The sequence below is a fragment of the Dunckerocampus dactyliophorus genome, chromosome 3, assembly GCF_027744805.1.
Source record: "Dunckerocampus dactyliophorus isolate RoL2022-P2 chromosome 3, RoL_Ddac_1.1, whole genome shotgun sequence".
Lineage (NCBI taxonomy): Eukaryota > Metazoa > Chordata > Actinopteri > Syngnathiformes > Syngnathidae > Dunckerocampus > Dunckerocampus dactyliophorus.
Genome location: NC_072821.1, coordinates 23,356,766 through 23,500,944, shown reverse-complemented (window position 1 = coordinate 23,500,944; position 144,179 = coordinate 23,356,766). Strand labels below are relative to the sequence as shown.

The 144,179-nt window shown below is 39.9% G+C and overlaps 4 protein-coding genes across 6 annotated transcripts; 1 reads left to right on the top strand and 3 right to left on the bottom strand.

The window, feature by feature from the left end:
- Positions 1-16,690: 16,690 nt before the first annotated feature.
- apip (APAF1 interacting protein) lies at positions 16,691-43,911 on the bottom strand. Of its 2 annotated transcripts, XM_054771650.1 has the most exons (9): positions 43,840-43,911; positions 42,403-42,471; positions 39,570-39,670; positions 36,484-36,532; positions 36,283-36,400; positions 33,655-33,790; positions 25,489-25,656; positions 25,295-25,403; positions 16,691-25,208 (listed from the first exon to the last, which is right to left on the bottom strand). In XM_054771650.1, exons 2-8 carry the CDS (start codon positions 42,466-42,468, stop codon positions 25,304-25,306), a joined length of 738 nt encoding a protein of 245 aa, XP_054627625.1. In that variant the 5' UTR covers positions 42,469-42,471; positions 43,840-43,911; the 3' UTR covers positions 16,691-25,208; positions 25,295-25,303. The 2 variants fall into 2 exon arrangements, with proteins under 2 accessions (XP_054627625.1, XP_054627624.1); XM_054771649.1 differs by having other exon boundaries at positions 16,691-25,403.
- A 4,186-nt stretch (positions 43,912-48,097) lies between these two features.
- On the top strand, positions 48,098-52,688 carry LOC129178790 (uncharacterized). The gene is made up of 5 exons (XM_054771354.1): positions 48,098-48,253; positions 49,947-50,333; positions 50,398-50,475; positions 50,567-50,645; positions 50,734-52,688. The coding sequence occupies exons 1-5, from the start codon at positions 48,172-48,174 to the stop codon at positions 50,906-50,908; spliced, it is 801 nt and encodes a 266-aa protein (XP_054627329.1). The 5' UTR covers positions 48,098-48,171; the 3' UTR covers positions 50,909-52,688.
- LOC129178788 (excitatory amino acid transporter 2-like) lies at positions 52,647-92,312 on the bottom strand. Of its 2 annotated transcripts, none has more exons than XM_054771353.1 (11): positions 92,150-92,312; positions 70,341-70,480; positions 70,024-70,176; positions 67,432-67,682; positions 67,237-67,345; positions 67,006-67,132; positions 66,666-66,899; positions 60,476-60,670; positions 60,175-60,309; positions 57,411-57,621; positions 52,647-56,542 (listed from the first exon to the last, which is right to left on the bottom strand). In XM_054771353.1, exons 2-11 carry the CDS (start codon positions 70,468-70,470, stop codon positions 56,471-56,473), a joined length of 1,617 nt encoding a protein of 538 aa, XP_054627328.1. In that variant the 5' UTR covers positions 70,471-70,480; positions 92,150-92,312; the 3' UTR covers positions 52,647-56,470. The 2 variants fall into 2 exon arrangements, with proteins under 2 accessions (XP_054627328.1, XP_054627327.1); XM_054771352.1 differs by lacking the exon at positions 92,150-92,312 and adding an exon at positions 74,466-74,739.
- An 11,794-nt stretch (positions 92,313-104,106) lies between these two features.
- On the bottom strand, positions 104,107-112,093 carry slc35c1 (solute carrier family 35 member C1). The gene is made up of 2 exons (XM_054770937.1): positions 111,489-112,093; positions 104,107-105,794 (listed from the first exon to the last, which is right to left on the bottom strand). Exons 1-2 carry the CDS (start codon positions 112,000-112,002, stop codon positions 105,217-105,219), a joined length of 1,092 nt encoding a protein of 363 aa, XP_054626912.1. The 5' UTR covers positions 112,003-112,093; the 3' UTR covers positions 104,107-105,216.
- Between the last annotated feature and the right edge of the window lie 32,086 nt (positions 112,094-144,179).

Here is a 144,179-nt window from a genome sequence, read left to right as displayed (position 1 = left end):
ATGAATAGCTACAGCATTGTACTGCCAAAAAATTTAACTCTTATGAGCTATTTTTGTTGTCACAGTTATATTTGTCCAAACAAAGGTACCGTACCTTTACCTTGCTGGGAAAAGTTTAGACACGCCTGCCTTAAAACCACAGTTACACAACTTACATATACACACATATTTGATGATGTCTTTGCAGAAATGATGTGTGTCACTACCTACAACTTAGCCAACAGAATGACAACTAGACAGTATGGATCGTCTTTTGAACCTTGGTGAAGTGGTGACAAAACTAAATAACTTGTACTTGTGTAACAATTATTTGAACTGATGATCTTGGAATGTCCAGTTGTTTTAAAACAGTGGCCTTTTCCAACTTGTATATAGCTATAGCTCTCCTTAGATTTTCAGAGTTCCTTATACTTCCCTTTTGTTTTGACTCTGAGTATTGATCAATGCAATGAATGATGTCAAATAAATAACGCTATGCTGCCAAATAGAAACTACCAGTTGTAGTGAATCATGATCACTCATGATAACTTAATAAGGCTTGGCTTTTTGAAGTTAATGGAACCATCAGCACGAAATATGGTCATTAAATAGATAACTCCACTTAAACAGCCAATATACAGGGTCAGGCAAAATCATCTGACACATTTGTAAGTTAAATAAAAGGCAAATAAAGTAAAGAAACAAAAAAGTGTTTTTATTTTCGAAAAGTACGTATAATGCCATTTTGTTCATATAATGCCAGTTTGCTTTGTTTGCACTTCAACCTTGGTAGACATGATCCCGTACCAGCTCAAAACACGATCTCGTTATGGGTTACCAACTTCAGAGCTACTGGATCTGCATTGAGTGTGTGGACAATAATGGATCCCATTTGACTGATTTCATTTTTAAAACATAATGAAACAGAATGGCATTATATGTGCTTTTCAAAAATAAAAACACTTTCTTTTTTCTTTACTTTATTTGCCTTTTATTTAACCTACAAATGTGTCAGATCATTTTGCCTGACCCTGTATAATAAGCCTTAAAATACACTTTCTAAGGCTCAACAAAAGACAGGACTGCCACATTCAACATCTTAATGGCAGTAGACTAATAACAAACATCGCTTGTTTTCTATGACAGCGGGTTTGAATAGCACTACAGAGAATTGTTGCCACCTATAGGAGTATTAATAGACACCCCGCTGATTTAAAAAATCCCCTTCAGAATAAAACCACAAGACTAAGGCCCACAGCCCACTGAAAAAGGGCCAATGACCCAATTTTGGGTCATCACCCAAGAGTTGAGAATTCCTGATTAACTCATTGTATGTATATATTTCAGGCTGTATCCCTGGTGGTGTAATGGCAGATGCTTCTGCCTTTCATGACAGGGAGCATGGCTTCTATTCCCGGACAGAGTTATGTCAGGATGGGTATCTGGTGTAAAAGCTAAGTCAAAACCAAGAATGTCATTGACTTGCTGTGGTGATACTCAATAACGTTATTGAGTATTTTCTATAGTGGAAAAAACAAAGCAAATAAAATACACATAGTGTAACTATAAACTCCATGTACAAAAAACGATGGAAAATATATGTGAGGTTTTACCAAAGCACAAACTCAAAAACCCACAATTTGCTGGTCAATGGGAATTTGACTTCGTTTAACAATATTCAGTCATACTGTTTTAGAAATGATTTAATGTCAGATTGCAGTCACAACGCCATTCCGCAGCTCTCACTATGACTCATTTCTATTGTCATGCATTGACAGGAACATTTTAATATGCAACTGCATTTTTGTTCCTGGAGCATCCACTTGCATTTTAACACGAGTGTTAAGATTAGAGTCACGTAACGAGTGAAAAAGGGGGGAAAGTGTGGCCTACATCTGTCTGCACTTGTTCATAAAAGTGGTCAGGATCAGGACAACACGGGGACCCATGAGCAATAGAGCGCTCCCCGGTAACATTGTAGGTGTAAATGGAGTCATGCTCTGCAGAAAGAGGCAGACACACTCCCTTCATCCATCATATTTGAGGCACTGTGCGTCCATGGGCACGTAGAGACGGAGGATGCTCTCCAGCTGGGCCCGGGAGATAGGCTGAACAGACGGTGACAGATGACGGATGAGGTGCTGTTGCAGTTTCCTAAGAGCACAGTAAGGCCTCTCTCCTGCTAGCGAGTCTAAATTATTACATAGACTTTGCAGCCGTTTCTAGAACTCAGCCTAGTCTTGTATTATTGCAAACTTTTTTGTGAGCTCGTTGATCAGTTGGTTTGGGTAAAAAGCCAATTAACAGAAGAACAAAACTGTTTTAAGATGCTGTGAAATTTATCAAAAATACCTTACTTAGTACAGTAGGGATGATAATGGTAATGGTTTAATTTATGCATACAATTTTCATCGGAATACATCACATGGTACAATTCACAGTTCTACATGTCCAAAAAGGAGCAGGAAGAAGCAAAGCTTATTTAATCCTACCCCCCATAATAATAACATAATAAGGCAGTATAACAATGTGGTCAAATGGGAGTCAAGGTTTGTAGTCACTGTAAATAAATTATATAACAGTCATAATGAATGTATAATAATAATAATAACTGATGAAATGGTTAATAGTTGAAAAACAGTTGGTTGATGAGTGAGTTCGGACAATGTTCTCATGAAAAATAAAGAGTTAGTAAGTGTAAGAGTGATTAGACATAGCATTGTATGTACACAGTGATACAGGACTCTTCTTCCTTGTACTTGTAAACATCAACTGCTTGTACTGCTTCTTGAAATCGCTCATTTTAGTGCATTGTGCATTGAGTTCTTTACTCAGCCCGTTCCATAATTTGATTCCACATACAGAAATGCTGAAGGTTTTAAGCGTTGTTCTTGCATATAAGTGTTTTAAGTTAGATTTTTCCCTTAGGTCATATTTCTCCTCTCTTGTTGAGAAGAATTGTATAACGTTTTTGGGTAGCAGGTTATTGTTTGCTTTATGCACAATTTTAGCAAATTTCATAGATCAACAAATTTTAATAATTGTGATTTTAGGAATAAAGGTTTTGTATGTTTTGTATAAGCGGCATTATGGATTAGCTTCACTGATCTTTTGTGTAGCACAGTTAGTGAGTGAAGTGTACCTTTATAGTTATTTCCCCATATCGTTACACAATAAGGTAGATATGGTAATACCAGAGAGCAATAGAGCATATGAAGTGGCTTTGGTCCATAACAAATACCAATGTCCATAAAAATGAGATATCGGATAGTATTGGTTTATTTGCCTATAATGTTATTGGTGCGTGAGTGAGACCTCTTCAAATTGCACCGGGCTCTACAGACCAACATGCTCGTATTGTCACCGTTCTGAAATTATTTCCAAGTTTTCCCTACAAACTGTAAATAAGCATTTTAAAATGTCTACCAAGAAGTGGTTCCCAGTTATTTTCTGTCATTATGTGAAATACTATTGATAACCTCTATCCATCCATCTTCTATGCTCATGCTTACCCTCAATAGGCTCGTGGGGGTACGCTGGAGCTTATCTCAGCTAACGTCGCGTGAGAGGCTGGGTACACTCTGGACTGGTCGCCAGTCAACTGCAGGGCACATTTAGACAAACAACCATTCACACTCACATTCATACCTTTGCACAGAGTCGCCAATTAACCTAACATGCATGTTTTTTTGTAATGTGGGAGGAACCCGGATGGGGGTGTGTCTTGGTTGACATGAATGTGCAGCATCGCATGGACATCGGGGGCGGTGCCACTAGATTGGCACACCAGGGTGGTAGCTCCCCTTTTTAAGAAGGGGGACAGAAGGCTGTGTTCCAACTGTTGTTGGATCACACTTCTCAGCCTTCCTGGTAAGGCCTATTCAGGGATTCTGGAGGAATCCTCGAGGAATTATGTGGGGAATACTCCAAGAATATGGGGTACCAGACCACCTAATTCAGGCGGTTCATCCCCTGTATGACCGGTGACAGAGGTTGGTTCGCATTGCCAGCAGTTTCCAGTGATAGTTGGACTCCGCCAGCGCTGCCCTTTGTCACTGGTCCTTTTCATTACTTTTATGGACAGAATTTGTAGGCGCAGCCCTGGCATTGAGGGGTTCTGGTTTGGTGGCTGCAGGATTGGGTCTCTGCTTTTTGCAGATGATGTGATCCTACTGGCTTCATCGAGCTGTGACCTTCAACTCTTACTGGATCGGTTTGCAGCTGAGTGTGAAGCAGCTGGGATGATAATCAGCACCTGCAAGTCCGACCCCATGATTTTTACTCGGAAAAGGGTGGAGTGCCTTCTTCGGGGTCAGGGATGAGATCCTGCCCCAAGTGGAGGAGTTTAAATACCTCAGGGTCTTGTGCAAGGATAGAATGTGATCTAAGCAGATGGATTGGTGCGATGTCTGCAGTGATGCGAACTCTGCATCAGTCCGTTGTTGTGAAGAGGGAGCTGAGCCGAAAGGCCAAGCTCTCAATTTACTGGTCGATCTATGTTCTTACCCTCACCTATAGTCATGAGCCTTGGATAGCGACCGAAAGGACAAGATTGGAGGTACAAGCGGACGAAATTAGTTTTCTCCATAGGGTGGCTGGGTTCTCCCTTACACAACTGTGAGAAGGTGAGAAGCACTATCATCCAGGAGAAACTCGGAGTGCAGTAGTTGGTCTTCCGCATTGAGAGGAGCCAGATGAGGTGGCTCGGGCATCTGATCAGGATGCCTCCCGGATGCCTCAGGTGTTCAGGGCACGTCCGACCGGTGGACATGTTGGAGAGATTCTGTCTCTCAACTGGCCTGGGAACACCTTGGGATCTGCCAAGAGGAGCTGGACAAAGTAGCCGGGGAGAGGGAAGTCTGGGCTTGCCTCCTTAGGCTGCTGCGCCCGTGACTCGACCTCGGATAAGCGGAAGAAGATGGATGGATGGATGGATGGATGGATGGATAGACCATAATCAACCACAGAACATTTCTTAATTCATTCATTTTTGAAAAACTTCAATATAGCGAGGGAGCGATGTTCGAACCGCGATGTAGCGATGGACAACTGTATTACAGAATTTGTCTTATTTTGCACAAACAGAGTTTGTTCGTGAAATGCATCCAATAGAAGAAGCATAACATGTTCACTACACAACATTAGTTTGAGGAAAGAGCTGCTGTCTATATCGGTATCAGTAATGAAGTGCTGGACAATATCAGATATTGAAAAAAAAAAAATATATATATATATAAATATATATATATATATTGAGTATCTCTAGTACTGTACATAGATTTGTTGTCTTACCAGTACTATCATGGTCATTTCTAATAATATTAATAATAATATTAACATAATTCAGTAGCCCAAGGATGGACTCTTAATTAAAGTGACAAACAATTGCCATATTTGTCATTGTTTGTCCATCTGTTATTTAGCAGGGTACTTTCTGATTCATGAAGGATGATGAACAGACAGGTGGTGCCATTATTATTATGAGTGTGGACAGTTTCCCTGACGCCGTAGTGACTCAAACTGATAATAAATTCTTCCATACACACTTTTATCCAGATCCTCATCAAAATGTAACGACTTCTGCTTTGGCCCATTTTTGCGTAATCCTCACGTGTTCAACTGTTTAGTGTTTTGCCATTTCAAAATGACTGCTGGGACAAAAGTCGTTAACACTGCCAGTGAGAGGGGTAAACTATCATTCTTTGCTGTTAACACAATAATGTAAGTCATCATTAATACGATTTCAGTAATACAATATTATTTCCCCCAGTTACAATACATGTAGCCTTCTGGTGAGCAGATGTGTTTTTTGTGGGCATGACCACTTTTTGTGGCCTACGAGAAGTGTCACGCTGAGAATTTAAAATATCCTGCAATTTTGTTAACTCAGTTGGAAGCTTCGTTCACTGTGACTTGGCTATCTGTTTAAGTGCCACCTTGCTGCACTGTCTGACTTGTGTTTGACTCTTAATCATTGGGGGAAAGATCACTATAGCAGCACTATAAATTGGTACAGCAAAATTCAATAAAAAATTTTCATTTTCGTGTCAGAGTTCGTGCCCAGAGTGTTTTCACAAATGTCTTGGGGATCATCAAGATGTTTCTGGCAAAATTTAGACGAGCCTTAATGTTCTTTTTGTTTAACAGTGTTGTTTGTGTTGGAACTCTGCCATGCAAGCCGTTTTTGCCCAGTGTCTTTCTTATAATGGAGTCATGAACACTGACCTTAACTGAGGCGACTGAGTGCTTGGCCTCCCTGCGGCTTGGAGGTGCTCCGGGGATTTGCTGCCGGGTGTCGGTTGGCGCTGTGTGGTGGTTCGCCGGCTGCTCGCCCGTTTGCCCACCTGCTTGCTCATTTGCTGGCTTTCCTCCTCGCCAGCTCCTCTGTCTGTCTTGCTGGTAGCGTCCTGCCGTTGGGATGAGGTGGCCTGGGGTCTTCCTGTTCCCTGGTGGTCCACGTTCTCCACACCTCGGGTTCAGCTACGTGGGGTCAGGTGCTGGGTATTACATCTCTGCCGCCCGGGCCTCCGTCGGGTGGGTGGGGGACGATGCCTCCTGCGTCACTGGGCGGGGCGGTCCTGTGTTGGGGGTCGGGCATGGAGTGGCCCGGGGTGGGCCGGGCTCGTCTCTGGGCCTGCTGGCCCCCGGTGCCCGTCTGCCTTTGTGGGGTGTGATCTCTCACCGGTCTCAGGGGTTGGCTGTCCTCCAGCCTGCCGGCGACCTGTTTCTCGTTGGGATTGCCTCTCTGCGGCCCCTTGCTGGTCTTACCGGGGAGGAGGGCTCTCTGGACTGGCTCTTGGCGGGGTGATCTTTGTTTTGCCTGCCTTTGTGGGCCCGGTGGCTTTCTGGCGGTGGGGGCTCGGCCTGGCTATTTGGGGCAGGGCTTTCTAGGTGGTAGAGGGGGGGCCCCCTCTCCTTTCATGCATTCTCAATGACAATTACACGCTCACACATTCTTGTACCTTTATATATATGTGAGGACTTGTACACATACCGAGATACCTGTACACACGTATATATGCACACTCACAGTACATACGTACTTCCCCACAATACTCACTGAGTTAACCAGGGTGTTATTATGTTGTTGGTTTTATTACAGCGATGGTGATGTCTGCAATATGATTATAGTTTTTACAATGGTGTGCATTACAGTTATTGTCATTCTGATCAGTATCATAGTTTCATAATCATAATTTCATTACTACTATTATGTGTGACTGTTTCAATGCAGTGATGTCATTGTGGTTGTTGATATTATTTTGCCCCTTCAGTCAGGGTCTTTATAGTTGTCATAGACATTTGCTGATTGTAGCCCTGTTAGGGGGTTTCTGTTCTGTTTCTGTTGTTGTTGTCACAATTGTTGTTGCTTATGTGTCCTTGTCTCTGTCTTTTTTGTCCCCCTCTTATCCCCGCAAACCCCCCCCTTTTTGCTTTCATTTCTCTTCTTCTCTATCCCCTCCTGCTCCGATCCGGCCGCTCCAAATTTGCATAATAACAAAGCATCCAAGTCAAATAAATTCTGTATGACAGGGGAAGTGTATGTCACACTTTACCCTGGCAGACTAAATCTGTTGAGCACTTGATAGCATTTAGATCAACAATTCTATTTGCCTTAAAGGCTGGACAGGTCAGGGAAAAAAAAAATAAAAAAAATAAATAACTGAGCCAAGTGAGGCCTGCAGTTCTTTGAATGTTGTTGTGGGGTCTTTCGTAACCACTTGGATGAGTCGTCGCTGCACTTTTTAGTAGGCCGGCCACTCCTTGTAAGGTTCACCACTTTTCACATACTGATTATATATGCTTTTTTGTGTCTTTGTTACTGTGGCAGTTTTGGACAGACGGCGTTGCTCTCTTTTCAATTGTGCCTTCAAAAAAGCTTCAACAATAAAATAGACAAAAGACTATTTTTGGTTTCTGTGGATAATCTTTCTTGATAAAATAATTGCCAAAACAACTTTGTGTCAGAAGTGGGATCCCTGGATCGACCTCCGGCCCTTGCGACGGACAGTGACTGGCTCTTGACGGGAAGACCACCTGAAAGCCGGACTCCAACTGGTCGCCACAGGATTTTATCAAACCGTCTTGGGGCCAATCCTGAATTATAAACGTGAGTACATTTGTTGATATTTTGTCCAGCTGAAACCTTTTGTCATCCAGTGGTTGAATTTCCATGCGATACCACTACATGCCGAAGAAAACTCTTATTTAACAACAACTTGGGCTGTCAAGGACGCCTACAGTAGTAATTCAGATGTAATTTCTTTAAAAAATAACAAATGCAGACAAAACATGGGGAAGAAAGTCTTGACTGTAGTAAAGTGTGGGTGGATCAGTTTGGTGAGGCAAGTTTGAGTGAATGTCATCTTTTGGCATTGCGTGAAAGTTTACAGAAAGAAAAAGAAAAGTTGAAGAAAGTAAATTGATGAAAGCAAAAGACTTACAGAAAATTGAGAAACATGAAAAATGTTTGAGAATATGGGAAAAGGAAAGTAAGTGACAAACAAAAAAAAGACAAAAACAGATACCACACTCGCGAGCAAGGAAGAAAAAGGTTTGCTGCCTTTATTAACCCTTTTTCTTTCCCTCCACTTTATGCTCCACCACAAACATCTGATCTGTTGCCCGCCCAAGGACCACCCATCCTCGACACCCAGCTTGAGCCTGAAAATTCTGCCATTCCCAGCCCTTCACCCATGTCACTATCTCCACTTCTGTGCCTGTACACGCAGGAGGTGCAGGGTGCGGCCAGGGGGCACGATGTGTCTCACAATGCTGGGCCGACCATGTGACCCAGGAGCACCAAAGCGCGGGAGAGGCCACGAACGAAGGGACAATGACACCACGCCTATTACAGGACAGCAACACCAGTTTCAACTGTGGCGAAACCGGACATTGGTTCTGGACCTCCACGTCACGGGCGGTACGAGTGGACACCCAGTTCGTCTGCCAACGCCGCCGCCTGATGCCAGGCTGACCCTCACTCGTGAGTTGGTGATGTACAGACACACACATTTGATGACACACTTTTGATTGACACATTTGCTAGACAGGACACAGATTCATACACAGACGACAATAATCCTTACACATTTTTGAGGAATACTGCCTACCTTGATCAACCCACCACAACTCTTATTATTAATGGTAAATAAGTTGAATTTATTGTAGATTCCGGTGACACTAATTCGGTCATAAAGCCCTTTGGGTACTGCACACGCGTCTGACAGCCCGATGAAAGATTTGAGATGACATTTTTTGCGACATTAATTACAACATCTCGACCACATGCAGGCACACATGCAGCTGCCTCTGTGTTTTTGACATCATCACAGTTTTTCACGATTGATTATTCTACCCCGCACATTTCCCACGCTACGTCACACGACTTGTGCTGGAAAAATTTGGGTCGTTTTGTTTAGGACTGTGACAAGCTGACGACGAATGATTCTGGCGACTGTTTTAAACTTGTGTTCACTTGCAGGCTCCATTGTCGGCGATCAGTCATACTGGCACACAATGGGCGTTCCAAAAGGCCTGATGCCATCTACGCCAACATCTAAAACCCTGGTGAGATCTCTTCCCTCCTCCAAGATGTACCATCCCATTTATGGGCCGTCCACAAATATGATGTGGGCCTGATCAAAAACAGTGAACCATGCAGCTGATTCCTGAATCTTCTTTTCGACCACATAGACACTGACATCCCCTCCTTCCAGAGGCTCAGCAGGGAATTGCACCTGTTTTCAACTCACTATTCAAAGCTGTCATTATTATACTTTGCGACAACTCCCTGTTTCAAACCTGAATATTTTTGGTCAAGAAAATCTGGCTAACGGGTCAACCCACTGAATGGCGTTTTGTACAAGACCTGCAGGCCGTTAATGATGCAATCATTCCTCCTGCTCCTCAGGTATCTAATCCTTTCACCATTTTGTCGCAAATCAGTATGTAAGCGTAAGCGTAAGTGTGATCCCGTTGCCCAGGGCAATGTCCGTAGTGACTCCGCTACCAAGGCTGCAGCTTGTCGTCCTATTTCCGGTTGCTTTCTGTCTGCTTCTGTTGACCTTCCGGCTCCGGTCGCTGACCTTGCTGACCTCCAGCAGTTCGTCTCCCCTGAGGACCGTCACCTTTGGCTTCAGGCTAGCCCTCATCAACGGGGTGTGGATCGGTCCCAGTGGTAACCCTTGTCTGCCCCCGTCGCCCTTTCCATCCTTATGCTAAGTTGTCACGTGTGTCTAAAGGGGGGGGGATGTATAATGCCATTCAAGAACAATGGTTTACCAAAATCTTTTCTGTTTTGCTAACCAATTTTGCAAAAATTGCCTGATTTGTGCACAACACAATCAAGGACGTCCGAAGCCGTTGGTGTCACAAACTGCTCATCCTGTTCCAGAGTATCCTTTTCAACATCTAATGATGGACTTCACCAAGCTGGATCCCTGCGAGGGAAAGAAACGCTGTTTGGCGATAGTTGATATGCTGTCAAAACGGGTAGAAGCATTTCTCACACCAATACGCATCTGCTGTAGCCAAAATTTGCTAACAGAAATTATTGCCCGCTCGGGAATACCAGAAAAACTCACATTCAACAATGGTCCTTGCTGTGGTTCGAACGTTTCCCTTAACCCGATTTAAATGCCACCTCCACTCCCAAACAGTGGTGGAGCCAGACATTATTCATTGGGGTGGCCAAGGTGAAACCATTACTCACATAGGGGTGACAATAAGTTGATACCTGATCTGTCTAGATGGCCAGAGGGGTGACTGGAGAGTGACTAAGGGTGGCCACACCGTCGATCCGGCACTACTTTTGGAGCGTCTATTAGAGCAATAATAGCTGAGCAGTGTGCCGAGGACATGTTTTCAAAGCATAGTTTCTGGATTCTGTTCACCATCATGGCGGCCAAACCTGCGCAGGGCATATTACGGAAGTGGATGCCGGCACTACTGTTTTAACTCTAGACTCCTTGGTTTACATGCCCACTCATGCTGTGACAGATAGCTTCCAATATTAACAGATTTATGCGCCGAATCACACTTCAGAATTTAAGTCAAAGTCAACATAGTGAGAAAACTTGACCAGAACCAACCAAAGTAATCATGAAAAACCTTCCAGGCAAAACACGCATGGGTGTCCAAAGTGTGGCACAGGTGCCATCTGTGGACTGTCGCTCATTGCAGAAATTAAATAAACAAAAACCCAGCAAAAGTGGAAAAATAGAGCAAAAAGGCAAAATCTAACTAGAAAAAGCTAAAATGATGATACTGATAACTAATAAAAACTTTAAATATTTGTATAATGTTTTTTAATTATAAATTGTTTTTTAATTATAGCTATTAAGAATACAGGTGGACAGTCCTGACGTAAACAAAGAAAAAGACAAGTCGACAACAGTCAGCTGTATTATTATTATGATTATGTATTATCATAACAGTGGTTTATTTGGTCTCAAAAAATGTTGACAATAATATATTTTAAGCATCAATTCGTGGGATAAAAAGCATTTAAATAATAACAAAATTAATTAAACGTTTGTTTGTCCAGTGTATTTTTGTGTTATTGCGCTGTTCATTGAGAAACCCAACTCATGAGACGAAATGTTGCATGAGATTGGGTCCACAAGAGCGAGACAAAACGAGATTCTAACATTAATTTTAAGGCACTTTTCTCAAAATGCAAGGAGAGTTCACAGTAAATACTAAGGGTGTCAGGGGACACCCACGAGGCGAGATGATGCACGAGACTGGGTCCACGAGAACGTAACAAGATTTTAACATTAATTTTAAGAAAATCATCTTGAGAACGTGCCCGCTAAGCTAAGCGTGCGCGCACAAAAGAAAGCTACATTGTGAAATATGCCTTGCTGACCTTTTGAACCCACTCATATACAAAATACCACAGAATGGAAGTTGGACTACCTCAAGTTCTCAGGTTTTGGACGGGTGTGACGCTACAAGTGTGCACGTACGATAGTGCTCATAGAGGTCGTGTATGCTCAGACACTTGAAAAATTACAGGGAACATTGCTTGTGGACCCAATCTCATGCATCATCTCGTCTCATGAGTTGGGTGTTTTCGTGTGAACTCTCCTTACGCTTACAGTATGCAATTGCAGGGAACTGCTTGTCTTCATCCTAAATAGAATGGAATTAAATGTACTGTTTTACGATGTCATAATAATTTCTGTATTTTTTATAATTATTATGGAATTATATTTTTATGTACATAAATCTATCACTTATTTGGATGTATTTATAGTTGTATTTTTATTATAAATTATAATTGCTATAATTTAAAAGAGCCATTAAAACATACCATTTCTTGTATCTAGAATAGCATCATTTCTGACAAATGTGGCCTGTGAGAGAGGGCCGTATATTATACATGTATTCAAATAGATAATAAAGCAGTCACTGTAACTTTTTTTCTTCATTAATTTGTTTTACCGTGGCCCACTTCATATACCGTAGGTTTAATTGACTGCCACTGGACTTGATTACACTTGCTTTAAGATGTTTTGCTCATATTCAAGGGAACTAGAGGGGCCAAAAAGGTGCAATCGGGTGTAATGAGATTGACCTATGAATACAAGAGTTTGAAACAATCTGCTAACCTTAACCTGAACAACTACTTTGCAAGTGTGAAGGTTTGTTTCCCCAGTCCCAGTAGTAGCAAGTACTTTGCACAAGTACAATGTGCTCTATAACATAGTTGTCAACATTTGCATTTAAAAATAAGGGAAATTTGCTAAAAATAAGGAAATTCCCAGGCTGACTCAGGTATAAGAGATATCTATAAAGTCACTTATTTGTTCATATAATGGACACGGAAAGATGGACAACGTTATGTTTGTACGCTTCGTGTCAGAACAGGATCAATTAAGCGCTGCACTATTCATGTACTGATGTGTTCAAGCTCATTGGTATCCTTCAGTGTTCAGGCATAGGCTTTCAGACAGCAACCAATCAGAGGGTGAAAAAATGACATCACTGTGGGCCAGCTAGCTGGCCTTGTGAGGTGAATCTGATGTCTGCTAGCAGTGTGTCAAAAATAGACATTTTTATGGGCATATAAATTACTCGTGGTTTTTCGCCATTCCCTGGTGGTCCCAGATCGTAACCCACACAAAAAGCGGGGATCTGCTGTAGTTTCATACAGTATGTGTTAAATTACATTATTTCGGGAGATGAGTATCCAATAAGGATAACTATGTATTAATGACTTGCTTTCTAAAAGCTGCTTGTAAAGTAGTTGAAGTCATAATTAATAGTGTTTCCCCAGCATCAATTCCCAAGAACAAGTCCCCATGAGCAGTGGTGTGTGTTTGTGTGTGTGGTGTGTGTGCTCAGGGATTCGGGCCCGAAGCATTCAGCCGTGGAGGGCAGCACAAAACGTTGCTGGTGTAACTTGTTAACAAGAGAGCCCGAAAGATGCAGTGGGGACAAGCAGAACAAAGACAAGCGCTGTGGGGCAGGCACATGCTTTTGAGCGCTAAATGAGACAGCCTATTTTGGCTAACACATTACTGTCATGTTCCGAAGGAGGACACTTGGAAGACTGTCGGCTCACGATAACCACAACATCTCGCACGGCCGCGACTGGACACAGGCTCTCGCTGTCGGCTTTCTTTCACTTCAGATCCTTGTGTACCATTTTCATCTACCATTCTATTTTTACACCTAAAGTTCAAATGAAGAACTAATCTCACGCTCTCATTCTATCCAAGGAAGCATCCCCCATTTCACAAATAAACATGGTTCTTGCTTTGGAAATATGTATAAAACAATGTATCATCCAACCTCAACTTGGCACACAGTTTAGTTAATACAAATGTGCAAGTAACCCGATTAAAAACAAGCCTGCCAGATCTCCACTGGATGTATCCAATCATGTTATGTATGAAATACATGGTTAGAATATGCAAATATTTTAACAGTGATAGCAGAGATATGCATGGCTGCGTAGACACTCTGTCTTACGGTTGATGTCTTGGAGCAGCGACGTTTGCCAAAAAGAAACTAAGACCCTTGCAAATCCATTCATCGCAAATGGTTGTCATCCCTCCTATCCATTCAAATTTGATTTGGCAAACATTATTTTGCCTGACAGAAGCTTGAGCTCAAGTTAAGGGCAAGGGGATTGGGGGGGGGGGCAATGAGAGGGAAGAGAGTGACACACACGTCCAAGGAAGCTGAAGGAGTCACGAAGAGGATTCGGCGAGCACAAACAATGTAGTTTAAGGGAGCAAATAGTTCATTTTCAATTGGCACTTATTGGGATCAGCCTGTGAGATTCACAGTACATTAAACAGCAGTAAATTGGGAGGCTCACAGCAAGGTCCTGAGTTCACATAGTAATACCTTTTGAAGAGTTGCCCACTTTGTCCGTCCAATCATGCTCAGAATAAACCCAGCCCATATGAATTCATGGGCTTATGCTCGAGATGGTGAGGCTTCATTTAAAGTTTGTGATTCTGAAAGGCGCCAATTATGCAAAATATTTTTTTTTATGATGTTATAAGAGTAATAATAAATGTCCCTACAGCCTACTTATGATCACCAACTTGTGAACAATCTATCTCATTGTGAAAAAGGGAAAAAAAGAGAGGCTTCGCTACACATCGATCTTAAAATAAAGTCTTTAGTCATTACGTCTGTGTAGGCTCTCAGTTGTACAGGAGTTGTCCATCGAGGAAAAGGCTTCTTGAGACGTCATCTGTACTTCTGTGAAGAAGGTGTCGGACGTTTCGCTCCTCATCCGAAGAGCTTCGTCAGCGAATTAATAAGTGCTGGTAGCCTAGGCCTTAAATACAGTAAGAGTGGGCGGAATTGGTGTGCCAACACCCTCCTCCTATTGGTTCCTTACACTAAGCCTGGGCGGAGTAGTGGTATAATCCTATCCTGCTATTAACACCTCCGATAAAAGGGAAGTGTCGCTCCCTGAGTTGGGTATGAACGACTCTGATACTGGCTCACAACCCACAGGTTGAGAGCGCTCTTCCCATTCCATGTGGAAGTGATAAGTTTTTGGCTTTTTAAGTTTAATTTGAGGCTAACTGGTGAGCTCGCCTACTTGTTAGCTCGCTAGCTAGTGGCCGTCTCAAGTCCCTGCAGCAAAACAGTTGCGCAATGTGTAAAGGTGACTATAGGCGTGTTATTTAATGTCTGTAAGGCTCTAATAATGTTAAAAACAGTATTTAGAAAGTCAGAAGCAGGTTTTCAAAAATCTTACTACGAAAATATTCCATTTATTAACATTGAAGCCTGGATCAAGTGCACTTCTTTGAACCACACAGTCTGTTCCAAATAGGCTAGACAAACAGCTCATTAGCATTAAAGCTACAGACACACAAAAGGGAGTGTTTCCAGTAGGCCTTACGAAAAACACTTTTAATTCCAGCATCAAGGCTAGAGTTTAGCAACACACTTCAAATTGAAATTATAATTGAAAATTATAATATGGAACCTTTATTTATTATTTTTATTGCTTAATCTAATGGATGAGCTGTTCCATTGTACCAGCTGTCCCATTTGGGTACTGTGCTTTGGTATGTTTATATAGCTGTAGGCCCCAGCTGGCTTATTTTATAACACTGGTTCACCTTTATACTTTTCTGTGTGCACATTGCTTACACTAAGCAGTGGCACAATAGTCCCAGTCGCAAATGTGTAAAATCAGGTTCATAACTTCATGAACTGCGCTGACCTTTCAGCATTAAAACTAAACCTGTTGTACACAAGAATATGTGTTATGATTGGTCAGTCATCATATTTATATTGGGGTTGTCAATCGATGAAAATATTTAATCAATCAATTATCCATTGATTCAATTATTTCAATTAATTGCATTTTGTCCATAGTTAACTCATAATTAATCACAGATTATCATATTAACGCTTAACCACGCCCACAAAGGTTCAGCAAAAACAAAATGTGAGCGAGTGAGACCTCTCACACCGAGATTTCTCAATCTGACACAAACATGTTTTTTTATTACAGCGTCAGCTCAAAGTATGATTTCTTTCAATATGATACTGGTTTTAAATTCTAAATGTTTGTGAGTGGAAAAGTCTATTTAGGCACATTCAGAAACGATTATTAAATATTTGCCACAATGCACCAATTTGTCGTACTTTGTTTGACGGTCCTTTAACGCACCTTCCTTTAACGTTCTCCTATGCACAGATGGACTACTATACTGTATTTGTCCCCTTTTTCTTTAATCTCATATTTGGTCCCAAATGCTGATGCAACCTCTGGAACTCTGGATTTGTATTAATTTAGCAATGTTATAAAACGCGTATTTTACCGATGCAAAAATCTGACATTGAGTGTGCACGCTCTGTTTGGAGAGTCCATGGGGGCGTCCTTAAAAATGCAATTTTTTCATTTGATTTCGGGTGTATTTTCATTCTTATACATGTTTGTTAGGTAGATTACTTCTTCTTCAATTTCGTATCGGATTTATATTGAGTGCTGTACTACATCAAGTCAAAAGAAGTGCTTGGGAAGTTAAGTAGAATTTTAAGCCTTTCAAACTCATGGGCTTCAGGACAAGATGAAAGCTATGTAGGATATTAATATACTTTACTAATCTGCAGACGAAATTTCATTAAAATCTGATGCAAAATGTTTTTTGTTCCAGACGGAATTATTACATCATGTTTGCAAATAAAATATGCTTTGAAAATATGTATCCATCCATTTTCTTCAAGGGGACCTATTATACTTATTTTTGGGCCTTTGTATTGAGTTCTGTACTTCTATAGAGCAGCTTCACACGATAACGTGCGCAAAAAGCTTTCTCAATCTTCCAGACTCTGTACCTCTTCCTGCAGTGTTTCCTTGAGTTTCTTGCCTACCGCTCAAACGGTCTGTGTAATTTACTCCACCCACAGCCCTCCTCCAGGTACGCCTCTGCCGAGCCCACTCCGCTGTGATTGGTCTCCCTCCACTCGCTGTATGCACACACTATAATGCTACACAGACAACTGCTTTTATCCAATTACTTACACAAAACAAACACACTTAGGACACTGATCAATTGTTACTTACAGCTTGCTCTTCTGACTCTTCAACACGACCAAGTAATGTTGGAAAGGCGTCGGACTGCAGCAAAACTTTGGTGGATAGTCCAGCTTCGTACTGGCCCATGTTCACAAAACAGCTTCGTGTGAAGTGCCGTTGACAGATGAGAATATTTTTCTCTTGCTGGCCGGGAATCAGCAACTCCAACCACTTCTGCCTGATGCTTGCCTCTTTAGGCACACTCAAACATTTCCTTGGAGTCATGCGTGCTAACACGGTGAACAGAGAAGAGCGAAGCAGTGCTGGAGGAGGGCAGGCCTACAGCGTTTGCCTGGGCATGCCCGTATAAGGAAATGGGGGTTGCGTTGACGTCAGTGGAACTCTGTGTTAAAAGAAAACCAAACTCTGTAAAAGACAGCGTGCAGTGCTGTCCACAACTGCTTTCAGGTCTCACTTCCAAATGCGCAAACCTCATTATCTGACACGTTGGCATCGTTTTAACACGAGATACAACATTGTAACAACATTTATAGGTCAGAAAAGAGGAACAGCATAATAGGTCCCCTTTTTAATTTGATGTTGTTCCTGTAATAGATTCACACAATACATAATAAATAAGATAAGTCAGATTGCTATAATGTATCTATGTTTTACAGAGGTGATAAAACTCTTTCCTGGTGACTAGCTATAGTTCGCTGGTAATGCTAGCACTGCTAATGGTGTTTACAGCCATTCTCGACTTCAGCCACGGTCGTCACATTGATAGCCTGTAAATAGCAGCTCATAACCCAAATTTTAGCTCGCAGTTCAAAGCAAAAATCAGCGGAGCGACGGCTCGCATCTAAAAAAACACTCGCTAGGTGGGACACCTAGCAGCACCTATCAAGGTACCACTGTATATGACAATAAAAACAATGCCTGCACTGCTCCAGTCTCTGGCAGGCGACGTAATCCGTGATAACTCAAATCACAGCGACAGTAGTCTTGTTACAAGAGCCATCTGCCAGGGCTTTGAAGCTGAATTTACCCATCAAAATACCTTTTTCTTTTTCCATTTCTGCTCAATATTTGTTTGCTTGTGGCTATAATCACCGGTGCTTTCTCAAACTGCGGTGTGGCCTGAGGATCAAACAGGACGTGTGCACATTAATCACTCGTCAAAAAAACAGTGCCGTTAAAGGAAACTCCCGTTAATACGTTATTAACGCGTTAACTTTGACAGCCTAATTTATCTTAACATATTTGAATTGAATCACTTGTGGGGGCCTTTATACCGTGATTAGGAAAAGACAAGGGAATGAAGGGATACTTGAGATTTAAAAAATATATACTGTATATCCATCCATCCATCCATCTTCTACCGATTATCCGAGATCAGGTCGCGGGGGCAGCAGCCTAAGCTGAGAGGCCCAGATTTTCCTCTCCCCAGCCACTTCGTCCAGCTCCTCCCGGCGGGTCCCAAGGCATTCCCAGCCCAGTATGGAGACATAGTCTCTCCAACGTGTCGCGGGTCTTCCCCGAGGCCTTCTACCAGTCGGACTTGCCCTGAACACCGGTGTCCAGGAGGCATCCTGACCAGATGCCCAAGCCACCTCATCTGGCTCCTCTCAATGCGGAGGAGTAGCGGTTCTACTCCGAGTCTCTCCCGGATGACAGTGCTTCTCACCTTATCTCTAAGGGAGAGCCCAGCCACCCTACGGAGAAAACTCACCGGCCCCACCGGCCACCAGACAGTCGCGTTTGTGCCCCTCCTCCAGGACTGTATATACAGAGTAGGGAACGGAAATATTTGATCCTCTGCTGATTTTTAAGTTTACCCCCCTGAATGAACAGGACATTATAGGGATGTCCTTATCCGATCTTCAGGATCGGGATCGGCTGCCGATCCGCTGTGTTTGTGAAGATCGGATAATATCAACTTCCGCCACGAGATCGGGCCGATCCGGTTTCCGTATCACGTTCGTAACTCTGAGCCACACTCCAACATGGTAGATGCAGTAATGCTCCTCAAAGTTGGTTGCCACTCGACTTGCGCCACCCACAACAAGAAAAAGCAACACCACCATGCAGACGTGTCCTGTGGTGAAGTTAGTTTCACGTTGGACGTTGGATGTTCGGCTCCGTATAGCTACAGTGTTAATTCCCTCTCACTGTCCCTGGACTGCTGTGTCATGGTCTAGGGAGCTATTTTACTGAAATAGGGACCGCACAAACACTCCAAAACATGTCGAAACAGCGGCGAAAAACCTTGACAACTCATCTGTTACGGAGCGTGAATGGAAGCTAGCGGGGTTCGCTTAGTTTAGCTAGCGCAGCTTTGTGTGTGTGTGTGTGTGTGTGTGTGTGTTTGCGCAGTTTGTGAAAAACTGATACTAAAAACCGGTACAGTAACAATACATGTGCAAATGACATGTTTTATTGATATAATTATACAGAACAGTTTGTGGTATTAGGACATAGGAAGTATTTTAATTGCTGGGCCTAATTGACAGCAATGCGGAAGAGGTATGAAAAACCTTTTTAGTACCTTTGTGCAAAACCTTCACACAAACAAACTTGGTCTTATGAATTCAGTTTGAAACTAGAGTGCTTGTTTGTTTTCAAAACTGACTACAAACTGCATACATTTCATAAGTTTAGTGAAAAATAATTGAATGCGGGTTTTTCCAGGAATGTGTTGATAGAGCTTCTTTCTCCTTTTTTTTTTTTTTTTAACATTTCTATCAGCAAAGTCAGAGCAGGCAAGAAAACAAAGTATGGTCTGGGTGAAAGGATTAAAGGAAGAAGGCCTTGAGCAAAGTGCTGCAGCTAGTGTGATAAGCATGCATAAGAGCCTGATTCACATTGGAAGTTGGCAGACATAAAACTATTACTGCTTTGCAGAGGACAAGCGCAAATGGAAGCAAATGATACATCTTCTCAGAGTGCAGATACAGACCTGTGGCAGCAGTGTGCACCATACAGAAGCCCTGTAAATTTGACCTGGCAAGTCGGCCGCGACCATCATGTACCAACGCAGAGTCGTTTTGGTTTGGTTTGTAAAGAAGCGGCTGCCAAAGCCTTCTCTATTCATATACAATATGCTGTGTAAATTAGAGGTCACTCTATAGAGGTATTACTCTATTATTGCTATAGTATAGTATACTATTACTTTACAGTATACTGTATGTAGTATCTTAAAAATGCAGTATTGGGTGCTTGTCACTGGGAGTCTGTTAATCATCAGAAAAAAGCCATCATGGTCATGTGACTGGAACTCTTTACTGTATCTGGGAGGTTTACTGTATACAAAGTAATCATGGTGGAGAAGGCCCGGGAAATACAGTAAGTGCATTTGTTTATGTATTGTTTATACTTTGGCCCCAGGTTTAACAAAGCTGCTTTTAATTCAACTGACTGCTCTGTTTTGTAATTGTAAAATTTTACAAGAACTTTCACACAAAGCTTTTGTCCCTTTGAATTTACATCACCAGTAGGATCATCTCAACCTACTCAACCTAGAATTATCAGCACAGCTGAATCAATACCTCCGAAAACATGATGCAGCAATGAGTGTTCCTTTTCTCCTGAGACGTCAGCGGCAAACACATTAATGCGACTAGAAGAGTAATTTATGGGTTGCAGTGGTGCCACTACAGCACTTGTTGTGCATCCCTTACCTAATTGAAAACACTTTGGAAAAATAAAAATTTCTGTATTGGTCACGTTATGTACAACTACCAACTGATAAGCACCACCATCACCAACATCACACACATGCACGCACATCCTCCCATACAGTGGGTGTAGTGATAAAGTATTAAAAACAATTTTTAAGAAACAGGACACAAATGGGCTTTTTGAGGGAGTTCAAATGGAGTGCAAACATGAAGAAAGGAATTTAAGATTGTGTCATTGAAGGCTTAGAAGCATCTTTTTGTTTGCTTGAGAAAAGAAAGAAATAAGTTTGTTGACTCATGATTTAACTAACAAACTTTTGGTTTTATCTCCTTTTTTTCAATAGTGACCCCAATGTTCTATGATTATACTGCAATATACACTACTCACAAAGAATTAGGGATATCGTAGATCCTCGCTTCTCAAAGGGGTCACGTTCCGGGACCACACGTGAACGAGTACTTCATACACCCACAAAATCCTCCTACTAGCTTGACATTTACATTCCCATTTTCGATCAACATTTGCAATCATTTACATTCAGCCTCAGAACCCTCCCCTTCACTCTTCAATTACTATAGTTCAGTCACGACACAATCCAGGTTTAAGCCCTAGATATGCCTCACACACTTATTAAACACATTTTAATGTATAAAATGTATAGATACTCATTGCTAATAAATAGGGATCTCTCAAGATCTCATGAGATTAAAATGTGACAAGATTTCTCGTTTGGAGAACAGGGAAGCCAGGAGCCAATCAGACTGTCAACTATGGCATCGCTCCTATTGCATGAATGATAATACAGTAATATGCAAGTGACAGCGCGCAAGGCTTTATTGAAATTGCACATTAAGTGTTTTTTGCACACTATTAACCTTACAATCCAACCTACCTTGGTGTTCCCAGCGTCAGCGTCGAGGGATGTGTGGCTATTATTTTCCTCCATCGGAAATGAACGGCTGATGCCCTGTTAATGCTCCAAGTTAGTAGCAGAAATGAAATGAAATACATTGATGATGATGTATTGGAAGATGAAGGTTTAAGTGGGTGTCTTGCTTCAGTAATAATGGTACTGTGGCGACCAACTCCATTTCATAATATACCTTATACACTAAGTCCCCAACTTACGAACATCCGACCAGCGAACATTCGGAGATACAAACACAAGCCGACTGGTCTATATTTTCATGTTGTCACTCTGTTAATAATTAATACAATTAACAAAAACTCAGCAAGTGTGGAAAAATAGAGCAAAAAGGCAAAAAAAAAAATCTATATCTATATATCAACTGTATACATAGATAGATAAATAGCTCAAAAAATCAAGAGAACACTTAATCACAATGTCAATCACACTTCTGTGAAATCAAGCTGTCCACTTAGGAAGCAACACAGATTGACAATTTCACATACTCTTGTGTTGGACTAGACAACAGGTGGACAGAAACCTCCAATAATAATAATAATAATAATAATAATAATAATAATGATAATAATAATAAATAATAATAATAATAATTCAACTATGTAAAGAACTACTAGAAATATTTTAAATATTTTATAAGAATATTTCATTAATTCAGATCTGGGATGTGTTTTGTGTATATATAACTTTTTTTTTTTTTTTAAATCAAAGGACAGCAGTAAAATAAATTAAAAAAAAATAAAAATGCTAGTTTGTCCAGTCATATTTTTTCCATTGTATTTTTCTTAAAAATTAATGTTAAAATCTCATATCAAGCTCGTGGACCAAATCTCGTGCATTGTCTCATCTCACTGCTAATGAATGATAATGAAAGATAATCAATGAAGTGATGGAATCAGAGTCACGGTGTGGCCAGTTACAGCACACAACTATGGCACAATCAAGGACTGCTTACCAATGAATTGCTCCTCACGAGGCTGCACTCTTCTGCAATGTGGGTATGCTACCAGGCCCACCCCCACCCATCGAGACAAAGAGACTGTATGACTGACAAAAGGGCTCACTCCGTTCATGCAGTTGTTCTATGGAACAAATATGCCAAGATGCTGAAACCAATGCACAGACTGAATCCTCTTCCTGCCTGCTTGACAGCCATGCATATGGCAATACACTGAGGCTGGCAAAATTATCCAGTTGATTGTCATTTATTGTGTGATTAATTAACGTATTTTTTATCGTCCCAGGCCTAATGCCTGCGAGAGTTGAACGTCAAAATTCACAAGTGTGTGATCTGTCCACCAATACATATCCTGGTCCTGGTATTATATATAAATTGTATTCTTCATCATGATGTTCACATTTTGACATCACAAGACCAAGACAACACCTAACCTCACTATTGCAAGGCTTCAAACAGGATGTTCTCAGAGGGAGTTCACCTGTAAAGGTTACAGTGCATTTTCGGTTCATACTGAAATTTCACCCAAAAGCCAAGTGAGTTGTATATTTATTGCTTGAAATGAGAAGGTGGCAATGCCCTCACAATTAAGTGATTATGTATCCATATCCAGGCTAATGGCCAGTCTTCTGTTTGTTTCACCTTTGGGTCCTTCCATCACACAAACCAGATCAACCATTGATCGAGAAGCCTGTTCTCATAACAATTTAGAGAGATTGCATTTGTCCAAATCCATCCATCTTTTTACTCCTGCTTATCCTGTTGAGGGCCACAGAGATAGAGCCTATCCCAGCTAGCTAAAGGTGGACACCCTGGAGTTGTTGCCAGTCAATCACAGGGCACATATACAACACAGACAATCATTCATACTTGTACTAAGGATGTACCGATCCGATCTTCAGGATCGGCATCGGCTGCCGGTCCGCTGTATTTTGAGATCAGATCAAATCTGCTTCCGTCATGAGATCCGTATGACATTCATAACTCTGAGTCAAACTGGAAGTGCTGCTTTAGCCGCTGGATGTTTATACTAAGGACCATCAATAATTACTAGTGCATTGAAGAGAGTTTGTTGAAAAATGCGATATATTCTAAATCACACCACAACTTGCTATAACCATGTCATATGATTAGTCCAACCCTAAAACTATTTTGGACGCCCATTTTTTTCCCCAATTTTATCTTTCATCGGATGGACTTTTATTGGCTTTTTTTAATGGATAGGGGACCTGACTCACAGAGGTTTGTTACAAAAGCCAAACAATATTGTTGGTCATGCTGTGTAATAAAAAAAGTAAATTCAGCACTACTTTCGTTGCATTATTTCTAATGCTTTGAAGAGCTATTTTCATAACCATATTGAATTCCACAAATTCACGTTTGTTACAAAGTTTATTATTTAAAAAAAAAGGCAAACGATCGAATCGGATCAGCAAGACTATAAAAAAAAAATCGGATCGGAAGCCAAAAAATGTTGATTCGGACATCCCTAATTCACCAACCCACCCTGCACAGGCGACTTAACCACTACATGATCAGTGACCCATATGAAGTCATGAACTGATGATTGCTGAACAAATTACTTGCACAAAAATGTCCCAAATCCCTTTTCAATTATAGTACAGTTGTGGATAGACTTGTGGTAACCCACATATTGCTCTCAAGTTCTGCAGTTGTAACATTATATTGCACTGGTTGTAATGTGTGAGTTGTTAAGTAAAGAAGTAAATAAGAATGTCAACTGATGTGTTAATATTAAAATTTAAAATGCACATAATCAGTGCCGGGGACGCCTGACTTTGTAATATCTGCACGCTTGAGGGATTGTTTCTTTTCTTCTAAAACGTCATGTGCTTTTTAATGATAAATCCTCAGCAAGTCACCCACCAGCACCAAAGCATCAAAGTAAACGGAACTGTGACAACCCGTCGTTTTTGCCTTTTCGTGACATTCGATTGTGTGACATTGTGGGCCTCACAATGTCATTTCAATTCATGTGCAACTGTTACATTTATTTTGCAAATTACTTTGTGAGAATTCCTCACCAGTAAAAGGGAACATTTCAGGATTCTCCCAATTTAAATTTAAATAAGCCAGTGACATATTTGGCTCCAGTCTGTTTGGAGCAGATACAGTGGTGGAGGAAATGGGATCGGGGCAGTAGAAGGAGCTCACTCTAGTTATAGTAAGCATTAGAGGCATGCTGTGCCAAGGGTATACTTGCTGTGGCTGAGGCCTGCACAAGAGCTACTTACCTACAAGTGAGATCGTGTTGTGCTTCATGCACTTTTGTTGATCTGTACTCCAGTAAATTGGGCCATTAAATTAACACAATTTGATATACAGTACACCCATTAGTTCCTCAGTGGATTTAATAACATGTGTTTTTTGTTTTTTGTTTTTGTTATTTCTACTGTACATTTGGATTTGCATTTGGAAAAAGGCAAGGACTAATTTATTCTGCTTGTGAAAAAGTACATTATTCATTTAGGTAAATGCAAGTAATCATCATTGCAGATCAACTGAAATGTAACAGTATATTCACACTAAAGACAGTGATTTTCCCCACAGTGCTCAGGACCATACCCCTCCAGGTCCTTCCGGATCACAAGCTTCAACTCTGAATCGGCAATCACCATCAAAATTGTGGAGGGCTGGCGTGAAAGGAAAATGATTAAAATCTGCTCCATGATTGAACTTCACTGACCTTCTTTGAACAAATGTCTCCTTAAAAAGGTACCAGTGAATGTCAAACTATTCCTTTCTCTTCTGCTGGTAAAGCTGAAGGGTCCAGTCCACACTGCTTCATCTGGACAGCGATGTCAAACAGGTAGTCATAGCATTCACACCTACAAAATGGAGCAAATTACATTTAAACATTTGAAGTGATAAAAACATTCACAAAGTTGAAAGTACTGAGCGGTAAAAGCTCACATGGTCTTGGCTTTTTCCCATGACTCGCCCCACACGTAGACTCCATGTCTCCGAACGAGGACGGCGCATGAATCAGGGTATTCCTCCATGGCCTGAACCATTCGTCCTTTTAAGTCCTTCTCTTCTGGGGTGTTCTCAATAATAGGCACCACCAGGGTGTCATCATAGCTGCAGCATACAATAAGACATTTCACCCATCAGTCAGTACTGACAGGCAGTCTCGACCACACTTGACAGCTATTCACCTCAAGGCTTGACAATGTGCTGTCACACAGTCAAGTGAAGAGATCAAATCACATACAATGGTTGTGTATGAACACGAGGCCAATGAAACCGTGTGAGAAATTTACTGAACAAAAATGTCTTAATGCTAGGTTAATGCATATTTGATTTTTAAGAGGGCGGATCAGGTCATAGAATGGCTGTCAATTAACTGGTAGGATCAGTGTTCCATATTTCTCCTCAATCAACTTAAAAGCAATAATGAGACTGCACAGCAACACCCTGCACCATTGTATAAAAGAGCTAACATTGTAAAAGCGCTAAACCAGCCCATTTACTATGATTCTCTTGTATGTTCTGTAAATAAAGCAGGCTTAGTGCTCCATAGCCCTAACACACAAATACTATGACAAGGGAAAATCCAGAATTGCTGTTCAGGGATATTACCAATGTTGGCATCAGGGTAACAAACTGAGGAAGGTGAGACAAGACGTGACATATACAGTACATAGCTGACATGAATCCAACATCAGCGATATAATTATAATGTGATCACAACAACAAAGCATGGGTGTACGCTCACCAGCCACAACATCAGGGTTTAAATAAAATGAAAGACACTTTAACAGCTTGTCCAAAAACTCCCTCTCACAGTGTTACCCACACATTTATTTACAATTAAATTTGGACCGACACAGAAGAATTTCTTTTTTTAATTTTTCATTTTTTAAAGACACACAAACACATTGTAATGCGACTGTGTAGCTTGTCTTTACAATACCGTACAGTAGATGGTATCGTAACTCTGCTTCTATTACGGACCAGCCTAGCGTCCACACGTCTCCACTGATTGAGGGTCAAGTCGAGACGCGCTAACAGCTGACGTGGCCGTGCATTATAACGCATCTGTTCATCAACATAGTAATACAGTATATTAGAAGTACAATGATGTGTGCATCGTCTTTGAAGTGCTCATGACACCAATAACAAAATGAAAGTAATCGCTTCATAAAACATTTTTTGTAGGGCTGTCAAATGAACAAATTGTAATTTAATTAATCAGCATTTGCATCTAAATTAGGCCCATTTTTACTGTATTTTATAACCAAAAACATAAATAACAGGACATTATATATATATATATATATATATATATATATATATATATATATATATACATATACACACACACATACCGGTTTGGTCTCATCATTATCAAAACATATTATCATAAACCCACTACACCACGGTATCCTGTTGTCTCTTTAAAGCGCGTCATCAAGCCGGAGGACCCATCCCGACCCTCTCAGCGGCAAAAGGTACAAGCAGGCTACATTATTTGCTACTTGCTGCACCGTTCTTTCAAATGGCTGCTCTGATCAGGAGGATTATCAGCACAAAATAGTCCCTGCTGCCATTGGCCTGTACAGGTGAGAAAGTTTCAACACCTAATTGAAGACAACTTACCACATTTATTTGCTGAGGAATTTCCATTACATCCCTCACCTACGAAGAACACACAACCTCATCGAGGACAGCACACGTCCACAACATTCATTCTTCACACTCCTACAGTCAGGCAGATGCTACAGGAGTTTGAAGTCCAGGACCACAAGGCTGGTAAACAGCTTTTACCCAAAGGCCATCAGGCTTCTCAACGAAGCACTCACACACGCACACTCATAACACTTTATTTTTTTATTTATTGGTATTAATGTCTCTTCGGTTCTTGTTGCTTAATTTATTGGCATTAATGTTTCTTATGTTCTTATTCATTTTCTTGTGTTTTCTTTCTTTTTTTTTGGGAGAATGAACAGAATAAGAATTTCATTGCATAGTACAACTACCTGTTTTACTGTGCATATGACAATAAAACTCTTGAATCTTGTTATTTTATTTCCCTATAATGAAAGTCGATAAGGCCCTTTAAGTGCCACAAGCTGCTGCTATAACTGTTGCTATAACAGTCAACACACAGCATATACTTGAGCCGATGTTTTGCTTAACCGTGTTCGGGGTGGCAGGACGTGGTGGGTTTTCAAAACACAGCTAATGGTGAGCGGGCGGTCATAGACATACTGTATATATATATATATATATATATATATATATATATATATATATATACAGTATATGTAGACGCCTTATCTAGCACTGAGCTGTACGTCAACGTCGCCATCTTATTGGATGTGGCACAAGTCGGAGTGGAGAAGATGCCTCATTCATGTGTTCTGCAAACAAAATCTATAAGCTATAAGTGGTTATGACGTTCATGCTAACTTACTTTTTTAAAGTGTCACTTAACAATCTTGCTCTCTTGTTATCATTATAATACTTATGGCTTGTCTTGAAAACACTAGTTGTGCGTGTAAGTTGTTCAACATAAACACATAGTGTGTCCAGCTTTAAGATAGTGAAGCTATCACAGGGTCTCTAATATGCTCATATGCTAGCAATATGCTCATAAGCCAGCGGTAGCTCACCAGCTGATGTTGAGTAGTTCACCAAAGTATATTCGCTTAACCTCTTAGTTCTAACATGACGCCTGTATTTAATGACAAATGAGCACACTTAGTGGAGATGTGCTTTGTAAATAAACTACAATTAAATGTTGGCAGTCACATAAAACACAAATAGCTCACCTCTCCTTTCTTTTTGTCAAAGTAGCTTTAATAGCACTGCGAGTTGGATACACCTGTGCTATCATAACCCTGGACTCTCAATTTATTCTCTTTGTACAGGACACATTTTTAAAACAAAGACATTTTAATTGTTATTTTATTTTGTTCATTGTGTTATTTTGTGTTATTATGGTTGTTGCTGCTGGTTGTTGAAAAAACGTTAAATAGGGTGATAAATAAACAAGTCATAAAAATTGCTATTACACAGCAGCGGCATGACACGGCGGTGGCAGTCCCACGCAGCCCACCGCCACAGGTTCAGAAAATCCTTGGGGAAATCGTGTTATGATTTCATAGAGTGGTGAATGTGCAGGTCATACCTTGTCCACATGTGTTTTGGAATTGTTGGATTGTGTATTTGATGAGTTTTTATTAATTTGCTTTCACTTCCAAACGTTTTATACCACTTATCCTCATCTCATTCTGAATCACATTTCCACATTTGGTGACCCTCGACGTTGGTAATATGTCGACCGACAACAATGACAACAGCACAGCAGTACAAGAATGGCGACATGTTTGCCTTCATTGAAATCTTCACTACTGCGCATGTGTATAACAAGGAATCCTGTTGTAAATGGAGCACATCTTGTAAATGTGCATGCCTTTCAAGGAATCATTCACATGAGTACATTGTTTTCACTCAATAATGCTAGAATCGTGTATTTTGTCATTTACTGTACGTTTTAAACTGCAACGTGTAGTGTCAATACAAGTTTGTTTGCACTACAAGCAATTAAACGATGACATTTGCAACTTATTAGGTTATGTGCTTACACATTAATTTGATAGCTACAAAACCATATGAAATACACACATTAAATCCACATGCTTCGGGATGCAAAACTCTAGGAGGGTCTTGTCACACCAGCACCGCTTGATGCGTCGAGGCAGCTAACGTCAATGCGACGGTTAAGTTGCAGACTTTTGGCAACACAGCTCATGCCCATTGTTTCAGTACATCGAGGCCCAGTTCCAATTGTGAGGAATACCACATGACATTACAAAGTATTTCCACCTAGTGGCCACAGTGGACCGCCACTCTCATAACATATGACGGACTATTTTAGCGGTTTCAGGACTCAAGACTAACTTTTTTTACTAGAAGCACTGTGGGCCCCTAACTTAAAATTGTAGGTGCGTGAGCAGAAAATTTAGGGGTGCACACCAAAATCGACTTGCAAAGTAAATATTCACATTTCCTCTCATTTACACTGTAATACTGATAAATACTAATGACTACAATACTGCCCTCTTCACACACATCGGCCTGACTTCTTCTTTGGTGTTTGTCTCCTTTCTTCCTCTTTAGGAGTTCATGTTGGTTTGGCAAACTACCTAATTTATGCATTACTGTCAACTACTAGCCTGAAGTGTGAAGCACAAGTTTGTCAGCAACAAAAAATATTAAATAATATTAAAATAAAACCTTTCAAATTTTTGACAAAAAGAAAGGACAAACGAGTTATTTGTGTTTTATGTGACTACCAACATTTCCATTGTACTTCATTTACAAAGCACATCTCCATTCAAGCAGTGTGCTCATTTGTCATTAAATACAGGCATCAAGTCGGAATTGGCCGCATGGTGGTCTAGTTGTTAGCATGTTGGCCACACAGTCACAGTCTGGAGATCGGGAAGACCTGGGTTCGATCCTCCCTGTGTGGAGTTTGCATGTTCTCCCGGTGCGTGCATGAGTTTTCTCTGGGTACTCGGGTTTCCTCCCACATTCAAAAAAAACATGCATTAATTGGCAACTCTAAATTTTCCATAGGTGTGAATGTGAGTGTGAATATGTGCCCTGCAATTGGCTGGCGACCAGTCCAATCCTGTCTCTCAGCTGGGATAGGCTCCAGCATATCCCCGCGACCCTAATTACGAGAAGCGGCATAGAAAATGGATGAATGGAAGTCTGAACTGAAGAGTTATAAAAATACTAAGAGTTGAAGCAAATATTCTTTGGTGAGCCACTCAGCATCAGAGCGGAGCGAGCAAGAGCAGAGAGCAAGGTTAAGTGACATTTTTAAAAAGTAAGTTGACAGCCAAGTAAATTGACAGCCATTGTAGCTTCAAAAACAAGCTCTGAATGAACAATAAAAACCAAACATAACGGTGGTTAAAAAAAATAATAAAAAAAAAAAAAACACACATTTGGAGTCCTTGGACCAAAGAGACAATGGAGCCAGACAAAATGTGGAAACAAATGTGGTAGACAAGTTGATCTATTGTGATTGAAGCACACACTGGCTTTGATACGCTTACACTGTGACAAGCTGTCGTCAATTGAGCCCACATTTTATAAACTATTTTTCATTCTCACAATAATAAGGCACAAAGTGCATCCCTTGTCAACGGCCGTACTTTTATCTGGCCACAAATGCGCGAGTAGATGAAAAATGTATTCGCAATGTCTCGCTAAATGTGACTAGTTGCAGTCTGGAGCCCTGGGTTTTGAAACCGTGACATTTTTGGAAAGATCCTGAGCATTATGGAATAAAAAAGTCAAGTGGTTGACCCAAAAAAAAAAAAATCACACCTGCACTGAGCCGAAGGATACGATTGGCTGTCCATCAACACACAGGGCGGTGTTCGACCCAAATTAAGGCCCTTACTGGTGCCGACTGCAGCGCAATAACCATCAGACGGCATCTGAGGGAAAAGGGTTTAAAAAACAAAAAATAAATTCAAAGACCTCGTCTCTTTTAACGCCACAAAACTGCCCGTTTAGACTTTGCCAGGGAGCATCAAACATAGGACATTGAAAGGTGGAAAAAAAGTTTTATTCTCTGACGAAAAAATGTAACCTTCACGGTCCAGATGACTTCCAACGTTACTGGCATGACAAGGAGATCCCACCTGAGATGTTTTCTACCCGGCACAGTCGAGGGGGGTCGATCATGATCTGGGGTGCTTTTTCATTCAGTGGAACACTGGAGCTTCAGGTTGTGCGGGGTAGTCAAACGGCGGATGCTTACATGCAGATGTTGCAGCGGGCATCCCTCATGACTGACGGCCCTCGTTTGTGTGGAAGCAGCTGGGTTTTTCAACAGGACAACGCTTGACCAAGGACTTCTTCAGGGAGAATAACATCACTGTTTTGGACCATCCTGCATGTTCCCCTCATTTAAATCCCATAGAGAACATTTGGGGATGGATGGCAGGGGAAGTTTATAAAAATGGCCAACACTTCCAGACAGTTGATGCCCTTTGTGATGCCATCTTTACCACTTGGAGCAATGTTCCCACTAGCCTCCTGGAAACATTCACATCAAGCATGCCCAAACCAATTTTTGAAGTGGAGCTACTCATTGCTGAGTACTACTGAGAATTTTTTTTTTCTTGATTGGAGAGTTTTTTGTTATTTTTTGAGCGATGGTGTTAAACTTTTGATCAGCTGATAAACAGCCTATTTCAGCTAAATTGCTGTTTTCAATAAATTACTTTTTCAAAGTGGTTTTGTCTCACTCCCCCTTCTTGCTTTTGCATATTGTAGCTCTACTTACAACCTTATTAAGATCCAAATGTGCAAAATGCAAATTCCAGCAATTTTTCAACTGGTCTTAAGATTTCGATCAGGGGTATGTATATATGGTGTTGGAATTGCACTGCTGTTGTGTTATAAAAGAGCGTCAGACTCTTCATGACTGTATGGGGACACTACACGATGCTTCCGTCTGCTGTTATAACAGAAGTGTGGCTGGACATACCTTAATTAAGCTAAAAATATTAAGGTAATTAAATTAATTATTTACTGCTGTTAAGGTGCTATTTTTGACAGCCCTACAATTTTGTCATACTGCTGTCATAGATAAATAAACAGTTATGAAATGAACTGCCAGACTACGCTGTGGGAACTCAAACACATGCAGCCATGAACTCACAGCAAAGCAAGTGATGTATTCACAAAAGTAACATAACAACATTTAATGATCTTGTGTGAATATGATATAATACACACAAAAAATGGTCACAAGTATGTTTTTTTTTGACTGTCAGTATGTTACACAGACAACTAGGAAGTAAAAGAAAGTAAAAGACCAATTAGACCTGGAATGAAACCCCATAGTATTTTTCTAAGGGGCTATCCACACTGAAAGGTTTTCAGGTCAAAACGGCAAAGTATTTTATCGTTTCAGCCTCTCACCCACATGGAAACGACTTTTTGGGTGCCCTGAAACGGTATTTCTTGAAAACTGCTTCGAGAGTGGGAAAATCAGAAAAAGCCGGCTTATCATTTTCGTATATACAGCCAAACCGGTGTTTTACAGAAAGGATGACATCGCCGATCCATTGCGTCACGTGAGAGAAGTGAGCTTTGACAACAAGCCAACATAATAGCTGAATATTTCAACGGACATGACTCACCCCCAGTCAACATTCTCCTAATATTTTGTTGTCTTTTTCTCCAAAATGAGGCTTTAGTTTGGTGTGTCACGTGATTCCGTCTACGTGTCTGTTTACAGCGGCACACGCAGGTGTGCCTTTTGTTTTACGTTGTTTTCACCGAGTGATCCGTTCCTGTCTGGAGGCAACTATTAACTAGTCTGGCACAATGTAGACGTGAATTTTTTCGGCCCGCCAACAAAAAAAAAAACGAGGAACGTTCCCGTGTGGACAGGGTCTAAGATTCATACAATAGATGTAGTAAAAAAAATATGTATTTACTCACTGAAACTGAAACAGGTGGACTGCAATGCATGTTTTACAAGCACTACTGGAAGACTTACAGGTGACACTGGCAACCAGGTGCAAACAGGCACAGCCATGAAGGCATGCTAACAAAGTGACATATTCACAACAATAACATTTATTAATATTGTGTTGTGAGGAGTATGATATGTTTTACTGGCAGTGATAGCTACAACATTAGCCGCCTAGCTAGTGCGTCCATTAAGAATCCACACTGCATTAGCCAACAGCACTACGACGTCATCCAGCGCCCCCTACCCCAGCAACACAGTGCCACATATACACTGCAGTCCTGTGGGAAACACTGAATGCTTGGTTTTGATTAAAACACAGGCATTGCTTTGTGTTATATTACTGTGGTTGTAGTTTATAGTAAATTAAAAGTTCATGAATTTCCAAAGGTAATCCTTACAAATGTTGAAATATCATCCTCCAGCACTGTTGTAATAAACCACCTCCAGTAGTTCACTAACCTAGAAGGCAGTTGAAGCTTACCCTTTACTGTTAAACAAGTTAGAAACTGTAGCCTAATTGCCTAATAGCCTGGCTAACTGTAGCCATCTTGATTACGTACCAATAGTTGGTGCCTGTGGTGCCCTTACGTATCCCCTTGATCATCTCCTGGTGTGTTATTCTGAACTCCTTGCCAGGATACAGTAGGGTTGCCATGACAGCAGCTTTGGAGTGGGTGTGGATAACTGCCTGTGCCCCTATAGAAAAGTCAGATTTTGAGTTTGAGGGTGTTCCATGCTAAAAGATACATAATTTAATTTGGAAAGGTGAAATTATTTAGAAATATAAACTATAAATTCCTTCAATTAAATTCCCAAAGCTATCCCCAGATAACGTCCCTGTTCATTAAACAAGATAGCTGCATGGATGTTTGCAAAGACAAAATATGACCATCGTTGGGTGACAGGGGTGGTGCGGCCCAGGGCTGGGTGGGAGAAGGGTGTGGGGGGCTGGCGCTCCCGGTTATGAGCGTGTTTCCTTCCCATTGGCAGGGGTGACTCTGGGCACGTTGGGGTGTTGTCCCTGGGGCACATCTGCCCTTGTGGGGAGTGGTCTCTATCCCGTCTCGGGGGCTGGCTGTCCTCCGGCCCGCCCACTCGCTGCTTCTGGTTAGTGCGGGGAGTAGGGGGGGTTGTATGCGGGTTGGGTCTTGGGGGCCCTGTCCCGGTTCTGTCTGCCCCCATGGGGCCGGTGGCTCTCTGGCGATGGGAGCCCATGCTGGCTGTGTGGGGCATGGCTTGTGGGGTGGTGGGAAGCAGTCCCCCACCTTTCACACATTCTCAGTGACTCATACATATTTACACACTTGTAGTACATATAGTCATGGAAACAGTGATTAGACCACCCTTGCTTCTTCAGTTTCTTGTTCATTTTAATGCCTGATACAACTAAAGGTACCTTTGTTTGGACAAATATAACAATGACAACGAAAATAGCAGATTTAAATCTTTTGGCAGTACAATGCTACAGCTATTCATGTAAGAACTTTAGTGATTTTGGTTATCAAGAAAACCATGGAAGTTATTAGATATCAGCTTTTAGATTAAACTCTTATGAGCTATATTTGTTATCATCATTATATTGGTTTGGTTTCATTTTATTTTATTTTATTTATTTTTTTGAGGAAGAAGCAAAGCTTATTTAATCCTACCCCCAATCTTGTGCAGTACATATTATTCACCTATTGTATTCCATAGAATATTATTACATATAATAATCAGTGTAATCATAAATAATTAATTATAAATAAAAAACAGGCATGACAGAACAATAAATATAATAATCAATATAATAATACATAAATAAGATGAAGACAAGCATAATAAAGTAAGTTCAAGACTCCTCTGCCTCGTATTTAGCAAACACCAACTGCTTGTATTGTTTTTTGAATTCGTTCATCTCGGTACATTGTTTGAGTTCCTTGCTCAATCCGTTCCATAATTTATTTCCGCATACTGAAATGATGTGGGTTTCTATACGCAGCATTATGGATTATCCTCACCGATCTTTTTTGCAGTACATTGAGTGAGTGAAAATTGCTTTTATAATTATTACCCCATATCTCCACACAATAAGTTCAATATGGTAATACCAAAGAAGAGGAAAGAGTGTGGAGTGATTTTTGATCCAAGAATATATTTGTCCAAACAAATATACCAGGCATTAAAATTGAGGGTGGTCTCATCATTTTTTCCATGACTGTATTTGCAAATACTAGTGTCACAAGATCTCGTGTCACACATGCTAACACGGCTACAGCGTTTGCCTGGGCATGCCAAACACAATTTACCTCGGGACCGCTGGAGGTAGAGTCTGAGTGAGGCTGGGCCGCATCAAGTATTGGGAGTAGGGCTGGGAATCTCGGGGTACCTCACGATACGACACGCGATACATGGCTCACAATAACAATAATATCTTGATACAGTAATAGGGTGAATCAAATAAATAATTTTACAGTTTATATTTTCCTGCATTCAGCTGGGATAGGCTCCAGCTTACCCATGACCCTAATGAAGACAAGCGGTATAGAAAATGGGTGGAATTTTTTTACCACATTTTTTAAGTGACTCACTCACTCTTAGTTCAGTGTAGGCTTATGTGTGCATCCTACGAGCAACACTGGCTTGTCGCAGGCCGTATTACAGTAATCTTTGAAGACAAGTCGCGGGCTGCAAATGTTTTGAGTATACTGAAGTTTATTGAGGGTTTTGCTTGGATTCCGTAGAAAATGCTATAACAGTAATTACTGTAAGTCTGGTGGTGATGAAAGTGTGAATGAGGGTTTCAGCAGTAGAAAGGGAGAGGGAAGTACGAAGACAGGCAATGTTTTTTTAGATGAAAAAAGGCAGTTTGGGTTATCGGGCTGATGTGGCGTTCAAAGCAGAAGGTGCTGTCAAGGAAAAGGCCAAGATTTTGGATGTGAGGTGAGGGAGTAAAGGAGGTGCTGTCGATGAGGAGGGAAAAGTTGTTGGCTGTATTTGTGAGAGATTTTGTACCAATTATAATGATATCAGATTTGTCACAGTTCATTTTGAGAAAGTTGATTTGCATCCATGATTTTATTTTGGAGAGACAGGAGGTGAGAGTGATTGTGTCAAAGGCTGCAGTGAGGTCTAAGAGGATAAGTATGGTGAGGTAGTCCCAATTAGGTAATTGTTACCAATGGATAGTGATGTGAAAATAATCTCACCTCTCATTGTATAGGCGTTCATAAAGAGAGGAGTGCATTGGCTCTTCTTCAATTTCTTCCAGGCGGGTGGACAGCTGATATCTCTCTCCTCCACATCACAGACAAACATGTCTTCTGGCTGAGTGACACACAAAAATAAGGTAGAATCTGGCACATTTTCCACAAAGTATGCTAGTATACCACATTATTTCTTCGACTGACCTGTATTCTCTCTTTCTGAACCCCTGAAGGTGCAATGTAGATGTGTTCTCTGCAGAGCAAACAACAAACATGCCGTGCGTTGATACAGATATAAGAGATAAAATAGCTCACAGAGACCAGAGTGAATATTGAAGAACACACAAATGTTTATCTTTCACAATGCAATTAATAACTGGACTCCTGTAAGCATTTCTGTTGTTTGACGTTTTGTTTTGTTTATAAGCTTCTTAGCAATGCCTAGGTAGGGAAATGGTAGACCTAAAATCCTTTGTTCCCGAAGCCCTTCCCCCAGTCAAGCCCTTACAAAATAACCTACTGCCCTCCGTGCTTTAATGTGTGTTTCATGGTGTGCGGAAAACTAAAACTATGATTCAAGACATCCAATTTCCATGGACATAATGAAAACCACTTTCTATACTTTTGCTTTGATCCAAGTGAACGCAGTGGAATTGTGTCATGTAAATACAGCTCAGTGGTATGATAAGTGCCTAATGAGTTATTTTCTTACTGAGTATTTGGTCAAAGTTGGAAATGGTTTTCATGTTGACAGCCTTAATAACTCCCCCAAAAATGTAATGGGTGGTAACAAGTTATGAAGCTTAAGCTGCAGATTTTAAGTGTGAATTAGTCCTACTTGCAACATTAAACCTAACGGATAATTCCTTTCCTCACTATCACCCTGCTTTATTCAAAGAGGAGAAAAATAAGCTGTCAAAAAAGTTTGGTGTAAAATATTCATATTTCATTTACAAAATCACCCCTTTTATGTGTTTTTGCCATTACCACAACATTATGCACAGTATAATGGGTGAGAGATTGAATAAGTATTTTGAACTTTGATTAGATAAAACCAGCTGATAAAACACAACAACACATTTCAGAGATGTAAAAAAAAAAATCTGAATGTTTCTCGTTTAGTGTGGCACAAAAAAACATCAGGTGAAAATAAAAAAAGGGCAGTTTCAAGAAGCTGCAGTGCCTGATGAACGATGAACTGAATATACAGTACATGTATAAAAGTGATATTTTTAACACTGTCGCACAATACTACGATAATTACTTTAATGGTAGGCTGAGTGCTGCAATTACCTCAGCCGACCACATAAGCACAAAGGGCCATGAATGGAGGTAGGAATGCACCGATCCACATTACCAGGGCTCTGTTTGCTTTAATATGCAACCACCCCAAAAGAATATCAGCAAATTTAAGTAGAAGTATACACATGCAGCGCCACACAAGCACTCAGCCTGAACGCGTCAGGTGCTTATGTGTGTGAGGAGGATGGCTGCCGTGCTTGTGTGGAAACAGCTACATGCGCTGATACTTTTTTTGGGCTATGTTTGCTAATATTTTTCTATCTACGTTGCAGCCATGACAACATTATTATTATTTTATTCTATTTTTTGCAGCTGACCACATTAATGAACAGACATGGCTCAAATTTCCCAGGGTGATAAAAAAAAAAAAAATCCAATACGGGAATTACATTGGTATAGTCTGTTAATAACTGTTAGCAAACAGAACGATGCTCAAACACAAATATGGCACTCCCCATTGTTTTTAATTTGAGGAATTTATTTTGTTGTTTTGCCATTTCAGTTACAATAAAAACCTTCCCCTCCCCCTATATGATACAGTCCCATCGTCCTATGTCATCCTCTGTCAGCCAGGAAATTGCCTACCAGCATACTGATGGACAAACAAAAATAACTGTTTCTCCATGTTTCATGTTTTCCCCGCCCTCAAAGTTAACAGTTCAAGCAGGGAGGTCACTTTTTCAAAATAACATGAAAAATGATTATGTGGTCTTTACTGGGGTTCTAAATAAACAAGACTATATTTAGACTATACTATACTTAGACTTAGACTAAACTTCACTATACTTTTTATACATCAAAAATCACTCCACACTCTGTACTGTTCCTTAGTATTACCATATTTAATGTATTGTGTGGAGATATGGGGTAATAATTACAAAAGTAATCTTCACTCACTCACTGTATTGCAAAAAAGATCGGTGAGGATTATTCATAATGCCAAGTATAGAGAACATACAAACCCTTTATTTTTAAAATCACAGATATTAAAATTTGCTGATTTAGTTCATTTTCAAACCGCTAGAATAATGCAGAAAGTTAATAATAACTCATTACCCAAAACCTCATACAGTATTTCTCAATCAGAGAGGAGAAATATGATCTTAGAGGAAAACAAAACTTAAAACACTTATATGCGAGAACTACGCTAAAAAACCCACAGCATTTCCGTGTGTGGAATTAAACTATGGAACGGATTGAGTAAAGAACTCAAACAATGTACAGAGATGAGCAAATTCAACAATACAAGCAGTTGGTGTTTGCTAAATACAAGGCAGAAGAGTCTTGATTATCACAAAGATTGTTCTGTCAGGTTTGCTATTTCTTGTTTTATTTTGTTTAAAGAAAAGAAAAAAAATCTTTACTCGTATTTATACATTTATTTATTTATTACTTATTATTACTTATTTACTTATTTTTGGGACTTACCGATATGGATTATGTATTACTCTGACTATCACAGAAAACATGATATGGAATGCAGGAAGTGAACAATATGTACTGTACTAGATGTAGAATAGATGGGGGGTAGGATTAAATAAGCTCTGCGTCTTCCTACTCCTTTTGGACATGTGGAACTGTGAAAATGATTCATGAGATGTATTCCATTGTAACCTTCATGTTCAAATAAACTAAACTAAACTAAACATCAAGAAGCTAGGTTCCATACATCCATATTGTTTTTGTTTTTCCCCAGACGGCCTCTTATCATACACCATTTGGACAAAGACACATCAATTTTGCAGCTGTAGGGACAGTTCTTCCACACAAAACTCAACCAACCATGCACACAGTCAAAAGGGTTATCCCCAGTAGTTGGAGGCACAGAATTATCAACATTTTACCGTGTGAATTTATGAGCTGCAGTCAAAACTTTGCACTTTGTCGGGAGAAAGGTACAGACCCATACAAAAACATTTATGGAGTGTTGATTGATACATTATTTCCACTGTGCTGTCAGTGTAAACACATGGTCATGAAATACAAACCCTCTTCTCAAACTGATCCCTCCGCCTGTCCCTGTCACCCATCCTAGCTGATAGAAGAGCCGACAGAGTTCAGGAATGAGTACACATGGATGCTCCTTGTCCTACAACAATCACAAACATATAAAACAAATGATTATTGCTCTGCGGTATGAGACTTTACATGGTAACTCAAAGTTCAGTGAAATGGTACACAAGTGGTGAAACTGAATCATATTTGTTTATATCAACAGCCCTACACTCTTACACCATTTTTGTGAGTTATGAATGGTAATTAACTTCCTCAAACAAGGAATTCCTAAGTATATATACCATTGTATATGCAATTTGTGTGTATTAATCAAATAAAAAAATGTATAATATGCCTTTTAGGCAACACGTGACACTACATATTGCTCTTGTATCAATGATTTAATCAATGATTCTTTACAGTCCTTAGCAGTGGCATTAGAGTCATAGGAAAACATGTCATTAAACATTTAATTTTAGTTCCACTATCCTATACTCTGTCCTGTACAAATAACATTGTGGACCTGTCGCAGACCAACATACAAACAATTGTCACACATTGTGCTAAATCTTTTGTCATTTGTGGAAGAAATCATTTGTATTTTGTTCACATTATCACATCTATCGGTTAGTTTTTATTTTAGAGTTAAATGTTTACATTTCCCAAGCAAACTGGACATTTGTCATGTAAATTGTGTTTATAATTCCATATTATGTAACACTGGGCCATGCAAGTTTGAGCAATTACTAAGGGTGTCACGTGACACTCACAAGACGAGACAATAAACAAGACTGGGTCTACGCGAAGAATACAGACAAGATTTGACTTTTACTTTAAGAAAATCGTGAGAACTATGTATGTAGTATATAAAGAAATCACATGTAAACATTTCAGCTTTTTCTCATTGTGCCTTTTGCTCTATTTTTTACCATTTTTGCTGTTTCTTAAATTTTATTTTGTTTCTGCAGTGATGCAATGAATGACAAATGAGCCGTGGTCCGCAAATGGCCCCTGGGCCACACTTTGGGCACCCCTATTTTGTACATCTTCGTCAGGGTCGGGCTAGTGGCGTCAGTTCTATGGGTCTTTTTGTTAATAAATGAGAAAATAATCGAAAACTACATGGTCCTGCGTGAAAAAGTGATTCCTCCCGTTAAAACATAACTGTGGTTTATCACACCTGAGTTGAATTTCTCAAGCTATACCCAGGCCTGATTACTGCCGCACTTGTTCTCAATCAAGAAATCCCTTAAATGGGACCTGCCTGACAAAGTCAGTAGACCAAAAGATCCTCAAAAGCTAGACACCATGCCGAGATCTAAAAAAGTTCATGACCAAATGACAAAGAAAATAATTGAGCCCTATCAGTCTGGAAAAGGTTATAAAGCCATTTCTAAAGTTTTGGGATTCCAGCAAACCACAGTGACAGCAATTATCCACAAATGTCGAAAACATGGAACTGTGGTGAACCTTCCCAGGAGTGCCCGGCCAACCAAAATAACCCCAAGAGCACAGCGACGATTCATCCAAAAGGTCACAAAAGACCCCACAACAATATCCAAAGAAATGCAGGCCTCACTTGCCTCAATTAAGGTCAGTGTTCATAACACCACCATGAGAAAGACACTAGGCAAAAACGGCCTGCAGGCAGAGTTCCAAGACGAAAACCACTGCTGAACAAAAAAAGCATGAAGGCTTGTCTCAATTTTGCCAGAAAACACCTTGATGATCCCCAAAACCTTTGGGAAATACTCTGTGGTCTGATGAGACAAAAGTTTAACTTTTTGGAAGGTTACATTACATCTGATGTAAAAGTAACGCCGCATTTCAGAAAAAGAACATCATACCAACAATAAAATATGGTGGTGGCAGTGTGATGGTCTGGGGCTGTGCTGCTGCCTCAGGACCTGGAAGACTTGCTGTGATAAATGGAACCATAATTTCTGCTGTCCACAAAACAATCATGAAAGAGAATGTCCGGCCATCTGTTTGTGACCTCAAGCTGAAAACAACTTGGGTTCTACAGCAGGACAGACCAGAACACACCCGCAGGTCCACCTCTGAATGGCTGAAGAAAAACAAAATGAATACTTTGGAGTGGCCAAGTCAAAGTCTTGACCTGAATCCTACTCAGATGTTGTGGCATAGCCTTAAAAAGGCGGCTCATGCTCGAAAACCCTCCAATGTGGCTGAATTACAACAATACGGGCCGACAATTAGGGCCAAAATTCCTCCATAGCACTGTAAGAGACTCAATGCAAGTTATCACAAATGCTTGATTGCAGTTGCTGCTGCTAAGGGTGGCGCAATCGGTTATTAGGTTTAGGAGGCAATCACTTTTTCACACAAGGCCATGTTAGTTTTTTCTCTCCCTGAACAATAAAAACTTTTGCATTTTGTGTTCAGTTTTGTTGTCACAGACTAATATTTACATTTATTTGATGATCTGAAACATTTAAGTGTGACAAACATGCAAAAAATAAATAAATCAGGAAGAGGGCAAACACTGTCTATGGCATGATTTCATATGAATGTACGCCAATAGAGATTAATTTGCAGAGATTAATGGCCACATGTAACCCTCGTCTAAGCATTGACCTTAGCATTTAATGACAATTCACAACACAGAGGCAATACTTTAGGAAATGTTCAAGGAACATTCACCAAAAAAGGTTTAGATCACAAAAAAGGCATTTTTAGTCCTTATTATAAGGAGGGAGAAGAAATAAATTATTCATACTTCATTATGTTGCCGTGTATTTTGCAGCATTTAAAAAATATATATTTTTCCACTCCTACATTTTTCTGTCAAGTGATGAAGTTTACCTGTTCTTTTGCTGAGCCTCGGCCTGTAACTTGGTCATCATTGTTGGTGTCACACAAAGATGACATTTCCTGTCAGAAAACATTCAAATTTAATAAAATATTACAAAAGATTAAATCTAAAAAATGTACATTTTCCATTTAAAAATGTGTTTAAATGTCACAGAAACATTTGAGCTTATTTCTAGCATGTACACAACATTCGGTACACTGCATACATTTCACAAAATTTGAGCTGCATTGAAACTACCACAGTGAATAAAGCGAGTACACACCCATTAGTGGGCAGAGGGCAGACAGATTCAAAGCAAATGGCATGGCCCAAAATTATAAATAAATTGAATTCTGACCAACCAAGACAGACTTTATAAAAAAAAAAAGCAAAATTGTTATTACACTGCAGTTATATGCAACAGCAAAACAAAGGTTGGAATAAAACCTTTTTACACTTCTGAATAACTCCTCTCCTTCATTCATCTATTGATTAAGATTTTATGGCAATGATCTTTATGGCAGTCTTAAACACAGTTCGTATCCACATCTAAAAACAATGATTCAGTATTGTTCTGTCAATTAAAGATAAATGTAGTCATGATAGTGTGTTTATGCAAAAAAGTACACATGGGCATGTACCGTAGAAATGTATCACACTAGTGCACTTTTTTTCCTTCAGTATATATATATATAGACATCAGCGAAGTTAATTATGCTAATTTACCTACACTGACAAGCTTGTAAAAGTAGTAACGTTGCATTTGTATATGTATAGGAGCTTGAACATAATCAGTACTGACACTTAGAGCTGGGGGTGAGAGAAATGCCTCACTCACCACATCCAGCCGAACATTCTTTCTTCTAAGTGCAAATTTTATATTCAATACAGTGATAAACTGCACAATCAATGAAAAGGAATAAACGTGCATCATCATCGTTATAGACCTGTTTGAGAGCAATTGTGTGTGACTGCATCACTACCATTCCCTGCTGGCTCTCTGCCCTTCGTTTTTGCCATTCAAACAGCATAGCGGGTGAGACTGCCGTAAGCCAAAGGGGCACAAACTCCGCCCAGCAACATGTCGCCGCACAAAAGTGTAACGTAACCGTTGATAGTTAGCTAGCTGTAATTGAATTTGTCAGAAATTACGCATATGCGCTGTTTATTACACGTCGGTGGGTGGTTTGGTTGTTACATAAGTACTGTGGGAAAATGACGCCAATGTCCATACAGACGTACACGGAACTACAAACCTTGCACTGTACATCATTATGACAGCTGCCGCGTTAGGTTGGCAAGTTTTGTAAAGTTCATGACATTAAGTCTCCATAAAAGTAACACAGACTGAATAAAAGCAGCCACACCTTGCGTTACCATTGCTACAATACAACACTAGCTAGACCGGTATAATTTCTGCTATAAACAATTACCGGATAGCCACTTACCTGTGTAGAGTGGAACAAGCTGTAAAAAATAAATAAAAACGATTGCCAAAAGGAATGCGCATGCGCCTTATCAGCTTCTTCTTCTTTTCGGGAGTTTCCGGCAACCCGGATGCCTTACAGCACATTGCTGCTCCCTGCAGGTCAGTCTGAAGCTGTGCAGATGGTGCAGATTGATGACGATATGATGATGTGTGCTGTTGAATTGTTGTTTTTATTCAGAAACCTCCACGCTATACAATCGCTCTCCATCTATTATAGCATTATAGCCTACGTGTTAACACATTTTTGGAAACTCACTGTCTCTTTGCCACCAAAATGATCAATCCCGTTTTTGAGTTTAACAATGTATTCTTTATTGTATTATAATCAACATATTTAATCAAGCATTTACAGTGTACATACACCCACATATGTCATTAAATATACCTTTATCTATAGCCAATACAAAATGATTGTACTTTAAAAAGATAATAATGTCAGTTTTGACACAGTCAAAGAAGTAATAGTTTAATTGTGGTTCACAATGGGTTTGTACCATAGTGTTTTCAGCGTTCATATTTCTAATATTGTGGTTACAATTTTTTATTGTGGTTTAGCTGCAGAGGGGGTAAATGTTTACAAAATCTTATTATAATAAATAATTAAGTTCAGCACCACTACAAACTATAATAATAACAAACATATCTGTAGTTGTCACTATCAGTAAAAAAAATAGTACAGAGTTTTATTATTTTTGTGCCTTTTGAAGATTTTTGTGATTGTATATATAGGGGTGTCACGACTCACGAACACACCCAACTCAGAGACCATGCACGAGAACAAGATGAGATTTTAACCTTAATTTTAAGAAGAGTACCATGAAAAAATATGAATGGACAAACAAACCTCTTTATTTAGCCACATCACAAAACAATGCAGGTGTGTTTATTGCATTACAAATTGACGCAAATTGATATTATTGCCAACATTTTTTGAGGCCAAATAAACCACGCATGTTATGATAATATATATATTAATATTGTATAATAATAATAATGCAATATTTCCTTTAATATGTCATCTTTCACTCTGTCAAGTTGTCAAATTGCCGTTTGTGACATGTATTTTCTCTCCGGCTAATGTTTTGAAGCATTTCTCGAAACCCTGGCCTTTCAACTGCATTAAAAAGCAGCATTTCATTTGCGAGGACTTTCTGTGAACTCAAACCATTTTGCGCTGTTTCGTTTATATTTACTTTGCAGAAGAAACACCTCGGTGAGTGTTGACTGTCGGGACGAAGGCTCTGCATCTCGATGTGTAGTTTTTTCCCAGATGGAAAAACTGGGTCGGGTGGATATATTTGACGTGGGCAAGTTTGTTGCCTTTTATGTTGCTACCACTCTCTAATAAATTCGGCATATTGGTTCGTACATGTTGATGAGCTCACCTTACTCATTATTAATATTCCCACACGGAAGCTGTGGCATTTGGCTTTGCAAGCATCCTTTTCACTCCTGTTACCTTACAATGCTCCTCACAAAAATCCCCTCTTTTGCTGTGTGTGTATGCTAGCTGGCCTGCCTTCCCCCACAGATACAGAGACTATATGACTGACAAGACGTGTCACTCTGTACGCTACTGTTCTATGAAGCGTCTAGGTGCTGAATCAATGCACAGGGTGAATCCTCTTCCTGACTGTTTGGAGACGGGAGACGAGAACAGACATGCATGCACATGGCAATACTGTATACTGTATATGGAGGCCGGCAAAATTATCGACTTCATTTTTCACGTGATTCATTTACTGTATGTATTATTGTGAGACCTTTTTTTCTGAACCAGAAATCTTGTAACGTTTTAATCTCGCAAGATCTCGTGATGAAATGGTTCCAGGCCCAACCGTGATAAGTGAATTTCCGTAAAGTAAGATTCTTTATTTATAAATTGAATATTTTTGGAGTTAGAGCATAGAAAACCTGTTTACCACCTTCAAAATGCGTGCTTTAACATTATTAGAGCTTTGTAGACATGAGCTAACACCCCTGCAGTCACTTTTACACTCGTATTCCCCAACATAGAAGACATAATAAAAGTAAATAAGCCATTCAAGACATAAATAAGACTTTTGCTTGTGTGTTTTGCCATAAATGTGTTCCTTAGGGGAGCGGAGTGGCGGGTGGATAGGAAGTGAAGTTGGGGGTTCAGAGTTCAGAGTTACGGCCCCAACAGTAGCGTGAGTTTTTATTAGGGTTTTTATTAGGGATTATTGTGCCAGTGGTGAGATAATTGAAACCTGCAAGTTTGGGGCAGGAGGGGCTTATGAAGGCTTAAAACAAATTTTAGACATATATTCAAGGACAAATCATTGTATTATTATTAATTGTTGGTATCAGCATGTTAGCGTTTTGTCATCACATTATGCCAGGGCATAGGGGGGAAGTTAGGACAATTCCAAGGGGTCCCAGTGTGGCCTAGAATATATGGCAGTGCCCCAGACCAGGGGTACTCAAAATACTCAACACATCTTTAACAAACTCCCATTTTGACCCATCATGTGACCACACAAACGAGCATTATCAATGGTGTCAGTGGACTCATCCACAAAAATCCACGCCACTCTAAGTGTGCACTCTGTTGCTGTTTGTTGTTGCGTCATAATTGTGACAAGAATCCTGCTTGCAGGTTGATGCAACGATTCCACAGCATTTAGTTTTGTTGTTCTTACCTCTTAATTCTAAGGAAAAGACTCTTTAAAAAGCCTATCCTTTGTCTTATAATGCCGTTTGAAAGTGGACATCTCCATCACAGCTCCTGGCAAATTAAGCATGAGTTTTGTGCTCGTTGGAGGCACAATGAATGCAAATGTTTCTGTCCATTCTTCTTTTAATTACCGATTTTCACGTCTACTTTTCTTTTAGCAGCGAACTTGGAACACGCCATTTTCGTGTAATCGGGGCTCCGACTTCTGGCGAACTACTCCAAAAACGAACGACAGTGTTGCGGCCTCCTTTTACATTTGGCCGCTGAGAGGTGAAGACACGGGTCCGTGCGTGTGTGACACCTTTGAAAGAGACGGTTCACTTCAGAATGCGTTTTGTGCATTTATTAAGTTTTTGCAGCATGTGAGACGGATGCGGACAATGACAGCAGGAAGACAAACTGAAGATCTGAATGTGGTCAGTGATAGCACATAAAAGCGTGTAAGATGGCTTCCTAACCTTTCCTATCTCTTCCTCCTCCCTGGTGACAAGTGTGGGCCCGTTATACTTCCGCACACACCCACCAATGACCACGTGACCATGCCCTCCACACCTAAACCTGTCTCCTACAGAAAGTAAAAGTTAAAACACGCATGCAACAGTGAACTCTGTTTGATGCATTAACGGGCTGGCTGGGTGTTGTTGGCACGGAGCCAAGTACTGGTATACGTGCGCTCACCCGCGGGCCACGAATACTGCAGGTGATTCACGGGCTGCCTATTGAGGGACCGTGGTGTAAACCCTGACTAGAATAACTAATATATAAATGCTTCCTTGAGGATGTTTCTGATATGATATACTGTATGTAATAGTACAATGGAACACAATGGGACTTTCTTAGGCGTGGATTGCAAGACTGGACAAGTGCTCACCGACTCATATTGAGCAATTCAAACAAACTTGGCCAATTCTTGATTATGCTTGATAGCCCGAGGCTGCACGCCTGTGACGCATCAGTCACCATTAGACTGCACCACTCACTCACGCTGCCTATTGAACAAAATATCTCTAGACTTCTAAATAAACTGGAAAACTAAACTCCCTTTGAATGATGGAAGCAATGAGGAAGAGCTTATGTTATTTCATCTTTATAATAACCATCATATCATTTTAGCTTATTTAGTCAGTCATTTAAATTTCATGATACATGTTGTTTGACAGTGTTTCATCCGTGTGCATGTTTAAGATATGGATGGATGGACTACTGTATTCGAATGTATACGCAAGTAAAAACAGCCACAAAATCTGTTTCAAAATTGTACCTCTTCAAAAGACAATAACAATATTGATGTAGCGGGAGGAAGTATTTGACACAGCTCTCTGAATGATGTAGGGAAATTCTACACCAATGCAAACTTCACACAACATTACATTTTCACCGTGCTGCTGTGCTTTACAAGGAGGAAATGGGCTTGGGGAAAGTGTGAGGAAGAGGGTGTGTTCACAGGTGTACATACGTAGAAGCCTTTCTTCTTGTTTTGCCAGTCATTGTTGCTCTCATACCCGAACCTGGTGACGCCTATAAAAGGCAAAGACGTGATTCAACACTCCAGTCAGGGTACCCACAACAACAGCAGCGCTTCCAATATTATCAATGCATGTAAACATGAGAATCCCACTTCTTCTTGGAATCGTTCTTGGACTTTGGGCATCAGTCGAATCGATGCTGGTTAATTGTAAGTGTCGTTTTTTTTTCCTTTAATATACGCCTTTTTTGGTGGCTGTCTGTACACCTTTCATCATGGGTCTGTCTTAATTGTAACTTCATTTTAAAAAGAAGGTATGAGGAGCTACTTTACATCCAAATCACTTGAATATATATATATATATATATATATATATATATATATATATAGCTAGATAGCTAGATAGATAGATAGATAGATAGATAGATAGATAGATGCTGTTGCTCATTGTAAATTGTATTTATTTGCTAAAAAAAAAATATATATATATATATACAAAAATTACATCATGATAAATGACATTTTATGATAAAAAATAAATAAAATAATTTGAACATCTTTGTAGTTTTCAGTAAACCAAGGAATTTTTTAATCAACATATCAAATATTACAAAATTATTATTATTATTATTATTATTATTATTATTATTATTATTATTATTATTATGTTATGTTATATTATATTATATTATATTATATTATATTATATTATATTATATTATATTATATTATATTTATGTTATATCTTAAATATTTTTTATTATCCATGAGCACTTGTACATTTTGAAAATAAAGGTAATTTGCAATTGGAGTGGAATCATTTGGAGTGCAGATAATGTTACAATGAATACAACGAAATAATGTTGACAACGCGCAATCAGACCAAACTTGTTAAAAATTGTAGTGTCTTCAATCACACCCAGTGAGTAAGTGCTTCGGCTGCTACCATCTGAATTGCTCCTAATAGTTCTCTCCACCTTTGCAAGGAGTGAAGCGTTGCGTTTCATTGTCGCATTGCAGGTTTCACTGGCAGCTCCACATTTCACACCAAGGCCTTTGTAAAAAAACTCCATTTAATGCTAGGTTAGGAAAGGTGAAACTAAAGATAAGCAAAGAGGCAACACACAAGTATGGAGTGGAGCTGAACATGACTGGACAGAAAAGGAAAGCAGAGATTAATTTTTTTCTTAAAAAATCACCCATAAGGCAACAAACAAATTATGTAATTTTTAAGTATTTGTAAAACATTGGTTAAACACACTAAGAGCCGCATATTGAAAATCAAAGGATTTGAGGTATTTTTTTAATAAAAAATTTTAATTTTGTAAAAAGGCTAGAAAACCTTGATATATATTTATAGACAAAGCTTTGTTTTATTAATAACTAGTATCAACATTTCACCTTCCTCTCTTTACAATGTGCCTTTTCACTCTTTATTTTTTCCATTTTTGCAGAGGATTTTAGTGTAATTTTATTTGTACAATGCGCCGCGGGCCAATAAAAAACAAGGTGAATGGCCCCCGGGATAGACTTTGGACACCCCTGTTCTGAATCTGTTGTGTATAGTTTGTTTTTTCTTGTTATGATAAAAACAAAAAGTCAGTTAAGCCAATTTTTGCATCCGCTTCTGTGACTCAGTAACTCTCATTGGGTGTGCCATTGTGTAATAGACTGACGCTGTGAAGAGACTTCCTCTCTTGTAAACCCACTCACATATGAGTAATCACCTAGGTTAATCATTACTGTCACACCTTAACAAAGTAGACAACACAAGTTTATACAAGAATTCCTGACGTCTCCTTTGAGGTCACACTTTAGTGCTGAGGAAAAAAAACTTTCCATGTCAAGTCTGGTAGGTAAATATTTGTGCTGATACTTGTGTTTTTCCATCTCTGTGTCCCAGCTGAGACCAAAAGTCCCATTAAAGCTGAGGAAGATGTATTCCGAGAGGCTGTGACGGACGGGTTCCTTGTTGAGCAATTTTTTGGCCCGTCAGTCCAATCCGAATCACTTCCAGAAAACACAACCACTCAACAGTCAAACCAAACGTCCTCTGGCGCAGATGAGAGTCGTAATCGAATCCTACTGGAGGACGCCAGTGAGGGAAGTGCATCAGGCGACAGCAGTGAGAGGCTCTTCCAGCCCAGGACAACTTTTATGGGCGCTAAAAAGGAAAAGGAGGCTCTACCAGATGAAGATATTGGGTCAGGTGAAGATATTGGGTCAGGACAAGGATATGTCAAAGAAAACCTCAAAACGAAGAGAATCTTTGACTTTCCACCAATCCAAGGTAAACACCCAATACTGGCCTGTAATATTGTAACGTTACTTATGAACATTGTTTGTTCCCCCAGGTGGTAACTCTCATCATGTTCCAGTCCAGTCTGAGAGTCCAGAGTCACCAGAGCAGCACAAAGGACATGTGACACCAGGTGTGTGTAAAACAAATGCTTTTATAAACTAAATTCCAGCACGTTTTACGTGATCAATTTGGTTAAGTCCAGCTCTCCCTGATCTTATCAGATTGGATCATCATCTTGGGATTTGTTGTTGGTGTTGCAGCACTGGTTCTGCTTTGTGCGGCTATCGCTACCAGAGACAAGTGAGTCATTAACCTCATAAAAAAATAAACAACCCAATCGATTGAGCTATTTTAGTTGAATATGAACCATTCATTCATTTCGTACCAGGTGGAATGGCCCAAGCCAGGCATCACGTTTACAAACCCAAGTTGGCTACACACAGCAGCGGAAAGAGGCAGAGACTGAGACATTCCTGCAAAAAGATAGACCCAAGGAAAATGGAAAGGCAGAAGAGTACACAGTCATCCCCCTGGATGAGCTTCCAGAGAAATATTCACAGTGAAACAAACTCTCTTTTCCAAGTATGGGGAACAGGCCAGTTCTGAGCATTCTTGCAACTTTGGAGCCCACTCAGAACAAGAAATGTCTGGCTTACTAATGACATTAGGAAAGCTTTGCAAATACATTTCAATAGTAATTTCTAGTTATTTATTGTCAGTGTTGGACAGATTATTTTTAAAAAGAAATGAGTTATAGTTACTTGTGTTTAGTCCGGGGAAGACCCAAGAGTCAATCAATGAATTTCACAACAGTATAACACGTAGAAGGTTTTCCCAGCTGAGGTCTCTGTCCATTCACATCAGTAGATGATTCAGGAAGAGCTCAAACTACAGATTACAAGTCTTTTGTACGCTTGTCTGCCTGCCTATCTGACCCCATCGGTAATCTTCGCCACACCCTTGGTGGTCGGACAGTCTTCTAGTTTCCAGAAGCGTTGACTAGCTCTTTAGCTTCCTGCATAGTGGTAGTGAACAATGGCAACCTCGAGCGACAACCAGATCGTTGATATAGATTTCAGTGCGCGGTAACAAGAAAACAATAACAATAAGTTACCCCAACACTATTTATTGTCACATTAACACCTGTTAGCCATATATAGTCGTCTCTTGCCATAATTGGTTGCAGACTTGACCTCGCTAAGTGAATTTCCGCAAAGTAGGATTCAATATTAATAAATGGAATATTTGCGTAGCTACGGCATAGAAAACCTGTTTACAATTTTCTAAATACAGTTTTTAACATGATTAGAGCCCTCTAGATAGGAAATAACACCCATATAGTCACCTTTACATTCATTACCCAATATAACAGATATTATCAGAGAAAATAAGGCATTTTAGACATCCATCCATCCATTTTCTATGCCACTTATCCTCATTAGGGTCGCAGGGGTATGCTGGAGCCTATCCCAGCTGACTTCGGGCGAGAGGCAAACCCTGGACTGGTTGCCAATCGTAGGGCACATGACGTCGGAGGTTCAGAGTTGAGTTTTAGCTTGTCTTGGGTTATGGACCCAACAGTAGCCCATGTTATTATTATGATTATTATGTTATTATTATTGTGCCTGAGATAATTCAAACTTGCAATAAATGCCTTTTCTTGCGATCACACGCCCTTGTCTCACCAGACGCCGACACCTAGTGGTCAATGTAGAATACTACATTCACAATTAGAATGCTTCTTCTACCTTGTATTTGTATTTTACTTCATTTAGTTAGTTCATGAAACCATTTTTATGCTAGAAAAAGCTTAATTTAGGTCAAGAATGAATACAATTTGCTTGAATATACATTTGTTTTAATAATAATAGGCCGTATTCAACCACGAAACAGTGATCAATTATTAATTAATTACTTTGCGGAAAAAATGCGATAGAGTGAGGGTGCGATGTTTGAACTGCGATGTAGCGAGAGACGACTGTAAAACAAATCTGGTAAATAAAGATGTGTAAATATCATTTCAATATCACCCCTGTGTTGGTGTTTCTTACTGGCTAATATTTACATAGAGAATGTATTGGTCTATTAATAGACGCAGGAAAAAATAGCTTTACAATGTGTTATTTATACTGCAACATACTTTTTGTATATGACTTTGTTGTTACAGTAGTATTATATGTCATTTATGATGTTGTTCTGATGACCTTCCCACATTCCTTATAAAAGCAATGAAAGTTCATATCCACCTTCCTCTAAGTGTTACATTTTTGTACCATTAAACACACTTTCAAAAATAAACTCAGCAACAAGCTCATCAGTAATAATTTATTTGTATCCTTTGATATTTACACACATGTATTAAAACATTTACATGATTTTGGTTTATTTTTGCCTGACAACGACTGCTCAGGCCTGCAGTTGTTTGCTGTCCATGTCTGCTTTCAGTGCCTTGTGTCATCGGACAGTCTCGGTCAAGATATATTACAAAGAATGTTCAACATTAAATGAATACTGAATACAGAATAGAGAAAATACAAAGTATGTGTTGAATTCTCTAAAGATTTAACATGTTCATGAAAAATAGTTACTACATTACCTCAGTTGACTGAGAACACTTCTTTATCATTATATAAAAAAAGGAAATAAATGATGCCTTAATTTCAGAGATGGTGTGTTCTGCTATGAGTTTGGGTAGTCAGTTAACTAATCAGGACAAATCTTCCCCGGTAATTTCCAACAATGCAATAAAGTTCAATTCAGCATGCCGCAGTGTGGTTTTGCAACAGTGAAACTTGCATTTTCACTGAAATGTGTCTGGGTCAGATGTTACAGAATGTTCTTCCCATTTCGTCCCCATTCATACTCAAAGTCAACCGATCTGCGCTGCTTGGTGAAAACAGGCTAAACTGGACACCTTACACTGAGGTCTTACTACATGCAAACTCTGTTAGCTGCCACCGATATTGTCAATCACACAAAACTGCTTTGTGGTGCTCATGAGCCTTAAAAAAAAACAACAACCCATGAAACAATAACACCATTCTCTCCATAATTAGGGAGAAATACGTGAGTCTATTTGGAGCACAGTAGTTTCTCTGAAATAAGAAGTGAAAGTAGTTTTATATGACACGTTCTTCTGACCTTGCTGACTAAAAACTTGACAAGGGATCAAATCAGAATGTTTTTTTGCAGTGTTCGGGCACTGTCACGTCATAAAAAAACATGTAAAAAGATAACTGTACAGTGTTAAGTTTATGAAAAATAGTGGCAGATAAAACCTTGCACTCACAAAACATTCATGTCAGTGATAATGATCGTGATGACTGGACACAACATGATTTTTAGATATTTGTACATAATTCATTTCATAACGTTTTATTTTGGTAATTTAGCCCCATGACTATAGCCTATTCTTGCTCTGCAGCTGTTGTGTGTTACACACATAACAGAAGGCATTCAAGGCGCTTCCGGCGTTAATTAACAGGCGTGACAATGCCGGATAAGTAAGGTAACGATTGTTATTGAATTTCCAAAGTTCCTTTGTCGATATTATCTGTGTAGCGCAAAATTGTGTGCATCTTTTGCAAACAGCACATCAGTAACAGTGACTTCCACTGCAAATCATTTTACAGGATGCAGTTACGGTTAATATCAGAGCCACTCCATAAAAGCATGATATTCATTTCAGGTTTGTGTGTCCAGGATTAAATCACTCAAGAAAGGACCTAACGTTACCCCATTAATTTTGTCATCACTATAACAATGATGTAACAATTTTACAACAATTTCAATTTCACTTATGACTAACAAATTCAAAATACACATAGAATGGAAGATCCTTGTAAAGATTTCTGCAGGTTCGACGAACGTGTCATATAGATAAACGTTGAGTTCACAAACGAGAAAACCAGAGGCTCAAAGAGGGGATAAGAAATGTAGTTCTAACATTGGTAATTCATTATACCGAGCATTGCGAACACAATTTAGACCAATGACAAGAAATATCATCTCTATACATGTTTATTTATCTGAAAAGAGTATATAGATCTACTGTATATACGCAAAGTGCAAGGAGGCACTTTAAAATGAATATAGTATTAGCTGTTACTTTTTTTTTAGACCAAAATAAATAAGTGAAATCGAAGAGATGCTACACTGAATAATAATCAGCAAAATTGTACAGCTACATACAGTTAACATCCAACCATCTTGTTGTCCAGCTTCAAAATTAAAGCTGAGACTGTACACCTCGAAAACAAACATGAATAAACCCAATGGAGCTATGTGCAGTGGTACCTCCGTTTTCATATGCGTGGTTTTCATTGGACTCAGTTTGTGACAAAAATGATTGCCCGGTTATCATGCACCTAACAAACTAGTCAGTTTGTCCACGTATCATTCTGCCCAAAAAAAGAGTCCAATGTGTCGATGACTCAGTCTTGTTGCGTTATGAATACACTGCGTCAATTCAACTGGGTTCGTATTGTGTCTTTATTACAAAATGTGCCTGTTAGCCTGTTCTCAACTCCGACCCCTCTATGATGTCATCACCGGTTATCTCTGTCGCTCTTTGCTAACTAACACGGTCTCCGCACAATCACAAGTATCTGCTTTTTTTATTGCGTACGGCTGCAAAATAATCCACCATTGGACCAAAGAAAGTTGCAAGTGCCAGCACTTTGATAAGGAAAATGAGAAACACTATAGAATTCAGGAAATAAGTTGTAGTAAAACACAAAGGTGGTCAACGTGTGGATCTTCATTCATATCCTCCTTCTCTGCCTTAATTTTTCTGCATGCAAACTGTAGCTATATTCTTTAAAATGTGTTTTGTGGTAATATATTTGGGTATCTGGAACAGATTAATTGGACATGGAACAATTGGTTTGGTTTTAGTACGATTCGATTTTGGACAAAACCTTTGGATTATTCACAAAAACCGAGGTACCACTGTCGTAACTTAATCAAAATCCAATTGGTCTAAATCAAAGTCTAGCTGATGAGAGGGGCCCAGCCGTCCTCATACAGCCTTAAAACTGGGTACAAACCATTTCCTCTGGTGAATGAACTTTTCACATTAAATTTCACCACACTGACTGCACTATGCAGTTGACTTCTTCAAGGCAAGTTAGATAGATAACAAAGAAAACACCAGTTTTGAAAAAAACAACATCAATGCACTGCCCTGGAGAGTGTGAGAGTCATTTCCACCTTTTGAATCTCACCTGCTGAACCCAACTTGTTTGCCTCATTGATCGTCCCCTCTTGCTCTCAGAAACAGCATATATGAACACATACATCCCAGACATACATTTGTAACTACTTCCAATTCAATTATAACAAACATATTAAAAAAAAAAACGTGGAGGGCACCCCCATGTACTTGCTATTAATACAAGACATCTTATGCTGGTTGTTGCCATAGTTATAGGCCACACCTTTTCCTCTTGTGGTCTAAGACATAAGCTTTCCGCTTAAGCTTGACTGTATGTGAGACCTTATCCCATTAGTCGAAAAGTGAAAGGTAATGCAATCTTGATTTTGCATCCTAATACCATGCAGCTAACGTCTGTTTACTTTCTGTTTTCACAGAGCATGTTTGCATTGTGGAGATACAGTCAACACTTATAAATCTAATAAAAATTCTAAAATATAACAATTTTGCATCATCTCAATGCTCAACTTTCATATTATTCATACATTATATTAGTCTTGGTAATAAACTGGCACGGCCATTGTCCATAAAAGATTGTCGCCGCTATCTACGCAACACAAAGAAAAGCTTGAATACAAAAGTGTAATGAGATTTTACAAAAGGTTGAGGAATTCTGCAGCTGACAAAACAGGAAGCTTGTAGCAGCACCAAGTAAGGCCCTGAGTCTTCTCAACCAAATGTTCATTTTGTCAGTGCCTAAGATGCACCAGTTCATTGGATTTCCATGCAAATACACAATCTATGTGTGGTGAAGTGAAGCTATTCAGACTGGTAACTGGAAAAGAAAGGATGCTTGTCTTGTACTTGTGCAGTCACTGGGGTAACTGTTGTTTGAGTGTCTTTTCTATAGTTTTGTCATCAAAAAGACTTGTTGAACTCGGGGTAAGGCGCAGCAGCGTCTGGGTCTGCTTTACTCGCATTTCCATGGTTCCTCTTCAACAAGAGAGAACTCTGTAGTCTTGCCATTTTTGCCCATGGTGACCTGTAAGCAGTTATCAACAGTTTCTAACTAAGGGCCCAAGGCACTGTCATGACAAACCATTAGTGGTTGGGAGCAGAGAAGCCAAAAGTTCCAGGCCATTGTCCTCGGGGTGGACATTGATATGGGATTTCCCAAAACAGATAAGAGTACGTGTTTCACAAATACTAATAGAATGAAACCGTGGGTGCTTTATGGTTACATAATTACATAAAAAAGGATTAGTGCATTTTTATGAGTTGGCCATGTATTTAATGGATTCTCTGCCCAACCGAATTACAATGCACTGAATGATGACAATGCAGCATCAGATAAAAGTTGCATCATTCAGGCAAAAAAATATAACTATGAATGGTAAACTAACAGCAGTTTTGCTGTTAGGAAAATAGCTTTTCAGTGGTCAATGAAGGATCTGAGCATTTAGTTACTCTACACGTTTTTGATTGAACATAGTGAATAAGCAGTCTTTATGTAACCATAAAAAATATGAAGACAATGTAATTTGGTTAGGGCTGCCTTGAATACATAAATACATGTCCAATTAAGTTAAAAAAAATCCTGAGTGATGTCAGACAGACACAAGCCATTGATACTTGTACAAAATAAAGTATAAGGAATGCAACACCTATTCATCTGACAAACTTGGTCTTTGGTGAACATGGCACCACAAAAACTGCTTTTTCATATGATTACATGGTGAATCCAGATACATTTATTTAGCTTCACCCACATTTTCTTCAATGGAAACATAGCATTCACCATTCTCACGTACACCAGTAAAGGAAGTCACATAGGAAGAAAGACATACGCAAACACAGAGCAGGGAAGAATCCTACATACAGGTCTCTATATCCGTTAACGTCAAATGTACCTTGCAGTCGTCTATCAAGATTGAGTTGTGGTGAGCGTACACATTCTGGTTGGTGCTATTTTCAAAGAAGGATTTTGTTTTAGCCATTTCAAAGTCATCCAGCCTGGACTGTTGGGCGTCGAAAGAGTCAAGCTCATCTTTGGAAAGATGGTACACAATACCCGCTCCGTACGAGTCGCCAACCACATTGACTGAAGTACGGAAGCGATCCCTGCATGTCCAAAAAGAGTAAAGACAGTCGAGTTAGGGAGGAGAAGAAAAAGAATGACATAAGAAACCCAGGCTAAGTCCACACAAATATGGATATTTTAAAAAATGCATATTTTTGTACATGTTTTGGATATGTACTGTACAAATGATCTATACTCCCTGATGGAACCTATTACACAAATTACGGAGCAATTTCTACATAAGTAAGAGTAATGCACTGCACTTGATTGAAAATCAGCAGGGTTTTTACTACTTCTCATTCATCATGACCATTAAGAGAAGGTTTAAAGAGTGTTTTATTGGTTCTAACCAGTGACATGCAGTCAGGGGAGGCGGATGAGGGAGGCTCTGTCGTGATGAAAAATAAAAAACAAATAATGATAACATAAGACAAATATCAATATTTGTCCATTGAACTGTATTAAAATTATTTCCTGTATGATTCCAATGGTTTTGAACAGCTTCTGAAGTAAAAAAATGCCAAATTTGTACATTTTCTGATCAAATACAGGGAAGAAACCTAAGATGAGGCTGGTGAAAGTGTCTCTTCTCTGCTTTGTGCGCAAGCCCCACCTACCGTCTGAATGCACTCAGTGAGTGCACTGAGTTGGATCATGGTGCCTGCCAGTTTGTCAGCATGTTGTTAAGAATAGAATGTTGCAGAAACATGTATTCTCCACCATGGCTTTCTACAGCCTGTGCAATGTATTTAATGTAAGAGTGACATCATTATTCTTGCTAATCAGACAATAAACTACATAGAAATGTCATGGGGGAGGCGCTTACAGTACTCTCTTTATCTTGAGGGGTGGGGGTATGCATGAGCGAGAAGGTGCTTGTCACTGCTGTCCTTCCAGACAGGAAAAGCCAGCATTTTTAGTTATTTTTTTCACAGCTTAAGAGCAGCAAGTCGAATGCATTAAAGATATTTTTATATTCTGCTGTATGAATGAATGAACTTGACTGCCAAGATGGAGGGTTATATATCCAATATCACCAGGAGGTGATCAGAGTTTTACAACAAAGTATTAGAGCTTTTCCTGGAGAAGGATAGGGTGTGTGTACTTCATATACTCCCTATAGGTAAGAACACAAATGTTTTTCAATTAATAAAAACATTAAATAAATGAGATGAAGTATTTGAAAACATTTTGACAAAGACATTTTTTTAACCAAAGTGAATTATTCTGTTCTTATTATTGTTCTTATGTTCTTAATGAGCAACCTGTAATAACATTTAAAAAGTCAGTGGCTCACGAGCCATGAGCCTCACCGCATGTCACTGGCTCTAACGGATTAATATTCAACTGGTTAACTTTGGCTTATACGTGTATGACAATTAATAATGTTCAAATGTTACTTAAAACATTGCCTGCACAATTCATGAAGGTTGTATGATTGTGACAGGTCGGACTCTGGAACGCATTACAGTGGAACCTTGGTTTTCGTACGCAAACGTTTTTGCTATAATTATATAATATATATAATTATGCATTATATTTGCAAGAATTATTCCAAATATTTTATACACTGTCTCAGTTTTCGGACAATATCGCACTTAACAAACTAGTCCGTTTTCCCGGTATTGTATCCACAAAATCAAATCCTAAACAAAGCAGCCTGAGCATTGCTGACTCAGTGTCCATGCATTTATTATTTAACCTGCCATGGGGCCAAAGAAAGTTGCCAGTGGCAGCAATTTTATAAAGAAGGTGAGAAGCACTAATAAATTCAATCTCGCCAGGATGATAAGCTCTACAATAAGTTCAACAATAAGTTCCAAACATTCGTCGTTGTTGTTTTCTGCATGTAATACTATAATTATTCTCTATGAGACATCCTTTTCGTTCATATGTTTGGGTGTCTGGAATGGATTAATTGGATATACATGACTTTCCTATGGGAAAAAACGTGTATAATTTGTACTTGTTTGTTTTTTTTGTCTGACTTTTTGGAACAAATTAATGACAAAAACCGAGGTTCCACATTATTTAAAAAATAATAATGCTTAAACTGAAATTTTGTGTCATAAAAGTCATTCAAATCACAGATAGACCAGCAACATGGAACAGATTGTGGTCGACCATTGAAGTAAAACGGTACAAGACTTGAGAGTGCATGGGAGTTTCCCATGTTCTTGTTTCCCTCCATGTACAATCAGAGTAGGAGTTACGCTTGCAGCCAGCAATACGTTTTAACATGTCAACCAGAATGTTGGCTGGAATGAAGACCTCAAGAAAAGCAATCATGGGCCAAACAGAAAAAATAGATTTGTAAGTACACTTGAAGTAGTGAGTCAAAAATGTGAAGTGTGCGAAACTTCTGCAGCTATGCATTTTACACAGATTTTTTTGTGTCTTTTGGTAGTCAAAATAACTTTTGCTAGCTGTAGTTTGAAAGTTTTGCCATAAAAACAGCATAAAAGGAAACAGTTGGTGTGGTTAGAATTTAATTTAGAACTAATCCGGAATGGAATATATCAACAATGAAAAATAAAACCTTGCATAATAATGACACTTGTACAGTATGATATGATCTGTAGTCTTTTACTCACAGGAGCCAGTCAACAGCCACGAGGAGGCTGATATCCTGAGTGGGCAAGCCGACTGCTGTAAGGATTAGCAGCATGGTTACCAGTCCAGCACTGGGAATACTGGCTGCTCCAACACTGGCTAGGGTTGCCGTCATACTGTAAAAACATACACTCAAATGTTAAACAAGCAAAGGTACCAACTTTATATGTTTTCAGGACACCTTAACTGTTTTTAACAGTTCCTCGTGGTAGTAACTGATACTGATATGGCCGAATGCTTGTACTGATCACAGTAGTAGTATGCTATCTTTCCATGACTCACCTGACTGTGACAATCTGGCCCCAGTCGAGAACAATTCCATTCATCTGAGCGATGAAAATGGCAGCCACGGCCTCATAAAGTGCTGTGCCGTCCATGTTGATAGTGGCTCCCACAGGGAGGACAAAACGGGTCACTCTCTTATCAATTTTTAGGTTCTCCTCTAAACATCGGAAGGTGACAGGCAAGGTTCCGGCACTATGGCGAGACACAAAGATGAAAACAAAAGAATAAAGTGGGATTAGCATAATCAGGGTGCATGTTTTTCAAGTCTGCAATTTGGTTCAACTTGGATTTTGGTCTGCAGAAAACCTCCTTTAAATGTGTCATAATTACAATGTTCATGAACATAATTACGGCGTTCCCCCATTCTCACAAACAAATATTACTCTAAACTCTGCTCATTTATTAATTGTTATGTTCATATGCAAAAGATAAAATAGGCTAGAACTTTAATGAGCTCTAAATCATTCAAGAAACAAGCACAGAGAGCGCTTTGAATTTGGCGTGAATCTCAGAGCAAAACATCCGCTGTGACTTAGCAGCTGCTGTGTTTGTTTTGTCTGACAATTAGTGCTTCTTGTAGATAATGGAGGAGTGAGGAGGCAGCAACTTAAAGGAAGTGAGCTCACCTCAGGAGGGGAACAAGGGCACCTTATGTCATTAATAAAACACAGCGTCAATGAAAGACGTCCCACATGGAAGCAAAGTTAGAAGTTGCTGCTGGCATGAATACAGAAGTTACCGCTTGAAATAAAAGTTTGTTGTTATTTGCCATATGGCCTTAGATGAACAGGTAATTATGAACACAGACTACGGCCGGGTGAGATGGACCAAAACTCATATATAGCCTTATACACTCATATATAGTCTTATATAAGGTCTCCCATATATTTAGGTAGAATATTGACATCCTGGTATGTTTTAAGCAAAGTGAGTTTAGACAAAACCAAAGCCAAATATGTGTGTCAAGTTGTTTTATTAAAATAAATACAGTCAAACCTGTCTTAGCGGCCACCTTTATAGAAGGGCCACCTGCCTATAGCAGCCACTGAAAAATCCCCCCCCAGCAAATTTACATGTTATAGACCCTTTGTATAGCAGTCACCTGTCTAACGCAGCCAGCAGCCACCCATTTTGTCTCCCTTGGTCAATATCTGACTGCATATAGCAGCCAAATTACCAACTCAAGTAGAAACTTCATGCACGAAAAAGTTTTGTTTTTCAATCAATGAAGGCGTCGTGTGTAGACTTTAATTACTGAGTCCTAGCTCAGTCACAATCATTCACAAGATCCTGTCAGTTGTTCCACATAAAAAAGCCGTCTTCTTTTGAGCTTGCTATTTCCTGGTCAAACATGTAACTTTAAGAGCATTTGCACCAAAACATTACCGTAAATTAGGCTGGGAACAGGACGTGCTCCCAGCGACGCTACAATAAAAAAAAAAACATATGCTAGCATGCATGCGGCAGCGGGAGCAAAACTGAGTTCGGTTGTACTTAACTGAAGTATTTTATCAGTTATCAGTTATTAAGCCTCTAGCTTCCTTTTAGTAAGTAAAAACCTTGGCTATGATTGCACTACATTGTCATGTAGACCTACAAAGTACACTTGGAAGAACAAGAGGTGAATAAATGTATTGCAACTGATGTGAAACTGATGAGGGGTAGGATTAAATAAGCTTTGCTTCTTCCTACTCCTTTTTGGACATGCAAAATTGTGAATTGTACTATGTGATGTGCTACTGTTTGACTCATGCATGTTCAGGATTAAAACCATGAACCATGATAATAACAAGCCTAGTAGTGCTGTACAACTTTTATCAGCAGTCCGCAGTGCCCTCTACTGGTCAACATTATTATTATTATTTTTTTCCTTTTTTTTCTTTTTTTTTCCTCTACTGGTCAACATTCAAACTGGACGCCAACCTGTCTATAGAGCCCACCTGTCTATAGCGGCCACTTTTGCAGACTCCCTCTAGTGGCCGCTATAGACAAGTTTGACTGTACTTAATATGAGGATGTTTTTTGAAATGTTAAAGCTTCATGCAAGAGGCACATGAAAAAAATCTTATCTAAAAATAGCCTCTAAAATAAAGTAGGCCATTCTCTTTTTGAAACAAATATAGAAAGTCAAATATAATCTTTTTTATATCAAACCTTCAGCTATGCTCAAATCCTTATCTAATAACAAAAGAACAAAATATGGACTGCCCGGTTTAAGAGAAGATTAAAATGTCAGCAACTCAAAAATGTTTTAAATTGAACAGTAGTATTTTTTTTAGGTAAACATTTTTAGAAGACACAAGCATTTCCTTATTCTGTGCCAGGAACACCAAACCGTCAACTGCATCAGGCTTAGCATCTGTCTGTCTAACTTCCTTGTACATTTGTGGTGGAGCTTGTCGTGCTAAATAATTGTGACTGGGAAGGTCGTTGGACATCACGAGTCCATCGTTTTCAGACGGTTTTTAAAGCCGTTTTTTCCACTGTTGTAACGGGGACCATATCTAAGCAATGTGATAGGTGTGCTATTATAGCACACCACTTTGCTTTTCCTTTCATGAGGAACGCAACAGGAGCGCGGCAGACAGACAGTGCGCGCAGCTTCACACATTCCTCGTATTGGAGTTTGTGCCAAGTTTTAAGGTGGTGAAATATATCTTTTTATGCTCTGAATTCAAACTACCATCACATTACTGAGCTATCGTTTATTCCTTGCTGACTAATTCTTCCACGGCAGACGCTGTCGCTCTCCTCGGTGGCTTCGACTGGAGCCGTTGGCTTTCTGCTCAGCCCCTCCTCCTGCATGCAGGGATGAGGGACATACAGCGCAAATCCAGTCTATATCGATATCAACGATATGGTGGGTTTTGATATCGTGCTCCAAGTAAATATTGATATTTTAAACATGCCGATATATCGGCCAGCCCTAACACAGACTGTACACTTGAGAAAGAAGAACCTGACTGGTAAGGAACCTAGGCTAAGGAATGTCACGTTGTAAAAGCTATTTCTTTTCCAGAGATCGGTTCTTGGGACAGCATTGCTATCTGAGAAGTAGCCACTAATCATACAATTTAACGGGTTTTCAAATTGTATTCAAAAATAAGAGCAATATTGTCGGTTAAAGTGTAGGACTCTATCATCGACCAGGAAGCTCTAGGAAAGAGCCGCAAATGAAATTGTATTTGCCGCGCCCCTGCAGAGAGTGAAATTCAAATTTGTGTTGAAGTGAAATAAGCTTGTGTGAGTGAGACCAATGCATCTATTGTATGTCTCCCAATATTTTTCCATCAGACGTATGTAAGCGTTGTGCAGCTCTAATTGTGCTAGGTGTGTGTGTGTGTGTCATGGAGGGAGTGTGTGTGTGTGTCCTGGAAGCACCTATGAGAAGTTATTAGACTCACTAGACTGAATCTAAGGCTGAATCCCAATTCCACCACTTACCCGTTATCCTTACCCCTAGATTTTGCAAGTATATTTTTTTTTAATAAAAACTTAAATGCACTGTTCCACATTGTTATGCATAACAGAGTTTCAAAGCATTTTACTGGCTAAGAACCAAAATTGGTCATTTGTTGAATTTGCAGCATAAGGAGGTCATATTTACTGAAAGCAAAAGCTATTTCAATCACTAACATTTTAACAGGCCAAGTTACATGTTAACATAAGATCCCTTTTTTGATATAACCTTCACCATTCTTACATTGAACTTGTGAGTTTTTGGAGCCTTTCTGCTTGAATTTCTTTGCAAGATGTCAAAAATAGCCTCTCACAGCTGCTGTTATGTTGTGATCTGCCTACCGCTCTCAGAGATTTTTTGCTTGACAATGCTCCATAGGTTCTCATTTGGGTTGAGGTCAAGGGAAAAAAGAGGGCCAAACCATGAGTTTCTCTTCGTTTATACCCATAACAGCCAATGACAGAGAGGTAGGTATTCTTTGCATCATGAGATGATGCATTGTTATGCATGAAGGTCATTTTGCTACAAAAGGTACGGTTTTTCATATTGTACCATGGAAGAAAGCGGTCAGTCAGAAACTACATACTTTGCTGAGGTCATTTTCACACCTTCAATGACCATAAAGGGCCTACCAACTCTCTCCGAATGATTTGGAACACAGTGTAAGTAATTCTTGATTTTCATAGTAATGCCACTCATGTTTTATTAGTTATTCAATATATTGGTAAAATGATTTTGTTACGTACGTGGTGCATTTGACAAGACAGAGCTGTAAACGGCTCGTGCTGTGTCAGTCACTGCCAGTGTTTTTGTTTTTTTTTTCATCTGCTGGCTTCTAATTTGGCTGCTGATATATATTCAGTTGGGAAACTTTGCTCGTAGTACTGAATGTGGTGCTTTTGAGAAAACTACAGTGAACAAGGCTGACAGATTATTTCCCTGTTTGCCATCACTGGATGTTTGCATGAATCATGTACTTCACAAAGATCATTAAAAAAAAATATTAAATAATGAAGTCTTACACATACTGCTGAATCATAAACAATAAATATAGCAACTTCTAATCAATCCATGTAAATTTCAGACTTTTTTAAGCCCCAACCATTTCAGTTTAGAGCACGCTCACTTCTGGTTTATGCCCCGCCCACTCCGAGTACAGCTACGGATACAAATAATTTAGATGTGTGAACAGATACAGATAGTGGTGTACTCGCTCATCCCTAATATATAGCGACCACATGAGCCTGTTAATTGTAAGTTGTATTTTAAACTTGTTCGCTAGCTTGCTAGCTCACTAGTGAGGGGAAGCTACATTACTGTAGTGGATAAAGCCGTGAGCACTCTGACTGTGATGATGAATCACAACAATGAAAACATCTTGGAGGATCTTTCGGCCATGCAAAGGCAGAGGGATCGATCGAGAGACCAGAATGGCTAAACATAGGAGCCAAGTCAATGAATGATGAATGCGGCTACTTGCACTAACCCAAACAATGTAATTATTCTGCCTTTCGTGCATTTCGTGCTTGACAGAGTGACTCTCAGGCTTATGCACACACATGCATCCAAGGACACTCACGCACAGCATATACTGTATTCTACATACAGCCCTTTCCCCATCCCGCACCTTCACCACTTCATCCCCCCAGCGCTGACAGGCGGGATCCACAGCATGCGCTTCTGGCTGCAATGAGTGGTTGGCCTGCGCTGGAACACATCCATCCCCCTTTTCCCCTCCTCTGGTGGAAGTCTTCAAGTTCTTATGTAGTAAAGTGTGCTCATCTGTGCCGATGTTGCCAAGGTTTTTGTTCTAGTCCCACACGGAGCGGTGCGCCACAAGAATTGCCACCCCTGCCCACCGCCTCTCATTGCTGGCAACACCAGAGTGGAATAAAGTCCAGCTCCTCTCGAGAGGACTGGTTCCAGAGCCCTTGCTGTGCATTGAGGTGAGTCCGACAATATCTAGCTGGCACTTCTCAACCTTGTGCACCAGCCCAGGCTCCTTTCCTACCAGAGAGGTGGCATTCCACAGTCCAAGAGCTAGCTTCTGTAGCCGAGGATTGGACTGCCTTTGGCTGCCACCCAGCTCTCGCTGCACCCCACTCCTTTGGCCCCTCCTATGAGTGGTGAGCTCATTGGAGGGGGGGACCCATGTCGTTAAATGCAACAAAATGCCATTACTTTCTTACAAAAGAATCTGAGAGAGAACATCAATGGCAGGAGGAGACTGAGGCCCAAACAGGGAGGTTTTTAAACCTTGAAATAATGCTTGAAAAGGTTTCTACATTTGTTGATGTTCATAAAGTTTGTTATATTTCTATTTCATATGCATATTTGATACATTTTCTATTTTTATAAATGTTTAATGTTACAATGCTGGTTGTAATCTGTTATTTATTAGAGTTGTTTGTTGTTTGGCAATAAATTTCACACTTTATGGTAGGAAACATTTATTATGAACAATTTAATTGTCTCATCTGCCTTCATCAGAGAAGTGGTGAAGGGTGATGATGTAATGAGAATCAAGTGGAGAGATTCATTTCAAGATTTAAGATTCATTTCTTAGTGGCTTCTTCCCCTTGGCCCTTGATTTTAAAAGGAAGGGGTAAGAAAAAGTGGAGGGGCTAAGGGGTGGAAATGGGATTCAGCCTAAAAGTGTAGTAATAATAATAATAATAATAGTAATAATAATATCTAACAAGGTAAAAAACACAAACATTGTAATACCTGGATGCTGTTCCAAGTGCTGTGACCCAGGCCTGAAACATCCCCATGAAGAACTTGAAAGGATTTTGTCTGACTATGACAAAATATATCAGTGGAAGAAAGATGCCTCCATGGATGATGAGGCCCACTATCACAGTGACCATGTACATTCCCAGCTGTCGGGCAACCACCTCAAGGTCAGCAATGGAAATGATCTTCCCGCAGATTAGGCATGCGATACCAATAGGCGAGTACCTGGAGCCAACAAGAAGAGACGCATCATAAGTACCTTCATATTGTGAGGATGCAGGTAGTGGTTTCCTTTTTTTGGCTTTTATTGTTTTTGGAGAGGCACACTTACCACATAATTGCACTAACAATCTTCATGATGATCTCATTCAGGACATTGAAGAACTCCAACATCAGCTTGGCTTTTTCCCCCATTTTCCCCATGATGACTCCAAACGCAACAAAGAATCCAATTAAACCTTTGAGACAACACACACATTTGTGTTAAAGTAAAGGCAGACACTGTGAATCTCGTCAGCATACTCTAAATACTTTTTTATTCAGAATAGAAGCAACAGCCTACCAAGGACATTCATCCCACTCTTGAACTGAAGGGACCTCTTGATTGTGAACTGAGGGGGTGCTTTGGTTCTGTTAGTGGGCACGGGTACTTTGGTGGACACCGTTTGTATCTGCACAAGAAGTACAAAACAAAACACTTGTAACTGAAAACATTAGTAACCGTCGTGGATGGTCGACATGTTTGTCAAACGTCTACCTGTTGGAAGCAGGCTTGCACTAAGTTTTCCGGGAACAGATTCCGGATGAGATCAAAGAAAGCATCCACACTCGAAACATCATCATTCTTCTTTCCCTGTCCGAGATTAGCTCTCAGCTTGGGGTCCCCAGGATGGATGAGCAGCACTAAGATCACCCCCAAGACAGCTGCAATCACTGTTGTGGACATGTAGTACACCATAGCTCTGGTGCCTAAACGACCGCTAGATTTTGCATCCAAGCCAGCTAGTCCTGTGTAAGCACATGTGACAAGAACATAAAATCTAAAACATGTCTCATTTCAGTGTGAACAATATGAACTAAATTAAATGATAAGCTAGTAGATCTTTATCTATGGTCATATTAATAAATGTGCTGCACATGTAAAAGCACGGCTGTTAAAATTGATTGTGTGTGACTTGGTAATTGTTTGGCTCAAATCTATAATTAACAGTGCGTCAACACTGATAGACTGTATATATAGTACAGTACTATATCTACTGTACTATATAGTACAGTAGATCCCTGCTTTTTAGATCCCTGCAAACCCCCTGAAACCTTCCTGACAGCTTGACATTGATGTCGTCCTTTGATTTCAGATCAACATTTGTAATAAAAGCGACTGTTGTAATTATGAGATTAGATTCAGCTCCAGAACCCCTACCCTTTTCTTTTCAATTGCCATTGTTTACTCGTGACACAATCCAGGTTTAAGCCCTAAACATGCCTCACACACTGAAATGCATTTAAAGTATAAAAATTGGCCTATTTTCGGAGAAAAGAACATTTGTAGATTTTTTAATTTAAAAAAAATCTATACAGTAACTCTATCACAGTTTTTCAGAAATATATTGATTAAAGGGTAGGTCTGATTTTTTGACATGAAGTTGTGTGACATCCCCATTAGCGGTGTAGCGCATCAACAGTGACATACCCCCCATTTCGTCTCATGAGCAGAGTTCTGGTCGGGTTACGGTGATGAGGAATGTAGTTCCGGTTAGTCATCACAAAAATGCCTCTTAAGTTGGGCCACTTAAGTAAAGAGTTTGGCTTCTCAAGACAATATGCGTTCAAAAGAGTAATTTGCATCACAAATATGCCTCCCGGAAAAAATCAGATCGCACAATCGTTGGGCGTTACTTTCGCCCCCATTGTATCACTGCGCACTTTTGCCTGTATGTGTTCCACAGCAGATGAAGACCGCTGCAATCACATTGCAGCGATGCAGTCATAACATCTTCATCCGCGAATGTAAACACTGTGGACCACATAGCGCGCAGTGATACGATGGGAGCGAAAGTAACGCCGAGTGATTGTGAGGTCTGATTTTTTTCGAGAAAGCATTTATGTGATGCAAGTGTATTACTCTTTTGAACGCCTACTGTTTTGAGAAGCCACACTCTTTACTTAAGTGGCCCCACCAACTAGTTTTGAATCATCTCACAACAGGCACAATAATCTCAAATAAAATTCCCTAATAAAAACACAGGCTCCCATTGCGGCCGTAGCCCACACCAAGCTCAAACTCAACACTGAACCCCAGATGTCACTTGCACACGCAAGCACTCTTATTTATGTCTGAAATGGCTTATTTTCTTGTATAATGTCTACTATATTGGGTAATACAAGTACTATAAGGGTGTTATTTCATGTCTACAGGGCTCTAATAATGTTAAAGACCATCACCGCGATAAACAAGGATTACTGTATATATATTTTTTTTCGCACATTTTTTGTTATAAATAACTAAATAAATATATATATATATATATAGCTCCAAGCTCAGCCCCCAGGCCTCTGGTAGAGGACCTGAGCTTGAGATGAACAGCCACCCACCCTACCAGGGGCGATGGGGGGGATATATATATATATATGCATGTTTCATATATATATATTTTTCACTTTAGATTTGGTATATCGACATACACACACACAGAGTCTGCATTTTGGGTGCTAAATAAGTTTCATTTTTACCAGACAAACAAAATATAACTAATCTATGTAGTGTTGAAAATATCCATCCATCCATCCATCTTCTATGCCGCTTATCCTCACTAGGGTTGTGGGTGTGCTGGAGCCTATCCCAGCTGACTTTGGGCAAGAGGCGGGGTACACCCTGGACTGGTCGCCAACCAATCGCAGTATCATATATTATATGATACTGGTGTCCCAACCCCCCCCCAAAAAAAAAGTCCAACAAGGGTATCGTGATTTTCAAAAGGGTATTTTTTATATATTCTGATGTGGTTATCCCATGTAACTACAGTATATTTGGATAAACCTTACATACAGCATCATTTGATATTTTCAGTATAAGTTATTCCACAAGGGGCTATGATAATTATGCAAATATTATGCGTTGACCTGTTAAAACAATATCTGGATTGGTCAAAAAGCCTTTTGCTTATTGTGAAGCTTATCAGTCAAAAATCTTTGTGATTATATTCAAGATTTGTTTTCACTTTGACTTGAATAAAACACACCCACTCTTTTCTCTGTACTGGTGTAACAGACAGCACCATACATTCTCAATTCAGGGCATTTGATGGCAAATTAAGCAGGACATTTATAGCCACCAATTTCCTTTACCCACCTGTGACCAGACTTGAAACAACAAGAGGCAAAATAAGCATCTTTAGCATCCTCATTAGGATCTCCCCTGGGAAGCTTATGATCAAAATAACATCAGGGGGGAGAGGCGATATGTGCCGCAGCAGCATTCCAGCAATGGAACCAAGAAACACACCTGAAAGAGTGACAAAGGACAAATAAAACCTTGAGACAACAAAGAGCTACCACCATGGTGACTACGGCGTCCAATTACTTTGAATACAACTTTCTTTTTCATCATGGTTTCATCAAAAAATACCAGCTAGTACACAATAAATCTTAACAAGACATGAAGCTCACCAAGAATTGTGAGAGTTAGAACCATGTTCTTCATGACTTTATCACATAGTTGGCTGCAGGCGCTCTCAGTCGTGTCCACTGTAGGCTCCATGTGGCCCTCATCTATCCTGACCTCCACGTGCTTCTGCATCTTGTTGGCACTGTCATAAACAAAAATAAGGAATGTGAATATTTACCACAGGGTAGAGAAGTGCAAAGGCTGCTTTAAGCATATATTTAAAGCCTTTTGAATTCAATCAACATATTTTCAATTTATGAAAATAATATATAATTCAAGCAAGATATTTGGACACGAATAAGTGCGATAACTTCAGTTGTGATACAAACAAAGTTTATTAAACAAGGCTTATAATTCACCATTTAGTTGTACAGTTGTTTGCCCAGATATTTTTTTTAAATTACTATTATTGGTGGAATAAGAGCAATAATCGAGAAAATAAGTCTTGCACATTTTTTGCAGCTTGTTCCTAAAAACAGCAAAGCACTTTTGTCCTACACAGCCGTCCCTTGCTAACATTGCTAAACATTGCACACTCACATGATTGCTGTTTTGTGGTTTAATACGGTCTTGTATTAGTAAAAAATAATGTATATATATATATATGCCTATTTAAGCAAACTTTACGTATTCTTGGCCTGGCATAAAAATGGCTAAATGAATGAAAATACCAATATAAGGCATTCAGAAGACATGATATGTAGTCTAACATCTGTGACTTGCTGTGTGTGCCTTTAAGAGGCGGGGCCTGGACATCAGCTAACTAGAGTTGACTGTGTTTAGCTGAATGTTAGCATGGTTGGCAGTGTGGAGAGTAAGCATTTTTTGTGGAGAGTGGTAGTGACTGGCGTGAGTTGTGGCTGACAGCAGCTCGTGTGAATGTTCACTGCATATATTTTCTCTGTGAGTGTCTCCTTAACCACAAGCAGTGGCATTACAGTGGTATTCTACATTGGTCACTAGGTGTCAGTAACGTTGCATTGATGAGACAATAGCCACCACAGAAAGCACGCTGTCTATGCTAACGTATGAGTCCATGTTAGCTTACTCATGTCTAAGATGGCTTATTTTCTATTATTATGTCTACTGTATTGGGTAATACGAGTGCAAAAGTGTCTAAAGGGCTCTAGTAATGCTAAAAACCACATTTAGAAGGTCATAAACAGGTTTTCTGTCCTCTAACTATGAAAATATCCCATTTATAAAAAAGGAATTCTACTTTGTGGAAATTCACTTATCACGGTTGGATCTGGAACCAATTAACAGCAACAAACGAGCGATTAATGTAGAGCATCTTTCACTTGTGTTTTTTTTTTGCAATAGATACTTAAGTATCGGTCAATTAAATTTTTACATTTTTCAATAAAACAAAAGACAAAATACCTGATTTAAATTGCTTAAATATACTTCCAAACACTTGTTACAGAGATATAAATTGAAGGGAGAACATTTTACTATTTTCAAATGCTTTTATTATCAGAAATTGTGTGGTCGGTGTGCCGAGTGGTTAGCATGTTGGCCATACTGTACAGTCAGGAGATTGGGAAGACCTGGGTTCGAATCTCCGCTTGGGCATCTCTTTGTAGAATCTGCATGCTCACTTTATTTACGGTATGTCTATATTATCTATTTGGTGAGGCAAAAATATGAAGGCCTTACATTGACATTATATACAGTCCAAAATAAGAATAAATAGTGAAGGTAGACGTCAGGGCCGCCTGATCTTTAGCTTTCTGAAAAAATGGCCCCGTAGCAATTTCATAGAGTAGATTAGAGTGTCTACAGCGTTGCATAACAAGCAGATAAATAAAGTTGCCAATGTGTATAATTTCCAATTATATGTTGACAGTCTAACCAGAACAACTATGTCTCCTTTACTGTACTGTACTGATGTGTCGGTCGTGAACGGAAAGGCTTTTAGCGTGAACGACGCGAGCCGGATCTTTGAAGTGAAGCTGTCATTTTTTTTCTTATATTTTGATGACTGATTCGTCAAAATGTGTTGTGTCGTGTGTGTCGACACCAAGCATAAGGGGGAGGCGTGAGGGGTTATACAAGTACACACAAGCAAGCTGGAAATGTTAGGAAAACAAGCAGCAGGAAACAAAAACTGAGGCACTTTGTGTTTTTGAGTGCCCATCTTCACTAAAGACTATCAGAAACTGTTACCCGGATGCTGCTTTTTCTTTAACTTATGCACGTTTTCACGTTTTGTCCAATTCAGACAGGTCTTTGTTTTTGTATTTCAGAATTAGCTTTGCGTTGCTTTATGTTCCATGTTGAGCATTCATATAAATGAAGTCGTAAACATTTTATATAATTATATTTTTACATATATACATAGAAATGTATTTTACACATATCATGGTAATAAATCCATTTGAGCAACAACAACAAAAAATCTGAGGAGCCGTTTGGGATCCGAAAGATCCGGGCCATAAAACGGTTCCCTTAAAAAGGCTGGGCAAAAAGAAACAGGTCCCTTAAAGCAGCCAAAATTCCCATCACTACTATGCTGGTGGTATTCTGTTTACACATTACCACATTTACACATTACAAGATCACCTGAAATGGCAATGGAATGGTGATCTTCATCATTCCCCCTTGCCCTTCTACTAGCGTTTGTGAAATTGTTTGATAACGTTTTCCAAAATGTTACTTACTACAAAACTAGTAAACTAATAGTGATGAAACCATAACCTTGTCGAGGTACTTTAACATTAATTTAATGGTGACAAGTGTTTTTCTCTTTTTTTTACCCCACAATTTATAGCAATTTGTTGTTTATAGCAATTTTGTTGCTTGCAAATCACACATTTAAAATACTGCTGAGCCAAAGGTTTCATCATACTGCTTCATCACACCACTAATACAACATCTTGGTTTGTTGTGGCGTGGCGTAAAGCCTCTTGGACTTAAAGATCAGCTCTCCCCAGTACAACCTTTAAATCTACTGCAGACGTTCACAATTACGTAACAAAGATCATGTCACTGAGACGCTTGACCTTCACGACTTCAACACCTGGATTACCGCTTCTGACATCAAGCACTCCAGAGATGCTCTTTGTTTTGGTCAACAAACGTAAGAAAAGAAAAGTTCCTCTTTGCAAGATGTGATGTGTTTGCATTAAATGTGGGGGGGAAAAAAGCAGCAGAGAAGTAAAAAAGAGCCTCAGTTATAAGGCGCATGTAAACATGATCCCGGCCAGTTCAGCTCTTCTAAAGTATCATATTATAAACTGGTTAATGACTTTCTGTGCACCATGATTGAAGGACCATTTGAGGTGAGGCGAGAACTGCCAAGTCAATCACGCCTGTCTGATACACGCTGCTCCAGCATTAATGACTCTTAAGTCTTTTAAAGAGGATAAAATTAGCACCTCCAGCACACAGGTAATTGTGTTATGTAACAGAAAAGGGGATTCCCGGGAAAAGTCAAGGTGCCACCTAGGTGTGCCTGACGAAGGTAATGCAGGAGATTACCAATTTGAGATTTGGACAGGAGCGTTTTTGTTTTGATGCAACAGAAACTAAGCAAATAACAGTCCTGTGCACACAAAAGTGAGGGACACGATAGACTGCTTCCTCTACACCAGGGGTCACCAACGTTTTTCCTTGTGAGAGCTACTTTTACAAAATGAAAATGGCAAAGAGCTACTCATTTTTGTAACATTTATTTTCAGAGATTATTTTAAACCCAAACAAAGCGAATATGCTTGTTTTACCAGAGCATTAATAATTTCATTTCATTAACTGAAAACCTGAATGAAAAGCAGGCTTGCGGGCACCTCATGTGATCGTGGGGGGCTACCTGGTGCCCGCGGGCACCACGTTGGTGACCCCTGCTCTACACACAGAGAAGGAATCAATAACATATGCGAGGCTGTGCAAAACTAAAACAAAACACAAAAAGTTGATTTCACTTGCCAGTACTGTAGGTGTAAAACTGTAAAACCAAAAAAAATGCCTAAACTACACGTGCATTACTGATGCATTAAAGCCTTGCAACCAAATTTGAGCAATCATTTCAAGGACAGATCCACAGTAACAATGTTTCACTGACTCATCCTATGAACAAGTGCATCAAATATCACTGTATGCAAATGATGTGTTCTTAATGCACTTACCTGTTGATTGGTGAGCTTTTAAGAATCTAAATTGTATTTGTGTATTTAAGAGCGACCGCAATGCCGTCCATCAGGGGAAAAGTAACAAAGTCATGGTAGATCCCATCAGAGGCCTCAAAAACAAAAACAAAATATTTCACCCCTTCTGAAGGGGTTATTCAACCTTTAAAAAGATGTCGATCAAGACTGTTCAGCACGCAAAATATATCCAGATTCTCAGACGCTTGCATATGCAGCTGCAGAGATGTGCGTAAAGGTAAACTGGCTATCATGGAGCTCAGAGGGAACACAACCAGACAGGAAGGGTGGAGTCAACCTCCCAAGATTAGTGAGAGGGAGAGAACGCAATCCTTGCCGCTGTTACCATTTTGCCAGTTCTGTTGTCTTCTCCAAGAATGAAATACATTCACGCATGCATGTTTCATTCACATCAATAATGCTTGGGTGTTTCTAAGACTTTGGTTTACCTGTAGCTACTTGCCAAGGGTAAAGTATTCTTGTCGCCACTCAGAGAATGATTCAGTGTGCTTCTACAACACTGCAAAATTGAATTGTTGTGGGTGGTGGGCATGAAAAAATCAGCACATTTTGGATTTGTTAAGAACTCTGGTAACACTGCATTTCTATCAGTTCTACCAGCTCCAATGTGCTTTTTATAGGCTATTTCTCATACAAATTACTCCTCAAAACATGACCAAGCTTTTCGCAAACTAAGAATGTGGTATGCAGGCTCGGGCCTAATTATTAAAGAGTTCAGTGACATAATAACCATCCATCCATACATTTTACATACCGCTCGTACTAATTAGGGCAGATGTCTGTAGACCCCAGGGAGGTGCTGTTGAAAACTAAAAGACCAGAATATCCCTGATTTTCAAATGCAAATGCTGACAGGTGTGTTTCTTAGTATGTGTCCTCAGTGTGACTGTCTTCCTGGAAATAGCACCTTTTAGTAACTGAAAGTAGCGTGGACATTATAAGCAATCCCTGATGGTGTTGTCATTGCAGCATTTCTTGGCTCATGTTTGTTACAAATGATTTTCTAATCAATTTGATGCCTGCCTACATGTGAAGCCTTTTTAATGTAGCGGCAGTACTTTCATCAGTGTGCTTCTAATTACAAAAAACTGTGCAGTCTTGTGTCAGGAAAAAAAAAAATCCTCCTTAATAATTAGCCACATTACTTACTTTAGTACAAAGTAGAGCATTATGTGAGAAAAGCCTGACCGAGTTCGGGTGGGAGAGCTGTGAAGTCATTCCTGGAGTCCCTGCACGCTGTTCAAATATGCCCAGATGTGATGTAAGTGTGACATCATTATTCTTGCTAATCAGACAATTAAATACATAGACATTTCATAGGGGAGGCACTTGCAGTACCACTTCATCCAGAAGGGTTCAGGCCGTGCGTGAGCTGGAAGGTGCTTGTCACTGAAGTGCTTCCACAGAGGAAAAGTCCGTTTTTTTTTCTTTCTGCTAGCACTTGCTAACAGAAAATCAAATGCATTCAATATATTTGTATGCTCTGCTAAAAGAATGAATGTATTTGACTGCCAAGATGGAGGATTATATACCCAAACTAACCAGGAGGTGATCAAACTTTTACAACCAAGTGTCAGAACTTGTACTTCATATACAGACATAAAGTAAACACACCAATGTTTTGCATTTTATATAAATAGATGGAAGAAGTAGGAAAGTATGAATACAGTTTTCACCCAAAGGGAATTGTTCTCCTCTTTTTTGGTTATCCTCTTAATGAGCAACCTGTATTAACATTTTAAAAAGGTTTCTCTGATTCCGTGTGGAAGTGGTACATTTTTGTTTCTTACTTTGCCCTTCTTCCCCGCTCTGTTCGAAACACTTTTAGAATAGTTATAGAACAGTTGAGAATACGTAAACTGTTGAGGCTAACTCGATAGCTCGGTGGCAGCCGTCTATTCTGTTCCTGCAGTGATCCTGTAGTCTGTGCAATGTGGTGTAAACAAAGAATAATACAAGTGTAAAGGTGACTGTAGGCATGTTATTTTATGTCTAGAAGGCTCTAATAATGTTACAAACCATGTTTAGAAGGCTGTAAACTGCTATAAGGCAAAAGTTGCAATGTTTTAAGGTTTATTTTTTCAACAGTATTGCATCAGCTTGTGATTTTACAAATTTGTTATCATTGCTTGAATGGTTGGCGGTAACCTTAACCCCCAAAAGTTCAGGATTTCAACATACAGTCAAACCTGTCTATAGCGGCCACTAAAGCTAAACGGCAAAAGTGGCCGCTATAGGCAGGTGGCCGTTATAGACAGGTTGGCGGCCATTTCGAATTTGTGCGCACACATATTAACATGTCTGTGATTAGAAGCTTGTTGTGTTTGCAGATACATATAATTATACTGACCAGTAGAGGGCATCGTGGGACTGCGGATAAAAGTTGTAAAGAACTACTAGGTTAATAAACCGCTCTTAATAAAGCGATTAAAGTGCATCGGCGACGTGAGTCTCTCTTTCCCCACAACAAGGGGCATTACAGTATTGACCAGTGCACATTGTCTCACACCAGGAAATAAACGGTGTCACTGTCTGCAACAAGCTCCAAAGAAGACGACTTTTTTTTATGTGGAACAACTGACAGTTTGTGTGGATCTTGTGAATGATTGTGACTGAGCTACGACTCAGTAATTAAAGTCTACACACGACGGCTTCATTGATGAAAAAACGAAACTTTTTCATGCATGAAGTTTCTGCTTGAGTCGGCATTTTGGCCGCTATATGCAGTCAGATATTGACCAAGGGATACAAAATGGGTGGCTGCTGGCCGCATTAGACAGATGACTGCTATACACAGGATCTATAACACGTAGATTTTCTCCGGGGGATTTTTCAGTGGCCACTATAGGCAGGTGGCCGTTCTATACAGGTGGCCGCTAAGACAGGTTTGACTGTATCTACCAAAATATGCTTTATTTGCATATTAAATTCAAGTGCAGAGCACATTTCTGACCATTGACAATTTACCAGTCTCACCAGGATCTTTGAAAAACAAACAAAAATGCACAGCAGGGTACACTGCAGACCTGATTTGAGCCTCTTGCCAAAAATAAAGTGCACAGCAGTATTTTGCTTTTACAAATAAGGGAAATCAGAAAGTTTGAGGTAGTTAATAAAATAATAATATACAGGACAAACTTAAACCACCAATAAGTGTGCTGTGTTTTAGGTTTCCTCGTAGTCCAAAAAGTGAAAAATGCCCAAATGCAGCAGCTTTGTAGCTATTTAAAAGTTAAAATATCAATATAAAAATACCTTGCAGCATCTTACAGGGCAGGCCAAAAGCTCCCAAAAGTCAAACACTGAACATGAACATGAAATTCATCATCTGCTGATAAGCGCTAACAGCGGGCCGCGACCTGGCTCTTTGCTCCCGCTAGCTGTGGCTTTAGCCTTAGCTTGATTGCTAGCTTGAAATATCGCTCACTCAACGGGTGTGGTGGTTTCTTAAATGGTGAATGAGGTTTGTTGTATTGAAAGTTTTAGTGAGGATAAGCGGCATAGAAGATGGATGGATTGAATGTTTTATTTGACCATCACCCCACAATTAAGGAAACTGGCACAGATCGATTGGCCAGCAGATCGATCGGTGCATGTTTAATAAAACAGATTGAGGGGTGAACTCACTTCCGTTAGATACTGTATATGAATATTATTAAGGTCATTTTCAACATATTCTTTATTCATAAAGAAAGATGAGTGTATTTACCTACATCTCTTACCTACAGTGTGGTCCAGTGCTTGTCATTTGTGAACTTAGCTTTAACACATTGCACGTAGTGCTTTTGTTGAGGATATTGGAGAACGGTTGAGCCCAATCTATAGTGCTGATTTTGGTTGGTAAAGGAGAGACGATGATAGATAACGTAAACAATGTAAACAAGGAAGTGAGGATGTGGGTCGGCATGGATGCATTTCATTGTTTAGAGTTGATATGTCAATAATCAAAACAGGTTGAAAATTGGCCAAAATGTACACAAAAGTGGCGGGGAGAGACCCCACACATGACAAAAAAAAATGGGTCAAGAAATTGTGTGAATAAATAAAAAAGAAGAAGAGCTCGGACAGCTGTCAGCTCATCAGGTCTATAGGTAAGTATGACTTGTTTGCTCACTTTCTGATCAGACCAACCATTAAAAAAAACAAACACTTGTAACACTCCACACCAAATCAATCAGGAACATTTTTAAGCTTCAACCAGTAATGAGTTTTTTTTCCTGACTTTAGTTGGAAGCAGGGAATCGGGCTCAAGATTGTCCCGCTTAATTGTTACCACAAGAGAAATGAAAATGAGAAGACTTGACAAGAAATTAAAAAAATGATAGGATAGCAGCCAGCCAAGCTTCATCTTTTTATTTTGTGGAAGTCTGGGTGCCCTGCCAATGCCAGTCCTATGCCAGTTACTATGCCACGTCACATTTGATTGTACAAAACGTCTGCTCTGTGTTCATCTGGACATCCGTCCATCCATCCATTTTCTTCTCCTCTTTTTAGGGTCGAGGGGGCATGCCGGAGCCTATCCCAGCTGACTTCGGGCGACAGGCGGGGTACACCCTGGACTGGTCGCCAGCCAATCGCAGGGCTTTTTTTTGTGTTGATGTTTGTTGATGCATGGTAGCATTTGTATAAATGTTTGTTTCTCAACACTTATATAATTATTGGCATACAATTGTAATATCGGCCAATATCGGTATCGTTTTTTTTCCCTATAATGAAAGCTGATATACCCCTTTAAGCAGGGGTCAACAACGTGGTGCCCGCGGACACCAGCTAGCCCCCTACGACCACATGAGGTGCCCGCAAACCTGCTTTTCATTCAAGTTTTCAGTTAATAATGAAAGAACAGCAGAAAGAAATGCATTCTGAAATACAAAATGTGAGTTGTGGACACCAGCATTTTGTTAATGTTCTGGTAAAACAAGCATATTCGCTTTGTTTGGGTTTAAAATAACCTCTGAAAATAAATGTTACAAAAATGAGTAGCTTTTGGCCATTTTCATTTTGTAAAAGTAGCTCTCACAAGGAAAAACGTTGGTGACCCCTGCCTTTAAGCATCGCAAAAGTGCAGCATTGCTGATTTTGCTGCCTCATGGTTAATACTGTGGCGCTGACGAGTCAATCTATTTTGCAAGGAGAGTAACACCAGAGCTCACAAAGAACTTATGGACCCCATCGAAATCACGGGGGGTTACCTATCCACATACAGTCTTACTCCCGGTGCAAAGAAAGAGCTAAAACATCACGCAGCAACACAATAGGTGGATAACAACAGACAAGACACTACCAATAATGCAGAACAATAACCAACAACTATGTGAGCTCTAAACATGTAACTTTGCAGCCATTTGCAACAACAGTGCAGCAAAGCACGCTGGGAAACAGGAAGTACGTTGTCATAACACCGCTTATGGTGAGCAGTGTTGCCAACTTGGCGATTTTGTCGCTAGATCTGGCAACATTCCAACCCCCCTTTTAAGACATATTTTCTCAAAAGCGGCTCGCGGCAAATTTAGCGACCTTTTTTGGTGTTGTCGTTGGGGAGTTTTGTAATATGGTGAAAGCACATATTTTGTGTTGTCACTGAGCAGCGGCGGGTGCTGTTGACAGGTCCGCCCCGCCCAAAGGCAGTCACAAGCCATGATGTGGAGCTCTACGCATGGAAAATGCAAATTAATTGCTATTACATATATTGACCAGAAGGGTGTGCCACTCACGAACCACACTGAGTCATAGAATCAACACAGCATAATCTGTTATTTGCTGAGCAATTGTGCTAATTTTAAAGTGTTCTCAATAGCCAACATGTGATAGGACAACTTTGAGAGGCACTGCCCGAAATAAAACATTATTTTGTTATTTTGTTTGGATGAAATCAAGTTCATTCGTAGTTCTAAACGTAATAAAGGTGTTTTTACTCACGTTTTTTGTCTCTCCTACGAGGTTATGTTTTTTTCCTACAGCATTTTACGACGTTATATGCAAATCATATGCAAATTAGACACTGACATCATCTAGCGACTTCTCGGACAGCCAGTAGCTACTTTTCTTACTGAAAAGTTGGCAACAGTGATGGTGAGAGGGAATGGCAGGAATGTAAAAAACGTGGAAATAGCGGCAAGCAGACGTGGTACTAGACTCCTCTGCCATGCTTTTCCATGCCCAATCGCAAGTATTTCTAGATTTCTAGATAGCTAGATAGATAGATAGCTAGATAGATAGATAGATAGATAGATAGATAGATAGATAGATAGATAGATAGATAGATAGAGAGTTGGACAATATTGGCATATAGGACATCGCCAAAAAGCCAATCGGACATCCCTAATAATTATATTTGAAGAACAACTGAGCAGATACGATATTGGCTTTCTTACCAATATCGATAAACCGATATTGTCCACGAGCTTTTCCCTCAAATTAATGTTGTGTAATCTCAACAAATTAGTCATTAAAAAAAAAAAAAACATGACCAATAGTCAACTATTATAACATGTCCTAGTAAAATCAGTGATATTATTATCTGGATAGAGCTTGGTAGTTTTTTTTCCACTTATCATTATTTTGCAGTATGGCGCCGAGTAGCTCCGAGTGACTCTTCCTGAGATGTGATTAGATTTGATTAGAACAGGGGTGTCCAAACTTTTTCCAGCAAGGGCCATATACAGAAAGTGAAAATGAAAGGATGCAAGGGCCACTTTGATATTTTGTAAACCAACACATGTAGATAAGCTAAGAAGTTATATATATATTTCAAGAAAAAAACATAGGTGAAAAAGCACATTACACAGTGCGAAACTGGGTCTTTGTTCTTTATTTTTCCATTTTTACAGGGTTTTTTTTTCCCCCCAAATATTTCAACTTTCTTTTTAAATAATCTTCATAAATTTTATTTTCATAATATTATGACTTTATTCTCATATTTTGAATTTGACATTATTTTTTCTTCATATAAGCATTCTGACTTTTTCGTGTTAGATTATTATATTAGTTTTTCTCTTAATATTTGAACTTTATTTTTGTAAAATGACTGCTGATTTTTTTATTTTTGCAGTTTTTTAAATTTTCTTGTAAAATTTCATTTTTAGAATATGCCGCATGCCAATAAAAAAAGAGCTGCGGGCCGCACTTTGGACACCCCTGGATTAGAAGAGTATTGAAGAAAGACGCCTGACTCCCACTTGCATAATCAGCACTTTACAGTCATTGGAAATTGCATATTTACAATCTGAAAGTGAAACTTGGAAAAAATTCCAATGAACAAGGTCTCACTCCTGAGCTAATATCAATATCAGCGTAAAAAAAGCGATACCGAAATGTTCCGATATCTCTTTTTTATTGCATGCTAATATCGGTCGGCCAAAATGATGTGGCATTCCTAGTCAGAGATTAGAGATTGAAAAAACGTCAATCTCAGAGCACATGGCAAACCATTTGTCCATGCCATTTCACACCTCGCTCCGCCTTTCCCCTGTGCACTCCACAACAAGCCGACCTCATGCTGCAACACCTGACAACACAAGCCACGCTTAGACAGCAGGTGTCTATAATTAACTAATCTGTCCTGAGCCATCCTAATCTAGCGCGCGCACACACACACACACACACACACACACACACACACACAGACAAACTCAGAGAACGGGGCTGCAGCTGTAGTAAAATAGTCCCTTGAATCAAAGAGAACACCTGTTTCATCTCAATTCATAACTCAATTTGCAGCACTTTATGTTTGTAGGTTCATAAAATAAAGCAAAAGTGATATCAAACAAATGGAAAACGATAAGTGCAAGCAAGATATGATTCATTAGTGGATTGACCACAGAGTCTACAGTAAAGCGCCTACTCACTATTATTCTGGAGGGAAAAAAATGATAATATGTGAAATTAAAGTGAGAATTTGCTTGTAAACTCTCAGATGAACTCGAAAGCCACTGCTTATGTGCAGGACTGAAAAACTGAGTCTGTATGGTAAAAACAATACGCTCTTTCTATTTAGTTCAATTGGTTCTTAGAAAGATTTTTAAGAAAAAAAATCTGTTACTAACATTTGCACAACTTAGCAGTGTGCCAGCAACCCCTAATTAGCACAGATAGCACGCTCTTTCCCACATAAGGACATGAGTGCAGTTCATTCGGTGAGAGTTGTTACGGTGTTGAGAGAAATAAAATCTCTAACAGCAGGCAAGAGCGCCAAAGTCAAGCCGATAAAAAATGTAAGGATGTGCTGAATAGCTGAAGGAAGGAGAAGCAAGTGCTCGGGGGTGGGTTGCAGCAGACCGGCCAGTGTTAGTTATAACTGCACCAGTGACTTGCAGTCAGGGGAGGCAGGTGAATAATGAAAGCAATTCATGATAACATAGAACAAATATTAATATATAATATTAATGAAATAAGTGTATTTTCTTATGATTCCAATCCATATCTTATGTGAGAGTTGCATCTTTTGCGCATTTCCTGATCAAATACAGGGCAGAAATGTAAGATGAGGCTGCTGTGAAAGTCTCCTCTAGGCTTAGTGCGCAAGCCCTGCCTACCCGTCTGTTACGGCCAATTCCTGCTCCGACGCTGCAAACCATGTCTCACGCAACACGCACGTTAGCAGTGTTGGTTGTCAGCTGACAATAGAGACGTGACAAACCATCATTGCATGTATATCATAAACACACAATGGCTCCAAATTGGCAGTCATGTCTCTGAGACTGTTGTTGGTAATAAACACGTGCTATGGACATTTACCACAGACAGCAGTGAGTGAAAGCCATGCACGCCAATCTTCTTATTTGGATGTTGCAGCGGGCATCCCTCATGACTGAGGGCCCTCGTCTGTGTGGTAACAGCTGGGTTTGTCAACAGGACAACGCTGCAGTTCACAATGCTCGCTTGACCAAGGACTTCTTCAGGGAGAATAACATCACTCTTTTGGACCATCCTGCATGTTCCCCTCATTTACATCCCATAGAGAACATTTGGGGATGGATGGCAAGGGAAGTTTATAAAAATGGTTCCAGACAGTTGATGCCCTTTGTGAAGCCATCTTCACCACTTGGAGCAATGTTCCCACTAGCCTCCTGGAAACACTCATATCAAGCATGCCCAAACACATTTTTGAAGTGATGAACAAGAACGGTGGAGCTACTCATTACTGAGTCCTACTGAGAACATTTTTTGTTCTGGTTTGGAGAGTTTTTTGTTATTTTTTGAGCGATTGTCTTAAACTTTTGATCAGCTGATAAACAGCCTCTTTCAGTTTAATTGTTGTTTTCAATAAATTACTTTTTCAAGGTGCTTTTTGTCTCACTCCCCCTTCTCGTTTTTGCATATTGTAGCTCTACTTAACACCTCATTAAGATCCAAATGTGCAAAATGCAAATTCTAGAAATTTTTCAACGGGTCTTAAGATTTTGAGAGTATATGAACGAATTTTGATGAGCTTTGTAGTAGTGTATGCTGTTGACAGATGTTTCATGAGATAAAGACTGACGGCTGAGCCTGTGACTGGCAATTCTCTACCTCTTGCACAAGTCAAACAAACATAAGTTTAACTGGTTACATATCTAGTGAGTATGCAGGTCAAACTGTATTCAAAACCAGCAAGACCAACTGAGGACTGTCAGCTCAGATTGAAGAGGTTTCACAAAAATATTGCATTTACCGTTCAGCAAATGCAGCCAGACAACCTGCAATTTCAGGTGCTCAATAGTATCTGGAAAATTGATGAAATTGTTCATATAAACATTTAACTTGATTCCATTAGCAGTTAGAAATGGCCATGCCATCACATTGCCTCCACTACATTTGACACATGGTGTGTGGTGCTTTGGATCATGATGCTGTTCCTTCTCCATACCTTTCTCTCCCCATCATTCTGATGCAAATTGTAACGGCTTAAGACTTTTTCTGCCAAAGTGTAGTTGTGCTTTCCTATACATGGATGTTACCATTGGTTTGCATGGTGAATCATTTTAATTCATTCAAAGTCCTGGTTATAAGTGCAGTGATATTGACGACAATGTCCATTTTTCAAATGCTTAAAAATAACTATAGTACGTATAATAGCTCCAAAATGATATTTTTAAGTTACAATCTACACTTTCTTCACATTTTTATTGTTTTTTATTGTTCTTCAAGTGCAATAGGGTGGTGCAAAAAGGCAAAGGTTCTGGCAAATACTTTTGCAACCTACATTACATTGGGAACTAAGGCTATGTCTGTGTGATGCCCAACTCAGGTTTTTGTTCAAATCCGACCTTTTTATGTAGTCGTTCACATTACAAAAAAAAAATGTGACTTGTATTTGGGTGTCATGTGACTGCAATGCATCCAGGAAGCAACACGCATGTGCACAAAACACAACGTCACATGCAGAGGAGTGTGTTTGTGGAAGTAAACATCGCCCCAATTTGTGGTCTCAGTCCGGGCAATTTTGTGGCAATTTCAATGATTTTGTGCAATCACGTAGGAGATTAACAAAGAAAAGGGCAAGACTTTAGGCTGTCAGTTTGTGGGGCACTTGCCGCAACGTCTTTTCCAACGAGTGTGTGCGTGAGTAGTCGGAGCCAGGAGTGGTCGGACATTGATGTGAGTCGTGGGTTCAATCACTTCCAAAACATCTTCTTTTCACCACCGAGGGTTTTCTTCTACTCTGTCCACCTTTTCTCTTCGGACCTGTCTATTTTGGCGAGGAATTGTGATCTTTGTCACCTTTCCATGGCGTTACATGACCCGACTGTTCAGAATACATTAGTATCGGATACATATCGGATTTATATTCACATACGAAAGAGTCTTTGGTCGCATTTGAAAAAATCTGAATTGTACTGTTCACACTCACACGAAAAAAAATCGGACACAGGACATACATGAGCAAATACATTGAAATTGACCTGCAGCCTGAACGTAGCCTAAAAGTCATTTGGATTTCAGTGTATATGTCTGTGTAGATTCTCAGTCATCTAGGTTATGATAATCTGCAAAAGTTGAATTGAGGCAACTGAACTCTTCTTGTTTGTTGTAGACGTTTCACCTTTCATCCAAAAGGCTTCTTCAGTTCTAAACATTGAACTTTAAACAGTAGGTCGACCTATTGGTATGCACCAGCCACACTGGGCAGCAACAACAACCCTATTGTGATCACGCCCACCAGAGACATAAATCAGTTCTAAACACAACTAAAGTTTACAATTGAAGAAGTCTTTTGGACGAAAGGTGCAACGTGTCCAACAAACAAGAAGAGTCCAGATTCAACTTTTGCAAATTTCACTGTATATATTTTTATCAGATTTACTGTATATTATGCGGCCCATTGTCATCAGCAAAACCTGATGCCACAAATGCTGCTTTTCAGTTTCCTAACAAAAAAAAAGATCACTTCTGAGTGCAGCACTCTTGCCGACTCGGGACAGTCACCTTGGCATACTGCAGGTCAGGTCAAGACGACAGCAAACTGACGAGCTCACAGCCTAGCTTCCCTGAGTCATCGCATTTATAAGTTCTAGTATAGGCCAGGGGTCACCAACGTGGTGCCCGCGGGCACCAGGTAGCCCCCCACGACCACATGTGGTGCCCGCAAGCCTGCTTTTCATTCAGGTTTTCAGTTAATAATGAAAGAACAGTAGAAAGAAATGCATTCTGAAATACAAAATGTGAGATGTGGACACCAGCATTTTGTTAATGTTCTGGTAAAACAAGCATATTCGCTTTGTTTGGGTTTAAAATAAGCTCTGAAAATAAATGTTACAAAAATGAGTAGCTCTTGGCCATTTTCATTTTGTAAAAGTAGCTCTCACAAGGAAAAACGTCGGTGACCCCTGGTCTAGGCTATACTAGTAAGGTTTATCTGTCTTTTCAAACTGCCTTTTACATCAAAGAGAAATTTTACTTTTTAAAATTATTAAATGAATAATAATTCTTAGGCTTCGGTATACCCCCGTGACCCAAGCAAGGACAAGCAAAATAAAAAAAAAGGATGGATGGATGGATCAAATATCAAATAAAATAAAAGTGCAGTAATCCCTTATTTATCATGGTTAATTGGTCCAAGTGATACGTGAATTTCCGCAAAGTAGGATTCCTTATTTATAAATCAAATATTTTCATAGTTAGAGGATATAAAATCTGTTTACGACCTTCTAAATACGGGTTTTAACATGATTAGCGCTCTCTAGACATGAACGAATACCCCTTTTGTCACCTTTACACTCACATTAGTAGACATAAGTCAATACACCGTTTAAGACATAAATGTAACGGATGCCAGCCTGTGAGGCTGTGCAAGTGTACGTTGGTAAACCTCACTCCCTCTGCCTTAAGAGCTGCGCTGAACACGCGGTCGACAGCCCGGGCTTTTGGCCGTGTGGTCAACGCTCTCGCCTCCCATTGCGAAGGTCCTGTGTTCGAGCCCCGGTGTGGGCGGTGCCAAACAGGGCGGGTTACATAAATAAGACTCGTTTGTGTTACTATATACATGTGTTCCCTAGGTGAGCTGAGTGGCAAGTAGACAGGAAGTGACGTCAGTCGTTCAGAGTTGAGTTTTAGCTTGGCGTGAGTTACGACTGCAGTAGCCCATGTTTTTATTAGGGATTTTTTTAAAGGATTATTGTGTCTATTGTGAGATAATTCAAAGCTACACTGCAAAAACATACCATAGCCTACTTGAAGAAGCCCAAAATATATTACAATAGACTACTTTTCTTATTTCAAGCAAAAAATTATGCAAATGGGGTAAGCAAAAGTTGCTTGGCTAGAATTCTTATAAATACAATATTTTTATTGCGACTTCTTAGATTTTCCTATAGACGAATACCAATGGACAACTTTTAGAGTCTCCAATTAACCTATCATGCATATTGTTGGAATGCGGAAGGAAACCAGAGTACACAGAGAATACCCACAGGGAGTGTGTGTGTTCCACATGGAGATGGGATTTGAACCTTGGTTGCCTGATTGTGGGGCCAACATGCTATCCACCAGCTCTTCTTCTCGGCATGTTAGTTATGTAGGTTAATTCTTCACCGGTCTGAGTGTTTCATCAAGCATGAAGCAAATTATATGAATGGAATTTTTTTATTTAAAAAGAAAAAAGTGTGATTGTATCCAAAATTTAGTTAATTTACGAAAACCTATTGTCATAAACACGATCAGAATTCTTTTTTGCCATGATTTGCTTAACCAGGGGTGACTGTAACATATCACGGCGTAGGACTAAATTTAGCCAAATGATTGTTTCTATCAGAGGCACACAGTCATGGAACACACTACCAGCTCATGTTAGAAGCTGTGACAATTACCCAGCCTTCAAGAAAACATTAAAACGGTGGTTAAAGGCAAACCGGTCTTGTGCTCATGGGTAATGTCCATTCCAAGCTGATAATTATTTAATAAATGATTTACAATTATTTTAAAATAATTATTTTCTGGCAAAAGTATCTTCATAAGAACTGGCTAGCTATACTTTCTTAATATAAGATTATTTTTCTTATGTGAAAATTGCAACACAAGATATTTTTTCTTTTTAGGAAAAAAAAAATGGTTGCTTAAAAAACTTACTTTCTTGAAATTCAGTTTTTGCAGCATGCAATAAAAGCCTGTTGTTCCGGCGATCGAGTCTGGTGCTAGTGTGTCTGGAACATTACAGCAGCATTACTGACACCTAGTGACCAGTGTAGAACACTACAAAAACAGCCATACTTAAAACAAGCCCAAATTATCTTAAAATGAGTCAACCTTTTTTTATTTCAAGCAAAAAAAATCTGCCAATGGAGTAAGCAAAATTTGTTTGGCTAGAATTCTTATAACTATAATTTTTTGTGTGTTTTTTTTTGTTTAAGAATAAAATGAATCCTAAAATAAGAAATTTAAGTTTAAGCAAGTTGTTCTTAGTCACATAACTAGATTTAAGTCAAATTGGGCCAAATATGATTCATAAATTTTGATAAAAAGCCCTTTTATGAGGCTAGATTTCAGCAAAATGGTATAATATATTCTAGATTTAGGAATATTATTCTTTAACAGAGGTCTCTGGAGCCAACACGATAAAATTTAGATTTGATAGATATATATATATATACAAGTATATAAATTATTATATACTAAAATTGTCGGTCTTGCCTAAAATTCACACATTTAGTTGTATTCAATATTAAAAAATATTATATGGCTCTCATGGAAATACATTTTTAAATATGAGACTTTCATGGCTCTCTTAGCCAAAAAGGTTCCCGACCCCTGCCATAGAAAAACAACCATTCACACCTATAGACAATTTTTAGAGCCTCCAATTACCCTAACATGCATATTTGTGGAATGTAGGAGGAAGCCAGAGTGCACACAGGGAGAACACGCAAACTCCAAACAGAGATTTGAACCCGGGTCACCTGATTTGGGCCAACATGCTAACCACTCAGCCACCGTGCAGCCAACATTAGTGCTTGCCGGCATGTTACTATATTTGGCTACCTGCGCACAGGCTCACGCACTCACTGATTATGTCTAAAATTTGCTTAATTTAAGAAAACTTTTTGTCATAAACACTATCTTTCTTTGGCTTTATTTGCTTGTAAAGTGACTAGTTTTAGATTTACAAACTAGATAAAAAGAAAGAGTAATATTTTCTTGAATCAAGTGTAATAATCTTACACATTTAGCTTGTATTTAGTGAAAAATCTGCGTGTTAATCTGTGTGTTAAATTGAGAACGTTAGGGAACCAGTTTTACTCTTAATTTAAGACGGCTATTCTTAATCTGTTGGAAACAATTCAAAATTGTTTTTATCTTGTTATTAGAAATAAATAACAAATTTATGATGAAAATATCTTCATAAGAGTTGGTTAGATACACAGATTCTTAATATCAGATTCTTTTTCTCATGTGAAAATTGCGAGACAAGATATTGGGTGTCATGAGACACTCGATACACTCGATACGGTCTACGAGAACGAGACGAGACGAGATGAGATTTCAACATAACTTTTAAGAAAAGTATAATGAAAAAATATATGACGATATATTGCAATTTACTAATATAATTGCTACTATGTTACACTCTTCAGCACTCTGTGTGTATGCCACCGGCCCCGCCTCCCCCCGCCGAGACAGACTATATGACTGACAAAATGGCTCACTCCGTTCATGCCGTTGTTCTATGGAACAAACACGTGAAGGTGCTGAAACCAATCTCGCCCTGCCTGTTTGGAGGCGGGAGACGAGGAACGAAGACACTCATGCATCATTTATTGTGTGACTAGTTTATTTATTGTCGTCTCAGGCCTAATGCCGCTGAAATCTTGTCACCTTTTCATCTCTGTTAATTCATATTTATTTGAAAAACTGTGATCGAGCGAAGGCGCAAAAACGCACGATGTTATTAGAAAAAAATGTATTGTCAAAATTGTTAAAACCAGCCATGTCACTGATAGTGTCATTGGTCGCTTGGCTGACTTCTGCGCATCCAGCATTGGTTCACTTCCTACTCAGTGACTGGGTGAAGTGAGTGTGAATGATTGTGTCTCTGTATGTGGCCTGTGATTGATTGCAACCAAATGCTCCAATTAACATCTCTTTGATTAACTGCCAAGTCTCCTATACTGTAGTTGCAGTCTACAGAAGTAAATAAAAGTCCGGGATTTCTCATTAGAAAACATTGGCAATAACAGCTGTGGCTGTAGGCAACCACCTGATGTACTTCTTATTCAGGCCACAAGATGCACTTGAAGCTTCATGAGTGGTCAGCATCCAGCAGCTTATCTACCTCTGCATGCGCTTTCAAAGTGTTGGCTGTGCTAATCAGCTGTTGTGTGGAACTCATCTGTGTTCACACTCGCCATGTTGTGGTTTACAGTGAACTCCTCACTGGTGTTAGCAGTATTAATGCTCGCTGAGCAGTTTGCTCCTCGCCAATGTTGGTTCTGTTGCTGTTGCTGTCAAAGAGGGTTTAATGATTATTAAAGTTGAAAAAAGCCATTAAATATAATGAGTTGTCAAAATTTGGGAAATAACAAACTCTTTTCAGTACTGGCCTGATTCCAAATAGCAAAATTAACAAATTAGCAAACTTCAGCATTGTTTTCATTGCTAAAACTTTTAATAACGATAATAACCATGCAGTCTGTAATGGGAATAATGACATTTGCAAATGAATTCATTTCTATCTTCTTGCAGACAAAACTGCTGAGTCCAATGTAAACCCCACTAAACATTGATGGGCATTACTTGAAGAAATACCTTTTATCAGAGGTGAAGATGTTACCCTTTACAAGTGACATTTGTGGAGTTTTAGCCATATAGGGTCTTCATTAGAGCTGAAACAATTAACCGATGAATCAATCATTAACAGATCATCCATTTAATCCATAACTATTTTGGTATTCGAGTAATCATTTTTTTAAATTTAAAACTGTAAATATCCTCTGATTTCTGCCTCTAATGTGAATGTTTGCTATTTCGTCAGTCATCCATGACAGCAGACATATTATCTTTATGTTTTAGGCAAAAACACGATATTCACACACATCAGCTTTTACTTTGGGAAACAGTGATTGACATTTTTGACTCTTTTCTGCTTTGTTGTAGACCAAACCATAACTGTTTGTGTTTGGTTCATATTGATTTGGTTCGTCTAGGGCAGGGGTTGGCAACCTTCAGCATCAAAAGAGCCATTTGGGCCTGTTTCCACCCAATTAAAACCCACTTGGATTCACAAAACCTATTTGACCTCTAAATTGAACGTAATGCTACATATGTAATTCCCTTAAATGCATTGTCACGTTCCTTTTCTGTCTTCCTGTCTGTCCTGGCGGTGTGACTGGCCACATCTAAATAGCTACAAAGGGGGTTAAAAAGCGAAATAGTTGACCAGTGTTACGGTTTCTCACTGGGTTGACTCACAAGAAAACATTGCCTCTCGCACTTCAGCGGAGGATTGCACAGCACACGGTCAACCATGACTCAGAACTTTGAAAGTCTTAAGTGTAAAACCATAAAAGAGCCGTATGCGGCCCTGCAGCTGCGGGTTGCAGACCCCTGGTCTACAACCTAACAGATTGCTCAATTAATTGAAACAACAAGCTTCAGATTTGGACTAAAACAGGGGTGTCCAAAGTGTGTCACGTGGGCATTTGGCCTGTGGCACACAGTGAATTTTTTTTTTTTTTTTTTTTTTTTTTTTTATGGGGAAAATAGAGCAAAAAGGCACAATGTCAAGAGAAGATGTGAAATGTTGATACTAATAACTAATAACACAATACTTTGTCTTTAAATGTATATTTAATGATTTTATTTAACCTTTTTACGACATTTTTAAATATATATAAAAATATCAAAGTATATACTTTGAATTTCCAGTATGCGGCCCTGGGTGAAAAAAGTTTGGATACCCCTGGACTAAGAAAATAATCGTTAATTGTAGCCCTAGATTTAATAATATCAATGGTAGGCATTTTGTCTGTATCCTGATTTGGCCTGTCATTGCACCTTATCTCTGCTGAGAATGCAATACAGTGGATGACGAAGTTTAGTCATACTGGATAACATAAACGCATGACACTGCACTGCATTTGATTCATCCACACACAGTCTCCTCAATATTACAACCAGGTATCACACAACAAGATGCTAGATGAACATATATTCACCTTTAACCACCTGCTCACCTGCTGAGGGTGTCTTCTCTTCTTTGAAATTCAGTCGACTTTAGGTGGACGCAAGTTAATGTTGCAAAGTTTTATTTTACTTAATAAAAGAGGAGTAACTCTGGTAGCGCAGTTGGTCCTCTGCAGCTGAAACCATGCACTGCAGAAATCCTGGCACCTCCCCCTTTTCAGTCTCCAACAAGCACATGAACAGTTCACTGCATGTGCACCATGTGTACCCTGATGCTTAGACAGTTCAAACGTGAGAACAGTGCGTCTTCTTACGTGTGGGTGGGGTGTTCCCTTACAATAGATTAGGAGACTTTCACACCAATTTTAGCTTCATGACATAATCCAGACAGATAAAGAGTTCTACTCGAACAGGACACTGACTCTTAAATCACGTGACATGTACAAAAAACCAAAAAGCTATTATCAATTACATATGTTCAATGATGAATTAAATTTGATCATTATTGACTGTGCAATAATAAATAAAGGCACATTTTCTACACTTGTTAGCCTTACCCCATCTATTGCAAGACATTTTGGGTTTTGAATCAAGGCACACCGATTGCATGCAACTGCATTCCTTTTATTTTTTTTGTTGCAGTGGTTTGGGAGTTTGTTATTTTTTAATTGCTGAGGCTCAGTGTCCTGCTCATAGCTGCAAAGGAGTATAGCAGGTGTCTGCATCTCAGGAGTAAGATCTATATTTAGCAAATCCTCTCAGTGTGTTTCTCAATGACTGCACATGTTGGACAGTCTGCAGGGAAACTCACGGAGGCATGACTCACGTGCAAACATGCCTTGATGCACACGTACGGTTCATATTTACTAACAAACTAGGATTTTGTCCACGGTGTGGACAAACATGCCTTTGCATGCTGGGGGATGCTCTGCACTCGGAACTGCTTGTAAATATGGACAACTGCACACACTAATTGCATTCTCTATTTAAATGTGTTTGTATCACCAGGTTAAATTGATGACTCCATGTAAACTGGATTGTATTTTTCCATGTGCAAAGTTTTTAATTACATAGTTATTGTGAACAAGAGTGTCACCTTAAACAATTTTAGAAACCTGAGCAAGTGTCTGGATGTATTTTCATTATTTTCCAAGATTGTTTTTACCCCTGTTCCTGGATTTACGTTATTGCAGGTACCCATCACAGTTTCCCCGTGGGTCACAGAGGAGACGTACATTTTAAGTACTTCACTGTCTGTGCATAAGATATTATGTAATATGTATTGTACGGGTATTGCATCACTTCATACACCAGGAGCAGGTGCATCACTGATCTCCATCGCAGCAGCACAAATCACTGTGGTGAAACCTGAGGGGAAGTCATGATTTTTTTTTTTTAAAGCAGTTCTCAAAATAATCTAAATCCCGCTCTTTTCAATAATCCAGTCAAAGACATTTAAATCCATTGATTGCTGTTGGTCACCAGGAGTTCAGGAGTCTGTTAATTGGATAGCCTCTGTGAAATAGACATTAGTGATGAGTCGTTCGGGAACGATCCGGCTCTTTGAAGTAAACGACAAGAGGTGGTTTAATGACAAAATAACCCCGTATTAGTGTGTTTTGCCATTGCATACGCATGTTATACTGTACATTACAATCTATTAAACGATGACATTGATGATTTATTATGATATTCATGTAAACATGTCAAAAATCTTGATCTTTAATAACATAAAGCAGCATTTTATCACAACCTGATATATTAAAGATAGCTTATTTGACCGGCAAGATGTTTTTTTTATGAATACTGTATATGCTTCCCAGGTAATTGCAATGTCAAAATGTGTGGTGTCGTATGTGTCAACACTGAGCAGAAGGGGGAGCGAAGGGTTACACACACATCACAGTCGTGAGCACACAAACAGCATGGACAGAGAAGTGAAAGAATCTTGCTAGGCATTAGAGACTACAGTCGTCGCTCGTTTATAGCGGTTAATTGGTTCCAGACCCGACCAGGGTAAATGAATTTTTGCAATACAGAATTCAATGTTAAGAAATTGAATATTTTCATAGATAGAGCATAGAAAACCTGTTTGTGACTTTCTAAATACAGTTTTTAACATCATCTATCATGTTGGACATGCCATGGCCTGTGTAGAATACTATATCATGTTTCTGAATGCCTTATATTTGTATATTACGTTATTTAGCCATTTTAGGCTTGCTTAATTTAGGCCAAACAATACATTAAAAGTTGCTTGATAATGCATATTTTTATGACTAATATACCGTATTCAACCATATTTATGAGTGAATATATTTTTGATCAACTTTGAAACCTTTAGCAAAATTGAAAATGCAAAGTGGCGAGAGGTTACAGTAATTAAATGTAGTTAAAAAATATACAACAATACACTACCGGTCAAAAGTTTTAGAACACTCCAATTTCCCTGGAGGAAAAACCTACAGGTTTAAGTGTTAAGATGGTTGTCTCTCTTCTGTTGTTAATTCCCTTTTTCTTGCCATTTTTGGAGCAACAAATTACTTTCTCCAGTACAATGCTGTGCAACTGATGTTCACGAGGCTATAGTACCACAGTGTGTTCGGAACACTGTTTTTATGCACACAGAGGAGGTAGTAAGTACTCCACAACTTGTAGGAATTAGTTGCACCAACTGCCAAGGCTTGAGAAACCTCAGTTTCTGCAGAACAGCTTTAAATTGTTGACCCATTTTGAGCTCCTTGAAACAGGCCTTTTTGTATCATTCTAAAATACACAATATTTTTCAGTTTCGGGAACCTTACCATTTTTTGAAACTCTGGCACTTCACTTACTTTTGTACCATTTCAAGCTATTCATTGGACTTGAACGACTTGAATTTCAATAAATAACAGCAAAAAATGTGGGTGTTCTATCACCTTTGACCGGTAGTGTATATTGCATCTAATAATTTAATTTCTACTAGATTGCACTCTTCTGCATTCTGTGTGTGTGCTTAGGGCCCCGCCTCCACCCACCGAGACAAAGAGAGTGGACAACTGACAAAAGATCTCACTCCATTCATGCTGCTGTTGTATGGAACAAACACACGAAGGGGCTGAAACCAATGCACAGAGTGAACTCCATTCCTGCCTGTTTGGAGGCGAGAGATGAGGAAACCATACACACATGCACATTCTCATTTATTGTGTCATTAATTTATTTATTAGCATCCCAGGCCTACTGTCCACGACATATTTTTTATCTGAACAAGACATTTTAGATCTTGTGACCCCCCCCACTTTCTTATATTCCTATCAAACGCCCGTCTCACAGTTTCACAGTTACACTGGGCATCCTGGCGGAAATGCGGAAAAGACAGGTCATAACCAGCTCCTTGTATAAATTAAATAACCCTAGTCATTAAAACCACGTTAGTATTCATGCAAAAATGTGATTTTCCAAAATATGTAAATCCATTTTGATTCCTCTAATCGTTGAAACAAAGAGGCACGGATGAAGACGAATTCAAAAAGAAATGAACTTTGATTTCAAGTGTTTGGGGGAAAGTAAACAATCATGCAAATGATTGCCAGTTTCTGTAGAATATGTTGCATAATGTTTCCTTGCATGTCAACCTGAGAGCAAATGACAGATGGGCCTCAGAGTGGCAATTTCTCTTGATGTCATGGGAAATAGAAGTTGGAATAATACAGTGAGCATTCGCTTTACTCTTTAATAGAACATCACCACCTATGCTTGATTTTCACCTTGATATCCATAATGCCAGCCGTGAGCTTCAAAGGAAAAAACCAGTCAAATGTGCTATCAACTGAACAAGACGGTGTCCTCGATATTTCAGCATGTTCAGGATATTGCAGATATCATCAATTATCTGTGGTTTTACCACCCACGGAGCTGGCTGAAAACCTACAGCTAAGTGTGAGCGCCATCAAGTGTCATAATACAAAATTACAACTGCAGCCATTTAGAATAGTGAGAACTGATTTGATTTGTTTCAAAACGGATCTGGCTCGGTTCTTCATAATAATTTCATTTTATGAGACTCAACAATGTATGGTGCAACTACACACACAAACTAAAACACTGCATGAACTGTATGAAATGCTCTGCCTCCGTTTTGATTTGTATGTAACAAACATTTTTGATATGATGCAATCCATGTATTTGTTCACGTGCTTTTCCATTTGAAACCAAAACTAGAAAAACTGATAATGATGTGTCTTTTTCATAACTTGTTTTTTAAACTAAAACTACAAAAAAAAAAATAACGCTTTGTTTTTGTAATTTTATATCTATTAATTAAATCAAATATGAAGAATAAAAGCATATGCAATTAACGCTGAGTTGCCCCAAAGGAGATTTGGAGGCGGAGGAGCCAGTCTGCGTGCTGCTGACGCTAGTGCAAAATTGTATTACAGTCAGCTTTTGACTCTACATGCTTTGAATTTCGAAGAGTCACACTATTACGGTTTTCAAAAATGTATAAATATTTCATGCTGTTGGCTAAGTGAACTAAAACACAAATACAAAGCATCAAAGATGAAGACACAATCAAAGATGCTGTACTATCTGACACTGGTCACTCGGTGTCAGCAATGTTGCTGTAATGTTCTGTGAGACACACAAGCACCAGACTTGATCGCCGGGAAAACAGGCTTTTTTTTTTGCGGATTTAAATTATCTCACAGCAGGCATGATAATCCCTAAAATAAATCCCTAAAAAAAACCCGGACTACTGTTGCGGCTGTAACCCACGGCAAGCTAAAAGCCAACTCTGAACCCCCGACGTCACTTCCTGTCTGGTGTTATTGCAACACACACGAGAATGAGTTTTATTTATGTCTTCAATGTCTTATTTCCTGTTATTATGTCTACTATATTGGGTAATACAAGTGTAAAGTTGACTATAGCAGTGTTATTTCAAGTCTACAGCAGAGGGCTCTAATAATGTTAAAAACGTATTTAGAAGGTCGTAACAGGTTTCCTATGCTGTAACTACGAAAATATTTCATTTGTAATTAAGAAATGCTACTCGGTGGAGTCTGGAACTAATTAACTGGATAAACGAGGGATTACCGTATATACATGTATTTCGGCATGGAATTTGCTTTTTTCAAAACAAGGTGCAATTACGTTAGCCTCCAAACTTGCCATTTTGTGTATTCTTAACTCTCCCGGTCATCAATTCTATGTCTTTTTCTAGCTTTGTTTACCTGCACACCCAAGTCCATGTAAAACTACTTCCAGGTGAACTCGGCGTGCAAAACAGAATCACAAAATGAGCTTGATGCGCTTATTGTACATCTTCCTCATATTTGATTTAATAGATATTAATTAAGAAAACCAAAACATTTCCTATTTCTGTGACCTGATTTTGACCCAATTAAATGAACATATAGTCCATTGATAAGCAATTCGGTAAAAAAAAGGGACCATGCGTAGCCAATTTACATGAGATCCATGTAAATTGTTTTAATAAAAGTTTTGGTCAACGGTTTTGTATTTTATCAGTTAGATGACATTGGCATATAGAAAATACGACCTTGTTTTCCATCACAATGTCCCTACCGTCATCTCCATTCAGAACACCTACACTCATTCCGTGGCAGTTGGAAAGAGTAAAAAAAACCCTTTTTCTCCAGCTAGGCAGAATAATAGTGAATTATGAAGAAATGATTGGCTTTCTGTGGTCCGTGGTCGTACGGTTATGAGAACTTCTATAAGGGCAATCTACATTCAATTGTTTGTGGCAGTTTCAAAATGAATGTACTCATGGTTGCGAGAGAAAATGCCACAACAGTTTCAGAAAATAATGTTTATATTAAAGTAGCTATAAATTTATTCAAGAGTTAAGGCTTATATTAATGTGAATATGACGACGGAAAATAAAGGGGAACAGTGATGTTGTGACATGGCTGTTTGCATAGAAAATTAAATATAATAAGGGTCTTGTATTTCAGTGGCATCACTCACTGATCAAACTCTTCAAGGACAATCCAAACCTAAAGGGACACTGACGTTGGCTATTATACTACACACTACAGTATTGTATACAAATATCACAAGTAGTTCCTCTTGAAACCTATTCCAGTTGTTAAATTCAAGTCATGGACATTGATATCCATCCATGCATTTTCCTCTACTTATCCGGGTCCAGGTCGCGGGGGCAGCAGTCTCAGTAGGGAAGCCCAGACTTCCTGGTCCCCGGCCACCTCCTCCAGCTCCACCGTGAGGACACCAAGGCGTTCCTCGATTTGGTGCTCGATTAGGAGAGTCCGTGGGGACGGCCGTGAAAATGTAGCTTTTTCATATGACGTCGGGTATATTTTCATTCGTATGCATGATTTTTAGGTAAATTACCTCTTCCTTTTCAATTTCGTATTGGATTTACTATACTGAGTGTTGGACCACATAAAGTCATACAAGTGCTTTGAAAGTTAAGTCCAACTTTAAGGCTTTCAAACTCACAGATCAGCGATTCAGGAGAGATAAAAGGTATGTAGGATATAAATTCACTTGAATATCTATCTATCAGATGAAATTTCATTAAAATCTGATGGCGTGAAATATAATTTTGCCCCAGAATTACTGTGTGCATGCAATTTTTAGTGCAGCGTGGAAACGAATACAGCGTGCTGTGGCCTACATGAAAATTATGACCCTTGATTTTCTTCCCTGAACTGTAAATGGCTACTCTGTTGACTTTTAAAACAGATGTCTCAGTCTCAGTTATTATATACTTTGTAGTTTTGCTTGACTCAATGTTAAAGCAATAGGAATCAAAGGCATTATTTCCCGGTATGAAATTTGCTCTAACTTCTTTTATACTTGGGGTAAAGAAGTTGAAGTTGAAAATTAAAGTTGAAGTCATGTTTTATCAGATAGAATTAATCACAGATTAGTCTATTTAATTAAATTATACCTGATTCCCTTACAAAAAACGTGAATCTAGGAAACTTCACCTGCACTGTCCAGTATCCATGTATTTACTTTACAGTCAGACTGGTTGAATTTTTGGCAAAAGAGTTACTGAATCGATTTACAGTTACTGAATCGTTTTGGAACATATCGTTCTAAATGAACCAATATTGTCCTTGAATCGTATCAGCAACCACGAATCATGATACGAATGGAACCGTTATTAAAACGAATCGTGACACCACTATTAAATAAAGGATCAGAAGAAGCCAAATTACAGTCGTCCCTTACCACTTTCCGGTTCAAATTTCGTTGCTTGATAAAAATGGACTAAATGAACGAAAATACAAATACAAAGCATTCAGAAGACGCATTTAAAGACGTGATATGTGGTATTCAACACTAGGTGTCAGTAATGTGACTGTAACGATGGGTATGTTGTGGGGTTCTGAGCTGCTGCTTAAGACTGTGGACTATAGAGGGCAGTGACATTTTGCATGCTGGTTTAGAGCTAGCATTTAGGAAATAAATCCATAGAAGAAAACTAGGAAGTATTGAACTGTTGATGATGTGTTTTGAGCATCTGCCTGACAGACATAGTGACCTGTGTCTATTTCAAATAAAAAGGTTGACTAATTTACAGCCACCCTGATGTGTTCAGACAATAGGCACCGCAATAAGTATGCTGTCCAGAAAAAACAAGGAACTCTCCGAAAGCTAATGTGTTAGTCTGTTATGTTTTGTTTATGTCTAACATGTCTTACTTTCTGTTATTATGTCTACTATATTAGCTAATACTACTGTAAAGGAGACAATAGGGGTGTTATTTCATTTCTAGAGGGCTGTAATAATGTTAAAAAAATGTATTTAGAAGGTTTTAAACAGGTTTCCTATGCTCCTGCTACCTCAGTAAACGAGGGGTTACTGTAATTGTTGTCAAAGATATCCGGGAACTGGACAAATTCAAGATCACATCAGCATGAGCACACGCAGTGACGGTTCTAGCTTCAAGTCAAGTCCCCCTTTCCTCAGTACCTCTTTTTACACGGTTGACAACTGGCAGATGGCCGTGATCATGTTGTGAATCCTGACATAGTGCACAACTATGAATTAAAGTTGATGGTGCCTATGAGAATAATAAGGTCATGCTAATGAGGAAAACTGGATGTAGGAAGTCCAGAGGAAATATATCCATGTGTCTCATTACAAAACGGTTTGAAGGATAGTTTAAAAATTACTTTGAAGCTAAAACTTTGATATTCCAAAAAATATTCCCATACAGTGCTCTAAGACAAATATGTTTACCATTGCTTCATCTTGCAGTAGCTGTCAAGCTCCGTACATTTTGCTGAGAGCAAGGCTGTCAGGTTTGTCTTACTTCATTTCATGCTATAATTTATTATCCAGGCCTAGTGGTTACCTCACCAGCCTCAAAGTCAAGAGTCTCCATCTTACGTGACCCAAATGAGGAGGAAAATTAGTGGATGGATTTATCCATTACACAAGCCAAGCATTATCTCTATTTCTGTGAGTTATATTGTACAAGTGGTCATGTTGTCATTTTTTTTCCCCAGTTGTCTTTCGGCTTCTCCCATCAGGTGTCGCTACACAGTGAGTCACTCACATAATTTGATTGCCTTTGCTTTTACACTAAATGGCTTTACAGACAATATCCAGGCTTGAAATGTCACTGGACATCTCCAGTTGGTTTGTGTTGGGTCACGGGCTGGGAATCAAACCAGTGCAGCTTCATCTGATTGTTGTGGTGGGTCAGTGCCCCACTTGGGTATCCATCCATCCATTTTCTATACCGCTTCTCCTCATTAGGGTGGCGGGGGCATGCTGGAGCCTATCCCAGCTGACTTTGGGCGACAGGCGGGGTACATCCTGGACTAGTCGACAGCCAATCGTAGGGCACATAAACAAACAACCATTCATACTCACATTCATACCTATGGACAATTGTGGTCTCTCTAAAACAGGGATCGCCAACCCGTCGATCGTGATCTACTAGTCAATCTTTGGGACTTTGTCGGTCACGAGAACATTTTGAAAAAAAAATTATTATCACATCAGTGCCCTCATCTCCCAGACAGCGACAGGCATTCATTTTGTCCACTGAACACGTCTGTATGCATCGCCGCTATCCAGGTAGAAACCACGAGCCCAAGCAAAGAGCCTCGTCCCCAAAACCCGCCGGTGGTACACTAGTAAACCGACTCACCCCCCCCCCCCCGGGCTAGCAAAAAGGTCACGTGAGAAAGGGAGGGAGCCACACCGCGCAGCAGCGATGTGCTTGCGGCACAACAGTAATTATTGCACGTCGAAAGGGCTCAAAGTCTGCCTTTGCTACCTGAAAGTAAAGGCACAAATATAACCCAATAGACGTGCACCTCCCAAAAAATCTTTGAGCCGCGATGCTGCTCGTTAAGGGCAGACTGTTGTAGGCATGGACCAGCCCCTCTCTTTCCTCAATCTGCATCGCTCGCCCACTACACTGAGCCAACAAGCCAAATACACTGCTCAAAAAAATTAGAGGAACACTTCGAAAACACATGAGATCTAAACTGGGGGGAAAATGATCTTGACTATCTTTCCTGATAATAAGTGGGTGATGTATTAGTAACAAAATGATGCCACATCATTTGATAGAAATGATAATGATCACCCTATAGAGGGGGGAAATCAAAGACACCCCAAAAATGAAAGTGAAAAAATGATGCAGCACACTGGTCCATTTTGCTAAAATGTCATTGTAGCAACTCAAAATGATTCTCAGTAGTTTGTGTGGCCCCCACGTGCTTGTACGCATGCCTGACAACGTCGGGGCATGCTCCTAATGATACTATGGATGGTGTCCTGGGGGATCTCCTCCCAGATCTGGACCAGGGCATCACTGCGGTACCTGGACGCATGGAGGAGATTCCAGGAGACAGGTAGTTACTCCAGGAGAGCTGGACAGGGCCATAAGTCAAAGTCCTTCAACTCTCAGCAGGATCGGTATCCGCTCCTTTGTGCAAAGAGGAACAGGATGAGCACTGCCAGAGCCCTACAAAATGACCTCCAGCAGGCCACTGGTGTGAATGTTTCTGACCAAACAATCAGAAACAGGCTCCATGAGGGTGGCCTGAGGGCCCGACGTCTTGTAGTGGGCCCTGTGCTCACTGCCCAGCACCGTAGAGCTTGATTGGCATTTGCCATAGACCACCAGAATTGGCAACTACACCACTGGTGCCCTGTGCTCTTCACTGATGAGAGCAAGTTCAACCTGAGCACATGCGACAGACGTGAAAGGGTCTGGAGATGCCGTGGAGAACGTTATGCTGCCTGCAACATCATTCAGCATGACCGGTTTGGTGGTGGGTCAGTGATGGTCTGGGGAGGCATATCCCTGGAAGGACGCACAGACCTCTACAGGTTAGATAACGGCACCCTGACTGCTATTAGGGATCGGGATAAAATCCTTGGACCCATTGTCAGAACCTACGCTGGTGCAGTGGGACCTGGGTTCCTCCTGGTCCACGACAATGCCCGACCTCATGTGGCTAGTGTATGCAGGTAGTTCCTGGAGGATGAAGGAATTGATACCATTGGCTGGCCCCCACGTTCACCTGACCTAAACCCAATAGAACACCTCTGGGACATTATGTTTAGGTCCATCCGACGCCGCCAGGTTGCTCCTCAAACTGTCCAGGAGCTCAATGATGCCCTGGTCCAGATCTGGGAGGAGATCCCCCCGGGACACCATCCATAGTCCTATTAGGAGCATGCCCCGACCTTGTCAGGCATGCGTACAAGCACGTGGGGGCCACACAAACTACTGAGAATTTGATTTCCCCCCTCTATAGGGTGACCATTTTCATTTCTATCAAATTATGTGGCATCATTTTGTTACTAATACATCACCCACTTATTATCAGGAAAGATATTCAAGGTCATTTTCCCCCCAGTTTAGATCTGATGTGTTCCTCTAATTTTTTTGAGCAGTATAGTTGTGGTTTCCTCATGAAGGCGACACCACAGGCCCAACCCGAACCAAGAGCCACAAAAGTAGGGGTGCCCAATGTGCGGCTCTAGGGCCATCTGCGGCCAGTGCCTCATTTGTCACTGCACCACTGCAGAAACAAAATCAAAAAACAGCAAAAATGATTTAAAAAATACAGCAAAAATGTTGAAACCGGCAAACAATAACACAAACCATATATTGTGCATGTGCATATATATATATATATATATATATATACTGTATATATATAGAGAGAGAGAGAGAGAGAGAGAGAGATAGATATAATTTTCTCGACAGATATATGTACAGTATGAAAGGTTTTAAGCATCGTGTGTCAGAAGCGTTGATGTATGGTCAAACCTATGATTTTTTGAAAGTTCAACCTTTTGTAAGTATTCCTGCCAAGTTTTAAGATTCTAACATGCTTCTTATATTTTTTGCGCCTACAGGAAGTAATCAAAGCAAAAAGGCCGGGAATGCTCACAAGAGGAATCCTCTTCCACCAAAACAATGCACCAGCCCACACCTCAGTGGCTGCCATCGCAACAAGTCACGATTGTGGATTCGAACTTGTTCCCCATCCACCTTATTCGCCAGACCTGGCCCCCTCCGACTTCTATCTTTTCTCCCAAATGAAAAAAGCCTTGGCTGGACGCCATTTTGCCAGTGATGATGATGTCATAGCTGCAGTTGAGGGATTTCTTGAGTCCCAAACAAGAGAGTTATTCTACACCGGGATAAAAGCGCTTCAGCGCCGTTGGAGGAGGGTGTTTAGCCCTTGGGGGGGACTATGTTGAAAAATAAAATAAATGATCAAAAATCCCTTTTACTTTTTCTTATGCTTAAAACTTTTCATACATCCCTCGTGTATATATATATATATATATATATATATCTATATACTTGTATATACTGTATATATATATATATCCCGCTTGTTGACACATTTGCTTAGAGAATTATTACAATTTTGTAGTCAGTTTATCTAAAAGCTTTCTATTTATTTTGCATTCCTTAAAGCTGTATGTCCTCCACAAGCCTGCATTGTTTTTTTTTTCTCCGTCGGGATAATATTTAGGCATCAAAACTCAAAACTCATTCTACACCAAAATGGCATGTTTAATTCACCAGTCATTCACATATTTTGCTGATTAATCATGGAATACAACTTTGGGAACTTACAAAATCAATAAATAATCATTAAGCCTTACTGAATATTTTCTTTCACACAACCTCATGAGTATTGATTTTGCTCTGTACTGTACAGATATTTTACTATTTTAAGTGGTGATAATCCAAACCGTCAATATACAAGGCTACTGCTATGGTGAATGAGGGTGCAATTGTTCAATGTAATGTGTGGAAAGTATAATAAAGACTGTTTTCCAACAACACAGAACCCAACAGGTAACATATGAAATAGTATTGAATTACCTAACTCTGTAAAAATATAAACATTAAAAATACACATTAAAAATATTGTGGTCATTGTATAATTAATTGTACAGTGTAACACAACCACTGGTAAATTGAATCACATACATATATATAAAAGACATGGTATAATACAGAGTTAAAATTATGCCAAAATCTCACAAACACTAAACATCAAGGGAAAGGCTTCTTGAGACGTCATCTGTACTTCTGTAAAGAAGGTGTCGGACGTTTCGCTCCTCATCCGAAGAGCTTTGTCAGCGAACTAACAAGTGCTGGTAGCCTAGGCCTTAAATACAGTCAGAGTGGGCGGAATCGGTGTGCCAACACCCTCCTCCTATTGGTTCCTTACACTAAGACTGGGAGGAGTTGTCCTCACATTAGCACCTCCGATCAAAGGGAAGTGTAGCTCCCTGTAGTTGGGTATGAACGACTCTGATACTGGCTAATTGAAGAACTATGTTCCTTTGTATATGTAAAACATGCTGTATTTGTTTCTAAAGGTGCATTTCTTATATGCAAAACAAAATGCATTAGTTTATGAACGATGTTTTGTATTTGCAAACCACACTGAGTCTGTGAAACATTAGGCGTGAGTAAAACATGTTTTGCGTGTTTGTGAGGATTTGGCAAAAATGTAACTCCATAATATAATCTCTATAAAACCCACAACATAAACCTCAGTTCTCCCCCAGATCACTGAAAAAATTCAAGTCATGTATGCTAATAAAACTATTATTTTATAAAACGGGGGTTTTACACCCCCATGTTGCTTTTTTCCCCGAGAAGTTTTTCATTGGTGGAATCCTGAGGCTGCTTGGTGGGAGTCCTCTTCATTTCTTGACTTTTGACCCATGTGTAGGCTGAAGAACCGCCAAGAACCAACATGTTGCTGGTCCACCACAGAAAGCTTTTACTAGAAGAGTTGTACACCACTGCAATAACAGTCTGAGCACAGGCCTTTGCTGTCCCTGAGACATTATGTGTCAGTGGACTCGTATACTTGATCTCGAGGCCTGTGACATAACCAATGGCAAAACCGAACACTCCACCAAGTGTCATCATGCCCCAAAAACTCATATCACTGAGGCGACTAAAACTGGCGACACGGTCCATCTCTCCAGAAAGAAGAATAAGTGGGAGGAAGAGAATGCAAGCGTTGACATTGTTGTAGTAGGACAGTTTCCAGATATTTTCATCAACCGCAAGCATTGTCTTTTTAGTGTAGATGGCATTGAGCGATACACAGGCACTAGCGAACACTCCAAAGAAAACACCTGACCAGGAAAGGGAGCCTGCTATGCCCTCCTGGTCCACACCAAGCCAGAATCCACCTGAGAAAAAAACACAAGCAGTGTTATTTGCAGCTGAATCCTTAAAGGGAAACATCAAAATACCTTACTTGTTCAGAGATAACCGACAATGTTATTTTTGGAAAACAATGAAAAGGAGGAGGGCAGCATGGGTCAGGTAGATACACTGTAGCTCCTACTCTTGGTGCTCTATAAAAGACTTGGTACTACTATTGCAGGGTCATCACTGACGGTCTGAGTTAGATAGCATTGTAAACACTTCTTTCTACCTTAAAGCAGTGTTTACCAACATTTTTTGTCTTGTATACCCCCCAGAGCCTTTTTGTACGTGTTGATAATTGCCCCAAAGTACAATGTCACACAACTGTGAAGATTTTAGGTACAGCTGTGCCACAAGCTGGAGGAAACTTATTGGTGCGCACACGTTCCATTTTATTATCTAGCTTAATATGAAATGACTGAGAACATTTACTTATCGTGTTGGAAATTAAATGTTTCCACGTATCCCCTGCAATTTGCTCACGGAGCCCTGGTTGGGAATCACTGCCTTAAAGTGCCATACAAATTTACCTCTTCATTTTCAATGTGCACTTTTCACTGTTACCCTGGTTAGTTAGTAGGATTGCACAAAATCTACTCATTAGAATCTTTCAGGGCATTGTAACGATTGCAGCTGGACTGTTGGTTGGGGTTATCTATATCCTCTTCTTGAGCGGTCCTATCTAGTCTTTGAGGATGAACTGAAATAACGCCTGCTCGGATGACACGTTATAACACTAGACATGGTGGTCTCGATGAGGGAAAGATCTTTATATTTGGTAACATTTATTGGTAACATTTTGTGTAACCATGGCAATGTAATTTACAACCAAAGTTGAAAACTGTCAATTTATTTAAGGGCATACCGTGCAGATAATAGCAACCGGCAACGAAACAACGCTTGGCCAGAGTTTAGCAACAGGTAGGCAAATCTAACTTTTGAGTGACAACAATGCCGGTAAAGCCCCGGTCACACCGCCCGAACTTTGCTGTAGCGTCCCTGGAGCGGTGAAAAAAAATCATCACCGCTCGTAACCGCGCAGAAAATGAGAAAAAAAAGAAAGCACGGGCGTTGTCCTAGAGGTGCACCGCTGAAGCCGCCGTTGCTTTAGTGTTGGTTTAACGGTAGCGAATGTTGGTTTAGCGGTGACGCGAGTGTTGATAGAGCAGTGGCATCCTCATTGTTCTGTGGGTGGTGTCGAATAAACAAGCCTACTAGTTATTTATGGCTTTAATCGCCAGATCTGCTCCCATGCATCATGCAGCTCCACACTCACACAACTGTTGTCCCATTCGCAGTCCCACAGTGCCCTCTACTGGTCAACATGTAGCAGTATAAATATAATGTGTCTGCAAACACTACACTCATGAAGTGCCGGAAGGCTCATTCCACAGCTCCACCATCAGCTTGTCATCTCCGTGGTAGAACAGTTTTACTGTAACTTTGAGCAAATTTGATATAACTGAGGTCTGCACTCAACGGCTATTCCAAATGGGCTCCTCGTTCATTTCTCCCCGTATTAATAGCGAAATTATGCTCCGCCTCTGACACCTCCATACCAACGGCAAACCAAAGTTCATCACCGCAATGGATCGCTGCTTCATCGCTGCTTCAACGCCTGACACCGTTCCAGCAATCCCGTGTCCGCATGTGAGTGAATGCCAGAACCGGTTCACTTTCCCATTATATTACATTAATAATATAAGACATAGTCGAACAATTATAAAACATACTCAGTCATATTTAAACATCCCTAAGACAAATCCAGTTATTTAAAAAAAGCATTGCTCTGCCAAAATTTTCCAAACACTTACTCAAGCAAGGACGATCTTGGACCCGTATCGGAGGACATAAAATTCAAAGCATGATTCCAGAACGAGAGCAATTTGAGCACTTATTGAGTCAGTTTAATGTTGACGTTTTTGTGTTGACAGAAACCTGGCTAACAGGTTCTTCCCTGAGGCTACCATACATATGGCAGGATTGAATGTGTTTAGGAAGGACATGGATCAAGGTAAAGGAGTGGTGTAGTTTATGTGGGAGATACTTCAAAAGCATCACAGAGTGAATGGTCTGGTGATATTAAATTTCAACATATACTGTGCCATCAAAAGAAATTACCTTCACTGTTATTTGTATTTATTGGAAACCATCAACCAATACAGATTTTATGATACATTTAAAATTATTCTTAACCTTTCTTGTCCTAGTAAAGAGGTCATTTGAATTGGTCATTTTAATATTAATTGGAATAATAGGAAATAAAGAAAGACAAAATTGGAACAGATAACTAATATTTTCAGTATGGTTGAGTTAATTGAAAAACCAACCTGTATAACTAACCGGTCAAAAACAAGAATAGATTTTCTTGTCATACATAAAAATGAAATAATTTTCACAACCTATAACTTTTTACCAGATCTTTCCGATCACATTGCCATTTTTTGCTCGCAAACTAAGTAAGAACACGTTTCCAAATGTCTTGCATTGCACATCTTCTCATCCTTCTACGATGCAGTCCCAAAAGTCCAACATCAAAATCTGGCAGGACATTGATTAGACTGAAATTGTCTCATGTGATGATATCATTCTACTCCAAAATTAAAGATATCTTAGCTTTATTTAAAAAGAGGAGAAAGAAAAACAAAACCTCTAAAAAGTGGCTACCAAGGCTCAATGAAGAATGCAGGAAATTAGGAAAATTATAGGGGTAGTTCGTATATTTTTTTACATAAAGTTGTATGACGTCCCCATCAGCAGTGTAGCACATGTAGTGTAGTACAGTGTAGTTCATGTCAAAAAATCCAAACTATCCCTTTAATAAAAGAAATTAAAGGCTGAATCCCAATTCTACCCCTTACCCATAGGTTTTGCGCGTTCAGGAGAATCAAGTGGTGTCCCAATTCTCCTTAAACCGAAGAGTAAGGGGTAAGTGCTAAAAGGTACACACCCCTTGAAAACAAGTGCGGTCGCTGACCAGACTTGAAACTGAGAGGTATTAGGAGCTATAACACCCGCTGAGAAGATGGAAGTACGGAGACCGAAAGAAACATATAAATATAAGTAATTACGAATAATTATTGAGTTTCACAGTAACGTCACTCATGGTTTATTATATATTCAATCATTTGCTACTCCAAGTATATATTCGCCATGTTTTGAATTGTTGATTTTCGCAAGTTATCACTAGCCGGCTAACACCGATATCTGACTTCACTGCAATCCACTGCATTTAATAAATGATTAGACAATGATTAGATAGCAACCACATTAGCCTGTTCATTGCAAATTGTATTTTAACATAAATCGCTCGCTAGCAAGGGGATGTACATTACTGAACTGGCCGAGAGAGGGCCATGTTTGTGTCCGACTAAAGCGCCCCCTTGCTCGGCTACGGTGGGTAGATAGCCCCCGCTATATACTCCCAAGCTCCGTGGCAGCGCGGAGGCTGCTCGGATGCTCCTCGCCTGCCCATGGCAGGTGGCTAGCCCCGCTTCACAGTGTACAATGATGTCGGCGTTTTCTAATTTAATCATTCAACGCAGCACATTGTAGTGAAGCCCGTTTGCTGTGAATCATAGCCACCCTAGTCCACCAACAATTGTCAGACAGATTTGTTTTCAGCACACTATTACTATACTACTATTACTATTGTATTTACAATTACTTAATAGTTGTAGCCCATCATTCCTGCACATGCAGGAGATGCTCAAATTCCCTCAAATTGAAGGCGCTCATCATTAAAAATCACCTGCTTTAGTAACTGTCTGGAAAGAAAACCTGCAGCGTCTCGGCCCTCCATGGCACGAGTTTGACACCCCTGTTAAAGAGTATTAATGTTAAAAAGTGTTAATGAAGCCTAATAAGAACACCTGTTCTAGTCGGACTAAAGGCACAGTTCTAGCTATGTGTTGGGACATGCCGTGTAGGAGTCATTTTGTATGTTTCAGGAGGTGTTATAACGGTTTATGAATGTAAATTAACCTGTTATTAAGACATTTTGTGAAGATTTGTCGAGACTCTACGTCACTATTGTAGATGTTTTTCTACAATGCATTTTTTTGGTTATGTGATTTCTTTTAAGCGGTAAAATACTGTTGAACTATAATATGGGAATATGCATCTGCACCGCTTGAATAAATAAATAAACGCTCAGGCATGAGAAGATGCTAATTTTGGATCTCTCTCTCTATTGTGCACAGTCATTCGCTTGGCTACACAGCGCACTCTTGCCTGTGTAACCTTTGCTACTGGTCCAGATTCCCCTAAATGGACTTGATCCATCACCTTCGCTGAACTAATTAAGGTAAAATCCACCATGAGTGGAAAGGCAACAAGATCGACCAGAAGTGGCTCTGTAATACCTGAAATACCAGACACACAACATTCAATACAGGGTTTCCCCTAAGATATTTTTAAGCTGTGGTGGTTGGGCTGCACGGGAGGCAGACTGCTGCTGCTGTATCGTTGCGGCAGCCAATTTTTTGTGAGGTGTCGTGGGGGTCGTTTTCACAGGCTTAAACAAGAAATGAATGAATTAACTTTAAATACCTTTCCCTCTGTCTTTTCTTCCTCACCTTATCTGTCAAGTGTCAACAGGGCAGACAGTCGATTCCGGTGCACGTTTTTCACAATAAAGCGTAGTGAAATGTGTTTATGATCCTTGATATTGATATGTGATTTGATATTTTACTTCAAACTAATTGTGGTCAATATCAAAATAATACGTTATACATGTATCTATAATAGAACAGTGGTGCTCACACTTTTTCAGCCTGCGGGCTACTTTTAATGACCATGTCCCAAAGATCTGCCTCATACTACAAACAGAGAATGTACAGTATATATTTAGCATATTTATAAATATGAGTATTTATATACATTGTACATGTATATGAGGGGTGCACACACTTTTTCAACATGCATTTTACAAATCAAAATGATCTACCTCTTGCTATAAAACATAACATATACATATACATATATATATATATATATACATATAAAGTCTAACCCGTAAGCTTTGAAACTACTACGAAATGCTAATCCATCCATCCATCTTCTATTTTGCTTATCCTGGCACAGTATGTAGCCAATCAAGAAGCGAGCTGAGGAACATGGAAGCAGGCCTAAATAAACAACTCACCTCTGGCTTGCTCAGCAGCTCGCTTGTAAATCTGTGTGTGCAGCCCAGTTTTTTGCTGTTTTTCAATGTCACAGTTTGTATAAAAACTGTGTCTTTTATTTTAAAAAAAGGTGTTCTAAGGCAGGCTATATAAACATTGACATAATGTAGAAATGTAAGCGCCTTACTTTTTGGTCTGAAACATTTATTCTGAACCATTGCATTATCTCATCTGCCTATGTCACTGGCAGAAAGCAGTGAAGGGTAAAGACTTAGTGAGAATCAAGTGGTGTCCCATTTCTTAGTGGCTTCTTCCCCTTGGCCCTAGGTTTTAAGGGGTAGGGGTAAGACGAAGGGGAAGGGCAAAGGGGTAGAATTGGGATTCAGCCTTAATGACACAATGAAGTCATATGCCTGAGGTGAGTATCTATGAAATGTGTACAATAGGGTGATGATCCTTTGTGGGGTCTGTTCTACAGTATGTGCTACACTACGATAAATAAACAGTATGTAGTGTTTCAGAGTGATGGCAAGTAAACCACATACATACCTAGAATTATACCACAGCACAATATGGCATTGAAGGAAGTGGTCTGTTTCAGGATCACATACGTCATCAATACATTGAAGACTGTGGTGAGGGAACGTCCCACGGTGTAGAAGGCAACTCCGACATGTTTCAGGCACAGGTTGTTGAAGATGATCATGCCGACGAAGACGACCGACAGTGGCATAACTTCCCGAGATGTCTTCACGTCGAATTTGACCGACGGGAAGTCAATCAATCGCGGGCACAGAACAGACAACAACTGCATGATCCAGCAGAGTCCCACAGTCACCATGCACTGATAGAACGTCACAAACAGCGGTGCGTCCAGATCGCGGTTGTCCAGAAGATGATTATTGAGGAACACCATTGTTATGGAGACGAACCAGTACAAAGTTACCACAGCTGCTATCCTCACAGCCCGGAAAGTGAAGGTCTCTTCGAGTCCGTCTTGGTCCACAATTTCCTTGCCGGCCATCCTTAAAATACCAGAACGCTTCAGCTGCGTTCTATTCATGGTTGAATGGAATGATGAACATATAAGTCAGCGACAAATTGTAACTAACAAACCATGCCAGACGTGACTGTTATCCCGGCTGCACCATCGCTTCCGCCTATCCTTTCTTGAACGTCCGGTCTAAAATCAGACTGCGAAAATAAGACTGTCGGTCGGAAATAAACGCTATTTCCAGTATGCTGTAATATATGTACATTTATCAGTCAGATTATGTAAACGATTTAGTTTGTGGCGCTTATTAAGTAAAATGTTGTAATATTTAGGTGAGTTTTCATTTTGTACCGCTTATCTTGTTCAGGGTCACGGTGAGGTGAATTTTGTCATACGGCAATTAAAAGGGGGGAAACAGTGAGGACAGCTGTATACTAACACAAAAATTACTGTAGTGTTCTGTTCGTTAACTAGGTGCAAATTGTTATTTTCATTTGAGACTTTAAGGGTATTCACGTATTTTATTTTGAAGGTATAACTGTCAACCAGAAGTGTACAAAACGTAATTTCCCTGAAGCGCGGAAACAATTTTAAAGAAGCAACGTTCATCTTTTGAATAAATATTGGTTGTACCTTTGCCGTTCAAACAGCACACGTATATCAATAATACACACACACACACATGTATATATATATATATATATATATATATATATATATATATATATATATAAAATCTTGTCAATAATATATCACCTTATTATTAGCATATACTGTGCTTGTATCTAAATCCGGAGTCTGCAGCCTACTAGTCCGCATTTGTGGTCTGCATGACGTCAACGCGCCGCACAAAGCAGCCAACAAATGAACGGAAGTGTCACTGCGCAAGTCTGCATTCAAACCATCCTTGGTGTCCCATCATATCCCAAAAATCTTTCCGTCTAGCCTGTAGAAAATGTCAACATTACGGTGCAAAGCAGGAAGAAGTGTATGTATAGATTTATTAATAAGTATTGATTTGTTTGTCAGTCAGACAGTTTGATGTGCGGAGCCTTTGGATGTAAAGTCTTAAATCTTTCTACGGCGTGGAAAGGTTGACTTTGATCTTACTACTATGTAAATACATAACACTTCATGTTACGTACATGAAGTGAACAAGATGAGTAATTATTTGTGTTTGTGTACATCACGTACATGTTTTATTGGGGAATTACTTTTATGAATGTTTGTACTTCTGTTAATGTGATCTTATGTTTACATTTCTCTTGCGTCTGTCTTTAGAGCAGTCTTGGAGGATGCATGGCCTCACAAGCACATAGAGTAATCGCTGACAGAATGATGCTGAGCATGTAATGAGCAAGTTAACACTGATTTATTATACTAACTACACCTTACTGGTCTTTTCATTTATCAACGCTCAACATTGCACAACTTTGACATTTTAACACAATTTGAAAAATAAATAAATTGCAGCAAAAACACGTTTTTCATCTTTGCAGTGCATCTTCTTGTTGTATCTCGTTGTGACCACTAGATGGCAGTGATGACACGAGTACCACGCAAAGACTGCTGTCACGTAATGTCTGCTAATGTTGGCCTAATTATTAATATTTCATATTGCATTTTATTCCTGGTGCTCGTGTAAGGATAGCTATCATATTCCCTCGTCTGAAAATGGACGAGGGAATATGAAACAGTGGCACTTTCATTGCTGATTTTAAGATGAAAGACTGGACATAACCCGATCCCGACCAGATTATGCGTTTAGCCTAAATTAAAATGGTGATCGAGCTGCTTTAAAAAAGAGACACCTTCGCTGAGCACGCAAATCCGGCTTTCAACTCAACACAGCTCGCAAACCCACTAAACTCGCTTAGCCGGGGTTGTATACCCCATCATCCCGTCATGACGTCGAGGTAAACATGAGAACACGTGACACAACCACGACGTGTGAGGTGGACCGTCTAAATTCGCAAGGCTGAGGAGGAACCACAGAACGTCTGACGTTCGTTGACTGGGTAGGCTACTGGCCTTATCGGCTGCAGACCCTTAAATTGGACACATTTCATTCATGTAGTTTACATACGTGCAAGCAGGTACTCGGAAATAAAGTCGATAGTACTGTAACTGTACTTCCTGTTGTCATTTGTGCTTTTATTTAAAGGGGCAGTGCGTTGCTTGGAAAGAACAACAACAAACACGTTAATTAGTTTTATTTTTCATTACAGTTATCATTCGTTTTATTTAAAAAAAAGTCAATAATTGGGAGTGCTGTAGTTGTCAGTCTGGCTTTCAGATAACGATTGTTTATTTTAACTCAACTAAACCAAATTTTAAAACGTAATAAGTATGTTGACAGCACTGTACTCCAAATGAAGTTCAACCTTAACTGTAACACACCATCAGGACAACAGGTGGCAGCAAACGACTGGCAGCAAACGACTTTAACCCCCCCCTCCCCCAGGGTTTGAGGGTTATCTTTCTTGACAAGTCTGTCGTTATACGGTTCGTTTTGTTTATCCATCATACGAATTGAAAGCACAGCTGGGAAATGAAGTGGTATAAGGCAACTTGTAAAAAGATGTATATGCTCACTTTTACGCATCAAACCTTTCTCATTCTGACCACCAATTTGCTTGTTTGCCTCCCAAACTATTTTCAAAACTAAAACGTTCTACCAATAAAAAGTAAGGGACATTTGGCTTTCCGGTGAAATTTCAGGATGAACCTAAAATGCACTATAACGACTGCAAGGTCAACTAATGTGACCTTCTCTAAACCTTTGAACGCACATATCCAACTGTTCAGTGTTTCAGTACTTTTGTTTGCACAACTTGATGCTCTCTAACAAAGAGCTGAACGGTAAAATTCAAAATTTAAGAAGTATGTGATCCACAGTGTTGCGAGATGGGAAATGACAAATTTTCATACCAGATTGCTATAATTATCCTATTTTGAGGTAAATTATCATATATACCTGATGTAATGTTGCCCACGACCATCTGCTACGGTAAAACATGACCACAGACTGTGTATGGCAGAGGTGCTCACACTTTTTTAGCCTGCGAGCTACTTTTAAAATGACCAAGTCCCAAAGATCTACCTACTACTATCAATATAGAAAGTATATATGTTTACTATATTTATTAAATGTACGTTATACATGTTTATCAGGAGTGCACGCACTTTCTCAGCATGCAAGTACAAGTCAAAATGATCTACCTCTTTTTATAAAACATATAACATATACAAAATGTAACCAGTAAACTCTGAAACTCTATTGTAAATATTAATGATTAGCATTTCACATTCACATTTTCAAAGTTTACAGGTAGTCCAAGTAGTTGCTATCATAATTCACTTCAATGTGGAAATAAAGATAATTATACATAACTCCTAAATAGTTGTGTGCATAACCTGAGTACTGGTAATATGTCAGTCAAATTAGCTATGTAACGTTCATTAGGGCACACAGTTCATGTATTACATCCAGTTAGCATTTGCTATCAAACATTACTGATATACAAGAATTTAAAACGATTATGCAAAAGACAATGCAGCCGAAGTCAAGGCAACATATTGAAAAGGTTTCACCAAAGGGCACGTTTTTAATTTCATCATGAAATAATAGTTTAAGAAGCGAACGTGTAGAAAACACTGATTTCTGTAGGAGAGTTCACGACGCCAAGCAAAGCCAGTAAACAATACACTTTTTTTCTACGTAGCTAGCCGCTACAAGTGAACAGATCACTTTTGTTATAGATATAGACCTCTTACTGCAGAGTTAGTTCATCCATAATCAGAATAATAAAGATGAAAGTTGCATCTTCGTGTGTAGCTTGAAACGCTGCGGGGGAGCGAGCGCGAATCAGGAGGGGGGCTTAATGTCAGCTGACTGATGTCATATGACAACTACAAAGTGACGTTTACGCGATCGACCCAAACTACCTTGGCTATCTACCGGTAGCTCGCGATCGACGTAATGGCCACCCCTGGTGTAGAGTATCACTTATTATACAGCTTTACCTTTAAATAAAATTACAGCACTGTTCTAAAAAGCTGTGACTTTTTCTAGCGTCGTTGGGGAGTTTTTTGGTATTTGGGGATTCAAAAGTGAAAGCCCGTATTCTGCATTTTGTGTTCTCACTGAGCAACAGCGGGTGCTGTTGACAGGTCCACCCCGCCTAAAGACAATCTTTATTAGTAAAATGAAGTGGATTATTTTACAATTCTTCGGGTTAAATGTAAGTAATTGATACTGTATTGCTATGTTCTCAGTTGCTGAGTTACATATACTCACCTGAAAAGTGTGCTACTCACGAACCACACTGAGTTAACAGTATAAACACACTGTTAACGGAATAAACACAGCATAATCTGTTATTCGCTGTTGAGCTAATTTAAACAAGTTCTCAATTGCCAACATGTGATGGCAGAACTTTGAGAGGCGCTGGCCGAGATAAAAATATTCTAATGATTTTATCTTGATGAAATTATGGCCAATTTAAAATTAACCAACCAATAATCAAGTTTATCTGTACTTCTTTTTTGTCTCTCCTTCGGGATTATGTTTTTTTTCTTACAGCATTTTAGAACATCATATGTAAATTTTGCAAATTAGACAATGATGTCATTTAGCGACTTCTAGCTAAGTACACTAGGTCCCCAACTTACGAACATTCAGAGATACGAATGCTACATGCTTGACCAGTAGAGGGCACTGTGACACCGTTAATGGGACCAACAGGGAGAGGAAGAAGGTGGGGAGAGTGTAAAGGAGAAATGCAAAGCTAAATTGGGGTTTCGTCTCTTCCTGTTGAACGGAAAGGATGCTCACGGAAAAACTCCGTCCACTACTACCGGCGTTTTAAACTTTTTGTGACTTTTGGTGACCACAGTTTGTGGTCACAACTTGTGATTACAACTCTGCAAGAGAGAGTAGGAGGCTTCTGCCTCAATTCGGACCAGCGAGTAAACTATACTCACCAATACAAGCGTTAGTTGGAGCCGACAGCCGTTAAAGGCAAGCTATTACGCTAGCCGCGGCTTGACAGCTGCACACGTAGCCGGACACATCCTGTGCAGATTTCTCTGGCTAACGAGGACTAGGGACAGTCTGGTGAGTCACAAACTCGCGGTTACAAATAATAACAATCACCAAAGAAACTACACTACAAGCTAACGGCTAACTGACGGCGTCGCCAAGCAACAGTAACAATGGCAAAGCCGAGAGGGAGAAGAAGCGGATCAAGCGGCGGCTCTAGCAGTTCAGGACAAAGCACTCCGGATTCAGTTCTATATATGGATGATCTACGTAGAACTGTCCCCTGAGTCATCGACACCCGGAGGTGCCAGTTGTGTACCTAACCCTCCGCCGAGACCTGACAACAACGATGCACTTATTCAGATGAGACAATAAAAATGCAGAAGCACTAACAGAGAAAGCTAAGCAGAAAAAGATAGAATACCAGAAGAATACCAGAAAAAGATAGAAAAATCCTTAAGGCAAAAGAATGAGGCTCTCACAGCGCAATTTATAGGGGAATTTGGAAAGCAGGTGCAGCAAATTATGGAGACTACCACCTCTATGCAAAAAGAAGTTCAAGGCCTGAGAGTGGAGAATAAAGAATTACAGGAAAGTAATGTTGCTTTAAGAGCCACTCTCAAAAAGGAGTGTGAAGAAAAAGATAAAATGATTGAGCAGTTGAAAATCACCATTGATGACATGGATCAGAACACGCGAATGAATGATGTGGTTGTGACGGGGCTTCGAATCAAACCAAGGTCCTATGCCAGAGAAATGGCGGATACTGCAACAACAAGTTGTTAATTTCTTGACCACCGTGCGGCTGCGGTTTGTCTGAAATATTTGTTGAAATGATGACCCATCATAAACGGAGCAATGTGTGAATTATAAATAAGTTTTCATTCATATAGTAGTTCTTAGTCATTAATAACTTATTTCAATGGTAATTAGTTATTAAATTAATCATTTAGTTTAAACAATTACATAAATGTATTAAATGTCTTGTATTCTTTATGTTATGGTATGAAATACACTACTTTTTAAAATGTACCAGACACATTAGGTGAATTTGCACAACGTATCAGTATGGGATTGGTATCATGATACCAACCTGAATAGACTCAGTATCGGATTGGAAACAAAATCAGTGGTATCCCACATCACTAATAGCGATACTTCTACATCATTTTCACAGCCTGTATTTCTAATAACACTCAGAAACATGCCATTTAGTCTATTTAGCTTTAGCACAATACATTCTGAAGATTGGTTTTATTTTGTCATCCCTGCTGTTTTGTTCTTGCCTGCCTTACAGTTGAATTTTTCAGAAATGTATGTTTGATGTCAGGTTTTCTGACAGAACATTGGTAGTGGTGAGCGAGTCAGCTCCAAGTCACATTTCTGCCTGCAGCAGGGAGGGAAATCTACCTTCCAGAAATGCAGAGCGAGTAGCCTTCTTTTAGTGAGGATTTTGGGAGGGAGAAAAGTTTGGCTGAAGCAGAGTTTGATATTCATTTGACGGTCCACTTCCTTGACCTCTCCCAGTTGGAGCAATTTCTACTCTTTATTAGCAGGGACAAAAAAATGGACCGAATATTCAGCAGGTGGCACCCTGGGTCACCGAGGCTTGGAAACATCTTTACTGTGCACTGCGTAGTTAATATCCACCATATATTTCAGGAAAGTATAGTAGATATTCAGTTTAATAGCTTCCTTCTTGCTTAAATGCATATATAGATAATAACTACTCTCACCTATGGATTTAGGGTCTCCAGTGGGCCTAAAATGCATGTTTTAGACATGTGGGGAAGAAGCTGGAGAACCCAGAAAAAACACACAAGCACAGGGAGAACATGTCAACTCAACACAGAGGTGTTGCAATGAGGATTTGAACCCAGATCTCCTGACTGTGAGGCAGATGTGCCAACCTGTGCACACCAGTTGGGGCCCGCTTTCCTCACTCCACTGCTTTTAACCAGGGTGAATTTACTTGTTAGATTGCTGAGTTGTGAGAGTTTAGTCTATTACGGTAATCAGACTTTTAAAACCGCAACTTCAAAATAAAACTAAAGCTATTCGTGAACAGAGAGCAGACATTGTGTGCCTTCATGAACAATAATTGCAGAAGAAATAGGTCAGTCAGATTCAAAAGCCATAGCGGATATGCAGTATTTAAATGCCGGTGGCTACTAGCATGACAGAGCTGAAATAAGGTGATAGTGTTTGTATTTTTTAGGTGTGTGCACAATAAAAAAGTTAAGGTTATAAAAATAGTGTGGGTAAAAAGTTTCCGCATTATGCATGCACAGCCAGAAGTGGCATCAAAAGCCCCTGCAGAAAATGCATTAGATCGTGTAAATATAACCACTGCCTTCTGTAACAAGTGGTTCAAGATTATACAAAGATTGATAGCCTTATTATCTCTTTGTTTTGTCTTTATTTTCCTTGTAAATCTGTCATTTTTCTGACTTTTTTCCCGGTTACTGCAATGAATAAGTGGCATTGACAAAATAGGTATACTGCCTTCGGAGCTGCAACAGCTAGGATGGGTGTAAAGGAATGCAGTAATGGTGGGACAGGTGTGTGGAATTTAAGATGTGCATAAATCTGCGGCAATATTCTGCTTTGCAGGGTTCTGTGTGAAACGCAAAGGTAGATAAATGCCAGATCTTACGGTGGCCAGGTAGTGGGAAACACTTTAACCAACTGTGAAATGCTAACATTTCAGAAAACAAATGAACCTAAAGCGAAACAAATTAGCATTTCAGGAAACACATTAATTATGAGGCGGAAATTTGCAGAATTTCTGTGTAAAATAGGCCCTTGATTTAGAATCATGAAGTAGTTTAATTTGAGACACTACGTGTTTTAAAATTACTCGGGGGCAAAAGCCTCCCATTGTAATTGTTTTGCCCGATTTCTTTTGCTTGAATTTTTCACTTTACTATCAAAATAGTTCAATGGCCATTTACCATTTACCAAAATGGTTAGAATTGCGCGTTAAATAAAAGAAAAAAATATCATTCTTAGTTTTGGAGTGTTTCAAATCCAAAGAGAATGAAAGCTGACCCATGTCAGCACGGCAAAACACCACCTCAAGTCCTCAAGTGAAAAGGTATTGAATTTAAAATACACCACCTTGGGCCATCATGCCACATAAAATATCCCAACCTTGCAAGGCTTTAACAGCCAAGAAATTAGGACATCCTGAAGAATTGGGACCATTAAACATAAATGAGCTAACCCCTCAGAAATAAATAGTACCATAGAGCCATTAAAAGAAAACTGCAGTTTTTTGGAATTATGCCCTTCATCCACAATCCTTATGTTAGACATGAACACACGTCTTTCCCTTTCCTGTGCATTCTCAAGAGATGCATCAATGCACGTAATGGGACATACCTATTCCATCTATAAAGCCCTCTAAAAAAGCACTCCAAAAAACGCCAACAGTGTTGCGTTTACATAACGAGACCTGCATATTAACCAAGCTACAGTGACAGTGTTATTGTAGGAGAACACCGAAGAACTACTTTTCTGATGTAGTGACACAGGGTCTCGCTCACAGTGCCTCACGTCACGCCAAAGGTAATGTATAGGGGTGTCATGATTAGTTTTAATAACGATTCCATTCGTATCACCATTTGTGGTTGCCAATAAATTCAAGGACGATATTGGTTCATTTAGAACGATACGATCTGAAACGATTCAGTAACTTAAAATCAATTCGGTAACTTTTTAGCCAAAAATTCAACCAGTCTGACTGTGAAATAGATACCTGGATTCCTAGAGTCCTGTTTTTTTTTTTTTTAAGGGAACGAGATATAAATAAATTATAGATATAAACAAGTAAGTAAAAAACAATTAATGGCAAATGCATTCACATTTTGTTTGAATAAAGTGCAGCCAACACTTCAGGTTGAATTAACAATGAATGAATTAACAGGTTGAATTAAATCATGTCTGTGATCTGATAAAACATGACTTGAACTTTAATTTGATACGTCATTCACTTCCCGACCCCAAGTATTAAAGAAGTTAGGTCGTCCGGTGCGGGGTGTGGGGGCCGGCCTCTCCCCCTGGTGGGGGCGCGGGTGCCTGGGCCCAGCTGCCCCCGCGGAGCTATCTCCCCTGGGTGGGAGGGTGGTTTGGGTTGCCCCTTTTTATTTATTTATTTATTTTTTTTTAATTATTTTATTTTATTTATTTATTTTATTTTACCGATTTATGTGTGTGGTGTATGTGTGATAGGTGGGAGCTGCCTGTTATCCTCCGGCGCCTGTGGCTGTCCCCCGGGTGACTGAGGGCGCGGAGGTGGGGGTCGCGGATGTGCGGTTTGGGCTCGGGGTGGGGGGTGCGTGGTGCTGGGTTGGGGGGGATCCCTTGCTTTCTCCCTTCAGGGACGGGGCCGCTGTGGCTTGGTGAGCGGGGGGTGTGGGGGCCGTGGGCGGGTGAGTGGGCGGGTGCGCGTGGGAGCGGGCGGCGTGGTGTCCATCTGCGTGGTGCTTCCCGGGATCGGCGGGGGGATGCTTGCTCCGGGGTGGGGCGGTCGGGGGGTGGCTTTGGCCGGGGGCTTGGGGGTGGGGCTGGCGGGCGGTCCCTGCTGCCTGCTGGTGTCTGGCTGGTCCCTGCTTCCGGGCCGGCGGTTGTCTCCCTCCCTCCGGGGTTTCTCCCTTGGCGTGTTGGTGGATGGGCGGGGGGTGGGGCGGTGGCCGGTCTGCGGCGTGGCGGGGGGCGGGGCGGGCGGGGGCATCAGCTTGGGCGCCGGGCCGGGGGCCGCTCCTCTCGTGGGCCCGGTCGTGCGGTGCTTGCTTCTCTGTCCCTCCCTGGCGCCTCTGGCCTGCGTGCTTCGTGGGTGTGGCCGTACTCCACTCTATGTGGGGTCCGGTGCTCTTGTGGTCATCGTGGTGTTGCTCCCTTGCCGGGCCGTGGTGGTATGCGGGAGGCACGTGGTCGCGGTTCCCGCTGTCCTGGTGGCGGTCGGATCTGCCTTGGGGCGTGTGGCTGGTCCGTGGTGTTTGGGGGTGGCGCTGTGGACGCTACCTCCGGTGGGGCTCCGGTGTTGGGGGGCGCTGGGGGTATCGCCTCTGGGGGGTTGGGTGGGCCGGACTGGGCATCCTGGCGGGCCGGGTAGGGCCTGCGGTGTGTCCTGCGGCCTGTGGCTCGCCCGAGCCTGGGCTGTGGTGAGCGGCCGGTCGGTCATGTGTCCTTGGTCCCCCCCCTGCTCGGTTTGGGCGGCATTGGGGTGTGGGGCCCCCATCCTTCCTGTGCCACTGCACCACCTCACATATATATAGGACCTTGGGGGGTGGCCTACGGTCGGGCGTGATTGGGGAGGGGAGCTGCCTTGCGGGGCTCCTTTGCTCCTGCCGTGCCACTGACCTGTTGCCCCCCAATTTTAATCGCAGAGTAGACACTTAGGGTTTGGGGGGCCCTCCGAGCGGCAGCTGTCCCCCGATTTTAATTGCATCATTAGCTATCATCCACATACACCCCATATACATGCACACAGATACACCCCTCAGGGACACAGAGGCCAGCTTTTCGTAGCTGTCCTCTTTTATTTTATTTTATTTATTTATTATTTTTTTAATTGCATTATAGACACAATCACACCTTATCACATACACGGGTGGGGCGGGCTGGATTGGGGTGCCTCGTGCACCTCGGCGCCTGCCCGCCAGGGTCGGCGGTGTGGCCGGGGGCCTGGCCGTCGCGGTGGCTCGCCCGGGGCGGCCTGGCCTGTGGGGTGCCCTTGTCTGGTTCGCCTGCCCTTCCCTGGGGTGGTCCTCTGGGGCCTGTTGATGCCGGGGCTTGCGCCGGGGGGGGCGGCTTGCGGTGCTTCCCCTGGACTGACACGTGCTGCGGGCGCCTCTGCGCTCTTGGGGCGGGTTCGGCGGTCTCCGGGGGGCGGTGCCGGTGCTGCGGGTGGCCCGTGTACCGCCGCGGCGGCTGGTGGTTGCTGTGGCTCTTGGGGCACTGATCTTTGTGCTGCCTGCCCCTGTGGGCCTGGTGGCCTTCTGGCGGCCGGGGCCTGGCCTGACTATCTGGGGCGGGGCTCTCTGGGAGGTGGAAGGCGGCCCCTTTCCTTTCATGCATTCTCAGTAACAATTACACGCCCACACATTCTTGCACCTTTATATATATGAAGTCTTCCTCACATACAGAGATACCTGTACATATGCACACTCACAGTACATACGTACTTCCCCACATTACTTACTGAGTTAACCAGGGTGTTATTATGTTGTTGGTTTTATTACAGCGACGGTGATATCAGCAGTATGACTATAGTTTTTTTTTTAGTTTTTTTTTTAGTTTTTTTTTTTTTAAATGATGTGCATTACAGTAATTTTCATTCTGTTCATCATGGATAATCATTTCATTACTACAATTATGTGTGACTGTTTCAATGCAGTATTATCATTGTGATCACTATCATAATTCATCATTTCATGACTGCTATTGTGTGCGACTGTTTCAATGCAATATTGTCATTGTGATCACTGTCATAGTTCATCATTTCATGACTGCTATTATGTGTGATTGTCATTGACAGCTTTGTCATTGTGGTTGTTGATGTTGTTTTGTCCTTATGTCCTTGTTCGTCTTTGTGGTTGTCACGGACATTTATTTGCTGATGTTGTCCTGCATGTTTCTGTTGTTCTATCACAATTGTTGTTGTTGCTGCTGTTGTCCTTGTCTCTTGTGTCTCTTTTTTTTTTTTTTTTTTGTCCCCCCCCGTTTCCTTTTCTCTTCTTCTCTGTCCCCTCCTGCTCCGGTCCGGTCGCTCCAAATTTGCTTTATAACAAGCATCAAAGTCTAATAATATTTGTATGACAGGGGAAGGGTATATCACACTTCTCCCTGGCAGAGTAAATCTGTTGAGCACTTGACGGCATTTACAGTAGATCTACAATTCTATCTGCTTTAAAGGCTGTACAGGAAAGGGGGAAAAAAAAAAAGAAAAAAAAAAGAAGTTAGAGCAAATTTAATACCGGGAAATGGTGCCAATAGTGGCAATTCAAGTAGGGTGTGTGATGCGGCAAAATAATGTAAATATTACGTGTTATCATGAATGTGCTTGTTACTACACGTTCACAGCGTGTATATAAAACAATAAAACTTTGTTGGAGAGTTTTTGGTGGTGTTTTAATAGAAGGCTTTACTGTATAGACGGAATAGGTGAATCCCATTACATGCATTATTAGCTGCATGTAATGGTGCTGCTAGCAGTCTTTCCATGTTCGGAACGCACAGAAAAAAGAAAGACATGTGTTCATGTCTCACATCAGGATTGTGGCTGATGGGCAAAATTCCAAAAAAAAAGTGCAGTTTTCCTTTAAGAATATCTTTAGTTATTTGGTAGAGTTGGTCTTCTTTTAGCTTGGAAACATCAAATGCAGTTGCAGTATATACAGTATGTTGAATGTCCTACTTATCACATACTGATGATGTCTGCCTTTGTTCAGTTGGCTGGCAGGCTGCTGTCATCAGAGACCAAGTTGAGTCAGAAAACTCATCCCACAATAAAGAGTTGCAGTTGTACTGTGTAGAAATATGCAAACAATGGTGCTGTCATTATCCTTAGCAATGCTTTCAATCCATCCTTTCCTAATATGTCATTCACTACATCGATACATCGATTTATGTTCCTACAATACAACTACATCGATCTGGGTTGTCAAGTTTCCATTCAGGACGACATATATATATCTATCGATCTAACAGCGTTCAAAAGGTAATCAGTCGATTGGATCGATACTAGGAAATGAAGCATTGGACTTGAAGCACGGCAGGCTTTATATGAATGTGCTTTTTTTAGCACTTTTAAATGGTAAAGATATTAAACGTTACAGTCTGCCTGACGGTGACGTCATTGTCTTCCGGGAATGTGGTGGTGATGGCGGTTGTGGTTGACCTGTGAAATACTGTTGATTCACTTCTTCTTTTGGTCAGTTCATTCACTTTATTCAGTATTCATATTTAACTCATCTGGCCTTATTTGAAGTTCCTTTTAAGTAACATTTATGGGGACAATAAGCAAAGTAAAGACGTTTTGTACGCCTGTTGATGATAGTTTCCGGTCCAGTTGCAGTGACGCTTAGTGACGTCATCCTCCATTGCGGCGTGTCCAGGTCAAAACACAGAATTAGCAATGTTACAAATACAATCACCGTATTTTAGCGATGCAAAAATCTAACACTGTCCGTGGGGACCTCCTTAAAAATGAAATGTTTTCATATGATATCGGGTGTATTTGCATTTGGATACAGAATGCATTGTCACACTTGATTTTCTTCCCTGGACTTTTTGATTGCTGCACCGTTCTTTCAAATGGCTGCTCTGATCAGGAGGATTATTAACCCGAAAAAGTCTCTGCTTCCATCGCTACGTACAGGTGAGAAAGTTTCAACACCCAACAACACCATACCACATTTATTTGCTGAGGAATTTGTATAATGTACCTCATTGGGTGCAAAGTGCAGGTTTGGATTGGACTATTTAAAGTAAATAATTCATCATGGCAAGCTATACCAACCTCTGTTCATCTTGATTTTGTATTGCATTTTTAACAAATTTTTTGTACTCATTGATAATTTATCCTCAAGTATATATACCTCAAAGTATGAAGTATGTATATCTGATTCCCTTACAAAAAACAACAGTAATCTAGGAGACCTCACCTGCACTGTCCCCTATCCAGGTATTTATTTCACAGTCACACTTGTTGAATTTTTGACTAAAAAGTTACTGAATGCATTTAAAGTTACTGAATCGTTTCGGATTGTATCGTTATCTGGGGTCACCAACGTTTTTTCTCGCGAGAGCTACTTTTAGAAAATGAAAATGGCCACGAGCTACTCATTTTTATAGAAATGATTTTCATACCTTATTTCAACCCAAACAGATCAAATATGCTTGTTTTACCAAAACATTCACAAAATGCTGGTATCCACAACTCACATTTTATGTTTCAGAATACTTTTCTTTCTAGTGTTCTCACATTATTAACTGAAAACCTGAATGAAAAGCAGGCCTGCGGGCGCCTCATGTGGTCGTGGTGGGCTACCTGGTGCCCGCGGGCACTGTGTTGGTGACCCCTGTTCTAAATGAACCAATATCGTCCTTGATTGTATCGGCAATCACGGATCGTGATACGAATCGAATCGATATTAAAACAAATCGGAAAACCCCTAGTAAATAGTCACATCCAGACGAGAACGGATCACTGGCTGAAAACAATATAATAGATAGGCACACCTATCTGTGGCGCTGTAAACAGACAGAACCACATGACACCAAAACTATAGAAGAAAAAGGAACGCATGCACTTAAAGTCTGTCGTCTGCCGCTACCACAATGTGGAATTACCTCTTTGAGTCACTTTGGAGTATAAAACAAAGAAACATATCAGGAGAATGTCGACTGGGGTGAGTCATCCCAGTCGAAGTATTCAGATATTATGTCTGAAAGTCTGTTTAGGATTGATGTCTGTTGTAAGTAGAACATTTTGTACCATTGTTTTACTGTTATGAGCAAGAAGTGGTTGTTTTTGTAAATACCACGTGATTTGGGTTGCATGTGCATGTTTTGGTGTGTTTTCTGTGACTTCCAAGTGTCCATGAACGCAGCAGCAATTTATGGCTGGGGAGGTACGTGACGCACCTGAACGCCATTCTGAATGCCAACCATTCTTAGAAAAGCACTAGTTCAGCACTGGTAGCCAGTGTTGCCAACTTGGGGAATTTGTCGCTAGATCTGGCAACATTGCAACCCCTCTTGACGACATATTTTCTCCGAAGCGACTAGCGACAAATCTAGCGACTTTTTCTGACGTCGTTGGGGAGTTTTCTAATATGGTGAAAGCACGTATTGTTCTGCATTTTGTGTTCTCACTGAGTCGCGGCCGGTGCTGTTGACAGGCCCGCCCCGCCCAAAGGCGGTAACAAGCCATTATGTGGAGCTCTACGCGTCGAAAGTGCAAATTAATTGCTATTACATATATTCACCAGAAGAGTGTACTACTCACGAACCACATCTGTCATGTTAATGTGAGCCATAGAATAAACACAGCATAATCTGTTATTTGCTGTTCAAATGTGCTAATTTAAAAAAGTTCTCAATTGTCAACATGTGACGGGAGAACCTTGAGAGGCACTGGCCGAGATAAAGTATTAGTTGTTTTATTTTGATGAAATGGGCAATTTTAAATTAACTACTCAAGAATCAAGTTTATTTGTAGTTCTAAATGTAATTAACATGTTTTTATTCACTTTTTTTGTCTCTCCTACGAGATTACGGTTCTTTTTCTTACAACAGTTTACAACATCATATGCAAACCATATGCAAATTAGACATTGATGTCATCCAGCAACTTCTAGCGACTTCTACGACAGCCAATAGCTACTTTTTTACTGAAAAGCTGGCAACAGTGCTTGTAGCAGTTTTGCTAGTTTGATCCTGCTTCCCACGTGTCTATCGTTTGTGTGCGTTGTGTGACTCAGCAAGGTGAGTTTGATGATTATGTTGTGCATTGGGAGTGTTTGCTGTTCATGATTTAAGCTGTGTTGGGAGCTAAATGAAAGCTAGTTTGTTTGGGGGTGTTGTGATTAAGAGTGCACTTCTGAGCCATGTGCTTGTAATTGTTTGCTAACTCTGGGCTCACTGACTAGTATGTTTGCTCTCACTTGTGTTTATCGCTTAGGATGACTGGATATGTGTGTACTGGGCATCAGGGATGGACTGGGACAAAAATTTTGGCCATGGACTTTTAGGTCCAGACCAACCCACTACAATCACTACAATCATATACTGTGCCAGCTTGCCCCATTCATGTACATACAAACCCACAAGTCTTTACTAACACCACAATACTAAACAATATCCCTTTACTGTATATTCTGGAGCTGTGACTACATAAATGAGAGTGAAATAATTTATGGGTGAGCTCACTGGGTTAATGGGGACTCTGGTGAGATCATGTCCACAGGAGATCACAAATCTGGGCATGAAGAGCAGAGGAATAATGTGAAATAGTTCTGATTACATGCAAGATTATATGCAAAAAAAAGCATAGATATAGTTTAAATAGTTACGTCAATGTCTTTCTTATTGTTTTCCAATACTTTAGACCAGTCCAGGGTGTACACCGCCTGTCGCCCGAAGTCAGCTGGGATGAGCTCCAGCATGCCCCCGCGACCCTAATGAGGAGAAGCGGTATAGAAAATGGATGGATAAAACGCCTGATATTAAAATCTGTTTAGCTTGGGCAGGCAGAAAGGCAGAAAAAACGGCCAACATGTTAACTTACAGAGAGTGAGACGAACGTGAACTCCTGGCCAACTAGCAAAACACCGCGGAGAACGTCCAACAGCGGGTGACAGCAGGGATGGGCAATCACAGGTTAGCAAGATATGGAAAGAGCCAATCTACGAGCTTGTCGGCAGTCTTCGGCTTGAGCAACCATTTTCCGTTTGGTCCTAGTGCCTGGCATGTATCAATTTCCATTTAATATAGCATACCAGTAAAGTGCAGTAATAAATAAGTTCATTGGCCCATTTTGGCCTGCCCACTGAGAAACCTCCCGAAACTCTTGATGGCCAATCCATCCCTGCTGTGCATGCATTTATTTGTGTCATGTGAGCGCTATCAGGCTGCTTTACTTGGCATTGTTTGTTATTGCATATATTCCCATTGTTAGACCACACACAACCTTTTGAAAACACACCACTTTGGACAAAATCCCTCTTTTGGAAAAACCCACACTCAGTATATTGCTAAAAGAGCCTATGCGCTTCCATAATAAAGGTGATTAAATGATTCTCTGACCGGAATCCTTCCATGGTGTCCCCACTCTAAAAGAACCACTACCCCATTCTTAACAATTATGTTGCCTTATCGGCAGCGGTCACTTCTCGTCACGTGACGGCTACGGAGCAGTGATGTCATCGTTTTCAGAAACTAGCGGTTTTCTTGTCTACACGGCAACGACAAGCCAGTGTTATCAGATTTTTCCACTCTGGGAGCTGCTTTCAAAAATACCCTTTCAGGGCACCCAGAATGCTGTTTCCATTTGGATGAAAGTCTGAAACGATAAAATACTTTGCCGTTTCGACCTGTAGGCATTCCCGTGTAGACAACCCCTTAGCCTGCATGCCATTGGAGTGGATTGACAAGAATGAAATAGGCACAGAGGTGATACACAGAAACCAAGTAACTCTAATAAGCAATTAGTAAATAATTCAAATCCAGTAATACTGTATATTTATGGCACTATACAGTGTTCCCTTGTTTAACGCGGGGGTTAGGTCCCCAAAAATACCCATGTTAGGTGAAATCCATGTAGTAGAAGTTGATTTTTTTCCCTCCTTCTTTATATATGTTTTTCGATCATTATATATATATTTTTGTTTATACAGGATGTTTTTTCAAAGTTTAAACCTTCGTAGATGTAACCCCCCCCCAAAAAAAAAAAACAAGTACACTACTGTATTATAGAATGAAACCAAAGAACAAAACCTGTTTTAGCCTGTTTTAGGTTTGTCTATATGTCGGCAATGCAAGTAACGTCTGTGAAGCAAGCATAGCACATGATGCGTTTGAGTGCACTAAAAAGGTTGCCAGCAGACTAGCTCTCTGAGTGACACACTGAGTGCAACACTGCTAATGAAGCCTAAGTGGTGTGTTCTGCACACGTGTTTCCACTCCCCTGCACCACTGCGTGAGAGCTTGGTTAATTATCTCTTTTGTTCAAAATGGCTCTCAAATGAACCTTGAATGTGCTGTTAGAGGGCTGAAGGAATACTTTGCGCTTGATCAATATCAGGATTCCTGCAAAGTAGTAAAGAAAATCCTAAAGTATCTCTTCATGTCCTCCAGTATTTCCCTTTTTCTTTTCAATAACCCATGCTGCTTCTCTTCAGTTCACTTGCTTTGAATCTCTTCTGTGTTTGACTTTTCGTCTCTGTACTCCAGACAAAAGGTCCACTGAAGTTCAGGTTAAACTTTTTTAGACTTTGGCAGAAGAAAATGTGAGTATTAGGAATTTGCTCAGCAAAACATGACCAGTCATGCTCTCCCATTTTTTTTCATTTCAATATTAGTTTGGGTTGAGTTAATAAGTTTACACGGTGTTACAGAGCCACACAGTCAATCTCCGCTGGGCATCTCTGTGTGGAGTTTGCATGTTCTCCCCGTGCGTGGGTGGGTTTTCTCTGCGTACTGCGGTTTCCTCCCACATCCAAAAAATTTGGTTAATTGTCCATAGGTATGAATGTGAGTATGAATGGTTGTTTGTCTATATGTGCCCTGCGATTGGCTGGCGACCAGTCCAGGGTGTACCCCGCCTCTTGCCCGAAGTCAGCTGGGATAGGCTCCAGCACACACGCAACCTTAGTGAGGATAAGCGGCATGAAAATGGATGGATTACTCCAATAAATCCATCAAGAGTTAAGATATATTTTGGTGTGTACACAAAGTACCAATGTAGAATGTACTGTATTATAAAATTATTCGTTTTCAAACATTCATTCATTTTCTATGCCGTTTAATCCTCACTAGGGTCGGGAGGGTATGCTGGAGCCTATCACAGCTGACTTTGGGCGAGAAGCGGGGTACACGTTGGACTGGTCGCCAGCTAATCGCAGAGCACAATCAACCTTTCACACTCACATTCATACCTATGGGACAATTTAGAGTCGCCAATTAACTAACATGCATATTTCTGGAATGTGGGAGGAAGCCATAGTACCTGGAGAAAACCCATGCACAAACGGGGAGTGGTCAAATTAATATAATAATCAAATATGAATCAAATTAATATAATGTGTAATGGACAATATTAGTAGTCCAAGTTCATTTAATCAAGCTATAGCTATAAAGCAATTTGTTTGAAGTAGTGTAAAATATATATTTTTAACCAATGATATTTGTTTTGTCCCATTTGGATTCTTGTTTTTGTTTGGATTTGTTGTGCGAGAACTTACGTCTCATTATGAGATACTCCTATGCCTGCTTCTGCCCACTTCCTCGTGTCTCCACCAATCAGCTTTGTCTTTACACACGTGTTTTGTTAAGGTGCGATTTGATGTCTAAGTAGTTTGTGTGGCTGTAGTTTTCTGGTTCCTCTTCAGTCTTTTTACTATTTCAAGAGATGCTGGTAATATTTTGTGACATTCCGTTTTTTTCCAATACATTTTGACTATGCTGAATGAAAGGTGAAATTTGCTAAAGGATTTTCGTTTTTAACACATTTTAGAATTGTCATGTCTGTTCCTTAAATTAGCCTAAAATGGCAAAGCTCTAACTAACAACAAAAAATGTCCCACTGAAAACAGAAAAAACAGAAAATGCCATTTTGATCCCTTATTTATTTTAACATGAGCCAGATGGTGCTTGCTTTTCCCACTCAAAGAATGCGGCAACATTTATCACCACAATGATATGATGTGATAAGTGTGTATCTCTATTGATTTTGTATAATGGTGTACAGTATATGTTACGTGCTGTGTTGGTCCGGACCCCAAATGCAAGGCGTGAGGCCAAAAAACAGTTATAGCCTTTTTAATGAGAGTCACACAAAGTACAACAAAGGAGGCAGCAGGCACCGGCTGAGCTTTGTCTTGAGCTGACACCATGAAAACTACAAAACAAAGAAAATCAGAAGGCGAGGTTGGATGGCAGGGAAACAACTGGGCATACTACTGTGAATTGGTTAATTGACTTTTTGAAACATTCAACATTCAGTTCTTTTAGTGCTTATTTGTAAATAATAGTGCTGTCAATTAATTAAAATATTTCATCATGATTAATTGTATTTGTCCACAGTTAACGTGGAATTAATCGCAGATTGAAAAGTTTGTATCTATAATAAGTGTACTTTTTGAAAGATAATTTTAAAGTTTTTAATACACCTATCAATATGAGACTGGATAATTGCTTTATGCATTTTTTTGTTTATGAAACACTCTTTTTTTCTTAAACGGCTCAGCGCAAAATTTATAATAAAAGAAACAAACACAATGTACAACAAGTAGACATCGGTAAACTGTCCATCACTCATATTTTCAAGCAAATAATTTCATGAAATATAATTGTGACATTACAAATAAAGGTTTGCAAAAACACCCACCAACTAAATGAAATGAAAACAGGAAAACAACTTCCAAAAAACAGAGTGCTCAGTCAGAGTCAGTAGTTTACAGAGCTAGGACTGCGCCCATACACTGTAGTGCTGTCAGGCTATAGTTTACATTATACACTAATACTATAGCTTATACTTCACTTCCAAACACAACGTCACTTCCTGTTGTATGGAAAGGACGCTCGCGGAAAAGTTCCGTTTGTTATTACCGGAGTTTTAAACTTTTTGTGACTTTTTGTGACCATAGTTTGTGATTACTACTCTGCAAGTGAGAGCTGAGACTTCTGCCTCAACTTGGACCAGCGAGTGGACTAAACTCACCAAAACAAACGTTTATTTGGAGCCGACAGCTGTTATAAGCAAGCTATCAAGCTAGCCGCGGCTTGACGGCTGCCCACAAAGCTGGACTTATAAAACATCTTGGAGTCTTCTTGTGGAGATATCTCCGGCTAACAAGGACTGGTGAGACACAAACTCTCTGTTATAACGAATATTAAACCCCGAAGGCATTAATAACACAAGCTAATGGCTAACTGACTGTGTTGCTAAGCAAAACGCAATAATGCCAAAGATAAAAGGGAGAAGAAGCGGATCAAGCGGCGACTCCAGCAGTTCAGGTCGACGCACTCCGGATTCAGTTATAAGTATGGAAGATGCCGGTTCAGTCGCGACCCCTCAGTCGGCGATCCGCAGGTGCGAGTTGTGTACCTAATCCTCCGCCGAGACCTGACGACGAGGACATACTCAACTGGAAGAGTCAATTGAGTAAACATGTGGATGCACTAACAGGGAAAGCTACGCAGAAGTTAAAGGAGGTCGGGAAAAAGCAAGAAAAAAGCTTAGCGCAAAAGCAAGAGGCTATCCTAGCACAAATGATAGGGGATTTTGGAAAGAAGCTGCAGAAAATTGGGGAGAAGGTAACGAATATTGAGGAGAACACTGGCTCTATGCAAAAAGAAATAGGCTTCCTGCAAAAAAATATGATCTACTTAATGAAGAAGGTCCAGGACCTGATGGATGAAGTTCAAGGTCTGAGAGTGGAGAACAAAGAATTACAGGAAAGTAATGCAGCACTGAGAGCCACTCTCAAAAAAGAGTGTGAAGAAAAAGAAAAAATCATTGAGCAATTGAAAACCACCATAAATGACATGGATCAGAACACGCGAATGAATGATGTGGTTGTGACGGGGCTTCAGATCAAACCTACGTCCTATGCCAGGGCACTGGCGAATCCCGACGAAGCAGATGAAATGGATGTTGCTTCAACAGAGCAACAAGTTGTCACCTTATTGCAATCTAAGGAGGTGGACGTAGACATCCAAACTATTGACACCTGTATCCCACTGTATGGCAGGAACAGCACTACACCCGTCGTCATTGTCAAGTTCACTAATAGGAAATTCAAGATTGCACTGCTGAAACAAGGAAAGAAACTGAAAGGTACAAACGTCTACATGAATGACCACGTGACAAAGCGCAGTGCTGAAATTGCTAAGAAAGCACGTGATCTGCAAAAGCAAGGAAGGATCCAAGGAACATGGAGTGCAAACTGCAAAATCTTCATCAAATTAATTGGAGGACCAGAGGCAAGAGTTCTTGTTGTCAAAGACATCAAGGATCTAGTAAAATACTGAGGTCTCCCAACATGGAAGAAAACAGCTTTAATATGCCTCAAAAAGATCTACAATTGGGCACTTTTTTTCACAGATCACAAACACTTGGATTTGGAAAAAGACATTGATCCGGACTCAAATTTTTTTTCTCACATTACAAATGACTGTTGTTATTATACGGAGGAGCAATACAACAGTAATCTTAATATTGGCAATACGTTGTCCATTATCCACATAAACAGCAGAAGCATGTATGCAAACGTCAATAACATTAAACAATATTTGAACCAATTCAAGGACCCCTTGAAAGTAATTGCAATCTCAGAAACTTGTATTACTGCTAACAAAGGTATGGACTTTGAGCTGGAAGGATATGAAATGATAAGTACAAATGGGAACAATTCAAGTGGAGGAGGTGTGGCTGTGTACATGGACAAACATCTGAACTACAAAATGGTAAAGAATATGTCATTTGTTATTGATAACATTTTAGAATGTATAACGATTGAAATCTGTAAAGAAAAAAGCAAAAATGTGTTAATAAGCTGTGTGTATAGACCTCCAGAGTCAAAGATTGGAATGCTTGAGGACTGGATGAAGACAACCTTAACAGACATCGGTCAAAAAACAATTTTTATATGTGGAGACTTCAATATTGATCTTTTGAATCCACATAAGTACAAGGAAATAGATGACTTCACAGACACAATGTACAGTTTGAGTCTATATGCTAAAATTATTAGACCAAGCAGAATAACAGACCACTGTGCCACCCCCTTATCGACAATGTATTCACCAATGACTTTGATAATAACATGACTAGTTGCCTGTTAATCAGTGACATCAGTGATCATCTTCCAGTGTTCCTAATTTACAATGAACATTATAATAAAAGACAGGTGGTGGCTAAAAAGACTTTTCAAAAACTGCGCACAGAGGACAGCGTCAGCGCTTTCAGGAAAGGTCTAGAAGAACAAAGTTGGGAGAGTGTCTACAGTGCAAAAGATGTGGATGAAGCATATGACAGCTTTCTATGCACTTATGTAGAGCTCTACGATAAGAACTGTCCCTGGCAAGAAAAGCCCAAGAAGCAAAAGAAAAACAGCCAGCCATGGATGACAAAAGGACTAAAAAACGCCTGCAAGAAGAAGAACACATTATACAGAACATTTAGCATTCAACAAACTAAAGAAGCAGAAAAAAAGTATAAGACTTATAAAAATAAGTTGACAACTATCTTGAGAGTCTGCAAGAGGGAATATTATAGTCATTTACTAGATAAGAATACAAATAACATGAGAGCAACTTGGGGCATCTTAAATAGTATTATAAAGAACAACGTTAAGAAAGCAGACTATCCTCCCTATTTCATGGTTGGAAACACTAACAGGGATGACATGAATGAGGTAGTTGATATGTTCAACAATTATTTTGTAAATATTGGACCAAAACTGGAGGAAGAAATTCCAAAACTCCACACAATGGACGAATGGAATGATATTATAGATAGGAATCTCAATTCCATGTTTTGCCCTGTTGTAACTAAAAAGGAAATCACTGACATTGTCAAAAATTTTAAGGCAAAAACATCAACTGAATGTAATGGAATCGAAACAAACTACCGACCAGTTTCCTTATTACTTGAATTGTCTAAAATTATCGAGAAGCTATTTAATAACAGGTTGGACAAATTTATTAATAAGAATTAATTCTAGCAGGTAGTCAATACGGATACAGAGCTAACATTTCAACATTTTAAATCACTGCCTTTTGTTCTGGGGAAAGCACACAAGAACTAATTAAAAAGGTTGAGGATGAAATGGTCATATTAAAGACATGGTTTGATAGAAACAGATTATCCTTGAACCTAAGTAAAACTAAAATAATGCTATTTGGAAATAGCAGAAAGGATAAGTGCGATTAAATACAAATAAACGGAGTGGATATTGAAAGAGTGAAAGAAAATACATTTCTGGGGATCATAATAGACGAAAACATTAGTTGGAAATCTCAAATGAAATATATACAACAAAAGGTGGCGAGAAATACTTCAATATTGAACAAAGCAAAATAGGTTCATGATCAAAAATCACTCCACACTCTTTACTGTTCTTTGGTATTACCATATCTAACTTATTGTGTGGAGATATGGGGCAATAATTATAAAAGCAATCTTCACTCACTCACTGTACTGCAAAAAAGATCGGTAAGGATAATTCATAATGCCGACTATAGAGAACATACAAAGTCTTTATTTTTAAAATCACAGATATTAAAATTTGCTGATTTAGTACATTTTCAAACTGCTCAAATAATGCATAAAGTTAATAATAATTTGTTACCCAAAAATGTCATATTCAATAGTGTTTCTCTCCTTCTTTATAAAATGGTGGCACTTGCAACTTCATTTTACTTCATTTTGGGTTATTTTGTGATCGAAAGAAAAGCAGAGAGTTGAAGTGAGAAACACTATTGAATTCAAGAAATAACTGATGGCAAAACAAGAAGGTGGTGTCCATGTTGATCTCACTGCAACAATCACATCATCAGTGAAGGTAAAAGTGACGTTAAAGGAATAGTTTGGAATTTTTGACATGAACTTGTGTGACATCCCCATCAGCAGTGTAGCGCATCAACGATGACTTTCCCCCCCCGCTTCGTTCTGTGAGCCGAGGTCTGGTGATGAGGAAAGTAGTTCCCGTGAGTTGGTGGGACCACTTAGTAAAGAGTTTGGCTTCTCAAACCAATATGCGTTCAAAAGAGTAATACAAAAAATGCCTCCTCGAAAAAATCAGACCTCTCAGTCGCTCTGTGCTGTTTTCTGTCCGTTGACATCACTGTGTGCTATCTACCACCAGCTGTCAACTGTTGGGCACATTACATCACCTGCTTCACAGTGTTTACTGCTGGGATAGTGAAAGTAAACATGTCTGACTATGAAACAAGTGATGGTGACATTCCTTTTAGCACAAAGCCAAAGGGATACCTATACGAACAGAAATACATGGATGCCGAACTTCGTCGGATGGAGCTAGAATGGGGAGAGAGAGTAGACTATACCTATACTTTTTTCCATCTTATTTTGACTGCTTTCCAAGTGAGTATAGCTAGTTCCTACCTGGAACAGCAGATCTCTTCGAAACATGTTTTTTTCCTCTGTCTTTGGCGTGTAGGAACGTCATCCTTCTCCCTGAAGTGCACACTATGAAGCTTTTTCATCCAGGCCACTTATGCACATCCAGTATACGGGAAGAAGCCAAAGTTGTCTAATGTCTGTGACAGGAAAACCCAGATAATTACAAGTCTGCACAGTTTTTTTTTGGATACTTTCTCATTTGACAATATCACTCTATTATAGCTGTCACTTTCACTCTCTCGTGTCGCAGCAGGCTTCATCCGCACATGTGAACACTGTGGAACACATACACAACAATGGACAAGTGGCAGTGATGCCAACGGAGAGAAAATAGCGCCAATGGATTGAGAGGTCTGATTTTTTCAAGGAGGCATTTTTGTGATGCAATTGTATTACTCTTTTGAACGCATATTGTTTTGAGAAGCCAAACTCTTTACTTAAGTGGCCCCGCCAACTAAGCGAAATGATTTTCCTCATCTCCGAACTCCAACCAGAACTCTGTGCACGGGACGGGTGGGCGGAAGTCATTGTTGATGCACTACACTGCTGATGGGGATGTAGTACAACTTCATGTCAAAAAATCCGAACTATCCCTTTGATACGTTGAATCTTGTGGTATGAATAAAGATGTGGACAAATTACTTTCAGCATTGCTTCTTTATTCAGTTATCTTGGATGACACACCGAACACCAAATCTTGTGATAATTTACACAATAGTTACACTTTACACAATACTACGGTGTCCTGTAAGGCTCATTCTGTTGGCAGACTCAAATGAGAATGTTATACAAACTAGTTTGTTTGTGCGCATATCATTCCGCGGAATTGAGTGGCTCAACAAAGTATCCCCTGTGTTGGTGACTCAGTCTTGTCGTGTTACTAATACACTGCGTGAGTCCAACTGTGTTTGTAACGTATCTTTATTCCAAAACTGTTAGCCTGCTCTCAACTGAAAACCGGAATCGCAAGTCATTGTCCCCCAGCTCCGTTGCCCCTCTATGACGTCATCAGTGGTTGACTCTGTAGTTCTTTGCTAACTAACAGTTATGCCACAAGTTTCTGCTTTTTTTTAATTGAGCATGGCTGCAAAATACCCCACAATGGAGCCAAACAAAGTTGCAAATGCCAGCACTTTGATGAAAAAGGCGGCATACAATTTGAGAGAAAAAAAATCTCATAACCTAATCACAGTCGAACGATAACATCTTATGTACTTACTGTCCACAACACACATACATTAAATTGAATGCAATGTTAACAAAACTGTGATCTGTGTTCTTTGCACAAAAAATCTTGACAGTGGAGAAACTGGCGGCGGCGGAACGATGACTTATAAATCCATAGTCTGCCCCAGGTTTCCCCCTAAATGGCAAGATGTCAGTGCCTGACAAATAGAATGGAACATTCTCAGTCCCAGCTTAGTTGCTTCACGCCTGTAAAGTCCATGTTGGCTTAAGACTGCCAAAACTCTACATTTCCTTGTAAGGGTACAAATGAGATTCTGGAGACTTACGTCAACCTTTGCAAAGCTAAATGGGACACACACATTTATGAGTGACTTTCAGTTTTGGCGGGCACTGTGAATGGCTGGACGGTGGCTTAGTGGTTAGCCAGATTCAGGAGATGGGATTCGAATCTCAGTTTGGCCATTTCTGCATGGAGTTTGCATGTTTTCCCTGTGCATGCGTGGATTTTCCTCAGGTAGAGTCGTCCATCGCTACATTGTGATTCAAACATTGCTCCCTCACTCTATCCCAGTTTTTCAAAAAAAAAATTATAAATAATCACTGTTTCATGGTTGACTAAGGCCTATTATTCGTCAAAAAATAAAGAAAAACAAGTTATATGTAATATTCTGGTCATGAGATGTCAGTAATGTTACACTGATGAGACATGATGTTACTTTACTTTACATTACCATCACACTGCAAGGAGTCAGCCATGGCATGTGTGCCATGATAGAGTGAAACAAAGTTCTCCTCCCATTTTGTGTAGAAGTGGTAGGTTTTTGGCTTCCTACTTTGTCCCTCTTTGCCACTCACTTTGAAACACTAAGTTTAGAATACTAGTGCTAGCGGCGGCCAGCTCTTATGTCCCTGCAGTGATCCCGTAGCCTATGCAGTGTGGTATAAACAAAGAATAATAGGAGTGTAAAGGTGACTATAGAGGTTTTATTTCATGTCTACAGATCTCTAATAATGTTAAAACCTGTACTGTATTTAGAAAGTCATAAAGAGGTTTTCTATGCTCTAACTACGAAAATATTCCATTTATAAATATTGAATCCTACTTCGCGGAAGTTCACTTATCGCGGTCGGGTCTCGAACCAATTAACCGCAATAAACAAGGGATGTCTGTACTCTGGCTTCCTGCCACATTGCAAAATCATGCATGTTAGGCTAATTGGGGAATAAATTGCCTAAATTGTGAGTGTGGATGGTTGTATAACTATGTGTGACCTGCAATTGCCTGGCGACCAGTCGGGGTGTGCACGCCTCTCGCCCCAGGTTTCATATATGCTCCAGCATACCCGTGAACCTAATGAGGACATGCGGTATAGAAAATGGATGGATGGAAACGCTACACATCAGCTGTATTCACGCCATTCTCTCCAGTCTACGACTGTGTTTCTGCTGACATAGTGAAATATTTATGTGGAATAAATTCCCATCTAATTAGAGTGGCTGCATTAATCGGGAAGCATTTAATTAGCTGTGTTATTCTTTCCAGTTGAGGAGAGGTTTTGATCTACTCCATATGGTGGCTCCCTTCGACGCTGCGGTTCACAGGCTGTTAAATATGAAGTACGTTTTTTCACTGCCTCAAAGAAAATCATCTTTATGGTGACAGAGTGTGTAATAGCCTTAGGTAGTATGGGCTATTTGAAATACACACTCAGCATTTGTTTTTCAATGTTGGTCTGCAGGCAGACAGACAACAATTGCAGAATTGTTAGCAATAGAAATATGACACACATGTAGGGACTGTGCGTACCGGTCAGCCAAGAGATCCAAGTGGACGAAAACACTGCAGCCCAGCCTTTGCCTGAGCGACCTGGAGATCCTCAAATAAGATGTGCCTTTGATCTATGCATATATTAAAGGGAAAATTAATTCCAAATGCAATAGTGCACAAGTGATGTGATTTATTTCAAGAGAAATAAAACCAGGAAATGGATCACTATCTAATTTCATCATACTATTATTACCCATTGATGTCACATTTGGAGGCTAGTAATGTATGCACATGCTGTACCTGTTTAAATGACAAACTGTGAGAGATTTGCTATCATAGTTGCTCAGCTTGCAAGGCAAACATACCAGTGTTTGTGCGCCAATGTGCTCTGTCAATTTGCTGTGTAGACCATTACTGCAGGAATGAAAAATGTACTTAAGTGACCCTTTTACAAAGACACTACAGTTTTATGTAAGTTAGAAATGTGTTATTCATTTTTTACAAAAGCAGAGGAATAAGTTGACTTTTTCTAATGTCCATTTTAGTCCTTTTTTTGTTACATTCCTAAGCAGGGTTGACAGAAAGGGTGAGCCGGATACTCGTTTTAGACAAGTATCCGTTACGGATAATGCATTTTTGCTGAGTACGAGGATGATACGAGTGCAGCTCGTCATTATCCATAATCGTCATGAAGGACAATCCTCATTGGGTAACTACTTGTGTATTCACTCTTCACGCTCTGTGATTGGCCAGTCACACACAGCAACTGCCCCTCCCTAGACAGACCCCCTAAAGCCGGAGAGAGAAGCCATGCCTTGTTTCGTTACGCGGTACATGTGACAAGACAGAGCTGTAAATGGCTTGTGTTGCGTCGGTCACTGCAGATGTTTTTTTTTTTTTTGCGTCTGCTTGCTTCTAATTTGGCTGGTGATATAAAATCAGTTGGAAAACTCGTAGTAAGGAATGCAGTGCTTTTGAGAAAAGTAAACAAGGCTGACAGATTATTTCCCTGTTTGCCATCACTGGATGTTTACATGACTCACCACCTTCACACAGATCATTAAAAAATAATTAAATAATAAAGTCTCACAGTTCACTTACACACCTACACAGTACACATGTAGCTGAATAATATACAATAAATATAGCAACTTCTGATCAATCCATGTCAATTTCAGACTTAAAATAATAATTTGTGTTTTTCTTTCTTTTCCTTGGGAGAATGAACAGAATAAGATTTTCATTGCATGGTATAACTGCTGTTTTACCATGCACATGACAATAAAACTCTCTTGAATCTTGAATCTTGAATCTTAAGCCTCACCATTTTTGTTTAAACCACGCACACTTCCGATATATGCTCCGCACACTCCGAGTACAGATACGGATACAGATCATTTAGATGGGTAAACAGATACAGGTAGTAGTGTACTCGCACATCCCGAGTTGAAAGTATTGGTTCATGTGGTCAAATCTGGCGTTCTTACACAAAAACAAAATATACGGTAATAATTATACAAAATAAATAAAATGGAACATTTTCATAGCTGTTGGAGAGTACCGTATTTTCCGGACAGTTGCTCTGGAGTAAGTCACACCAGCCAAAAATGCACAATCAAGAGGAAAAAAAAAACATATAAGTCACACTGGACTAATAAGTCGCATTTTCGGGGGGAATTTTATTTTATAAAATCAGAGACCAAGACGAGACATTTAATCTTGAAAGGCAAGTAATAGTAATAACGATAAAATGGAGAACAGGCGAAATAGGCGTCTGTTAGCGTAACGTGAATAGGTGATATGTAAACGTACCATATAGTTAGGGATGTTGTGCCCATAATATCGATTTTGGCATAAAAATGTAATATCGGTTGATATAGTTATCAGGTTTTTCCCTATAATGAAAACCGATAATAAACAACTGCTGTATATATGGGCCCATGGGCTCCCGTACTTGCCATCATCGAGGCACCAATACGTAGAAATACTTCATCACATTCTGTGTTATTCCTCGCAGTCGGAAGTGGGCTTGATATGTCAAAACCACGGGTGTGGGTCTGCTGCAGGTTGCACCGATGTTAGCTATAGCTTGTAGCGACGACAGTACGGTGTCGTTGTCGCTGTTGTCGACATTTTTACCCCCGTCGAGGGTCACCAAATGTGGAGATGCGATTCATGCGACAGGAGTCAAGGTAGGTGGCACCAATCAGTTTACACAACTCAACAACAAGCAATTCTTTAGAAATAGCTAAGTGGCTGCAACAACCTTCATGACCCGGAAACGGAAGAACACTTGGTAGATAGATAGATAGACGAATAGATAGATAAAGACTTTATTAATCTCCAAGAGAAATGTCTAAAACAATATTGTGGGTCACCACAAGGTGATAATTCCATGACATCTCATGTTATTCCTTAAGATATATGATAAGAATACCGATACACATATCGGTATTGGTTGATATCGGAATCGGAAATTGACAGTTTGACAATATCGGCAAAAAAGCCAATATCGAACATCCCTGCATATAGTTTCAGATAACTATAGCCTAAACAACCTGCAAAGTCATCTATATTCATCGCCTTGGCACCTACCTGGGCGTGGAGACATGACTGCACTGTTGACCAGCCTCTCCCGGCAGTAGGGATGAGTGAGTACACCATTATCTGTATCTGTATCTGTTCACCCATCTAAATGATTCGTAAACCGGAAGTGTGCGTGGTTTAGCTGGAAATGAGTGAGGCTTAAATCGGTACATTATTTTAAGTCTGAAATTGACATGGATTGATCAGAAGTTGCTGTATTTATTGTTTAGTATTCAGCTATATGTGTACTGTGTATGTGTGTGAGTCATCTGTAAGACTTTAATTTTTTTTTTTGGTTGGCGAGTCATGCAAACATCGGTTGATGGCAAAGAAGGAAATAATCTGTCAGTGTAGTAGTCTCAATAGCACCGCGTTCAGTACTACAAGTAAAGTTTTCCAATTTTATATTAGCAGCCAAATTATAAGCAAGCAGACGGAACCCCCCCCCCCCCCCCCCCCCCCCGAAAACGGCAGTGACTGACGCACGTGTGAAATGCACTGCATATGTTACAAAACAAGTTTAAGATTGCAACGTGCATACTGTAGCATATTGAGAGGGGTATAATGTTTTACCACGCTTATGTATATGATGTAGTATGATAGCCATACAGGCAGAATGTTTGATGCAGCTGTGCAGGTGTACCTAATGTTGTGGCCAGTCAATGCAGGTTACTGTTACCACTGTCTGTGTACTGCCAAATGAAAATGAACAAAATTCTTATATTGTAGGTAGCATGCCTGTTTTATGATGACTTCATGGAATAAGACAGAAATACATTTCAAGGAAAAAAGCGGTCATGCTACCCCAATTGAGTTGCATCAGTGACTGACGCAACACAAGCCTGCACAGCGCTGTCTTGTCAAATGCACCGCGTACTTTACGAAACAAGTTTACCAAGTAACTTTCGATACAAACCGAAAAAGAGGCAAGCTGAGGAAAACCTAATAAAGTGGAGGCAGTGGGCAACGCCACACAAGATGTTTTGAACTTGCCAATTGGACCGTGTGCATGAATGAGGCACTGATCAACTCCTCTGTGCTCCAGCCTGCACAGTCCAGCGGAGGGGCGGCCGCTGGCCGCGGCCAATCACAGCACGTGAAGAGTGAATACATAATGACGATTTTCTTTCATCATGATTACGGATAATGACGAGATGTACTAGTTTCATGCTCGTATTCGGCAAAAATGCATTATCCGTAACGGATACTCGTGCCCATTTCTGTTTGTCAGCATGTCGCCAGTATACTGTAATATTTGCAGACCCATTTATTATACAACATGACTTTCTACAGCCTATGTAATGTATGTAGCTTACGAGCTGAATGAATGTGATTGCGAAAGACGGAGGAATATACATCCAAACTCAACAGAAGGTCATCAGACTTTTACAGCAAAGTAAGCTTTTCGTGGAGGATAGTGTACATCTACTTCATATACATATATTTCTTCATTATGTCTTATTTATGCCATATATGTCTTTTTTTCTTTTAATATGTTTACTATATTGGGTAATATAAGTATAAAGGGGTGTTATTTCATGTCTAGAGGGCAATATAAAACATATTTACAAGGTCGTAAACAGGGTTTCTATGGTCTAATGATGAAAATATCCGATTTATAAATAAGAGATCCTATTTGGTGGAAATTAATTTATCGATCAACCTCAATAAACGAGGGATTACTGTACACAAGTGAAGGAAGGCTGATGAGTGAAAGGAATGGTAGCCTTGTGGCTTTACAAAAAACAACCTGTAAACTCAGGTGTGACTGGGATTAAGTGTAG

Coding starts and splice junctions, on each gene's coding strand:
- apip (XM_054771649.1), bottom strand. CDS start 42,468: ATGTCATCTTTGTGTGACACCAACAATGATGACCAAGTTACAGGCCGA. Junction 36,401..36,483: donor TTCAGAAAGAGAGAATACAG/GTCAGTCGAAGA, acceptor TGTGTCACTCAG/CCAGAAGACATGTTTGTCTG. Junction 25,657..33,654: donor ACCACAGGCACCAACTATTG/GTACGTAATCAA, acceptor TGTATGCTGCAG/CTATGATGACACCCTGGTGG.
- LOC129178790 (XM_054771354.1), top strand. CDS start 48,172: ATGCATGTAAACATGAGAATCCCACTTCTTCTTGGAATCGTTCTTGGA. Junction 48,254..49,946: donor CGAATCGATGCTGGTTAATT/GTAAGTGTCGTT, acceptor TCTGTGTCCCAG/CTGAGACCAAAAGTCCCATT. Junction 50,476..50,566: donor CAAAGGACATGTGACACCAG/GTGTGTGTAAAA, acceptor TGATCTTATCAG/ATTGGATCATCATCTTGGGA.
- LOC129178788 (XM_054771353.1), bottom strand. CDS start 70,470: ATGCAGAAGCACGTGGAGGTCAGGATAGATGAGGGCCACATGGAGCCT. Junction 67,133..67,236: donor GAGTGGGATGAATGTCCTTG/GTAGGCTGTTGC, acceptor GTTGTCTCAAAG/GTTTAATTGGATTCTTTGTT. Junction 60,310..60,475: donor GGCCAGATTGTCACAGTCAG/GTGAGTCATGGA, acceptor ATGTTTTTACAG/TATGACGGCAACCCTAGCCA.
- slc35c1 (XM_054770937.1), bottom strand. CDS start 112,002: ATGAATAGAACGCAGCTGAAGCGTTCTGGTATTTTAAGGATGGCCGGC. Junction 105,795..111,488: donor GTGCTGTGGTATAATTCTAG/GTATGTATGTGG, acceptor TTTTTTTCTCAG/GTGGATTCTGGCTTGGTGTG.